Below are 119,516 nucleotides of genomic sequence, written 5' to 3' on the forward strand. Positions count from 1 at the left end.
ACTTTAAGTCTTTAATTTGTTATGTGGGAGTTCAAAGCAGTTTGAATTGTTAGATTGTAATACATTTCCTTTCTCATTATCCAGGGAGTGGAGAAACTTTTCCATAAACAAAATTCTGATGCATGTCACAGAGGATGGAATGGTAGTACTAGAGATCCACTGTCTATATCAGACAAGAATCTTACTTTGTTCAGACACATCACCTTTGAATGACTGAGATCTTGATCTTCAGACACCTGACATTATGCAAATATTTTAATTTCTTTGGAGCTATAGATTAAAACAAACACAGTTCACAAGTACGCAAGAGGTTTCACTTTACCCTTATTAGTGCTGATCTTGGATTAGCATACCAATAGCATATGAATTAATTCATATTTTCAATTACATTCATTCAACTGATTGTATAAGTCACAATTGAAATTATTGATGATTGTTAAAAATGTGTTTCCAATTTTAAATGTTAGAAGATAATATTAACTAAAATAAATAACTAAATAAAATTATCAGCATGATAAAAAAATGGCAACAAGAACATTCTTTGTGTGAAATATGTAATGAAATGCGTGACAGCAAGCCACGACTGTATTTTCATATTGTTTAAATTACTCTTAAGTGATCATTAATTGTGATGGTGTAAATGCATATGCTAACAATTAGTGTGATGGCCATGCCAACCCTGATAACCTGGTTACAATGCAGAAAGAATCATCAGGAATAAACAAATATTCTCCAAAAACATTGAACACTATACAATATTTTCAGTATTATATACAGTACTTTAATGTACGATTACACCTGAATAGATTGAATAGATCTCTTGCGCTCGTAAAAGCTTCTGTCGACAAAATAGCAGCAGATAAATACAGATACAATTTTAAAAACAAAACTCATAACTTAATATCACTCAAATGAAACAGAAACCTGTGCTAACAGACGCTTACATCCACACATGTAAACACAAAACTGACTTCACTTCCAGGTCAAGAAGCTGTCAATCAAAAAACTCAGTAGCCAATGAGAACACACTGCTGCTAGCCCAGATATGTGCCAGAATGGCGAACGAAAACTCAGGGAGCGTAAACGAAAACTTCAGAAGCAAATGAAAAGTCTGAGCGCATTGTAAGTTCAGATCAGCGAAAGAAAGATGTGAAAACAGTTAGCAAAAAATGCAGTGTATTAAAAACGAACAGATATTTTATTCAGTTTCAATTTATATTTGCATTAGCTTCTTGAAAAGTTACGTTCATTATTATTGGCACAAAGGTATAGGATATAATAATATTTGATGCTTACATTACACTAATTTTGAAAAACAAATTATTATCATTATTATTTTACAATTAAGGTGTCCTTGTTACAGTGTAATTATATATTTGAGTTACATTAGGGTTAGGGTTACACTTAGGGTTTAGTTAACCATATGGTGTTGTTCGATCATTTTAAACCGAAAAAAAAAAGTGGAAATTTTAAAAGTTGGTAGGCCTACTTCATCAGAATGGTACGAAACTCGATTACTTTTATGGCAGTCGCTATGTAACCACACACACGCACACACACACACACACACACACACACACACACACACACACACACACACACACACAAATAATAATATCGTGGACTTGATTCGAAAAAGCTAAATGCATGGTCGTAAAAAAAAAGTCCTTGTAGGCCTATTGTTTGCGGTAAGTCAAGTCAAGTCAACTTTATTTATATAGCGCTTTTCACAATACAGATTGTATCAAAGCAGCTTCACAGTATTCAATTAAAATAATACATCAATGTTTGTTTCTACGTCCACATTTGGTAATGCTCATCAATAGTATTGTTGATTGATTAATTAAATTAAGTATCCCCAACTGAGCAAGCCAAAGGCAACAGTGGCAAGGAACCGAAAAAACTCCATCAGGTGACCTAATGGAGAAAAAAAAAAAACCTTGGGAGAACCTAGGCTCAGTCGGGGGCCAGTTCTCCTCTGGCGTCTATGAACTAGGTCGGATTTAACTGTAAGATTAAAAGTATTATATGAATGCCTGGCTGAAGAGATGCGTCTTTAATCTAGTTTTAAACTGGGAGAGCGAGTCTGAGCAACGAACAGTATCTGGAAGACTATTCCAGAGTTTTGGAGCTAAATGTGAAAATGATCTCCCTCCTTTGGTGGACCTAGATATCCTAGGTATGACCAAAAGCCTCGAATTTAGTGATCTTAAAGAGCGCGATGGATTATAGGGCGATAGAAGGTCCGTTAAATAGACTGGAGCTAAGCCGTTTAGGGCTTTATAAGTCAGTAGCAATACTGTAATTGTCGCAACATTATAATAATGTATAATTTGTTTTCAACCAATGTCATAATTTAGAATTTTAAATCGCATTTAGTATTATTTAGTGATTTATTTGGTAAAAGTAAAGTGCTTTTATTTTGAAGTTTTCCGCGCAAGGTTTTATGGGACGCACGTGTGTGAGAGAGTCGGCAAGCTAACAGCAAGTGAAGCACGGACAATTTAATGCTTTGATAAGAGTGTTAAGGTTGTTATAGTGGATGTCAGCGATCTAAGGAAACCTTTATTCCCTTGTGTACAGCATGCAGCCAACGAGGTATGCTGTTTTGTGTCTGTATTTTACTTTGGTAAACGTTATTTTACATGCTGCGCATGTCATTGTATGTTCATATTAAGCTAATGCAGTCTTTATTTTCTCGTTATACTGTGTTTAGTTTTCACGGTGGAAATGGAGAATAAGCTTCAAATAAACCTGTTGCAAGAAAACCACTTGTGTCTGCCAGTGCTTCGAGGGAATTACAGTGAAAACTCGGACTGTTCATCAACGCGAGTGGACATTAATCGACGGCGCGCAAGTTCAAAGGATCAGCATCAGTCGGTAGCGCGCAGAACTGTCATCAAAGGACTGAAGCCGAAAACATGCACGCACGCAGACAGAAGTAAGAGGACGCACAGATCTGAATGATTAACGTTTTCAAGACAAAGCCATAAAGAACTGGAACACTAATAAGTCAAGAGTGATCTAAGAAGAGGGCTTCTGTTAAGGTTTGCCAAAAGGATTTTTGCGTCAATATAGCATTTGTAGTGTGTGTAGTAAATGTTTTGACTTATGTGACCATGAAATATACATTGAAGCTTGCCATTTTGTAGACACACAGTGCCAGAGTTAAAAGGAAATTATATTCAAGTTTAAATAGTGTGTTTGGAAATAAGTGAAGGTTATTGGCCATTTAATATTTAAGTGTCTAAGTCTATAAACTCTGCAGCACATTTTTGAAAGGTAATATCCAAAGTTGAGTTTAGCTGGGGTTTTTTTTGTGCACATTTTCCATTTTCTAATCTCATTTGAACCTTCTCATTGAAAACTGGAATTTGAAAACCTTTAAGTCATTTAAGCTTACAAGTAACAATATGTAAGTGACATTTACATTTGAGTAAGCGTTAAAGGCAAACATAACAGTTTAATTACAGCCTTTATTTAGAAAAGTGGGTCAATTTAAAGGATTAGACAATGTCAGAGTCAAGTGAGCCTACAACCCAGGTTAGGGAAAGCATAGAAGAAGATCAAGTTGGTGTTGCTGATGTCCAGCAAGAGAAAGCGCAGCAGCCAAGACGAAGTCAAAGAGTCAGAACTCTAACTGAGAAAGGTAGAGAATTGCAAGATGAAAAAATTAAAGCGCTTCTACAAAGGTTCAATTACATTTACGACAAATGGAGAACCCAAGTTAAATCTTCAAAGAAGCCATTATCACAGTCAACAGAGCCCTTACCTGATGATCTGCTTAATGACATCATTGATTGCATCACAAGTCTTTCTGCAGATGTTCAGCGTGTTTATGATGAACTACGTGTGTTAAATAGTTAAATTAGGATTGTGTTCTGGGGTGGTTCTAATGTCTCTAGCCTTCCTCTTGGTGCGTCGATCAGAACACAGGAATGGATCAGGACAGTCTGATTCGATCAAAGTGGTTTATTGAACAATGAGGATTCATTTGTCTGTGTGAGGCATGTATGTGTGGTTCTACAATAAAACATAAATAAAGAAATAATCAGCATAACATGACTTGACTGTTATATCAAAATAAATCACACTATACATCACATTGCATTACTTTATACAATGTTATAATATACATAACTTTCCGTTGACCAATATAACGTAATTTGGCGCTGTTATTGTTTAAGTAAACATAATCGGCACGTTGAAACCGAAAGTGCCCATAAACTGACAATGAATATCACACAGCGCACTATACACAACTCCCCAAAAGAACTAACAAATAATTAAGTATAGTATTATAATGACATGAATAAACAGGTACAGAACAGGCTGACGATATCATCAACTGTGTTATTATATTGTAAACACAGCTCGTGAATGCGCTGATTTAGTTCTCACACTGTTCACTCTGACTACCTCTATAACAGCGGACAAATACCAAATTGCCTCAAAATGAAATACTATATGATTAATAATGATTGTCTGCTGACCAAAACGGATACTCACAATCAGTCATAGACGCACACTTTAGCACACAAAATAAAGGTTATTTCTCCCGGTCCCGTGCGAGTCTCTCTTTAGCTTCATTTTACCTCAGGACGATGATTGACAGGTCCGCTAAGCTCCGCCTTTCCAACATTGCCGCCCCCAAATTTATTTGGAAATTTGCTCCGTTGAAAATTAATTCAGGTTTTCTGTTGGTTGCTTTGACTTCCAGGATCCTCATCCCCTTCAGGGATTTCAGGAAGCACTATCAGACGAGCTATAGGCCGAGTATACGTTCTGCCTTTTATCTGTATCTCCACCGTTCTGACACGGCCATCGGCTCCTGGGAAGACTTTCAGAATTCTTCCTATTTGCCATAGGGACCGAGGTAGCTGGGGGTCAACTAACATGGCTACAGTGCCAGGCTCGATGTCAGGTGATGGTCTTTGCCACTTTCCTCTCGTCTGCATTGCCGGTAGATAGTGCCTTATAAATGCAGTCCAGAATCTGTCAGCTAATACCTGGGAGTGTCTCCATCTCCGCTTCGTGAGAAGTTCAGACTCCGGATACACCACTTGGGGTAAGGAACCATCTGGCCGCCCCATCAGCAGGCAATTTGGAGTAACTGCGTCCAGATCCGCCAGATCTGCCGAAACATACCCTAAAGGCTTAGAATTTAGGATGGCTTCGATCTCGATCAAAACTGTCTGAAGCACTTCTTCGGACACCATTTCTGAACCTAGGGTTGCACGAAGGGCAGCCTTTACAGACCGGATCTCCCTCTCCCATACACCTCCAAAGTGCGGAGAGGCCGGAGGATTGAAGTGGAAACTGATCCTTTGTTTGGCTAACAGCTGTTGTAAGTCTGGACGGAGTTGGCTGAAAGATTCCCGGAGTTCTGTCTCTCCACCTCGGAAGTTGGTGCCCTGGTCAGAATACAGTTCTGCAGGCTGGCCACGTCGACCAATGAACCTTCTCAGTGCCATTAGGAAGGCATCACTGTTCATTGAGGCCAACACTTCTATGTGCACAGCACGGGTGGTGAGACACTTGAATAAGAGACCCCACCTCTTCTCTGTCCGGCGTCCCAATTTCACCACAAATGGCCCAAAACAGTCCATTCCGGCTGAATAAAATGCCGGCTTAAACAATCTGAGTCTTGGCGGAGGGAGATCAGCCATCTGCTGCGTTGCTGGCTTTGACCTCCACTTGCAACAGTCGAGACATACCCTTTGGTGCTTCCTAATTGCCTCCCTGCCTCTCAGAATCCACACCCTCCTGCGGAGCTCAGCAAACACTCGCTCAGGTCCTGGGTGGTGGAGTCGAGTGTCATAATCCTTAATCAGTAGCTGAGTGTTAGGATGATGAGAGTCGAGTACGACAGGGTGCACGGTAGCTGGGTCAAGGGCTTCCACTCTCCTCAGTCGTCCTCCGACTCTGATAAGTTGGTTTTCGGAGTCAAATTCCGGAGAAAGACATAGTAATCGACTATTGGATCGAACTGGCTTGTTGGATTTTAGCAGCTGGAAATCCTCAGGGAAACTATCTATCTGTATCTTTCTCAGGGCAGCAGTCTCTGCCTCTCTGTAGATATTTGCTGGAGGAGATTTATCCTGGGCAGCCGCCCCATGCAGCTCCTGTGCAACTGCGTCCACCAAATCTTCCCAGTGGTTATATTTCCTCTCATTTAAAGTTAACGGCACAGTGTTAGTGATCCCACAGAAGATTCCTCCTTTAAGTTCAGCTGCATCTTCAGAGTTTGGAAAGTGTGAGGTAGGGTGAGAGGGCCACTCCTCCTGAGTTTGCAGTAAGAACTTCGGACCTTGAAGCCATCTGTTGGGGCCGATAAAGTCTTGCAGTCTCTTGCCCCGAGTCAGGTCATCAGCAGGGTTTCCTTCGGAATTTATGTATCGCCACTCTGTCCGGTCGGTCAACTCCTGAATCTCCGCCACCCGGGTGCCCACGAAGACTTTGTACCGGCAGGACTCAGAAAGAAGCCAGTGGAGGACAATAGTGGAGTCAGTCCAATAGGTGACCTTGTCCCACTTCAGAGTGAGCTCAGTTGTGAGCAACTTTGCCAACTGGGCACCTACCAAGGCGGCGCAGAGCTCAAGCCTCGGTATTGACTGCCGCTTTCGTGGGGCCACTTTAGACCGGGCTAGAAGAAAAGCAAGGTGGGGCTCCCCTTGGCAACCTTCCGAACGCAGATAAGCAACAGCCCCATATGCCTTCTCAGAGGCATCACTGAAGACGTGAATCTCCCGGCGTACATCTGATGTATCCATATAAGAGGGGTTATAACACCTAGGGACTGTTACCTGCGATAAGAATTTAAGCTCCTCTTCCCAGTCTGTCCATGCTTGCCTGAGCTCACCTGGGAGCTGTGGATCATCCCAGTCCCGGTGATTTAGCCAAAGCTGCTGCACAATCACCTTGGCTCTGGTAGTATAGGGAAGGATGACGCCAAGGGGGTCGTACTGACTCGCCAGCACCCGGTATATGCTCCGCATTGTCAAGGCATTGTATGTGACAGGTCGGTGTTTAAACCCAAGCTGGTCCAGCTCGCAGTGCCAACTCAGACCCAAGGTTGACTCTCGTGGGTCGGCTCTGTCTTGAGAAAGCCACAACTCCAGCTTAGGGGACCTGGCTTCTGGAGGTAGATGACTGACAACTTCCGCTGCATTACTGGCCCACTGCCGGATGTCAAAACCACCAGAGGATAAGAGTGCACGTAACTTATCCACTAACAGTCGTGCTTCTTGAACAGAACTCAAACTTTGTAGACAATTGTCCACATAGAAGCATCTGTCTACAGAGAATCTTACATCCTCGTCAGGCGTACTGTGCAGTGCCACGTGTCGCTGCAGAGCGAAGGATGCACAGCAAGGGCTACACGTAGTCCCGAAAGGAAGTACTTGCCACTCATAGGTATCTGGAGGGTCATCCTTACGCAGGTCACGCCACAAAAAACGTAGGAGCGGTCTGTCCTCAGGCAGTAGCAGGACCTGATGAAACATCCCACGTATATCCCCACTTATGGCCACACTATGCTCCCTGAACCGCAGGAAAACACCCAGAAGAGAAGGGCTCAAGACTGGACCCGGTAGTAAGGAGGTATTAAGGTTTAGCCCCTCATACTCGAAAGAACAGTTGAACACTAGGCGGTTCTTACCATTGTGAGTGACCATATGGTGTGGGATATACCACTTCTCTCCTGTGGCTTCCTCTACCTCATTCTGCAGTTTGATGGCAGCACCAGTCAACTCCAGCTTCTTTATCTCAGACTTATACACCTCCGCCTTCTCTGGTGACCGAACGAGCCGACGCTCCATGCCTCTGAGACTAGGCATCACTGCTTCCTTAGGAGCACAGAAGAAGGGGAAGTCCTTCCTGCGCAATAAAGGTGTCGCATAGCGGAGGATGCCGTTAACTTCAACCCGAGTCGTCTTAGTCTCCAAGAGACTGATAGCCTCTTGGTCCTCTTTGGATCGGGTGGCCTGCTTCTCACAGCGGTAAGGTAAGACATCAATCTGCCACAGCCTTTCAACATCCTTCTTCAACTCTAATTCAGCAGGGGTGAGGGATAAGAAGAAGCACTGTTGTGGTGACAGCTGATCCTTCAAGAATCTTGCAGGTCCCTGCAAGGTCCATCCGAGCCTTGTTTGAACAGCTGCAGGTCCATCAGAGGGGCCCAGACGAACAGGTGATATGGGAGTAATGAGGTGCGTATTATCAGCTCCAATCAGTAATAGTGGGCGTACTCCATCGAAAGACTGCAGTGGAAGGTTCTTCAGATGCTGATACTTCTCCAGGACACTCAGAGGGTAAGAATGGTCCGCTAGACCAAGGCACTCGGCAGTGAAGGCAGCTGAGATTCGAAATACTTTCTGTGGCTGAGTCACCGGAGAAATCTGGAAGGAGACTACGGCACCATTGACAGTTTGAACATCCTGGCGGATAGTACGCAGTGCTAAGCTCTCCATGGGACCATGGATTCCGAGTTTGGTGGCTGCAGGGGATAGAAGAATCGTCCTCTCCGAACCATCATCCAGGACGGCATAAGTATCCAGAGTATTGTCGTTGTGACGGAGTAGAACTCTAACAACCTTGAGGAGAACTTTCCTACATCCTGTAGGTTTATCCAGATACATGGTCTCAGCCGTTGAATTAACCAGACAAGATCCTTCAGTCACTGATTTGGAATTCACTTCATGAAGGATTTGTAGATGTCTGCCTTTGCAGATACTACATGGCTTTTTGAGAGTACATTTAGCCGCTGGGTGTGCACGCCCACAGCGCCAACAACGGTGATTTGTCTGGATCCAATCTTTGATCTGCTGTTTGTTGAAGGACTTGAAGGTATCACACTGACTGAGGTAATGGTCATTTTTGTCACAATACGGACAGAAGGCTTTGGGCTGTGCTTTGGTGATCCCTGAACTGGTTATTGGAACCAGAGCTGGTCCGATAGGTAATTTGGCAGGGCTATCATCAGATCCATGAAGTACAGTAACTGAACGTCCGGCAGGGTTTGTCGCTCTCCCCCGGTCCATCTTCTGCTCTACCCTCCGTCGGCGGTCCGAAGTTTGACTCTCACTGCCCTGACACCACGCTTCATACTGTAACCATTCAGAGAAGTCTAAGAGGTTATACACTGCACCAGGACGACGAAACATGTGTCTTCTGAACTCCGACCTCATTTCAGGAGGTAATTTGCTAAGCAGCCTCTCCACATGCGAACCACACCTCAATTCCGCCTGACCTTCATGGCCCAAAGTCTCCAGCATACCAACAAGGGATCTGATTTGCAAGGCGAACTTGTCAAAGGCTCCTGTATCACCTCGCCGTATATCAGGAGCGTCCATCACTTTAGCTATCCTTCTGAGGGCTAGCTTGTAAGGTTGTCCGAACCTCTCAGTCAGAGCTGCCATGGTATCACTATACGGGAACGGTGAGTTCAAATAGGAGTCTGCTACCAGGCGGGCTTCATCTAATCTCAAATGATCCATCAAGATCTGATAGCGGAAGAGCTCAGTAGCATCAGGAGGTAAAAGGTTTTCCAGAGCAAGCTTTAGTCTGGTGAACTCACTAGGATCTCCCGTAATGAAGTCTGGAATGGTTGGTGTAGGCCCACGGTAGGTCTTCTCTCTCTCATCTGGATGCAAGGTGGAAGCTCTGGGCATAGGTGTCTGACACCTAGGTCTCCTTGGCTTGTAACTTTCATTAGGTTGAGGCAGGTAGGCAGCCCTAACAGGCTCAAACCTCTGCTCTGGATACCAACTTGGATCATGGTGGTAGGTACTGTACTCATTAAGTGGTGGAGGTAATCTGCGAGGAGTCGGTGAGACCGATTCATCTGGATAGCTGACAGGAGTGAAGTCATAATAATTAGAGGGCCTAACTGACTGTGTGACTTCTTTTTTGGCAGGCAATCCAGTTTGTATATGATCTCTCATTACTTGAAGCTCACTAAGCATCTTACCCAGGAAATCTACCATCACATGTTCCCTTAATGGCTCCTCAGCATTCTTCTCTTGGTGATTAGACAGAACCGAACGATCTCTATAGTCCACTGTCTGCTTTAAGGTCGGAACTGAGCTGTAATTCCCTCTAAAGGCAGATGAATCTGAGTTTACTGGTGCAGCAACTGTGCTGGCCAACCGCATTGGCTGCCGGTTAGTAAATGAGTAGGGAAGTGGTGTTGAAAGAGACTCAGAGCGCAAGATGGGTTGCGAAGGCCTACGTGCTGTGTTAAAGACAGTTTGTGGAGATGACTGAACCTCAGTCTCTTCCCAAGGCCGATGATATGGTGAAAACTGAGGTTGATTAAAGGGCATGGGAGCTCTCACCTGTTGTCTTCCATAAGAATGCTCTCTGTTATAAGCAGCCGGTGACCACTCGTCCACCACGTTCCAGGAATACTGACTCACGGGACTAGAGGCTCTGTCAGAGAGGGAAGGAGAAATTCTGGCAGCATCTGATGTATCACCTCTCTGTAGCTCCTCTGCAGCATAAGGCATCATTGGCTGACTGATCGGTCTACGTCGTGCAGCTGTGAGATCATAGTCCTCGAGATAGGCGGGAGGGCGAACATGGCGTTGAGGTCTGCCACCATCTGCATTTGCCCCTTCTGGTTGCATATTAGAGCTGATAGATCCACTTTATCCAAGAGCAATGGCCAATCTCCGGCTCGAAGGACCAATTTTGTTAAATAGTTAAATTAGGATTGTGTTCTGGGGTGGTTCTAATGTCTCTAGCCTTCCTCTTGGTGCGTCGATCAGAACACAGGAATGGATCAGGACAGTCTGATTCGATCAAAGTGGTTTATTGAACAATGAGGATTCATTTGTCTGTGTGAGGCATGTATGTGTGGTTCTACAATAAAACATAAATAAAGAAATAATCAGCATAACATGACTTGACTGTTATATCAAAATAAATCACACTATACATCACATTGCATTACTTTATACAATGTTATAATATACATAACTTTCCGTTGACCAATATAACGTAATTTGGCGCTGTTATTGTTTAAGTAAACATAATCGGCACGTTGAAACCGAAAGTGCCCATAAACTGACAATGAATATCACACAGCGCACTATACACAACTCCCCAAAAGAACTAACAAATAATTAAGTATAGTATTATAATGACATGAATAAACAGGTACAGAACAGGCTGACGATATCATCAACTGTGTTATTATATTGTAAACACAGCTCGTGAATGCGCTGATTTAGTTCTCACACTGTTCACTCTGACTACCTCTATAACAGCGGACAAATACCAAATTGCCTCAAAATGAAATACTATATGATTAATAATGATTGTCTGCTGACCAAAACGGATACTCACAATCAGTCATAGACGCACACTTTAGCACACAAAATAAAGGTTATTTCTCCCGGTCCCGTGCGAGTCTCTCTTTAGCTTCATTTTACCTCAGGACGATGATTGACAGGTCCGCTAAGCTCCGCCTTTCCAACAACGTGACCTCTCAATTCCAGAGCAAGACACGCGTCGAAAAGTGGATCTGTGTGTAGAGATTTCCAAGTTCATTGTATCCAGAGCCTCAAGTCGACTGGATGGAAAAATTCCAGAAGGAGAAAAGCAAGATTGGCCTGAAGCAGGCTCTCTCTTCGACTCAAGTACATACAAATCGGGTTCTGTCACTTCCTTCTCGAAAGGCAACTCGGTGCATTCAAGTAGATCTTCTGTTAAACGACAAGAAGCTGCCGCTGAAGCTGCTGCAAGCCAAGCTGTTCTGAAAGTGTTACAAGAACAAGAGAGAGAACAATTGGAAATACAGCGCCTAGAAGCAGAAGCTAAAAGGAAGATAGCTGATCAAGAAGCAGCAGCAGTAAGGCGTCGTTTAGAACGAGAAGCAGAGGAAGTGAAACAAAGACTACAGAGAGAGGAAGAAGAATCTAAAATTAAGGCTCAAATGGAAGAAGAGTTTGGAGCTCTACAGAAGACTCTTGAAGAAAAACGGAGGAAAATACAGCATCTAGAGGCAGTAAAGGGTCTTAATGCAGCACGAGCGAAAATGCAGGTATATGATCAAGTGAAAGTCATAAAAGAAGAACGGAAAGACATACTAAAGCATGAGATGGTAGCAGATAACAAAGTCCCGGCTCCTTCAAGTCCTCAGTCTCTACATATGACCTCCATCCCACAAGCTATGACCACCTCAAATGAAAGTACATCAGAGCTCATTAAGGTGCTTACAGGCGCTTTAAGTGCCAACAGAATTCCAGTTCCTGAACCTTCCGTTTTCAGTGGGGATCCATTGCAATACAACGATTGGAAACTCTCCTTTGAAACACTGATCGACCAGAAGAACCTTCAAGACAAAGAAAAGATATACTACCTTCGAAGATACGTGAGTGGAAAAGCTAAGAAAGCCCTCGATGGTTATTTTCTTCTTGGAACTGAGTCTGCCTATGTTGCTGCATGGGAGATTTTGGAAGAGAGATACGGAAACCCATTCACAATTGCAAAAGCATACAGGGACAAGCTCCAAGCATGGCCCAAGATGGGATCTAAGGACAGCCTTGAGCTCAGGGAGTTCAGTGATTTTCTCCGTAGTTGTGAGGCTGCCATGGTTCACATCAAGGCATTGGAAATCTTGAATGACTGTAATGAGAACAGGAAAATTCTCTCCAAGTTACCTGATTGGCTAACGTCAAGATGGAACCGGAAGGTTATCGAAATAGAAGAAGAGATAAACCAATTTCCCTCCTTTAGCCAATTTGTCAAATTTCTGGCAAGGGAGGCCAAAATTGCCTGCAATTCTGTCACATCATTGCAGTCACTAAAACAAGGTGAAGCTGAAAACCCAAAAGTCCAAAAACATCAAAGCTTCAGAGCAAAGACACTGACCACAAGTTCCAGCGAACAGACTTTTACTACATGCACTTTCTGTAAGAAAACTGGGCATACTTTGCACAAATGCAGGAAGTTCATGCAGAAAGCAGTTTCAGACAGAATCAAATTCATTCGAGTTGAAAGTCTATGCTTTGGGTGTCTCAGGTCTGGTCACCAGTCAAAGAGCTGCAACAGTAGAAGTGTCTGCGACATTTGCAACAAGCGGCATCCTACCTGTCTGCATGAGGAGCGAGACAAGAAAGAACAAAGACCGCCACAAGCCAAGCAAAATCCAAGTCAAGAAAGATACAGAGAAATACCTCAATCATACCAACATGAAGAAACCACAGCCGCTACTTCCAATAGAGTAATACTTGGTGAAGCTAATGCACAAACAGCTGCAGTAATTCCTGTCTGGCTTTCATCCTTAACTCAACCAGAACAAGAAGTCCTTGTATATGCCCTGTTGGATTCTCAAAGCGACACAACCTTCGTTCTAAGTGAAGTAGCTGAAGCCTTGGAAGCAAACAAAGAACAAGTGAAGCTCAAGCTCTCTACTATGACCTCAAGAACCACAGTAGTAAGCTCTCAAAGAGTAAATAACCTACAAGTCAGAGGCTTTTACTCCGGTAAGAACATCTCCTTGCCACCAGTCTACACGCGTGAGTTTATTCCAGCCAACAGATCGCACATACCTACAAACGAAACTGCGAAAGCATGGTCCCATCTAGAGCACCTCCAAGAAGAGATCGCACCTCTGCAGGACTGCGAAGTAGGTCTGCTTATTGGGTATAACTGCTCACAAGCTCTACTTCCAAAGGAAGTTGTGTTTGGCGAAGATCATCAACCTTATGCACAGCGTACGGACCTTGGATGGAGCATTGTTGGCCATAGGAATCCCACTGTAGACTACGGTGATGCCATCAGAATCAGTCATCGCATAGTAGTGAGACAAGTGACACCAGGTTTGGAGCCTTCTCTCAATCTCAAAACTGAAGTACACTATGTGAGCCGAACTAAAGTAAAAGAGATCACTCCCTCAGACATCATAAAGGTCCTTGAGTCAGACTTCTCTGAAAGAGCTGGAGAAGATGATCTGGTGTCTCAAGAAGATCTCAAGTTTCTGGCAAAGTTGAGAGAAAACATCACACAGAAACACAATGGTCACTACGAAATGCCATTACCGTTCAAAGAGGAAAGACCCAAACTACCTAACAACAAGACATGCGCAACACATCGACTGCACTGTCTTGAAAGGAGACTAAAGAAAGATCAACAGTATTACAAAGACTACGTAAACTTCATGGACGATATCATTTCACGTGGTGAAGCGGAAAAGGTCCCAGAAGAAGAAATTGACAACAGTCCGGCCTGGTACATTCCACATCATGGAGTTTATCATCCACGAAAACCAGGAAAAATACGTGTAGTATTTGACTGTTCTGCCAAGTTTAAAGAAACATCTCTCAATGACTACCTGCTTACCGGTCCTGACTTGACAAATACATTGGTGGGTGTTCTATGTCGCTTCAGAAAAGGTTCCATTGCAGTCATGTGTGACATTGAAAGGATGTTCCACCAGTTTCACGTGAAAAGGGAAGATCAAGATTATTTAAGATTCCTTTGGTGGGAGAATGGCAACTTGGAAACCATACCATCAATTTACAGAATGAAGGTCCACTTGTTTGGAGCAGCCTCGTCTCCTGGCTGTGCCAACTTCAGCCTGAAACATCTGGCAGGACAAGGACGAGGTCAGTTCAGTGAAGACTCCATACGCTTCATTCAAAGAAATTTCTACGTTGATGATGGTCTTGCAAGTGTCCAAACTGAGAAGGAAGCCATTCAGCTTGTCAAAGAATCAAGAGAACTTTGCTCCACTGGCAAGCTAAGACTCCACAAGTTTGTTTCCAACAGTGAGAAAGTGATGGCAACCATCCCAGAAGAAGAACGTGCCACAATCAAAGATCTAGACATGGCCTTGAGTTCACCGCACATGGAGAGAGCTCTAGGAGTAGAGTGGTGCATCACATCAGACTCATTCAAATTCAGAGTTCAAGTAAAACCTAATCCGCTAACAAGAAGAGGTGTGCTCTCTACTGTAGCCTCTGTGTATGATCCCCTGGGGTTCATGGCACCCTTTGTCCTTTTGGGGAAACAAATACTCCAGCAAATGTGCAGAGAGAAAATTGGCTGGGATGAGGAATGTAAAAACAATGGGTCGTACATTAATATTAATATTAATATTAGCTCAAATGATCTATAGGGAATTTTAATAATTAATCACGAATATGATTAATATTTTGTATGTTACAGTTACATTAATTTATCGCAGCTGAACTAGATTGATATATGAACGATTACCATAACGGGTTATGGTTCGTCATTAATACATCAATTGTTCTTATTTCAGCTCGAAGTTATGGGATAACTTTAATGGAATTAATTTAGTTATCAAACAATCTGTTTGTCCAGCGAACAGATTGTACGTAAGATTAAATTAACTCTCAAGGAAAATTATCCTTCTTACAAACACGAGAAAGAGTATCTTTTCCAGGCCTTGAAAAGACACTCTCGGTGTCTGCAGACTAAAATTAGGTTACTTAAATCGTAGCCTACCAAGATAAAGCATATAGCTAAGATCGAACATTTCAGGGACTAAGTAACATGGGCAATTAAAACAGAGTCAGTCAAGAACATATGGAATTTAATAATTAGACTAATACTACATCGAAACTACGAGTATACACAGAGTAAATACATATTTACAACAGAAACATACGGATGAAAACATTACAAGACCAAACGGATAACAGATGAGATAGGGAGAGGATGAAAGGGAGAAAGTGAAACTAAAGTTCAGGATGAGAGAGATCACCGAGATGCTCTCTCTCATCGCAAAAACACAGGTAACCTTTTGAGAGACAGCAAGGAATCAAATCACATTAAAAGTTCAATAAACTTATCTTGCAAAATGGTCTCTTTGTTGCTGAAGAACGCAGAGTTCATGCGTGTGTCCTAAGACCATCGTGCGTGTGTTTCTTTAAGAAAGCCGGGCTCGCGCTCTTGTGTCTTCTGGTGAGCGCGGTAGCGGGGTTTTCGAAAGAGTCTTTCTCTCTGAGTTGAAGTTGTCTGCTGCTTTTGCTTCATGGAGTCCGAAGGACGAAAATAAAGAAAAGACTTAAAGAAAATTGGAAACGCTCCCAAAGGGAGCCATAAGGTCTTCTCGCTGACGAGGCGGGTTCGTGAAAGTGCAGGAACAAAAACAAGACGAAAGGAAATACAGAACAGAACTGAACGGAACGCGGAGTGTAACCGCTTTTCTAGGGCACAGGAATTTCACTCCTCCCTGGGGCTTGAGCCAATTGGAATGCGAAATTCCAGGCGGGAGAAAAGTTCTTTGTCTCACTATGAGTTTGATTTGCATGTTTTATGGCAGTCTTAGGATCATGCCATTTCTACGTTAAACAATTATAACTGCAGTAAAATGCATTTTATCATAATTTGGTATCCATATCTTTCCTACGGGTATATGGAGGTTTAATTCAAGACCAAATTTGGTATGTTTAAAAGCTACGGCCTAGAAGTACCTTCTTACTCTGTAAGATAAGTATTAAAAGTTCGATTAACAAACTGGGAATAAGACTAACCTAAAATGTGATGTGCATTTACAAGTGGGAATGAAAATTAGACTTTTTTTTTAAAAAGATCCACATGGCATATCTATGATTGCAACGGTGCACATCTGAAACATTATTCCTTTAAGGTTTACAAGAATACAACAACCCATCACAGAGAAGAACAATCGTGGAAAAGAGAAATTACATTCAGGTTTACATATTTCTTCAATGGTTATACATATAGAAAATGTAGGATTTAAGTAGGGTTAAAGATTAACACTGCTCCACTCCTAAAATCTTTGTTGCTGGACATTCCTTTAGGCAATAAAACAGCAAAGTGGGGGGAAGGCAATTGCCAGAGAATATTGTTGAACATTCTCTAACTAAAACACTTCAAGATTAAAGAATACATTTCAAAACCACACCTCTATTATAAAGCCAAATTAAATCACACATGCCTAATGTAATTGTACATAAATTAAAGTATATTCTATCCTAATTTAAACACAAAGGGATGTTTGTGTGTGTGTGTGTGTAGAAAGTTTCAAGTTTCGTTATCTCTCTGTGGTCCAGAGAGGGGAAGGGGGGGTTTGGAATGTAGAACTTTGCAAAGTGAAGAGAATGTATTGACTTTTATTATTCTCCAAGGTGCAATTTAGATCGTAAAAGTCAAGTTGTTCCAGTCTTTATGGAGCCTGGCGTATGATTTGTAATTTCGAAGTCAGGAGGTTACAAGCTCTGATAAGCTTAGCAAAGAACGTTTTGGGCAGGAATGTGCTTAGAAAACACAGAGAGTCCGAATTTGTTAATTCAGACCAACGACGAATGATTCGATAGCCAATGTTGTTACATTCCCCCTTTTCGTCCGGTGAAGTCCGTGTGGACATCGTCGGACGACAATCATCACAATGGTCACATGGCAGGTGAATCATGACAGTCGTGTAGCAGGTGGATCATGACGGTAGGAAGGCAGGTGGTGCTTGGAGCTGAGGATTCAGCTCGATGAGGTTCGGCGTGGCCTCTGACTTGACACCCCCCTTCTGGGGATTCCGTCTGAAACCTGCAAAGGTGCACAGCCCAATGTCGGCGGCGTTCCAGCCTCGGACCGCAGATGAAGTGTTCAGAACGGGCCGTCGAGCCAGTGCTCGGAGGGCTTTGTTGGCAGGAGCAATGTCCATGAGTTGGGACCCCCTTTTCTCACTACGGAGTTCCAGTCCTGGATTCAAGGTGACGTTGAAGTTTTTGGAGGATGGTAGTTTCAGTGCTGTCTGGTACTCTTTGCTGGGAAGCTGGTACCATGTCAGGCCATCAAGGTGTAGGATGACACCTTTCAGTACTTGAAGTCCCATTTTCTGGTTGAGCATGTTGACACGGCTGGTTGTGTCATGCTGGTCGTGAGTGACAGTGGCGGTGTGCACAGGTGCGTTAGCACGCCACCTTTCACCTGCTATCTCTGCTTGTGTGTGGGTGACTTTGCTGACCAGGGGGTGCAACCCGCAGATTTCTTCAGCGTTGTCTCTGAGTAAGGGTTTGCTAAGGCAGAGATAACAAATGTCTTTGGTCATAGTACACAGGTGTAGGTTTGGAGCTGAGTACCGTTGTGTGTCGCCATCGTGGTAGGCCACCACGTCTGGAGGGCTTATCTTGAGGTGGGTGTTGTTTTCCCAAAACCTGACCTTGCAAATGTCTGTAAGTCTGTAGACTTGGCTTGACTCGATGATAGGCGGATTTAGGGGAAGGCCCACTTCTCTCTGCTCGGGATCGACGCAGAGTGAGATGGTGCTACCCAGAGAGTAGGCCAGGTGTTTTTGTAGAAAGTCAGCTGGCGTGTTGATGGCGGAAACCAGCACAGTTAGCATCAGGCTTAGTATCAGGTATGGTGGGATTACACCTGTGGCTATGCTGTCATTGGAGGAGCTAACCTCCCACAGCATGTCTGTCGTTGGCACTGTAACCAGCTGAGTCTGGACAAAGTCACTCTGTAAGACAGTAAACTGCGGCTTCATGGAGTTTGCGGTCTGGGTCGCTGCATTTACACTGGACACACCAATGTTAAACAGAGTTCTGGCAGCAGCTCCGGTTCTGAGCAATGCTCCCAGGAACTGGCTGGAGTGGTGGTTGGTGCTTAGGAGTCCCGATTGTGCAACAGTCACTTTCTCAAGTTGGTTGAACATGTGTTCGACCTTGGCCTCGGCGTGAGAGAGGGAGTCCTCTGTCCGTCGGACACTTGTCCAGATGTATTGGGCTACGGAGCTGGGGTGGTGTGCTCTGTAGACCGGGCGGGGCTGGATGAGTCGAACATGCACTTGCTGGGGGTAGGTCCTGCCGTCAGTGATCTGGGGTCTCGGTCGTTCTCTCGGTGGCAGCTGTCCTCTGGTTGGCAAACAGTACAGCATGGCGAACCACAGCAGCAACCTGGCACAGACAACAGGGAGAGAGAGAGAGAAAGGGGAGGAAGAAGCCAGCAAGGGTTGTCTTTGATTGGACAGGGCAGTCTTTTTACTTTGTGGGCGGCGACTGGGTTTAGTTCGCCTTGGCCCATGTTTTGCCACATCTTGCTGTCGGCTTGTCGCTTGCTTCAGTGTCTCGTCAGTGTCTCTGGTGTTGCGTTGTGCAGCACATGATGCGTTAAAGATGAACATTAGCAGTTTATCCCCCTTTGTGCGCCGTGGCAGTACAAGCCTTGGCATTGTGATGTCAATCGGTGCACAACTCATAATGTTGTTCTGTACGCGCAGCATGTGCGTTGTGTTATGCAGTGGTCTGAGGCACTGGTTGTCAGTGAGGTCAGACGGCATGCGAGGGTGGTTGGAGGGTTTTGAGAGGTGGGCATTTAAAGTCTTGATGTGGATGTCAGAAGCCCGCATGTCAGTTATGGTTGTCTTTGCAAACAGCGGAGCCAGCGTAAGCGGCTCTGAGGTAGGCAGTTGAGCTTGTAAAGTTCTTATGCTGTGTTTAATCTTCACTTTCTTTAGGGTGGGTGGGTGGGTTGAAAGTGGCCACAGCTTGTTGTTTAGTGCGCCAGGCTTGGCAATGGCTTGAATGAGGTCATGTCGCTGAAGGTCAGTCATGACATTGAGGCAGCAAGTGTCAAAGTCTTTGGTGGGCTGTAAGGTGCAGGGTAGCGGATTCGAACCTTCAGTTGGTGCTGAGTCTGTGTCTTTTTGGCTGGCTGTGGGAGTTCCCATGAACTCTGTGACCGTTGTGACCTGACCGTCTGGCTGTGACTGGAGGGGGCAAAGTTCTCGTACTTGAGCCCAGATCTTGAGCTGTTTCAAGTCCAGTAATGGTTCAAAACGATCTAGAAGGTCTCTGCCGATGAGGAACGGAAAAGTGTCCATTTTTGAGATGAACACGGGATGGACTAGACTCAAAGGACCAATCGTCAGGTGAATGTGGGCTACCTGTTCGAGCCGGATGTCATGTTGACTGTATGACTGTACGTTCAGTTCACAAGTTTGAGGTGTAAGAGTTTGATCTCGTCTCTTAGCTTCAAATTGGAGTCTCTTGAAAAGTTGATTTGAGATCACCGTAATGTCTGATCCTGTGTCGATCAGGGCTTCCATGCTCACTTCCTCTTCCAACGTGATGTTCAGGTAGAGTTTTTGGGCCACCCCCTTTTTGATTAGGTTGCCCAGGAATGTTGGCATGGCAGGTGTGACGGTCGTTGGGTGGTTAGGACCGGTCTCGTGTAGCTTGCTGTGGAGGCAGTTAGACAGAACAGCGTTTTCTGGTACCTTGGTATTTTGGTACCTGGTGTGAGGAGGTGTGCTGTTTCGTTCATGGTGTGCAGCTGTCAGCTGTGAAGCTTGTGTGATGCTGTCACGTTGTGATGTGACAGTTAGCTCTGTGGTCTGTGGATGATGAGCAGTGTTCGAGGTGCTTGGCTCAGTCAGATGGCGGACAGACGGTTTGGTTTCAGTTCTTATGCTTAGGCATAAGATGTCTGGCTTGTCCTTGTCTTTCTTGCAACGTTTCTGGTGAAGAAGCTCTTTCAGCACCTTTAGGATCTCTGCTGTCTCAGACGTGGATGCACTGTGGTTATCTGATGTGAGCTCAGGCTTGAGCTTACCAGTGTCGTGTCGAGAGTGGTTCCACTCTCTGTCGGGGCTTGTTGTCCTGGGCGGTGGAGATCGGCTCTTCTTGGGTCGCCGGCCGGTTTCCCGGAATCTTTTAGAGCGCTCGCTCTGGTGCTTTGGACGAGCACCACTGCGATTGTGTTGCCCTCTGCTGGTTTGGAACGGTCGTGACTCTCTGTAAAAATGTCTGTGACTGTGGTGTTGTGGGACACCCTCTAAAGTCAGTTTTGAACAGTGTTCAGAGACAGAATAGATTGTGGGGTTTTTCACAGTCTTTTCAGAAATAGTCTTTTGCTTGTTGTAGGCTTTATGGGCTAGTTCTCGCAGCTGTTGTGTAGACATGCTACGTGGGCACACGGCCACGCCCAAATGGTAACTTAAAGTGGGATGTAGGTTTCTGAGGAACAGAGTCTTAAAGTTGATGTCCTGTTCCATCCCGGGCTCATTCCGTGCTCCGAAGAAGACTTGTCGGAGTCGGTTGTAGTAGGTCTGGGGGTGTTCACGCCGACCTTGCTTGAGGTCTACAGCAGCGAAGAAACCTTGATCGGAGTCTGGATCAGAGAATTCACGGATCAAAGCTTGCCGTAATTGTTGGACGTCCGTTTTGACAGTCTGAGGTTGACGGTCTAGGAAGCTACGAACATCACTGCTAACCGTTATTCTTAACAGATACAAATTGTCCCAAGCTGTCATGTTGGCGACAGTTTGCAAGTGAAAGTCGATGTCTTTTAAATAAGCATGAACGTCACGACCTTCTGCAGAATCTGGATCGAACATAGGAATGTTTCGAGCTAGCTTGTCAAGTTCTCGGGGGGTCGTGCCGTGGTTAGTGGCATGGGTTGTCTGAAGGGGTCCTCCCCCTTTTGCTGCTGACAGGTGTTCTGGAAAGCTGGCTGGTGATGTCTTGAGCCGTGGGCTTACATCTACCTTTTCAGCTCTGGGTTCTTGGCTGAAAGAATTGGAGTGGCGGGCCGGGAGAAACTCTGTGATGTGTGTTTCTCCGTTCCAGCTACTCTGCAGTCTGTAAGAATGTTTCAGCTCTCTGTGAACAATGTCAAGTTCGTCTTTGAGATCGTGTTTCTGCAGAGTAAGCTCATGGATCTCAGCTCGGGCCGCTTGCAAGTGTTTCTCGCAGGCCCTGGCTTTAGCGTCTCTGTCTTTTATTTCAGTCTCTGCTCTTGCAAGGAGAGCTTCACCTTGCTGGAGTTTTTCGTCGAGTTCTTTTCTGGTTTCTCTCTCCAACTGTTCTCTTTGGTCTGTGTCGAGGCGCAGATCTTGCAGGGCATTTCGAAGTCTTTCTACTTCTTTCTGTAGTTCTGGATCTGTGGCGTCCTCTTTCTCGCGCTGGTTCTGGGTCTCGAGGAGGAGCTGATCTAGACGACTCTGGGTCCGGGCCTGGTCCTTCCAGGCCTCATCCGCTTGAAGCTTTAGCGTTGCGGCTTGCTGCTCCAGGTCGATGTTGCTCCGTTCGCTGAGCCGTGCCTGGGCGACGAGGAGGTGAGCTAGGGTCCCGGTGATCCTGGCGAGTTCTTTGTGGGTGTAACTCTGGCTAGGATCCTGTGCCATCAGCTGGTCCAGCTCAGTGTCCAGCTGCGTTTGGTTCAGATGCTGCAGGTCACTGGCTTCCTTGGGCAGGAAGGTGCTCGTTGTCGCTTCCAGCCATGTCGCTAAGTGCTCCCGACGGACCGCGGGACTGGATGCACGGGACATGTTGGCTTCACTGTAGGCGAGAGAAGCACAGCACACACACAAAGAGACCAATGCAAGTTTGTTCTAAGGTTAAAGAGCTATACTCATACGGGCTATGCCGTTTATGAGAATTTTGGGCTAACTGATGCACAGTTAGACAGTTAGCGGAGCCAATTGACTTGGGTCGAAGGACCCGAACTAGAGATTTTGGCAGGCAGTAGCCTGGCGGGTCACGTGTTGTGACGCCGGCTCTGGTTGTCGCTCTACTTATTCAGTTTTCTTTGGTGGCTCTCACAGGTTACTGTCTTTAGGTGAACTGAAAGAAACAAATCACAACAAAACAAAGGATAGAAAAGATCAAAGTGAAACAAAACACTAGTGATGACTAGGTCTGGAATTAAATGAAACAGAACAGTAACACGGTACGTGTTAGAGAGGGTAACGAGACCTAAGCTATTACCACTGCTAGGGTTTAGGATAGGGCCAACAGGTGAGTGGGGCTATCGGGGCAGGAAGCCTAGGAAGAGGGTGTGGCTTGGAGAGGAAAGGTGGGTCAAAACACTTAAAATATATCCGGGGGAATATCTAATATTCTGGGGCTTATACTAAGAGAATGGGTTTTATCACATTTAGTTTACCTGATGTGAATTGAGGCCACTCAGGTGGAAACCAGTGGCTCGGTCAACCTCTCCGACAGTTCTCCAACACTTGACCGCAGTGCTCCCGGGCAACCTCGTCTCTCGGTACCACGGTGTGCCCACTCAAACCACTTGCGACTTTAAACACAAAGTGGCAACGCCAAGGTGTCAATCATCAGACGGCACGGAAAGATTGAGTTTTCCTCGGAACTCTCCTTTCGGAGTGGTCCTTTCAGCAGACCCCAGTTCGAGTGATTGTCTCAAAATTGCCTTGTGTGTCGCTGACGTTGACTTAACCTTTTGGCGGGCCAAATTGCTGATGTCGGGGTGGCGTGCCACAACCGGAGGTACGAGATTCGGAAGAGTCCGAGACACACGGCCAGTGTCAGGTAGCGTCGGACAGGTGAGCTCGCTTGCCGGAGACCAAGCAGAGATGGCTGTCAGATCACAAAGGGAGTACTACAATAAATACACAGAAGGATGAACAAGGGAAACTTAAAGTGAATTAAGGCTTGCTTGTTTAAAACCAATTGAGTAGTTATGTATGTAGAAAGGAGAGTCAAAGGTTTTACTAAATAATGATAAAACAATAGGAAGTTATGATAATGTTAATTATCAAAATGCCCTAACCCGAAAGAGGGAGGAAAAATAAAATAAAAATAAAAATTGAAAATCAAATTCAAAATGAAATGGCAGGATGAACCCAGGAGAAGAGGCAGGCCGCAGTAGTGGGTTTTCACCACAAGGGGGCGTGCTCCCTCTCTGTGCTCAACCTGGCAAATCGAAAACTTAATTCAAATTAAAAATTCAAAACTGAAAAAAACAAAAAAAAAAAAAAAAAAAAAAAAAATCGGAATGATATCCTATAATAATCCAGATACACTAAAGTATCAGTCCTATTTATAAAAATAATCAGGAGAGAAAGACGATATAAAAGAGTGAAGGGAGGAAAATAGTGATGCCGACTTAGTATCCACAAGGCCACACGATGGTGCTGTTTCCTCCAAGTGAATATCAGTGGCTGAAATAGAAACTCAATTTAAATTTGAAATTCAAAACTAGTTTAAATAAAATTTAAATGAGCATGTAAAGAAAGTCTAAAAAGGGAGCTCATAATCATATCCTATAATAAATTAACGATAACAGTGAAGTAGGCTATCATTAATAACTATAAAAATAATCAAAAGAGAAAAGTAGAAATAAAACGATTCATGACAGGATTTGAAAAGAGAGAAACGCGAGCTGAGTGAACCGACCTCGCGGGTGGCGGCCACTAGGTGCCGTTGTTTCCTCTAAGGGAATGGCTGAGATTTAATCTGAGTTTTAATCCAAATCTTGTTTGAACCAAACTCAGAGTAAATGTATCAGTCCAAAAGCAGGAAAATTGTCTAACACAAAATAATAAACGCACGAGCAAAGCTATAAATGCGAATAGTTATTTAGAGTTTAAACATTAATTCACAGGGAAATGAATTCAGCCGTGAAGAGAGCGTTATCTGATAACTGGCCACGCGATGGCGTTGTTGCGCTCATGCAGGCGGAAATCAGGGGGCAAAAGGGGTAATTTGAGGCTGCTAAACACTTACGCCCTCTGGCGTTTAGTAAATGGAATTACACAACTTCAATGTGATTCAAACGCTAAGAGCTTTCCAGCTCGCGTCACGCGCTGATTTCTGCAACACTCACAAATAGGACAGAGGTCTCGGCGGACCTTTTGGTGCTATTAATACTGCACAGGAAAGTATGGCGGGGTTTCTTCCCCGCAAATACTCAAATGTGGACAACAGGAATTTTCCGTCTGTTGCTAGACTCCCATATTACACATTTATCATTTGTGTATTTAGGTTTTCGATTGATTAGCTAGGTCAATGTTAACCAGGAGTTTACCGTTTTGTTGAATATCACTGGACTAACCACGAATTCAATAACGATAGCATGCATGCATTGCCTATGTTTAATAAGGAGTCTCGCTTAGAAAACATATTTATTAATACCGGTAGTACGCACGTGAGAATTCTTCGTTCACAGCGATTTAAAACAAATATTAGAAATGTATCAACTGCAGAGATATTTCTTCATCTCTTAACAGGACATTTGTAATATTAAATACTGCAGTGTACGTAGCATTTAACAGTGCTAAAATCGTCTAGGCATATTTTAGCAACTTGTTAAAATGTACGTTAGGCCTACTGACTTCGGCTTTTTGCCTTGGACAGTTAGGAGTGAGTTCGCGTTAGCGACTTAACTCACAAATTCATAATTTCATAATGCGCAAAAATTATTAATAACCATATAAACAGACTGAAACTGACTATTGCTCATAAACAAGGTTTGAAATGCGTCGCGTTCTCCACCAAAACTGTAAAAACAATGGGTCGTACATTAATATTAATATTAATATTAGCTCAAATGATCTATAGGGAATTTTAATAATTAATCACGAATATGATTAATATTTTGTATGTTACAGTTACATTAATTTATCGCAGCTGAACTAGATTGATATATGAACGATTACCATAACGGGTTATGGTTCGTCATTAATACATCAATTGTTCTTATTTCAGCTCGAAGTTATGGGATAACTTTAATGGAATTAATTTAGTTATCAAACAATCTGTTTGTCCAGCGAACAGATTGTACGTAAGATTAAATTAACTCTCAAGGAAAATTATCCTTCTTACAAACACGAGAAAGAGTATCTTTTCCAGGCCTTGAAAAGACACTCTCGGTGTCTGCAGACTAAAATTAGGTTACTTAAATCGTAGCCTACCAAGATAAAGCATATAGCTAAGATCGAACATTTCAGGGACTAAGTAACATGGGCAATTAAAACAGAGTCAGTCAAGGACATATGGAATTTAATAATTAGACTAATACTACATCGAAACTACGAGTATACACAGAGTAAATACATATTTACAACAGAAACATACGGATGAAAACATTACAAGACCAAACGGATAACAGATGAGATAGGGAGAGGATGAAAGGGAGAAAGTGAAACTAAAGTTCAGGATGAGAGAGATCACCGAGATGCTCTCTCTCATCGCAAAAACACAGGTAACCTTTTGAGAGACAGCAAGGAATCAAATCACATTAAAAGTTCAATAAACTTATCTTGCAAAATGGTCTCTTTGTTGCTGAAGAACGCAGAGTTCATGCGTGTGTCCTAAGACCATCGTGCGTGTGTTTCTTTAAGAAAGCCGGGCTCGCGCTCTTGTGTCTTCTGGTGAGCGCGGTAGCGGGGTTTTCGAAAGAGTCTTTCTCTCTGAGTTGAAGTTGTCTGCTGCTTTTGCTTCATGGAGTCCGAAGGACGAAAATAAAGAAAAGACTTAAAGAAAATTGGAAACGCTCCCAAAGGGAGCCATAAGGTCTTCTCGCTGACGAGGCGGGTTCGTGAAAGTGCAGGAACAAAAACAAGACGAAAGGAAATACAGAACAGAACTGAACGGAACGCGGAGTGTAACCGCTTTTCTAGGGCACAGGAATTTCACTCCTCCCTGGGGCTTGAGCCAATTGGAATGCGAAATTCCAGGCGGGAGAAAAGTTCTTTGTCTCACTATGAGTTTGATTTGCATGTTTTATGGCAGTCTTAGGATCATGCCATTTCTACGTTAAACAATTATAACTGCAGTAAAATGCATTTTATCATAATTTGGTATCCATATCTTTCCTACGGGTATATGGAGGTTTAATTCAAGACCAAATTTGGTATGTTTAAAAGCTACGGCCTAGAAGTACCTTCTTACTCTGTAAGATAAGTATTAAAAGTTCGATTAACAAACTGGGAATAAGACTAACCTAAAATGTGATGTGCATTTACAAGTGGGAATGAAAATTAGACTTTTTTTTTAAAAAGATCCACATGGCATATCTATGATTGCAACGGTGCACATCTGAAACATTATTCCTTTAAGGTTTACAAGAATACAACAACCCATCACAGAGAAGAACAATCGTGGAAAAGAGAAATTACATTCAGGTTTACATATTTCTTCAATGGTTATACATATAGAAAATGTAGGATTTAAGTAGGGTTAAAGATTAACACTGCTCCACTCCTAAAATCTTTGTTGCTGGACATTCCTTTAGGCAATAAAACAGCAAAGTGGGGGGAAGGCAATTGCCAGAGAATATTGTTGAACATTCTCTAACTAAAACACTTCAAGATTAAAGAATACATTTCAAAACCACACCTCTATTATAAAGCCAAATTAAATCACACATGCCTAATGTAATTGTACATAAATTAAAGTATATTCTATCCTAATTTAAACACAAAGGGATGTTTGTGTGTGTGTGTGTGTGTGTGTGTGTGTGTGTGTGTGTAGAAAGTTTCAAGTTTCGTTATCTCTCTGTGGTCCAGAGAGGGGAAGGGGGGGTTTGGAATGTAGAACTTTGCAAAGTGAAGAGAATGTATTGACTTTTATTATTCTCCAAGGTGCAATTTAGATCGTAAAAGTCAAGTTGTTCCAGTCTTTATGGAGCCTGGCGTATGATTTGTAATTTCGAAGTCAGGAGGTTACAAGCTCTGATAAGCTTAGCAAAGAACGTTTTGGGCAGGAATGTGCTTAGAAAACACAGAGAGTCCGAATTTGTTAATTCAGACCAACGACGAATGATTCGATAGCCAATGTTGTTACAGGAACTTCCGGAAAACCTAAGACCCAAGTGGGAGTCCTGGATCAGAGACCTGCCCAATCTGGCTGAAATGCAAATCAAAAGATGTTTTTTACCTTCAAATTTCGGCAACGTGAAAGGATATGAACTTCACCACTTTGCGGATGCAAGCGTCTCCGGCTACGGTGAATGTACCTACCTGCGAGCCATTAACATGTCCGACGAAGTTCATTGCTGTCTGGTAATGGGCAAGTCAAGAGTGTCACCAACCAAGGTCACAACTATTCCGAGACTTGAGCTCTCTGCGGCAGTTGTTGCGGTTCGTACTAGTGACATGCTCCAAAGGGAATTAGAAATCCAAGATCTGCAAGAGTTCTTTTGGACAGATTCCACAGTCGTTCTTGGCTACATAAACAATGACGCCAGAAGATTTCAAGTTTTCGTAGCCAACCGCATACAGAGAATCAAGTCAAGTACAATGCCTGAGCAATGGGCTTACGTTGCCTCTGAGGACAATCCGGCAGATCATGCCTCTCGGGGTTTAACCGCAGAGCAACTTAAGACCTCAAACTGGTTCACAGGTCCAAAGTTTCTTTGGTGTAAAGATCTACCTAAAAGAGAACCCAAGGTGGGAGAAATCAGACCGGATGATCCCGAGCTTCGCAAGGTGCTTGTGTGTAATACTAAAGCCAAGGAAGATAGATCTTTTTTGGATCGCCTACAGAAGTTCTCTGATTGGTCAAGAGCAGTAAAAGCAGTTGCTAGATTGAAACGACAAGTCAAAGAATACAAAGGTGTGAAGCAAAGAACCAATGAAGCTACGAGCCTAGAAGAAAGGAAAGAAGCAGAACTCGCTATCATCAAGCTAGTTCAAGAAGAAGCATTCTCCGATGAGATAAAGAGCTTGAAAGCAAAACGGGTAGTTCCCAAGACCAAAGACAGTAAGCTGTATAAGTTAAGTCCTTTCTTGGACGAAGAGGGTATTCTAAGAGTGGGAGGACGCCTAAGTCAAGCCGCGTTACATCCTCATGTGAAACATCCGGCAATACTCCCAAAGAACTGCCACATATCAGTCTTACTCATTGAGCACTTTCACAAAAGAGTACAACATCAAGGACGTGGAATGACAATAAACGAACTGCGAGCTAATGGATGGTGGATCCTGGGATGCAGCAGTGCTGTCTCATCACACATCTCCAAATGTGTCAAGTGCAGAAAGTACAGAAGAGGTACTGAAGAACAAAGGATGGGTGACTTACCGCAAGACAGAACGGAGATGACTCCACCCTTCACTTACGCAGGCATAGACTGTTTTGGTCCAATCTATGTAAAGGAAGGAAGAAAAGATCTCAAAAAATATGGTCTCTTACTTACCTGTCTATGTTCAAGGGCCATACACATAGAGATGATTGATGACATGACAACTGACGCATTTATTAATGCTTTAAGGGCATTCATTGCCATAAGAGGAAATGTGCGTCAACTAAGATGTGACCAAGGAACCAACTTTGTTGGTGCAAGGCGAGAGTTTGCAAAACTCATGAAAGAGATGGATCAAGAAAGAGTAAAGGCTCTAGGATGTGAATTTTTTATGAACCCTCCAGCGGCAAGTCACATGGGCGGTGTCTGGGAGAGACAAATAAGAACAGTAAGGAGTGTTCTAACTGCTATACTTGACCAGTCATCGCAAAGGCTTGACAGCACCTCTTTAAGGACATTTCTGTACGAGGTTATGGCTATTGTTAACAGCAGACCACTCACAGCTGAACATTTGAATGATCCATCTGGACCTGAACCTTTGACTCCGAACCACATCCTTACAATGAAGTCAACCATCATTCTGCCTCCACCTGGACAATTTGTTGGAGAAGATCTTTATCTTCAAAAGAGGTGGCGTCGAGTGCAGTATTTGGCTAATGAGTTTTGGACCCGATGGAGGAAAGAATATCTATTAAACTTACAACCAAGACAAAAGTGGCACATGGACAAAAGAAACTTGAAGGTCAATGACATCGTCCTTCTACAAGATGATCTGGTACCACGCAACGAATGGAAGCTAGCAAGGGTCACTGAAGTCTATCCAGGGTCAGATAGTAGGGTGAGAAAAGTAAGGTTGCTAGTTAGTAACACTACATTTGACAAAAAGGGGAAACCCACAACTAAAACAGTGTTTCTTGAAAGGCCCATACATAAAGTTGTTACTCTGCTTGAGGCAGACTAAGGTGTTTAATGTTTTACTGAAACTCCATGCTAAATGGTTAAATACCAAAAGGTTAAAAGTTTTGTTTAAGTTTATTTGCAACAACCATTATGTGTAGAGAAATCCACATTAAGGTTTGTGTGATTTGGTGGGAGTGTAATTGTCGCAACATTATAATAATGTATAATTTGTTTTCAACCAATGTCATAATTTAGAATTTTAAATCGCATTTAGTATTATTTAGTGATTTATTTGGTAAAAGTAAAGTGCTTTTATTTTGAAGTTTTCCGCGCAAGGTTTTATGGGACGCACGTGTGTGAGAGAGTCGGCAAGCTAACAGCAAGTGAAGCACGGACAATTTAATGCTTTGATAAGAGTGTTAAGGTTGTTATAGTGGATGTCAGCGATCTAAGGAAACCTTTATTCCCTTGTGTACAGCATGCAGCCAACGAGGTATGCTGTTTTGTGTCTGTATTTTACTTTGGTAAACGTTATTTTACATGCTGCGCATGTCATTGTATGTTCATATTAAGCTAATGCAGTCTTTATTTTCTCGTTATACTGTGTTTAGTTTTCACGGTGGAAATGGAGAATAAGCTTCAAATAAACCTGTTGCAAGAAAACCACTTGTGTCTGCCAGTGCTTCGAGGGAATTACAAATACCTTGTAATTAATACGGAACTTTATAGGTAACCAATGTAGTGATGATAGAATTGGTGTTATATGATCATATTTTCTTGATCTAGTAAGAACTCTAGCGGCGGCATTTTGGACTAACTGTAGCTTGTTTATTAAGGATGCAGGACAACCAGCTAATAAAGCATTACAGTAATCTAGTCTCGATGAACGCATGAACTAACTTTTCTGCATCAGAAACAGATAGCATGTAAAATGGGCCATTTAAGGTTTGGGGGTCCCAGCCCCTCTGGAATTTAGAGGCAATGACTGCAAAGGATTTCAAACTGTTGTCATGACTGTATTTGACAAGTAACAGGTGATTTAATTGGTTTATGGTTGCTGTGGTGGGCGGGGCAGTTATTCAAATCAAGACTGCACCAGAAAGCTGCATGGTAAGTAGCCTGGCATACCAAATATAACTAAAATATTATAAGGACGATAAATCTATAAAAAAACAAACATGCACATAAAAAAACTATGCATAATATCTGTCTTGATGGCATCAATCAGAAATAATACTGTTAGTTTGGTATATGAACATATTTTTTTAAAACATTATGTTTTTCTTGGCGGCCCAATTTACCTTAACCCACTGAGGTAAAATGGGCCGCATGGTTTCAGCTAAAATGGGCCATCATCTGTGTCACTCACAAACACACACAAACATGTGATTGAGTGCATGTGTGTGAGTGTGTGTGTGAGGGTGTGTCTGTGTAACTAAATAACTATATTTAATTAAATAATAAGTATTATAATAGTCACATGTTTCCATTAATGTCCCATAATTATATATATATATATATATATATATACACACACACACACACACACATATTGATACATCATCATCCTTTGCTAAACTCATCTTTAAATATGTTACAATTTAACAGCTAATGCTCACTGTTTTCGTGGCATCTTTCTACATCTTCTTACCCTGCTTAATGCATCTAAGGTATATATTTACATAGATATATGTAAAGCAACCCCAAAATGTATATTTTTAATTAAATAGTTATATAGTTACACACACACACACACACACACCACTGACATCAGTACTGATCTATGCTGTTCCAAAATTGACTTTTTAATTGCACATTTGAATATGTGGGTTTGCACCCAAAATGTTGTTTTTTTTTAATGGCACATATGAATATGTTTGTTTAATGCATTTTAAATGTTATGTGGCTATGAACACAATTGTGTTTTAAAATTAAAATTGATGATACATTACTATTTCCCTTTGCAGTTTGACTGGCCCATTTTACCTGAAACAGCTGCCCATTTTACCTGAAACTGCTCATGCAAAAAAAGTTGGCACAGCTGATGTTTCAAGAACTGTAGGGCCTAAATAATTATATTTTATTACATAATTTCAACACAAAATGATCAAAAACAGTCATTATTAATCATAAAAACACATGGAAAAGGCATATATGGTATTGTATTATTGTCCCAAACCATTTACCAAAAAGTGGCCCAATTTAGCTGATATCACCCTAGCTTAGCAATGTTTCTAAGGTGGAAAAAGGCTGTTCTTGTAACATGTGAAATATGATTTTCAAAAGACAGGTTGCAGTCTAGTATAACACCCAGGTCTTTTACTGTAGAGGATAAAGTAACAGGACATCCTACTATGTTAAAGTGGTAAAAAATGACCGGCAGGAAATGAACGGGAAATACGTAAAAATACTGAGATTTTTTGTGTGTGTACAATCTAAATCATCCACGATGCAGAAAAAAAATGCACAGCAATGAAGGGGTGACACTAAAATATCAAGAGTGCAAAATAGAAACATTATTACAGATGTTTTTCTTTCTCTCTTTTTACTCCCACCAGATGGCTCTAATCTGCCTTCAAAAAAATGGATATTGAAGGTCTATATTTTAACATGAAATACTGCTTTATTGAAAAGTAATACAATATTAGCTTTTTTTTTCAATGGGAAAAATGTATGATAATTATTGCATAAATATTAATTATTACGATGAAATTCTCTCAAAATACAAAATATTATTGAACAAAAATATATTACATTGATTTTACTTAAAATAAAAAAAGTTACATTTCAAGTGTTCTTTTAACTGCGAACAACACAAATGTGACCCCCAAATGAACAATACCAGAGTGTTATTTTATGCATAATTTCCTGTTATTACTATAGTTAACTACATGTAACATGTGTAACAAGAACACTGTAAAATAAAGTGTTAACAATTTTTATTATTATACTATTATCGACTTGACTGGGAGCCTGCAGGATGTTTATCAGATATCTGTGGTCATGTGTACTTGCCCAAGCGAGAAAAAAACAGTAGCACGACAGGAAACGTCAGATGTGTCCAAAACAACGCTGAACAAATGCTGAAATATGTAATTCTTTCAAATTATTGAAGTTTATTATTCTCCGTGACAGCTGTGCACCTGTGTGTGCATACGCCCTCTTGTCCTGTCGTGTGTCGCTGAATAATGACGCAATATATTTTGACTGTGTTTTGATCGGTTATTTGGCGCTGAGACGCGACTGGATCTCTGTCAGTCGGTCGAGCTCTTCTTCTCAGGGCGGTCTGATGATCCCATAGATGCGCTTTCTCTTTCAGTGAATGGACACGCCACAAAAATGTGTTGCTAATGAATGTGTTTCTGCAATATGAAGAATGGAAGAAGACGATGTGACGATCAGAGAGCAGAATTTCCACAGCCAAGTGCGCGAGTACATCGTGAGTACAGAGAGACTGATGAAGAGTGACCGTGTTTGCCTAGCGTGTTGGTCTTTATCGCATTTAGCCTCCATTGCGTCTATTTCTCGAAATGAAAATACGAATGGGTGTACTCTAATTGAAACTTTTGATAGTTTCTCTGTTGAAAATATACTGAATGTGAGTGAGGTTCATTAGGCTAGTTTGCTAGCCTGTTAGCTTTTAGTTAGCTACATTATTGAGCTCATTGATCCCTTTCGGTGGCATTTTATGTATTAAAAAAAGCCAAAAGCTGTGGTTAAGTTATTCGTTGTAGTCTGTTATTGTGTGCATGATGCTCAGTGAATGCTATGTTTTTGTGACATGCATATTCCTGAATTTCTAGAATTAGAGTAGACGCACAGTTGAGTAAGTTAATCCTAACGGTTCTGCACTGACAGCTTGTTTACTGTTGTTGGTGTACATATAAGCTTTGCAGTATTTATTTTGGGTGTCAGGATGTAATGTGTAACTCCTTCCACCGTAAGCAAACCTGTTCTCAAGACCTGCAAGTGATTAAATATCACGAATTAATTTGTCAATGCTAACTGGCATGTATGGCTGAACAAAATTTTGCAGCCTTTACTTGTAAGAACAGCCAGAAAACTCAAGTGTGATCCCAGCTGCCTTACAACAAATGCAAAACTGTTGAAAAATGCAAAATAGAATGATTTAGTAATCAACGTTGTTCTTGATCCACACTTTAAAACAAGGAAGCAAGTTAGGCTATTCTTTAGAAAGTGAAGCAATGAAATATGCGCAAGATTAGAAATTAAGTGTGATTCACTGTTGTTGCAATTTTGACTCTTATTTTCATATTTGTCAGTACATTTCATATACTGAGCTTTAAATTTTACCACTAACTTTAGAGTGAAAATGTAGAAGCACGTGCAGTGTATTTAATAGTCTGAATTCATTTAGGCTTAAAGGTGTGTAGAAGTGAGATAGCTGATTATCAGCTGCATACAATAAGTTAGTCTAACAAATATCTGTTTTTCTGGCTCTTTTTTGATGCTGTGATAATAATGTCCTAGAAGTTTCTAAACTGTCCTGTTTCTAATCTTGACTGACATTCAAGCTTGACGTTGCTAATAATTTTGATATATTTTGGCCTTTACCACACAAAGAATCTTTATTTTCTAAAGCCAACCTTTATTTATTTAGGATTTAAAATCTAAAACAATATTGACATGTTTTTTTTTCTAGCTTTTGTGTGTACAGTTTACAGTTTTATATATTTTTATGTTTTTAATATGCATTCATTCAGTCAGTGTGATGAGTGTACTTTTTATTATTCAAGGATTTTGAGAGTGGTGATTGTGCTAAGATCTCAGGTTCAGAGTTTTTTTTAAAAGCAGAATTTAAGAATAAAATCCCCCTTTCACACAAGAACGACAACTATAAAGATATTAGCGTCCACACCAGCGGACAATATCGTTCTATTTGTTCTTTAAGCGCGTGCTTGTCTGACACTTTAAATGCTCGAGCTCTTTACAGCTGGATGGATTCTTGATTTTATCGTTCATCAGCTGGATAAACTCGTTCTGAAAGCGATTCCAACAATATCGTTTCTCTGTCCTGTTATCATTATAGCTGTGGCGTGAACATGCTTGTAATAGTCTTGGGAGGATCAGTTAAACATATCAGTAATGCTTTCCACCATATGGCATGCCATTTTATATCTAGCAAAAGCGTTTGAAATGAGTTGTCAAATTTTTTTTAATCAAATATAATTACAAATATAAATGTACATTTTGTTTTGTTTTGTGGCGCAGACAGATTGTAGCATGTTGCTTTGCTGTTGCATGGATGTTCTTGGTGGATAATAATTTGTGGACTTTCCTTAGTAAGCATCACTAACTATGATAATTGTTTTAGATTGGCCTCTTTGGCTTGTACCTCAATTGACTGCCAATCGGTGTTTGACATTATGGTTTTAAGGTTCAAGATTGCCTCACTATGCAAAGGGTTGTCAAGCATATTATTTATGCTTTAATAGCAGTTATTTGTTAATCTAAAGCAACTTAATGTATGTTATTTCTGAGGAAAATGTAGGTGGGGGAGTGAATGAACAGTGCTCTCTTTCACCTTCAATACCAACTGAGGTGCCCTTGAGCAAGGCACCTAACCCTCAGTCGCTCCCTGGGCACCGCACTGTGTGTGTGTGTGTGTGTGTGTGTGTGTGTTCACAGTTAGCAGACAGTGTGTGTGTGGACACCACTCACTCTGCACCTAATGTGTGTGTGTATAGTTGATAGTATGTAATGCAGATCTCTGTAAGGGATCTGTAGTTCTGTGAGGCTACAAGCAAGGTGTAATACGAGTAAAAATTCACGCTTGAGCAGCATGTTTACATATGCAGATCCATCAGTCCCTCCTAAAATACACCCAGTGTCCTGGACACTCTGCTGATTCTTGCCATATCACATAGCTACAGCTCTAAAGATTACAGATATAGCATATTTTTTGATGAATAAAACAGAGGTAATACTTTATCATTTAATTGGGCTCTTACTGCTTGGAAATATTTTTTTGATACAGGGTCAGGCAAGACTTATTCCCCTGGTTTCACAGACAGGGCTTAAGACTAGTCCTAGACTAAAATGTAAGTCTGAGCTGTTTCCACTGAAATAAACTTGCACTGACTGATCTTAAAAATATATCAGTGCCTTTTTAGTTTTAAGATGCACATCGGTAATGTTTTTTTCTAAGCATGTTTATAAAAATTACTTAAATGTCCTAATTGATCTATGGTCTAATCCTGGCTTAGTCTAAGCCCTGTCTGTGAAACCGGGCCATACAGTATTGAATTATGTTGTGAATTAGAGCTGCACAATTCTGGATAGCCTAAATTGAGGATCTTTTTTTTTTTTTAAATAGAGATCATAATTTTCCCACGATTTTGTATTGACTACTAAACAAAATAACAGTTACCAAATTTTCTGACAACTTTGCTGCCGTCTATTTAAAGTATATAAAGTCTATTTAAGTATTTAGCCTAATCTTAATTTTTTTTTAAATCGGTTTGAATGAATGATTCAATGACTCAATCATAAAGACTTTGCTTGTTTCATTACTGGATGAATCAGTGTTTTTGAATGAATCTCTTGAATGAATGATTCAGTCACAAATAAAAAAATAAATACAAAATTAAACAATCTTTTACTTGTCACCACCTTCTGGTGTAATGATGTAATTGATACAATCTTCATTTGAAGCATCAAGTTACTTTCAAAAGGTGATTTGCTTTATTTTGCTTACTGCTGTAAACACTACTAAAACTTGTTCCAAACTAAAACTTTATTCCACTACTGATAATTTGAATTATTGTAACAGAAATAACGAGACTGTGTGGTTGAAAAGACTGTTTGTGAAGCTGTTTCATATCTATACATGACAACTGCTCTCTCTGGCTCAGTGGCAGCCCCGACACAGACTTGGGTGTTCGCTGTGATTGTACTTGTCAAAGATTTAGACATAGCTGAATCATTTAGGAATAAGATCGCGTGGGAGTTTGAATCGATATTGCGATCTTTTAATGATTAATTGTGCAGCTCTATTGGGAATCCATTCAGGACACACAGCACACAATCTGTCTTGGGCTACATTTTCTAGACCACTGAATTTCAGTTAGGTACTACTACCTTTTAGTTAAACAGGCCTTGAATGTAAAGTTTACAGTGCAAAAACCCTTGCAGAACTTCAGTGTTTGGAAACTCATTCATCTCCTTCATCTTTTTCTAGGTCTGCTTCCTCCTGTTTGCAGTACTATACATTGTGTCGTACTGCGTCATCTCCCGCTACAAGAGGAAAAGTGGTAAGTATATGACTAGACTAATCCAGTTGTTGTTACTGATCAAACTGTTGCACCATACACATGCAATTGTACTTATAGTATCTACTATGAATAAATACAGCTTTTTACTTTTGAGATATTATATTATGTTATAGTCAGATCCAGTCAGTTCCAGTCATATATTTGACTCTCACAGGTTGATGATGAGTGAGTAGGGTTGGGTACCGTTCACATTTTAACCGTTACTGGTACCTGAAATTCGGTGCCGGTACCCAACGGCACCTTTTTCTGGTCATTTAGGCATGTTTACCTCAATAACTGTAAAGAAACTAAGTCATTTGTAGAAGTGTTATTGACATTATGCCAGAGCTGCCTGTCATTTTAGTAATAATAAAAATATATATTTTCTATGTTTTGCTTTCCACAAATTCTGTGTTGTTCATTTTCTAGTAATCAAATGAAGACATAAAACATTAATTTAATTGATCTTTTATATGAACTTAACTTTTTTGTCAAACAACATGCGGCACAACTGAGCTTTATGCTGTTAAAATTACAACACAGATGAAAAAGTGTGATTATTCCTTAAAACATTTTTTTTATAATAATTTATTATTATTAGTGTTATTATTTAATAATAATAGTATTATTATTAAATTGAGATATCTAAATTCTACTGTACAACGATAATATATTATCAAGTTAAACCAAACTTTTATTTTGACGGGTTGTGGTGAAGACCTGTGGTGAAGTCACATGTGCTTTAGTGTGTGTGTGTGTGTGTGTGTGTGTGTGTGTGTGTGTGTGTGTGTGTGTGTGTGTGTGTGTGAGGTAAATGAAACCGCGTTCACACAGAGACACGCAGAACATGCAGGATTCGTATTTAAATAGTCTTACTCTCACACCCAGATTTGTTCTCAGGTAACGTTACTGAAATTTGGCACCGATTGATTTAATGTGAATCGGTACTGTAGTAACGACGTAATTCGGTCGGTGCCATTAAAAGTACCCAACCCTACCTGTGAGTTCTTGAGATTTAGATCAAATTCCTAGATGACAAAATAACAGTTTGATTGCTTGCTTGCACACTTTTAAGGGGTTTACTTTACACCTTCTGTAACTCCATAATGCAACGCCTTACAGTTATGTTTTAATGTATGCACATTCCCAAGTATCATCCAACTCCATAAGCTGCCACGTCCTCCAACCTTTCAATCCTGACACAGACAGTTATGAGTTCTTGAGAAGGTCACGTCCTCCCGTAGCATATGTAACGTCAGCTAACCCTTGGTGGAAAGCGTCAATCACAGCAAAAACTAGGCTGTTCTTAAGCCTTGTGTCTTAATAAATGAACAGATGAGCTTAGATGCTGTTGTGAAGCATGACTGTAAAGCCAAATGACCCCAGGCCTCATGTAGAGGCTTTTCAAGGACTCTGAATATAGAGTGGTGCAGGTATGATGTTAGAACCTGGAAAATGAATTATTTCGAGGGAACAGCGACGAATTAACTTCCGGCTTCTGACATCACACCTGGACCACTCTTATTTAGTGATGCTGTTCTATGCTTTTTGTCCATCTCTCTCACCCTTTTCTTTCTTTCTTCTTTTGTTGCCATTTTTCAATCTGTTCCTCTCCCCCTTGCTTTGATTCTTGACAGCCTCCATCTGGCCGATTAATTGTAAAGGTTTATTCACGTTTGTGATTTATGATTAACCAGTTTTCATGTAGCTTTCAGTTAAATGAAGAGAGATCATGCTTTAGACATCTTAAACCATCTGTCACGTCTCTGTGCCCTCTGTAGCTGGAGCTATTTGTGTCGCAAGTTCACAGTAAAGAACTTTACACTAGATCATAAAACAGCTGGCTGACATTGATTTTTCATTGATAAAGATTGTCAGAGCATCATAGCTCTAAAGAACTAGAGGAACATAACCTTTTTCAAAAATAAAAACTTTGCATCTGTGGTTATGCCTCTCAGATGACCAGGAAGATGAAGATGCCATTGTCAACAGAATATCGTGAGTATTATAATAATAATAATAATAATAACAAGTGCCAATTTTTTATGATACACTAAAAGGATCCAGTTATATTAATATTAATGAAGTTTAATATCAATGAAGTTCCACTGTACCTTGAGTTGTAAACACTTGCTTTCATCATGTAACACCATATTATTATGCCATGATCTTAAATGTGAAGTTAAAACTGATGTAAATGGTTCATTTAATTAATATAATAATGCAAAAAATGTGCATGATTTTTACTTATGTTTTTTCTTTCTTTCTTTCTTTCTTTCTCTCTCAGTATGTACCTGTGTACATTCACATTGGCAGTGTCTGGAGGGGCTGTCCTCCTCTTACCATTTTCTATAATCAGTTACGAGATCCTGCTGTCCCTTCCAAAAAACTACTATATACAATGGCTCAATGGATCACTCATTCATGGTCAGTATCAGGACTTTTTCACTGTATTTTTACATGTCACTTTACAAGTATGCCTACATAAGTTTATTTCCTTTTCGTCTGTCATGTATTAGGTGATTTTTCACAGACTGTTGTGGAAATTAAATGCTACTTGTGTGCTGTTCTCCTTAAAACGGAGGCCATTTTATTTGCCCTTGCATTTCGTTCAAAAAAAAGGTTAAAATGACTTGTGCACTGGAAAATATTTAGAGTATATCATTTTGTTGAGTCCATATTTCTCCCATTAATAGTCATTTTATTACAGTTGAAGTATTTTTCTCCTTAGTTTCAGTCGTGGCCACAAGGTGGTGTCATATGTCTGTTATTTGTGTGGATGGTTTCTCTGTGCAGTTTTTGGGTTGTTTCACATGATGAGAACATTGGGGCTTTAGGAACTTTTGAAACTTTTTTTTTTTTTTTTTCATTTTCTTCATTTATTTTGAAAGGGGAAATCTGTGGGATGGATTTAAACATGGCAAAAAGTGTTAAACCACACTATCTAAAAGCACAATCAAATTAGAAATAATATTTACTGAACAAGGGATGCAGGGGATGTTTTCCAAATGCTGTTATTATATAAAATGATATTGATCAGGTTAGTTTGCTGAACTTAAGGTTGAATGAACAGATTTCTCTTTGTTCAGGCCTGTGGAACCTGGTGTCCCTCTTCTCAAATCTCTGTCTCTTTGTGCTGATGCCTTTTGCCTATTTCTTCCTGGAGTCTGAGGGCTTTGCTGGTTCGAAAAAGGTATGTGGTAATGTGTGTTTGTGTGTGTTCTCCAAGCTTGAGGCTTTGTGTTTATATACAATGGCCAAGGACATAAGATTCGAAAGATATTTTTACACATTTGTACAAACCAATACTCCCAGCACACCCAAGTTTGTGCACTTACTCACCCTCGCTTACCCAAACACACACACACGGTTTTATGTGTGACCATTTTAATTTCAGCCACTCCCCCACCCTAAAAAGATAAAAGTTCAAAAGCAGAGCGGTCCTATGTCTCCAGCTCATTCAACCTTATGTTATTAGTCACTCAAAGAAGGGCTGTCACCGGTGCTCATAGAGACCGTAAACCAGCAAACACACACCGTCACAATAGAGCGTGCAGATAAAAATGAAAGGGTGGGAGGGAATGCATCACGTTGCCCTCTGTCTTACTCTCATCACAGTTTGAAGTCGCTCCTGGTTTATGTCCCTTCTGGCAAAGCTACATAAAGATTAGTTGCTACTGTAGTTTATGAGGGCTGCACTCATTTGTACGGGAGCAAGGCGTACTGCTTCATTTTGTCTCGTTTGCACCATGACTGTTTCTGGCCATTGATCAACCAGAAACACAGGAGAAAGGGAAGCACTGCTTTATGTTGGCCTACACGTCTCGGAATGACCAGTGGAGAGTATGTATGTGCGCACATGTAGCAAAAAGAGAGGAAATGATCAGAAACTGCCGCTTGTATGAAAGCCCCCTGCTGATACAGGGAAGGGTTAAGTCGTCAACTGCAGAAGCCCATAAAATCAAGATTTCATGTTTTCTTTTTAAGTATAAAGTCAAATGGCCTGCTTGTGCCAGTCTCCATGTTAGATGGTTAAACAGGGACGTATATATGGCAAGTTACATTCAGTAACTGGAGGAAATGAAACTGGGTAGTTTGTTAAAAGCTTGTGTGAGCTGTAGCTGGTGCGTTTTATGGACCAGTGTTTGTATTAGTACTTCATCAAATGTAATAACCAAAACCAACAATATCTGTGGAGAAGAAAAGTGTGTGTGACTGGACTGTTTTTCTTTCTATATCCACTTTCTGACTGCCAGTCAAAAGTTTGAAATGATTACGATTTTTTAAAAATGCTTTTTGAAGAAGTCTCTGGTATTCATTATAAACAACATACGTCAAGCCAAAATTAATTTATTTAAAGCGAAATTGAAAAGCAGTGGGCTCACCTCTCTCATTGGGCAAGTATCCAAATGTTTCTATATTTGCCATGTAACGTTTGGTTGCTAAACTGTTATTCATCATGCAGCTAAACAAGGCTTTGCAATCTAGAATCCACGTAAAACAGCATCCTTCACATGCGCAAAAATGTGTTTGGTTGGGCACTGGGCACACTGATTTTACAGCAGACCATTTCAACTATGCAGTGTAACTTTTATGTTTGGTTGACTGCATTTTAGTTTGACGATGAACGGCTGAAATGTCAAGTTAACGCTAGAATATGTTGTGTGTGCGTGCGAGGCGCCTGCGCGATCAGTTGGATTTAATAAAATAAAAAGATATAAAGAAACAAATACAATGCGCTAGAGTGTCACAAAAATGTTCTTTTGTTAATCTGTTAATTAAGTTAAATATATTTCATGTAGTCCTATTTATTTAATTCCTTTTACTTAATTTTACTCTGTTTTTCTCCGTTCGAACAAGTCCTGCTGGTGCGTGATGTGACGATGTGTGAATCCTCATGTTCTGCTGCTATTTGTGCATGTAAAGCTAAACCCCATTTGTGGAATTTTAAATGGGTCACAGACACCCATGTAATCTAATTTAATCTAATCTTAACAGTTAATGCTCGACTAATGAGCTTCAGTTGTCAGTCAAAATAATCTAAATGGTCAAAATGCTCTCGTAACATTTCTCCTCCAGATTTACTATGCTGCACGCAAGTTCACACTAACTCAAAAACCTGCTTACACGAGCTGAGACCTGACGTGAGATATGATGCTAGCCTCCGTTCACGTCCATAAATGCCAAGTTTTGTGTGAAAATGACCGTACGCCCAGTTTTCTGTCGTACGTTCGTTTCGTAAATGATGCCCAGTGTGTTTGTTGCTACGACTTGCGTCCACTGACTAGCCAATAAAAATGCAACATGACATGGCGCTAAAACTTAAAACTACTCTTTTCACCTCTTTTCCCTAGCCATGAACACATCCATATTCTCCTCATTCGCTTCCTCCTCTTTTTTTCAGCGCATATACCACAGCCACCACAATTGCCAAAGTGTGATTAATCTTGCTCAATTTGTTTACCACTAGTGCATGCTGATGACATTTTATTCTTCTATACTAACTTGCGTCGTAGCCTATGATTCAATAGGTGTCATCATCGTACAGTCTATATGCATGTTGTACCCAATTTTATTAGATCTGTGTCATACATTTGTAATTTGTAATGATTTTTTAGGATTGCCGAAATCGCATAGTCTGTATTTTATATTATAAGGGTGCTTTGGATGGAAGGATGCATAGCCTAGGCCTGCAGTTCTGATCATGTACAACAGATGGCAGGATTATGATTTCAGAAAGCATGAACCGGATACCTCAGTCAGTATCACATTTTAAAAAAACCTATGAAGAGGTACTTATGGCCTCCTAACTCTCTACGATGCACCTGGGGATAGGACTAGTAAAATCTATTGGTTATTATCACTATGCAAAAGGACTCTAACTTAACTGACTCCTTAGGAATCACATGAATCTTTAACATAATGATCACGTTGTGTGTGTGTGTGTGTGTGTGTGTGTGTGTGTGTGTGTGTGTGTGTGTGTGTGTGTGTGTGTGTGTGTGTGTGTGTGTGTGTGTGTGTGTGTGTGTGTGTGTGTGTGTGTGTGTGTGTGAGTCAGTGTGTGTCAGTCTCTTCCTTTGTAGTCTGTCCACAATAGGACTGATATTTATTTTTGAGATGTGATTCTCGCTCCCAGGCTTTGCTTGCTAAGGCCATGACACTGTGTATTTACTCTGCCTGCGCCCCATTCTATACCCGTTTCTATGACAACATATGAGTTTCTCTATTTTGACCGGAAAAGGCGCAACACTGGATTGGATAATATCCTCCATAGTCAAGCCTTAGAAAGCGTGAATGTTTGTATGTATTTCTTGTGAGGTTTACTTGAATGCAAATGAATGTGTGTTGACTGTTCACTACCATCAGCACTGTTTGTGCAATAGTTTGGCTCTGTTACACTAGATGCCTCGACGTGTATTTTAGTGTGTTTGAACAACACACTGAAAAATGATTGCCTGCTTCCCTTTTCTATTCATTTCTGATTTGTATCACTCTTAAACATTTTCTTGGCTTTTAACATCTTTCTGTTTGTGTTCTTGACAAACCCCAGATTAGTTCAGAAGCCGTTCTCAAAGGTCTTATTTGTTAGACACCTCATCCTAACAAGAAAAAGATGGTGACACTGTAGGAAGAGGGATAAAAAGAAAATAAAACACACCCACAAACTTCAAAAGTACTGAAGTGCCTTCCTCAAGTCATATATCCTGTTTTCTCGTCATTTTGACGGGCTTCTAATGTATTAGTCAGAATGGCACATCAATGGCCTGTGTGTGTGTTGATATACAGTGATTCATGTCCCCTGCGTGTTCTGCGCTCTGTTTTGTGTCTCTGACACTGCTCTTGGTGTAGCAGGCTTAAAGAGAAGGTAATGACTACTGTTCATGCTAAGCCTTTATTGATGAGAGTTAGTAGTTCACGGAGGGGAAATCGTAGTAGACAGGGAAAACACTGCATGTTTGTGAACGTGCCTGTTGTTCTGTCTGTTTTGCCAGGTCAGATCTGTTTAAAGAATTTTTTCTAACTTCGTAGAGGTTCTTCTCTTTTTTTTTCTTCTTTGTGATCTCTCTCTGTCTTTCTTTTTGAGCTTGACATGCACTAAGCTTTGAGACCATGTGAAGTTAAGCATTTTTTTGTTGTCCATTTATGCTTGTTACACAGACAGTCATTTTGGGAATGAAAGAGAGAGAGCAGTTTGTGACCCTGACGCTGACTGAGGGTGTGTAAGGTCAGGGAGAGCCCTCTTAGGTGACTCAGACCAACAAAACATGCATTAATGCAAACATTCGCTTTTCCATCTATTTATATCTCTCCCCTTGTCTCTCTCTCTCTCTCTCTCTCTCACACACACACACACACACACACACACACACACACACACACACACACACACACACACACACACACACACACACACACACACACACACACACACACACACACACACACACACACACACACACTTCTTGGAAGTCAACCTGGTATTAGCAGCGGTCCGAATAGAGTATACTGCAGTGTGTGTGTATGTGAAAGATTGAGATTGTGTGTGTGTGTGTAAGGACTAGATGCTGAATATTTTAGAGTTACTATATTAAGCAGTGCTCACATTTAGATGGGCAAGAGTAGAAGAGCTCAACCCTTCTCTGGCTTCTCTGCCACGTGTCTCTCTCCTTTTTAGATACCAGAATGGTAACGCTTCACTTTTAAAACTCTTTTCTTGCCTATATTTGTTTTCTTGTTCTAAATACAAGTAACTTTAGAAAAATAGCCATGTGACATCACCAAATGCATATATTCTTCTCTTTTATTTTAATTTTTTTTTTTTGTTGCAGATTTTCAGTTATTTATTGACACTGATTTTTTTTTGTAACACATTCATTCACAGTTCAAATATAAAAGATTCACAATCCATTGAGGGGAGACTGATATGAGGCAGATGTTGTTCATCAGGAAGTCACTTGGAGGTGCTCTAGATTCTCTTAATATCAAGAAAAGCTGTTAACTACTGCACATACATAAAGTGCCTTAAGGACAGAGACTGAGACAGGCTTGTATTAAGGATGCAGGGAATGTAGACACTTGAAAAAGTATAGAAGGGCCAGTTGAGTTTAAGGTGAAGGGAAATAATCCTAATGGGTTCAGTCAGATGTGTAATTGCTGGATTAAATTTCTGCTTATTAATGTTGCTTGTAGGGCTGCACGATAATGGCTAAACTGATAAACATGATTATTTTGCTCAAATTATAATCGCGATTATTAATCACAATTCTCATTTGGAATATATATATATATATATATATATATATATATATATATATATATATATATATATATATATATATATATATAAAAAATATATATATATATATATATATATATATATATATATATATATATATATATATATATATATATATATATATATATATAATATCAGCCTAAAGGGGTAATAGCACTTGGACTTCATTTAAACAATTATGATTGCTTCATCCCACAGGAAATCAATATAAAAATAATGTAGGTTTCAATACATTATGAAAACTGGTAAACATGAAAATGTTAAATTCCTAATATTTATTTCAATAATTCCAAATGATGTACATTTTTACTTTGTATTGTAGCACAGAGTTTGCACGGACCACATTTATTCACCAACCATTATCGCAAGCAATATGGTCAAGAATCATGTTTGAATTTATTACAGATCGTCACAGAGACTGTTCGCTCGCAGATTTAGTAGCAGCAAATTGCACGCTGCCACATGAAGGAACACAAACTCTGGCTGTATGACACTTTCATTGGAATAGAATTTCACAGTGAACATCGCTTAACTCCAGCATGCATGTTTGTCAGTGTTGTCAGATCATCATTGCTTTTTTGCTGCGCAGAGATATGCACAGATTTGTTGCCAGATTGAGAAGATAAAAGTAAAACACTGGGCAGAAAATCCATTCTTAAAAGTTTGCTTGACAATAAGGTCGCATTATTTAATGCATTATATTAACTAACAATAAACAATTGTATTACAGTGTATTACAGTATTTATTAGTAAAAAAAAATCTACTGTTCATTGTTCGTTCATGATAGCACAGGTTCATATTAACAGATGCAACTTTTGATTTTAATAATTTAGTAGTAAATGTTGAAATTAACAAACTAAGATGAATAAATGCTTCAGAAGTATTTAATATTGTTAGTTAATGTTAACAAATGGAACCTTATTGTAAAGTGTTACCAATTTGTTTAAAAAATCTTTCTGACCCCAAAATGTTGCACTGTAGTTTATGTGCGTGTTTTCTGCATAGTGAAAGATCGGACTTGTCACAATCGTGCTATAACATCAATATCTAGGTTCTGTGGAAACAGCAAATCAGGAGTGGAGTTAAATGCCACACATCAGGAACTTACTGACCCAGAAAAAACTCCTCTAATAGTTTCCAGATGAGCCTCTGGAGTTAATCTCAGACAGTAGTAGCCACCTTTTTCATTTTAGCCGCAAACTCCGACCGGACATGTTAATAACAGTTCATATAAGTGTGCGTGTCAGTGAATGAGAGGGAGGAAGGTCATTCGTTTCTTTGTGTGTGTTGTGACCTATTGTTGTGTGTGTGTTTGTGTTGGGAAGGGGGCTTGACATTGAGGCAGTGTTATAGGGAAGTCCCGGGGCTTCCACAGCCAAATTTCCAATTAGAGCCTCATTTACACCTGCTGATCTATGTGTGTGTGTGTGTCTGTTTCTGAATCACTCTTGGCTACAACCATAAGTAAACTTGAAATCATTAAAGAGGGTGTTTGTTGCTTTCAGGGCATAAAGGCTCGAGTGCTGGAGACATTTGTCATGCTCTTTCTGCTGGGTCTCCTCATCCTGGGCATTGTATGGGTGGCGTCCGCTCTCATCGACAATGATGCGGCCAGTATGGAATCGCTCTACGGTATCTCTTTTAACCCTCCTCCTGCTGCTGTGGATGCATGCATGTGATGTAATCAGATATGTATTGATCTGTGGTTTACTGTGCCTGTCTCATTCTCTCATTCTAGATTTATGGGAGTTTTATCTGCCGTACCTCTACTCCTGCATCTCTCTGATGGGTGGCCTATTGCTGCTTAGTAAGTTCACAGGAAACCATCGCTTCCACATTTAGCCCTTATTGGCCACCGTAACTTCCAGTGCAGAGCAGTGTATAGACATTAGCCGCTTTCCGACCGGAGGAACCTTTTCACAGTTCCCAGAACTATTGGCTAAAGTACCCGGATGCCGGCGTGTTCGCACCGCATGAACTAGGAACGATTTTAGTTCTAGGAACTCCATTTGGAGGAACTAATTTAGGTCCTACTTCAGAGTAGGGTCTAAACCAGCACTATAGGAACTACCCGTGACGTTAGTGTACGCTGATTGACCGAACGCACGCGGAACACCAGCACCCGCCATTTTTAAAACAGCTAGAATGTAAACACACAGATTATAGCCTATATATTTACTCCATAAACTAACTATGCAAACATGGAAAACAGTGATAGATGGGTCTCTAAACCTTTATGCTGAAGAGAAAATCCAACGCAACTTTGAGGGGACCAAGCCAAACATGATTATGTTTATCTGCCCAGCTAGCAACACTGGACATCAACCACACAGCATAGGCTAATAACCTTTTTTTTCATATACTGTCTACTTTCTATAACAGTTCTATCTAATAAGATAGTAAACAGTACTGTTAGACAGATTGCTAACTAATAAACACAGAGAATGCGAGCATTGTTTGCTCTGGCGTTCTCAGCGCCGCCAAAATAAAGGTCCGTCGCGCCGTCAAAATAAAAGTCACCGTGCTTGCGTCACTCCCTTACCCCTCCTACCAGTTCCTATGGCCACTTGGCCAGTGCGAACGCAAACAGCAAAACCGAGTTTGGGGGAGAGTAGTTCTTAGAACTGTTTAGAAGTGGACAGTTCCTAGAACTAAGTTCCTGTAACTACTTGGTCGGAAAGCGGCTATTGTAAGGAAAATTAAGCACTGTCTGAACAGTGACAAGTCAGTGTTTGTAGATTGAATGTTGCACTTTTCTTCTAAAGTTTTAAATTTGAACGTTTTAAGTTTAACCTAATATAACATAATTAGCTGTGACTGACAGTTATGACAAATATGACAGAAAGACTTTGTGCAATTTGCTATGGGAGAATACTGTATAATACACAGGCAGTTAACGTGATTGTGCATTAGGGCAGGGTAATATTTTGAATATTTATGATATGTTCATGATTTTTCTGGCGATAAAAAATTTAAGCAACACTGTGAACGAGGCGATTGATTTTAAGCCATTCATGTGGCATTTAAAATATTTTAGTAAGTATGTGGGTAAATGTTTTATTCCTATGTATTGTTATATTGATGTATACAATTAAATTTCTTCATTTAGTGAAAAACATAACTAGAATTTTACTTTTTTTAATACTTTGAGCATGTTGAATCTTCTTGGCTGAAGTGTCTGTTTGGTTAAAATGGTTCCTCTCATTGAAATGATTTAAAATTATGTTTTTTGTTTTTTCAGAGCTAACATGTCAAAATGGCATAAAAGGCTGAAAATGATCAAGAAAATATATTTTTAGTTATATCGCCCACCCCTGCTGTGACTCAAAATGCCCTTTTCACTTGTTTCACCCACTGTAACAGTAGTTACATAAACTTGAACTCTTTAGTTCAAAGGTTGCATTCATACTCTTGCCTTAGAAAAGCATAAATGAACATGTGTGTGTGTGGTTTTAAGCAGCTTCTTGTCTCATCTCATCAGTGTGTACTCCAGTGGGAATGTCACGCATGTTCACAGTGATGGGCCAGTTACTAGTCAAACCCACAGTAAGTACAGTTACTCTCTCTGTGTGTGTTTGTGTGTGTGTTAAAGATCCACTCTATCATTGTCCCTCACACACTCCCTCTCTTTCTCCGTGTAGATTTTAGAGGATCTGGATGAACAGATTTATTGTATACAGCTGCAGGAAGAGGCCCTGGAGCGTAGACTCAATGGTGAGTGTGTTTGTTTTTTGTATGATTGGGCAAATGCATTATATAATCTTGCACCTATTACAGGGGTAGATTCTCTGGAGTAACCTGGGGAGAAATGCATTGCTAAAAACACAATGGTCATGTTTCATGGCTCAGCCTGGTCAACCAGCTACTGTCCGGTTGAGATTGAGCCACTATGCCACATCACCATGCCACCCAGATGACAGATCTGACATATTATTCCTTAAACATTTTGCACTTAAATTTTTGTTCAAAAGAAAGGATTAAATAAAATAAAATATATAGCTATCTCCCTTCATTGACCTGCTTCTGTTCTAATAGAATGATGTCCCTGACTGTTTAACCCACTCTCTCACTTTTTTTAACACCCTCCCATTCATCCTCTCTTATCTGAGAAATCATACCCATGCACTCTGCTTCAGAGGGCACGACCATTAGCCCACTCGAAGCAATTTTTCCATTTTGTGTGTACATGATGTTTATTACAACTAAACTTTTTCTGTATATTTTAAACCTGTGTGTATATATATATATATATATATATATATATATATATATATATATATATATATATATATACTGTATATGTAAAAAAGAAAAGTAATTAGACTCATGTAAGTTTCACTAAACCAGTTTTTAAGAATTAAAGCACAATTAAGAAATTTCCAGCCAAAGCATGTAGTTTATTTTTCTATTTAATAAATCTATTTATCTAGTTGCACTGTGATGTAGCACTGTATGTACTGCTATTTATAAACAGGACTTGGTGGAGCAGCCACATTCATCAAACCAGGGACTCCAGTGATCTTGTTTAAACCAATCAAGTAACTGGTGAAACATCATAAAAGTAGAATTGAAAGTTTTCTCACACATTTGTCTTCTTTTAGCTGGCTTTTAGTCCCCTACACCAGGGTTCAGGAACCTTTTTTGACCTAAGAGCCATTTTTCATTTTTGTCTCTTGGCACAGCAAAGCCCCAGTTTCAATCAAATGATATGTTTCAATCCAGTCACTATTTTTTATATAGCCTACTTTTACATTTTCGCTGTGGTTCTAAACATTTTTAAACTACTACAAACAAGCTACGTAGCTGCTTGAATCTGAGTGCACTTTGGCTGGTACAACTTGAAATGTGTTATTCTAAACTTTCTTTTCTTTAGCTTCAGGATATACAATAAAGGAATTGTAATTGGCTGTTTTTTCTGCAGAAATCTCTATTGATGCATCTAATTTTTTATCGATCATTTATTGGTAAAGGGTGCCAGACCTGGTGAGCCACATGATTTTTGTCAAAGAGCCAGGTGTGCCTCGCGAACCATAGGTTCCCGACTGCTGCCCTACACAAACATCCACACAATGCAGGAAGTGTTTAGGCTTAAAGCCAAACTAGACTTTAGCTTCAACTCAAGCACGCAACAGAGTGTACAGATGCCAGTCAACATGGAACATGTGCTTTTTCTATTGAATTCACGGAGGTAAGCTAGATCATCTTAACTGATAGTACCCAGTTGGCCAAATCCCATGGATGAATTTCAATAGCCTCTCATTTGGTTGTTTGGTTCTGTAGTGTTAGCACCAAAGGCAGATTTGCTTTGAACACCTGATAAAATAATTGTAATCGGTCTTAACGATATTCGCTTTTTTTGTGATTGTTGTTTGATGTGAACCGCAGTGGCAGTCACTGTGATCGGGTGACAAAAGGCCACTAGGGATGCGGAATGCAATTCTGGCAAAGCATAAGAACTCTGCGTTATAGGAAGATCTCGCTCAGGCGTTAAAGAGAGAACGAATTTACCTTATCAGGAATTTAAGGAATTTTCTTTCTTTTCTTCTTTTGCACCGTAAATAAAAACCTGAGGTGAGGTTGAGGGGAAGAGAGTTCAAGAGGAAACTGTCTACTTTGCTTTACTCTCTTATCTGTGTTCTATCTAATAACAATTACCCAACTGACTGTAACTTCATTTAGATACTACATGCCTGCACACGCTCTCTTGCAGGCCTTTGATATGGGCTAATTGATAAGCGTGTTAATGATTCAATTGATCCAGTAATCTGCATCTGATGTCAACTCTACTGTCCTTAAATTGAGGCCATTAATACAGATCACTCCATTTGGTGTCTGTGTTGTATTTTGAAGTATTGTTTTGAATGCATTCATGTAGTTGTGTGTGTATATTGCTATGTGTGAATGTCATTCTATGGATGCATTAGTGCACTTGTGTTTATGCAATGTGAGGCAATCTTGTGGCTGTGTGTTTAGGTGCATTTGTCTGAGTGTATGCTTTAATATTAGCCTTTCATATAATTGCAGGCATTTGTTTGTCCTCTGTCTTGGCTCTTGCTATGCTTTTCTCTGTTGCCCAGATGCGCAGTGGCAGGGTGACCTTGCATAAACTCTCCTCGGTACCGGATGGCTCTCTGCTTTTGCATAATTACCACTGACGTAATGCAGAAAACCGGCTGAAGTTTCTTTAGAAAACAATGACATCATCTCCTTTCCTTCTGCCAGCGTCCCTCTACTGAGTTGCTGCTGACCAGCACCTTTATCACCTTAATTGAAGGGCTATAAGCAAGAATTTAGTCATGTGTTTCCTAATCTTCTTTTTGGAAATGATTGATTAATGCTGATTTGAACAAACTATTGGAATTATTATTCCATAAAACACGTTTGACAAAAAAGACTCTGTTGTTCTTTCTCTCACTTTTTGTTCACCTCATGTTAGCCCTTTAGGGCAACTGTGAGCCATGTTTGGCAGAACAATCCAGTCCTGATCAGCTAATAGTGACACTTCCCATTTCATTGTTCTCACAGTTTTGGTTGGAGGGTACAGATTTTCCCTAAAATTCACTGGTATAGACAAGTACACGATCAGGAACCCACCTGTTGTGTTTTTTTTTCTTTCTTTTAATAGATTTCTTTATGAACCTGAACCTCTACCAGACAGGGCGTGGTACAATCATCATAATAATAATCACGTTTTGATCAAAGTGATTGACTTCTCAGCCCCATGTCGTTGAAAAGATGAAAGATTGTGTTTTTATTGCATGCCAGTAACGGTGTAACACTGAACTAATTGCTGCTGATCTGCCAGTGTGTGTCCCCCGAGGCTGTGCAAACCAATCCTTTGCTTTGAGGAGCAAACGAACCACTGAAACAGGAAAAAAAAGAAAGAAAAAAACACCAGAATGAAATGGATAAATGAGAGCTAAATGAGACAGAAGTCTGTGGTTTTCCTGGAGAACCCCTCTGGTTTTGCCCTCTCACTCTCACCTCCTGACACACACACAGTCAGTGTTTTGAAGAAACCTCAGTCCCCTCTTCCGTCAGAACCAGTTGCAGCATGCACGCGTCTGGCCTAGACCCAAAGTATACCTCAGTTCTGATGCGAATACTGCATTTGCGTCCAGCTGGATGCTTAGGCGGTTTGACACATGCGCATTAGAATCTTTGACCAGTGTCTGTGCTGTTTCTCTCCAGAAGTTATGACCTCTAAAAATGTCTATAAAAAAGTGACCTAAAAGTATCAAACGTGTTCCTTTCCATGGAATATAATGATTTAATGTAATTACTCACTTTTTTTAAAGCAATAATTAACTTTTCAAAGCATTGTTTTCCAGCACTGTTAACCACATTTGAGATTGCTGTTGTGTGGTGCTCATGAGATTTTCTTAAATGTTGCAGTTGTTGAAAGTGGCAGAAATAGAAAATTTAATAGAAATGTTTAGGGCTGGGCAAAAAATATCGATTTCTCGATTTTAATCGATTCTCATTTTTACGAAACGATATCGATTCTTAAATCCCAAGAATCGATTAGTCATCCTGTTTTCAGTTGATGAATGAATGGTACATTGTTGCGCGCATCCAATCCAATAAATCGCAATAATCTTTGTGCTTTGTTATTATTGATATGAAACAAAGTCTCAGATTTCAAATTACGTCCATTTTCTTACGAAATTCAAAAACATAATTACCGTTTTGGCGCTGTGGCGTGAGATTGCTCTGGCGCAGCTCAGCTCAAGAGAAGCAGCAGCACGGAGGGCACATGATCTTCTCTTCCGCCTTAATAATACCAGTTACAGCGCGAAATAAACATGAATGAGCATCTGAAAGTGTGTTAAAAGATAGAGTACAACTTATCGAAGTCCGTATCATGTCACATGGAATCGCTCAATCACTGTTTCAACCGTGGAAAGACGTTAGTAAACAATGTCATGTAACGTCACATTTACCTCAGAAAAAACATATATCCAGTGACCATAACCTCGTTAGTCAGCTAGAAAAATTTACTCTAGAGAGGAGCATTTTGTTAAATATATGCACCATATTACATATTCATTATAATGTTTAATGTTCTTCAATATTTAATGCATGTTTGAATAAATCTGGAACGTTTTTTATGACAGCCACCATTTAAATTTGTATATAATTTCATATAACTTTATTATTATAAAAATAAATAAAAGTGTATTTTAAGTGGTTGTATACAAATCAGTTAATTTGTACCTTCAATATTATAGTAGGCTAATGAAGCCTATAGGCTACAACTGACTCCCATAGTTTACAGCATTAGTTAAGAGATTTGTTTTCCTTGAGAAAATTTGCAATGTATTGTACCTGATATCCAAAATAATCGATATTGAATCGAATCGAATCGAAATCGAATCGAATTGCAAGCTTGTGAATCGAAATCGAATCGAATTGTGAAATTTGTGTCAATACCCAGCCCTAGAAATGTTCTAATATACAATAATGCTGAACTGTGGTGACAAACCTCCTGCAGGTATTTCGCTCAGTCTCACTTCTTGGGCGTCCATATATTGAATTGTAGATCTCTATTGAATCTCCACTCCATGAAAGCTGTTCTTTCTTGACAGACTTTCTGACAAATGGTGTGATATATTAATTATGTACTTGAGCAAGGGAAAAGATAACGTTCAAACCACTGATTTATGTTCACATCACTAATGTTTCCTTTGATCTTTTTTTACAGAAGCTATTAATAAGCCAAGGTAAACAGAATGAAAGTATCTCTCTGTCTTCTGTCACTCAGGTACGATGTCAAACTCTTATTTCCATGGAAACTCTCAGCACCATCTCTACAAAGAGCTGGACAACATTCGCAATCAGAGGAACAAACTCGGTGAGAGATGTTTTTAACAACGTTATATTAAACTAAATTGAACCATGATTATGAACTGTCAGTTTAAAATATGTGTTGGCTGCAATATCCACTCATAATAATGTTGAATTGCAAAGTGTGTGCATATTTGAATGTGAACAGTCATTTGGAGTGGGGCCAGATGAGGTATGGCTGTATCATTTTCGACGTCAGCTTGTGTTTTGGGGTATTATAAATGATTCCAGAGAGACAAGCAGTTGGAAGGAGAGGAGGCCACAAAGGCACTTAGGATATTGGAGTGTGATGCAAACTTTATTGTGGCTGTCTCTCCAAGTGCGGTCATTAATTTAGAGGCAGCATGGTGCATATGCAGGGAACCCAGCCAAACTCAGAGCCAGAGCAGAAGCAGAGCGGGAGATGTTGAGAAGGAGAGAGTAGAGGACAGAGCGGCACAGGAGTGACAGACACTGAGATAGAGAGAAGATGTTCTAATCTAGACTCACTTCATGAGTGGAGCAGGAGAAGCCTTAATGTTTGAGGTTTTCCTGTTCAACTGTTCTGAACTATACCGAAACCTCTGAACTATAGACATGCTTATATGTAGCCATAATTCAGTAAACCCAGAAATAACTGGTAGCTCTTATCTCTACACACTAATGACTTATCATAGAAGCTACAGTTAGTTATTATATTATGAATGCAGCACAATCGCGAACATAAATTGACAACTTTAAAGGCGATTTATTTTATTTTATTTTAATTTTTTCAAATAGTTGTATCTCAGCCAAATATTGTCCTATCCTAACAATTCATACATCAATGGAAAGCTTATTTATTCAGCTTTCATGTGATGTATAAGTCTCAATTTCAACAACCCATGTGACTGGTTTTGTGGTCCAGGGTCACATATCATGGCCACACGTTCATACAGATAGTATTCAAGACGCTACTGTAAGTTGCTGTGTGAACAGGACATTTCGAGACTCGCACCTGTAAGTTGGCAATTCCAAAAACTGACATTGTAAATGTAGCCTTTTATGTGTGACAATAAATTTAATTAGTTAATGCCCTTGGTATCATGAACTAACCATGAACAATACTTTTACAGCATTTATTAATCTATTAGATTAATGTTCATTTATACATAGACTACTGCATTTTAACATTTTTATGTATTTTATGTATACATTTAGTTTAATGTAACATTAATAAATTAGTGTTATGAATGTATTTTGAACAAATATGAATTAACTAAGAAAGGTAGTATATATTTATAGATTAACATTAACCTAGGTTAATAAATGTTGTAGCAAATTGCTAGTTTGTGATACTAATGCAATAACTAACGTTAAGAAATTGAAACTTATTGTGTAGTGTTACACTTATGATTAGTGTCCTTATTGCTTTGTTAATTGAAAAATAATGTTTTAAAAATTCTCCTGCATTAAACACAGATTGTTTATTTTACTCGGAATTATAAGGTTAAATTAAAATGTTAAACATACAGTATGTACAATCAGTCAGATATATGTGCACTAAAATCGTTTCTCTCATCCCTCCATCCTAGAAAGGAGAAAGAAGGCCTCAGCCTGGGAAAAGAACCTCCTGTACCCCATAGTGATGCTGATCCTTCTTGCTGGAACGGTATGTGTTTTAGACTTTGCAGGGTTGAACCACAAAGTATATGACTTGCAGTTTATTTTATGAGTTGGTTTTATGTTTCTTTCTGCTGTTTATAATGCTTATGCTTGTTTTAATCTGTGCTGCTTGCAGGCGATTTCTGTTCTCCTGGTTGCTCTGAACATTGTGTACTTGCTCGTTGATGAGACGGCTATGCCAAAGGGTTCAACGGTAAGAAAAATGCATGTCAACAACCCAATACTCATCTTTTCTGGATTTTTCCTTCACTTGTTGCCGCCTCCTCTCACTACTGCTGTGTCCTGCTAAAATCATGATTTGCGTTGACACAAACTGATTTCCTGATATGCTCAGGTGTGTGCTGTAGAAGAAAAGGCTGGTCTAGATGTGTATCATGTCGCTGCTGTTTGATGCTCTTTATCAGAGTTGTGCTCCTGTTCGCTCTGCTTGATGTCAATTCAAAGGCACTCACGCACTGTACCTCTGTGAAACTCTTCACACAGACCTCATTTGTTTTAACTGGGTGTTTTGAGTACTTGAACAAAGTCCTTTCAGCCAAACTGCTGCAATGAAACCATCATTTAACCTTTGAGCAGTTATGCACTGTGAGAAGACCGTGTCAGTTTTCTCTTTTGACAAGGTAATTACAAGCTACGACTGGTTAAATTTGGGTCCAAGTCAGTTTACCACTCATTTGAGCTTGGACAGGTAAATTTAATAGTCCATGGGAACCGTTACGTCATTTCCTGTTGTTGTTTTTTTTTTGGTTTTTTTTAATGAACATTTTGTTCTCACTCTTTCCTTCCCTCCATACAATGATGCTCTTATCTCACCTTACTTCACCACTCCCACCTGCTGTCCTTGCTTTGCACATTTTCCTTTTTCTTCCCACAACAAAGGAAAGGCAGATCCCTTTTCTGGCCACGGTTTGACAGTGTTGAGCTTCTCTATTAGAGTGCCCGCTTCACATTCTAATTATTTTATTAGTGTCGATATTTGCCTTGGCATGATGCTTGACTGAAAATCCCCCAAATTACACTTGTCACAGTGTTCAGAGACGAAGGGCCCTCTTGACAGGCTGGTTTAATGGTTTATGCGTTTGATGAGCTGGACTGGTGCCATGCTTATGATCTCGTGTAACCACGACAACCCAGCAGTGGTGTCTCTACGTCTGTTTGATGGTTTTTACGTCGGGTTGGGATGTGGTGGGGCGTGGGCCTGCATTCCGCAACAATCTTAAGAGAGATTGATGCGAGTTAAGGTAACTAGGTTAACGCCGAGACCGTCAGATAAGGCAGGGTGTCGTAAATGTGGCTATGAGGTAAGGAGATCTAATGCAATGGCACTGCTTGCATTAAGCTATCTGATGCACTGTTGCTAATGACTGCCATAAAAGTCTTATTGCTGTCACTCCCCATGGATTCAGAATTATTGTCGATGCTAAAAACAGCCTCATTAATGTCCGTTTCTCATCCGAACTCATATCTCACATGTCACACGGAGCAGAAGGAGTGATGGAATGAAACAAGATGAGCGGGAAAGCAAGGGATATCATCATTTTCTTTTTGACCTCTGAACTTTTGGTAAGAGTCGACTGATGGCATTTAGCCCCTAACCTGTCAGTAAACAGCTTTCTAAAAAAGAGAGAATGTAAAAAAAAATCTAATCATGATTAGTTTTTTTTTGTTTTTTCTGTTATTATCCAACATCAGAGGTAGCTGAGGCACATCAAAACATGTAGTGTAGTTAGAACACACCTGAAGGAAGGCAAACACACAGATATCCTTAAACTCACTCAATCACAGGTGTTAAGCAGCGCCAACAAACACCTTACACAGCTCTGAGCATAAAAGGAGATTTCAGATGCCTGTCCAGTTCAATAGTATCCTTCTGTTTATGGTTAGCAGTTAAATGACAATTAAGGATGGATGTGGAGTGAAACTGTGTGTGTATACATGTGTCATATACATATGTACACACACACAGTTTCACTCCACATCCATCCTGCATAACATTACATTAACTTACATTAACCTAGATTAATAAATGCTGTTAAAAATGTTCTAAAAATATCTAATATTAACAAAATTAAACTAATTGTAAAGTGTTACAATAAGTTTAATTATACATTCATTCATACATACATGCATGCATATTAGATTAGTACTACATATTAGAGCTGCACAAGTCTGGATAAATTGGGAACTACGATTTTGTTTTGTTTAAAATAGAGATCATGATTCTGAATGGACAACTAAACAAAACATTTACTAGTGGTTCTGACAAAATGTTTATTGCTGCAGTCTATTTAAAAAATTGGTTTGAATGAATGATTCAATAGCTCAATCATAAAGACTTCACTTGTTTCATTACTGGATGAGTCCGTGTTTTTGAATGAATCTCTTGAATGAATGATTCAATAAATTCATTTTTAACAGTCACGTGTCGCCAGCTACTGGTGTAACGATGTATTTGATACAATTTGAAGCGCCAATTTACTTTCAAAAGGTGATTTACTTTATTTTGATCACTACCGTAGACATCAGTGTTTATATCCCAACTATAGACTTTTATCCCAGTACTTCTGTGATTTTACTTATTGAACCAGGAAGGTCCCATTGAGATACAATTAGCTCTTCTACCAGGGAGGCCTAGTGTGGTTGAAAAGACTGTTTGTGAAGCTGTTTCATACCTATACATGACAACTGCTCTCTCTGGCTCAGTGGCAGCCCCGACACGGATTTGAATGTTCGCTGCAGATCGTACTTGTCAAAGATTTAATAGACATGGCTGAATCATTGTCATTTAGGAATAAGATTGTGTGGGTATTTGAATCGAGATTGCGATCTTTTAATGATTAATTGTGTTGCTCTACTACATGCTATATAAATATACACTCACACAATATTATAATTATAATTCTTAGCTCTCATAGTTCCTCTGAAACACTCTCAGTGGTGTTTATGCTATTATTGAGCAAGTGAGAATGGGTTATGGTTTTATGTTTGATCACATTACCTATTTTGGTCTCATTTCGCATTAACTACAAGCTAACTTTCTTGGATGATTCAGTAATATAAAGTGAGCGTTCGATCATATTTTACAAGTCAGTGTTTAGTTAAGCTTCTCTGGTTTTTTAATCACATGTAAACTTTCTTCAGTCCTGACATCAGTATCAACAAAGCAAGACTGACATTATAAAATCTGGTTCAGATTTGATCTAATCCAGTTAAAAAGATCATCATAGATATTTGTATATGCTCTGTTGATTTTGAATTGGTCTTCTGTCAAGTGCACATCATTAGAATGAGACTGGTGATTGATTTTTATTTTATTTTATTTATTTATTTTACTTGTCAAGCCCAGACTAAGATTGTTTTACATTGATAAATTATGCCAAATAAATGTTGGCTTTTATTGTAATAATTCTAATCCAAACCTTTAGATCACATCAATGACTTCAAAAGATATTAAAGGCCTGAGATTGAAAAACTTTGTTTGCCAACGCATTTGTTTTGGTTTCTTTTTTCCACATTTTTCTCCTAATTTTTGGCAGCCATTCATTCAATGCAGCCTCTTACAGTAAGAGCACCACTGCTTTTTCATTCTTTTTTTTTTTTTTTTGTTTGAACACCTGCTCGCATATTATGCGTGTGTGAGCAGCGGTGAATTTAAAAAGATTTCTTTCATCTGCTTCCATTCATTTCTTCGCCAATTTCACTCTGTCTGTCCTCATTGGTGAGAGGGGAAACTTCGCTAATCTGAGCTTTATACGTTTTATTTCTTCATAATAGCGTTCACTCAGAACAGCTCCAAATATTTGTGCCGCTTTTTTCTGCCCACACCGCCTGAAGCACTGAGGTGTCAACACTGTAGTCTTATTTAGATTAACAGCTTCAGTTGTAACAGGAGCCTTCGCGTTGGGCATGTCGCTAAAACACGTCCACTACATGCAGTTTCTCCATGTAAGAGCATTGCCTCAGTCCAGAACCTAAACCGGCACTTATGAGAGTCATACTAAAAAATTATCATGTTCTGAAACCAAATTTTATATGGGGAAATTAAGTTTATGAAAATAACCTCTGGCAGTAACTTTCACTCTTTCTTTTGGCAGGAGAGAGATATTGGCAGTGCCTCTTTATCCACGTTTGGAGTTGCCCAGGCAGTTATTGAAATTATTCTCATGTTGTATCCTTTGCTGTGTGCGATTTCTCAAATTATGCATGAGCTGTAGTCTAGTGTTTGATCACAGATTGTGTGTGTTTAGTGAGGGGACTCAAGTTGTTTGTTTATGATTGTTGTGAGTGTGTTCTAGAGTGAAATGCTAGTAAAGGGTTTGACGAGAAACCTCTGTGTTAGTCTTAACTCTTGAACAGTTATCTGATGGTCTCGTCTGTGGTTGGCTTCTATAGCCTTCGCATCTTTCAGGAGCTCACTCCCAGAAAGGACGACACTACCATGACAACGGTAGGATCTGCAACACTGCTTCAGTTTTATGGCCTGTTGACACTTAGTCAGATGGGAAAATATTCACACAGTTCATTGTTCATGTTATTCTCTAAAAAATTTTTTAAATACCTGAATATATTGTTTAGCATCTGAATACAAATATAACCTCCCAATTATTGCATTATAATATTTTGTACTTAAATGTATAATTACACTGTAACAAGGACACCTTAAAAGAAATTTTAAGGTGCAATTTATAATATTATTATCGTGAAAAATTGGTCATGTTGCATTTAGTTATATTTTCTTTTTACCAAAGCCATTGACTATGGAATCTTTTGTCATTTTATATTTAATTTGGAATGATGGAAATGTTTCTTAGACTTGTTTTTCCTTTTCTTGTAGATCATCGGTTGCTGTGTATCTATTCTAGTGCTGAGCTCGGCCTTGCCTGTCATGTCCCGAACACTCGGTAAGGTCCTCCTTGCATGCATGCATACACTATCCTTCATAAGCATCTGTGTATTTCTTGGGGTTGCCATTAACATGCCATGCAATGTTTGTTTGTTTGTTTTTGGATACTACAATTGTTCTACATTATCCAGCTGCACTGACGAACTTGCAACTTACACATACCTGCAAACTCATTTCCACTGTTCAGATTTAACAAGTAACATTCCAGCAGGATTTGCCATAGAGATTTTACACAAGAATGGAGCGAGAAAATGGACAGACAAGCAGCCGTCACAATAGCTGCAATAAACAACATGGCAAGCTACAGAGACAGCTGTTCAAATAGCCTTGTGTGTGTGTGTTAGTGAGTGAGTACAGTGATTCATTAGGAGCTTCAGAAAAATATCATCATTTCTGCTGTGCTGCATTGAATAGATGAAAGGAGAGGTTGCATAGAGTAGTTTTTTGTTTGTTTTTGACCAGAGAATTTCATCAACTTTGTTCATATAAGCTGCTTTTCCACCGCCGAGCCAAACGGTTCTAAGAACGGTTCCAGTTATGTTCCACTTGAGCCTAGAACAGCACTGCATGATCACGAACCTTTCTGAGCCCGGAATTCTCTGCACCTTTGGCTAACCATGCCGAACCGTGCTGCTAGAATACGTGTAGTGACGTCACCACTCAGGGTTGGTCACTTATCTCTGTTGCCTGGCTACCAGTTTCTCCGTAGCTGGCTAAGCGCGCTATTTGAGCGACGTAAACACAAATTCAGAATTCAATTTCAAAAATATCTGATCATCCTCCATAACGCAGTATATTTACATCTCTCATATCATCAGTAAATAGCCAAGGCAAAGACTGACGCATTTGTATTACATTCCAAAGAGTGGCCGTTATCACCACAGTGGAAAATGAAACCACATCCATGCCGGCTGACCCTGATCAGCACAGAATGGAACGGTTAAGCAAAGAGAACGATTTGGCCCAACAGTGGAAAAGCAGCTATAGAGTCGCAAACAGACAAATTAAAACTCATTTACTATCAAATAGACTCAAAAACATCCTGCATGTGGATGAAAGATGGAAGTCCTTCAGAAATACTCAAAGGTGTGTGCGCGTGTGTGTGTGTGTGTGTGTGTATACGTGTGTGTGTGTGTGTGTGTGTGTGTGTGTGTGTGTGTGTGTGTGTGTATACATAAGCAGACTTCAGGAGCCTGTTGAAAATGTGGGAAAGGCAAACTGACTTGTGACACTGATTTTTACACAGACATTTTACAACTCTCACCTCAACACTTTTTAACGCCTAGATATTTAACTCTTGATTTTTTTTAATCTTGTGAAGGAGTAAGTTACTTGGATTTCTTTATTTTATGTAATTACTAGGGGTTTCCATAAAAAAGGAGGCCTTTGCTAAATAAATCATTTACACATGAGCAGGAAAGTGCAGTTCACCTAAAGTTTTATGCAATTGTTTTAATTCAACATGATCGTCAATGACTATAGGTTATAGACTAATGATGCACCGAAAGGAAAATTCTTGGCTGAAATGGAAATAGAAAATTCAGGATGCACTTTTGGCCAAAAACTGAAACCAAAAATAAATTAATAATCAATTAATTAATCAAACTTATTTAATAATAATAAGCAATCAAATAGCTAAAACTGAGTTTTTTTAATTTTAAATTACACATAAGGTAGTTTTTATTTCAACTTTTTAATAAAAGACTAGTTTCTACTCCAGTTTGTTGGTGAAATATAAACATTTTAAATGACAATAAGTGTAATAACTTGTTTTCATGACAGACTTATTCAAACATACATTAAATAATAAAGACTAACAGGTTGAGTAAAATATAATGAATATGTAATACAGTGCATATATTTAGCAAAATGCTCTTCTCTAGTTATTTTTTCTATCTAACTAATGAGTTTATGGACTTTGAATAGCTTTAAGGAAAATGTAACATTAAGTGTCATTGTATAGCCTACAAGCTGTTCTATTGACATCTTTCCCCAGTTGAAACTGAGCGATTACATGAGACGGGATTCATTTTTGTATGTTGTAATGTATCTTTCAGCATACCTTCTGGTGTTCACCCATGTTTATTTCGTGCTGTAACTAGTAGTAAAGAGGAGATGAGATGATCGCTTCACGTGTGCTTGATCTGTGCTGCAGCTACAGTGATCTGTCACAGCGTATTAAAGAGTGCCAAAACAACATTTATTGCTTGAATTTGTAATAAAATCAACAGAATTTTTAAGTTGAGGCTTTGCTTCATATTAAAAGTAACAAATCACAGAGCTTTTTGCAATTATTGAATGGCAGGAGGGCTACTAATGTTTAGTGAAGTTTGTTCACACATCAACAGAAAACAGCACAGTCGAAAATTTTTAGATTTAAGAAACCATACCATTACCAATTAAAACCGAGAAATGAATATCATCAACCCAGAGCTACTGTCCTGACATGTTTAACTGGTATAGCTTATCCACGTTGTGTGCACGCAACAGACGCTGAACAGTCAAAACGTGCCATTGGTGAAGCGATAATTAAATGTCTGTTTTGGACACTGATTTCGGCCCTCCAAAACCATTTCGGCCTGAAACCGGAAACAGCTTTTTCGGCCAAAAAATTTTGTTAGCCGAAATTTCAGTGCATCCCTATTATAAACCTTGTGGTATGTGATGGACTACAGGTATTATTAGATTGTATGCTATTAATTGAATTCAGGATAATGGTGTGAATGTGACTGCAGCCAAAAATCAGGCATGCACAAGAGAAACCTTTTGAGAATAAGTTCACTTCTACAGCAAATCAGCATATCCATTTCCAAGTCCTTATTCAAATAATTGGATAAATCCTGTTTATAATTTATCATTTTAAATGTGATTCTCTTTACAGCTGCCTTTAAACATGCAGTTTTAAAGTGCAGAAATTGGTCATTGCCCTCATTAACTGGTAATTAAGTCCAGAAAAGCCCTTTTAATAAAATCTAATTTATTTGTTGTTTATATTACCTCCTGCAGTCTTTTCCTTCCTTTTAGGAATGGACAAAAAACCTAAAAGGGATTTATCAAGCTGGAAATCCTAGGGAAGGGAAAAAGTGAACAGACAAAAGTGGTCAGACAAAAAGAAAAAGATGAATTAATTATAATTTATGAATCCTTTTCATTTTCTACAATTTGTTAGCAGGTTGTAGGTTTGTAAGTCTACACCGTTGAGCTTTTGCAGTACTTGGTGGATGCTGGGCATACAAAAAGGTATTTTTTAAGCTGGTTGGTCAGTCTGAAAACTACGTTTAAAGCACTTCCAACTTAGAATACATATGCTTTCCCAGGGATGAAAACTTGACCCTGTTTTACCATTTTCAACTTATGCTTTTTCGGATGATGCTTTATATTTTGAAAGTGAAACATTGAAGTTGTTTTAAGTTATCCTCAGGAGTCAGCCTGTTGTGCGCAATGTTTTATTTAGAGATAGTCCAGAAAAAGGTTGAGTTATAATGGTATTTAAAGAAGCACCCAAAAGCTGGAGAGAGAGGAGGAAAAAAGAATCATGCCCAATAGGAAAAGCCATGATGCAGTCAAGTGGAGGAAAAACAAGGAAGGCAGATTCATCCTTTCTGACACATGAAACTAGTTGAACTCTAAATTTGATGCATTTAAAGGCAAGTAATTTATAGTCAGTGTAAATTTATTTTGGTTAAACAATTATCTGAATTCAGACTAGCTTTTTGGGAGAAATGGAATGAATTTGGTTGAAAATTAGAAAATGAAACATGCAAGTATTTTCTATATATTATTTCTATGAAAAACTAAATCCTGTGCAGGAAAACCTTGTCTTTTCATGAGCTTAAATAATTTTGTAAAACAAATCTCTTTAAAATATTTTGTCATATTTATGAGGAAAACACTTTTCTTTTTTTGCATCCATGCAGTCTAAAGTGATGACCTGAGTTAATTCATTTCAGACTGCATGCTGCATTTACTATTATTAAGTTAAGCAAACACTTGTTTGGGAACTTGGCAACATAACACTCAAATTTATTTTGCACAAATACATGTCATTTGAATGTGCACATGCACCCTGTGGCTCTCTCTCTCTCTCTCTCTCTCTCTCTCTCTCTCTCTCTCTCTCTCTCTCTCTCTCTCTCTCTCTCTCTCTCTCTCTATATCTATATATCTATATATCTATATATCTATATATCTATATATCTATATATATATATATATATATATAGTACCAGTCAAAAGTTTGGAAACATTACTATTTTTAATGTTTTTGAAAGAAGTCTCTTATGCTCATCAAGCCTGCAGTTAAAAAAAAACAAAAAAAAAAACAGTAATATTATGAAATATTATTACAATTTAAAATAATGGTTCTCTTTTTTAATATACTTTAAAATGTAATTTATTTTTGTGATGCAAAGCTGAATTTTCATCAGCAAGTACTCCAGTCTTTGGTGTCTTATGATCCTTCAGAAATCATTCTAATATGCTGATTTATGATCAATGTTGGAAACAGTTGTGCTGCTTAATATTTTTTTTTTAACCTGAGATACTTTTTTCAGGATTATTTGATGAATAAAAAGTTAAAAAGAGCTGTATTTATTTAGAATAGAAATCTTTTGTAACAATATACACTACCGTTCAAAAGTTTGGGAACTAACTTTTTTTTTTTAAAGAAATTAGTACTTTAATTCAACAAGGATGCGTTAAATTGATAAAAGGTGATGGTAACGATTTATATTGTTAGAAATGTTTTTATTTTGAATAAATGCTGTTTTTATGAATAAATGCTGTTAACGTTTTACTCATCAATGAATCCTGAAAAAAGTAGTCCAAAAAATATATATTAAACAGCACAACTGTTTCCATCATTGATAATAACTGAGTATCAAATCATCATATTAGAATGATTTCTGAAGGATCATAAGACACCAAAGACTGGAGTACTTGCTGATGAAAATTCAGCTTTGCATCACAAAAATAAATTACATTTTAAAATATATTAAAAAAGAGAACCATTATTTTAAATAATGGGGTAGTTATCAGTCAAATTAATTTTTACTTTGTTTATATAGTTTTTCTTTTTTACCCAACAAACATAAGGATACTGATAAACACAAGGCACATGCATTTTTACTTCTTGCGTACTCAATCTATGGCAAATTTTTGTGAAGGAAGACAAGCATGTGAAGTTTATCTGGTTTCAAACTGAAGCCAAACACTGTCTGAAGGTTTCCTGAAGAACTGAAAAGCTCTTAAACCTATTGTTGCACCAGCGCCAATAAAGTCATGCAGATAGCAGATTTGAATAAAAAATCAAGTGCAAATGCAAATACAAAAATGAGATGAGTAAAGAAAACGGGGTTCTTAATTTTAATAATCACCCTTTATTAAATATATGAACACAGAAACCCCCTGTTAACAGTTAATGTCACGTTTCCCATTCCATGATGACTAGTAAAATAATAGCCGCGTCGCGTCTATGACAACTCGAGGTATTGCACACCGGACACGCACTTTCTCAGTTTATGGCCAGCAATATCATTATGTTTAAGGACATTATGGAATTGAGATAATGTCTGTACTATGTTATGATTATACTGTACAATTAAATACAATAGTTGCTGAGTCTGTGATCTGAACACTTTTCTGCGCTCTGTGTCGCGGCAGGATTTTGAACACGGTCCTGAGCCGTTGCTGGGCGCCGCGGACAGACGCCGAATAGAACCGCGCTGTGCCTCTCGTCCGGTGTGTGTACACTCATACAGAATGTGTTCGAATTTTAAAGACGTGGCGCTGCGCTTCTCGTCCGGTGTGCGACCACCTCTAAGGTGCTGTTTTCTTTGAAGCCGAAGAACTCTGTTGTTAATACCGGCGAGCTCAGCTTACTTTTTTCGGGTGTGGACAGAGTGTTTCACTCTAGCTGCGCGGGCGCGGACGAGCGCTGCGTCTAGAAAACGGCAATATCGCCAATACCGGTATATTGTATTGCTCTAAATTAACACGATGTCGATATTTAATGCTTTGAATATCACGATTATCGTCAATACCGGTATATTGCGACACCCCTATTTCCAAACTTTTGACTGGTACTGTATATATATGGATCATTTAGTCATATAAAACAGCAGAGTTTAACTTGTCCGTTTTGTTTCAGAAAGAATGTTATTCTCAATCAGTTTTGTGTGATGAACAATAAACAAACTTCATTCTAACTGTAATATGTCAGCAGATGTTAAGTGGCAGACTTATCTTAGGTGTTGTTATCTGATTGAGATGGAGTTGTAGTCATTTAAGTGTCTTTCAGAATTGCCTCCTTTTTATCACGTCTTCATCTTGAGCCCTCACCTGTTCTTTCAGTCCTTTCTTTCCAACCATACATTTTCCCCTTTCTTCAATCCTTTTATTCATGCTTGAGACATTGACGGTGAGTTTTAAGCCCGGGACACACCAAACCGACGCCAAAGAACTACGCTGATTAAAGCCGACTGTGTTGTCGCCTGCGTCGGGGGGAAAAGCTGCACTTGAACACACCGAGAGAACTACTGCTGACTGTCAGCTAGAATGCGCGTTCTGCGCCTGCGTGTAAATGAGACAATTGTCTATTTCTGAAGATATATTCATCTATATTCTTCATTCAAAACGGGAAACCGACGCTGCAAGCTGCAGATACACAAACCATAAACAAAGCAGTGCGTGCTTACCGTTATCAATCCTGCGAAACACTTTCTTTATTCCATTCCGCTCATGTTGATAAATTGATAAATTGAATTGAAAAATTCGCCAAGGAACACTCAGGTAAGATGATGTAACATTAGAACAGCCTTCTATCTGGACCGTTTTGACTTCTTTGCTATTTTTTGCTATTATTCTCGTGCACTGACTCGTTCACTAAGCTGAACAGCCAATCAGAGTTCCCTCCTTCACGGCCTGACGCCGATTCGACATGTCGAATGTCGAATCGGTCGAAAAAAAGCTGACGAGGACCAATTTCTGGCGACGGTGCGGAACACACTGAGGAAACTTAGTCGGCCGACGCACAAAAACTGCCCGACAGCCGTCCATCGGCTTGGTGTGTCCCGGGCTTAAAATGCCAAATCCTTTTAAGAATCTCCAACCCAAATAAACAGTCGTGGCACATATATTTCATCATGAGTTTACATTCTCATTTCACTGATGGGTTTTTTGTGCATGTGGTTCTTTTGTTTGATATTCCGTTAATTCAGAGAAAATAAAAAAACTACTTTGTTGACCCTTTTGTTGATTATAAGAAAGAGGTGGTATAGTAGAGTAAAAAACTAAAGAATCTGAGAACCATTTTTCTGTGTCTCACTTTCTGCAGGAATAACAAGGTTTGATCTCCTGGGTGATTTCGGACGATTTAATTGGCTTGGAAATTTTTACATTGTACTTTCATACAATCTTCTGTTTGCTGTGGTAACCACATTGTGTCTGGTCCGAAAATTCACGTCTGCCGTGCGAGAGGAACTTCTCAAAGCCCTTGGTAATGTATTCTGCCTGACTTCTTTCTATTATGACTTCTTACATCTTAGTTTAACCTCCAAATTTCTTTCTGCTCTACATTTCCCTCATTCCTGCACTGTAAAAAAACATATTTATCACAACTTTTTTACCTTTGTCAAATCAACTTAGATAATTAATGTGGTTCAGATAACAATGTTTTGAGCTTCTGTTGATTAAATTAATCTTCTTTGTATTAACTCAATTTTTTTATTTCAATGAACTCAATTTTAAGGCAGCTAGGTTCCCTTTTTTTTTTTTTTTAGTTAAACCAACAAGTATTTTTAACATAATGTGTGTTCTCTACATTTTCCCCCCATTCCTGTTTTCTACATCTCTTTTGTTGGACTCATGTCTCTGTCTGTTTGTATTCAGAGCAATCCACTGATTGATGATGCATAGGCTACTGTAGTTTTGGGGTCTGAAATGCTAGTTTGTCTATTAGAGAGAGAGTGAGAGAAGAGGAGATCAAATCTGAATCTTTCAAATTCTTTTTTTTTTTCTTCTTCTTTGGTTTCAGGTCTGGATAAATTGAATCTGTCAAACAGTACGACGGATACAGAGTCAGGGAAACATGCTGTCAACGGGCATCAGAAAACTTTGTGATAGAAAAATCAAGACATTCTCACACAAACACGCGTATGTGTATACAGTTGGCTTTTTCATTTTAAGAATATAGCGGTATACAGTCAGAAAGCATTAAAAACTTAAAAAAAAAATTTAATAATAGAAAAGGGATCATTAGGAAAAGATATTAATGTGAGATGCTTCTAGTGTCAAGTGTTTACCTGACGTGTGGAATGTGTCCATCACCTCATGTGAGCAGTCAATCTACTATACAGTTGTACATGCCACTGAAACTCACTGCAGAATCCTTCCAGCTGAAACCAATCTGAGATTCACAATGATTTAATTTTGGTCAATGTTTGTTGATCAGCTTGTAAATGCTTTTATTTCAGGTGAGAAAATGTTATTTCCATGCTGACCTGCACATCTAAAAGGCCTCTTGACTGCACCCTTCAATGGGGTATTATTATTATCATCAATACTTTCTCTTTGATTAGTGGAAATATTAAGTTGTTTGCCAAGCTGATTGAATTTCACATGCAATGAACCGTGCATTAGTCTCATTTAGGGCATATCATTTTCCTCCTGAATTATTGTAGATTTTGTGCCCAGATTTTTTTGAACAGTATTTTGTTAAGTTAAATAGAACTTGTTACATGTAACCGGTTTAGGCCACAAGAGCAGTTCACGTAAAAACAGCACGCACATGAAATATAAACTTTGTTGCTATCGACTGGAGAGACGCCATTATTACATGTAATCTTAGAGCTAATATTAAACTATATTACCTTAAGAATTGCAGAGCTTTGAAGTTTGGCGCTGGGAAAGAAATTGCTGCAGTGAGTGTTACTTAACATTTATATAGTTTCAAATATTTGAATACCAAATTGACTGGTTCTAATTAAAATGGCACTCATTACAAAATCAGTTCATGATAATATACAAGCAAAATGTGATCGCCCAATATTCTGACAAATATTCTGAAAGTTTGATTGTCAGAATTGGTCCATATCTGTCAAATGTCTTGCTTGACGTATAAAGTATTGTTATTCTGTGTCTGCCATTGAATATGTTTACATTCAATTATGCATACATGATCAATTATTATTTATTAGATGATCAATTATAAATGAGGAAGCATTATGATTTGTTTCCTCATGCTGTACTGTGACAATTCAGGTTTGTTGGATGTGACAGAATTAAGTAATGGGAATTGACAAGGAAACTCCCCAAACGTGTGCCTTACTCAAAATGTTGGCATATTCTGGGTAGTATTGGAATGTTACTATCAGTGGAGGATCCTAGCTGCCAAATTTCTATTTGCACTGCAATTGCTCTTGATTCCATCGGTAGGCAAAGTTCAGAAGTGGACATTATGGGTTTGAGTCACTACCAACAACCAGCTTAATATCTTGTTGTGTTTACTTGAATTGGTTGCGGCAGATTGTGTTTAGGAATGTTTCGACCTGCCACTCACTCTCGGTAATATCACATCAATGATTTAACACATTAAATGGATTGTAGTGTACAATAGTCTAGAATTAGGGAGGCAACAAAAATTAAATGACTGTAGAGAGATTCTTCTCTGTTGTTATAGTAAAAATGCACCAAATATTTTGGGGGAAGGTGAGGCACAATCTTGGGATTAAGATTCCTGTTCTCAAATCTGCTGCTACTTCCTCCACAACCTTTGATACTATGCTATTCTACATGTATTACACAAAGTGATTTTTTTTTTTTTTCCCTTGTTGGGAGAGCATATAACCAGTACATACATCCTTTGAACTTGGTTATCGCTGCAGAGCTTGTTTGCCTTATTTCAGCATCACTAGCAAAACAGCCTTCAAACATCTAGTCTGTACCTCTGAGGCTGCTTTGCTTTTTGCAAATGGAAGATTATTATATCCATGAACATTAAACGTTTTTTCCACTCTCTCTCCTGCTGGATTTTCGGCCAGCTTAGCCTGTTTGGCCTTGTGAATTACTGGCATATGCAGATTAGAGGTGACACTCTTACATTATGTAGGATCATGTATATAAAGGCTGTGGAAACAGGACTGCAGAGCCACACGAGTCGGTTACATGCCTAATAAAGCTTATTGTGCGGTGAAATGAATGTGAAGTCCGAGCTGAGACAGTAGAAAGCAGCAGGACTTATTGAAGGGCAATGAAATGCTTTGCAGCAATGAAATACAGTGTCATAGAAACTTTTTTTTTATTATATTATTATTTTGCTTTAACTTTAACTTTGTTGAAATGTTACTGGTCACACATTTATTGTACAATATGCTCTGTATAGTTTCCAAACATTCCCATTCTGAGGACAAAACCAACAGGCTAAAAAGAATATGTAGACCATAAAAAGAACATTTGATGTAAAGCTGCATAGACATCATGTTTACTCTTCATTGTCTCTTTAACTATGACAAGCCTCATACTAATGTAAATTATGTATGTACATGTATATACAGTATATTTCTCTTTTTATTTTTGTAGAATGTAGATATGAAACAGGCTCTTGAGCCTCATTCATACTATGCTTTTTGTGGAAAAGGCCAGACAATTAGTCTCTCAGCATTTGTTTATTGTTAAAAAAAAAAAAAAAATCACCTCTGATGCCTTAAACAGGCTTTCTAGGCTTTTTTCCGTTTTCGTCTCCTGTTGTCCGGTAGTGAGGAGACGAGCTGTGAGATGTGTAAATGAGTGAAAGAGTGAGACAGACTGTTAGGGATGCACGACGATATATCAGCCACCATGTTGGTATCGGCCGATATATGATCCTTTTTAATGTTATTGTTGTCGACCTGATACGAAATTTTGGCCGATTAAAGCCGATAATGTATTATTTCCTTCATCTGAGACACTTCAGATGCGCACTGTTTGCCATGATGGGTTTGAATCGCTTGAAATATGATTGGAAACACTTTGAAAAGGACACCGTTAAGAGGAACATGTGCAGCGCAAGTCTGTCATATAGGCTACATAAAATTATAATGAGAAGTGAACAAAACTGTGAAAGAATGTTGGAAATTCTTTGTACGCCCGTGTTTTAGTGTATTGTTACAGGAAAAGCGCATCCACAGAAGAGTTACACCTTCATCGTGACTTTAAGTTTGCTTGTGCATCCGCAGCCTTTTGGTTTGTGCAATTATAAGTTGTAATATGTTTATTTTGTGTATATATCTGATTTATCTCATGTAGGATGCATTTGGTTAAGAATTAAGGGGTTAGTAAAGCGTGCCGGTGATCATCTTCAGCTTCAGCACGTGCAGCTTAAACAGCAATGCATGACAATAATAACTATGACTGGGACTGTCATATTACATAACATTATAATGAGAAGAACACTATTGTAAATAAACGTTGTGAATTCATTGGGTTTAGTTGCCATGTTTCAGCGCGTTGTTGCGGGTAGAGCGTGTCCTCAACAAGGAGTTACATATTCATACTAGCACATAACTTAGTTCATGTTCACTTGTGCATTTGCATCATTTTGTGCAGATATAATTTGTAATATTATGTTTATGTAGCATAAATATCTGATTAATCTCATGTAGGCTTAAAGCGCTTTAGTTTCCCATTCAGCTTTTCAGCTTCAGCGCACTCGGCTCAAATAGCAAGGCTGTTATTTGAAACAATAATATTCATTTTAGATGTTTCCTTTTCAAAAACAGTGATGCATTATTAATAATAACTAGCACTTTTGTTTCTCTCGTATTATTTTCATCAAAAATATGGTTTAATTAAAATAATTTCATTATTGTCCGCGCGTTGGCTATTCCATTTTATTTATACATGGCATATGTATTTTTATTCTTTATACACAAGTAATGTTGTCCAATGACTAGTTTGCATTATTTAGGAAGTATTTTATTTTATTTATTTATTTTTTATTTTATTTTTTTTGGATAAAGAAATTTGGCCATAGGAGTGTAAATTCATTTTAAAACTTGCACTGGTTCAAACTAGGCTACTGAACTGTATATGTTTGATTTATGTTGAAGTGCTTGGGACATGGCTTTTAATTGTGAGACTTTTGTTTTTGTAATCAGGCTCTCAAGAATTATATAAAAATGTGGATTTAGGTTTAGATTTATTGGTCAATATATCGGATATCGGCTATCGGCTTTCAAATTTCGGCCAAATTTTCATATCGGTGCATCCCTAGTTAAGTGTGTGTAACTTTTTATTGACTAATTCACTGTGATTCCCTCTTGTCAATAACATGGCATACCAAAACGACTGGGTGCGTCTTTTTAACTCAAACTGGCCAAAGGCAAAAGAACCTGTCAGGGCTCTGATATGGAATATTAATGTTTGGGGAGGAAACATTTTAAGAAATATATTGTATTTTGTGGAAAGTTGAAGGATTCAAATGAGGGACACTGAATACAAAGCCTGTGGAATGGTCATTTAAAATTGACACCTCAAAAATGGGTTCTGTGGTTCAATATGTTGCATTGTTTTTGTATTTTTATTGTCATGGATTTAACAAAGTTTCACGTAAAATACCTTTTCCTCCTGTTGATTTGCACAAATAATATTTTGTAAGAAAATATCTGGGGAATAAGTGCATGTTGTCAATAATTGTGTCATTGAAGTAAGCTTTTAAGCTTAATTTTTGTGTGTGTGTGTGTGTGTGTGTTTGTTTGTATCACTTTTGTCTGCACAAAGTTTGTAATGCCAGAACATGTTGTGTCATTAACTATCAATACTGTCTGGACAAGATGCTAAATTCTACTCTTTTGTTAATTCTATTTTAGTTTAATTGGCTTTTTGAGGGATGTTGCTGTGCCAGGCTTCACACCTGGTCCTACTTTATGCAGCACAAGGACTGGTGTGTTAGTTGGTGTGTTTCTCAAAATAGAGGCATTTGCAGTGATGTACTAGAATTAACTGTGAAAGAAAACGAAGCCTATTCATTCCATACTCTGTTTTTCTGCTTCAGTTGTTCATCTCTCTTTCCAATCCTCAATCCCATCGTCTGTACGACATTGTTGAGCTACTAAACTACACACTACGTCAAGGATGCTGTGGTATTTTTGGTTCATCAATCTGTCAAACTCTGAGAGACAGCGTTTCACTAGACAGTGGCCTGTCTACACACCAAAACAACTTGTTTGTTCATCATAGGTTAAATGTCTGTGGTGTGCAATGTCTGGTCTCATTTGAATTCTCATTTTCAGCTCTACGGAAAGATTAATTCTGTTTCTGTTTCTGCCTGTTGATTCTTTTACATGTGTGAATGTATTTTCAGAATGTTCTTTTTCCTGTATATGTCTGTGAAGCAAAATGTTCAGATTATCTTTAGGTTACTTTGTATTTAATTTCAGTTTTACAATAAAGTTTGTGGTTTTGACACAATTTTTATTTTATTTACATTTTTTTTGGACTGTATCATAATGTAGGACCTCAAATTCACATTTTAACTGATGTGGGAGAAGTTTAATTAGTCTCTTTAAGTAAATACACTGGAACATCAGGACTACGTAATAAATATAGTGAGCTTCAATTCAAAACGAGCATTTTAGCGTAGTGTGACCGGCAGAGAGGACATTTGGGTTTCACCTCCTGGCAGAAAAGCTCATAGGCCTGCAGACAGGGTTTGTGGAAGAGATGGGAACAGGACAATAATAGGACATTTCTGTCTTCCTTCGATGAGCCGTTGTGTGAGCTCAAGCGGTTCAGGCAAATGGGGCAGTCCTGAACGCCTCGCTGGACAGCCTAGTGGAACCAAGAAAAATAATCATTTGTAGTGTCAATTTTTAGGAGATTGTGTAATTCAAAAAAGTAATTTCAGTATCAGGAAAGAGCTTCCCAGTGGAAAACATTATCGGTGAGTAATCAGACTAAGTATGTGAGAACAAACAGTAATGCTGCCTGCTAATGATTTATGTGAGAATTACAGTGATAATGCTTAAAATGCATATATACCCATCCAGTTGCTTTCAAGAAGGTGCTAAAATGTCAACGACATCATATATATCATCCAGTATCCATTTGCAAATTTAACCAATTGTCTAATAGGATCGAAAATTAATTGTCCACTACCCATAAAATGTGTTATCAGGGACAATTCTTGACGTTTAAGAGACTATAACCATTCAAAATGCATGATGATTTATGCTGGTAAGAAGAAACCACTGTGACACTGACACCAGCAATTAGTAGGTGCAACTGAATCAGTTGCTATTCAGATTCAAAGATGATCAAAATTGCTGCTATGCATCTATTGATCAAATGCTCTTTGACCTATATCCATTTACATATTTTTTTAATTACTAACTGAAAATTCAAACTGACTATCACTTAGAATGAATGAATCTGACAGTACCATGCTTAGTGCCAAATTGTTCTAGATGTCCCCTGGTTAACTGTGGGACAAATATCTATACACTACTGTTCAGTTTGGAATAATAAAGTTTTTTTTAAATATTTCTGAAAAAAGTATCTTATGTTCACCAAAGCTGATAACAAATGATAATAAATGAATTTATTCCCGTGGTGACAGCTGTATTTTTCATTATCGTTACTCCAAGTCACCAGTGTCATATGATCCTTCAGAAATCATTCTGATATGCTGATTTGCTGCTGTATTATCAATTTCTAATGGTACTCAATTATTAATAATGGATCTTAATATTTTCAATGTTGAACGCAGTTTTTGCTGCTTAACATTTTGAATGGAAAAATTTGAATGGAATTGTATCACGGTTTCCAAATTATTAAGCAGCACAACTATTTTCAACATTGAAATGTTTCTTGAGCAGCAAATTGACTGATTTCTGAAGGAGCATGTGACACTGAAGACTGGAGTGATGATGCTGAGAATTCAGCTTTATCACAAAAAAATATATATATACAATTTAAAATCTATACAAATAGAAAAAATGTATATAAAATTGAAATAATATCTCACAGTATTACTGTTTTTACTGTATTATTGAAATGCAGCCTTGGTGAGCTGAAAGAGACTTCTTTCAACTGCATTTAAAAAAAATCTTAATTATTCCAATCGTTTGACCGGTAGTGTAATGTTATTTGGTATTTAATTATCAAACTATATTCTTCTATTATTCCCTTGAGTTAACAAGCGAATCATTTGCTTTCTAGGCCTCTGAAATGCTGATGTTCCATGTCACAGTCATGAACAGACACACGCCTCGTTCCGTGAGAGTGTTTTCCTATTACATTATCAGGGGAAAATGATTAGCAGATTTATGACCTCGTATCACAGTTGAGATTCAGTTGAGTCTAACAGAAGGTAGGTGTGCAGCCATAATCATTAACTGACTGTCAGCTTCCTTTATTCAGCGAAGGCCAATTGCTTTGCACAAGAACGTTTCATAATTGTTCGTTCTGTTTGCCTGGGTGGGAATGGGTTGGTTCTGACTTGAACTCTGCTAACTCTAGGTTTGAGTCTCAAGTTATCTCCCGACCTCTCATCCAGAAGATAAAAAATGAGCATTTTCTTTTTTAGTGGATCACCGCCATTGGCTGCCTCAACACAATAACAATGAGACCCACTGAAATGCCAAATCTTTTCTTCAGCTCGCATGTAATGAAAGGCTAGGCGTGCATTATCCACACAGCTTGTGTTTTTTAGTAAACACAGTGGATTATTTCTGCTCATTCATTAGCAAGGTAAACAATCATCTCATGGAGGGTTTGATACTGTTGAATTGGAACATCTGTGCTGCCAGTGCGGCTCGAGCGTTTTGGGACAGGTGGCGGCATGTCGGGCTAAGGGCAGGACCGAGGAGCGACTGCAGAGAGGGATTAGAGGCATTGACGAGCTGCTCTTTTATAAAGGTACTCTGGTATTTCAGTCTCCGTCTGCATGTGTAGGTGAAGGAGCAGCGGCATTATTCCTAACCTTCTCTTGAGCTTCCAGCCAGTCTTTATCCTCCATTTCAGAAACACTCGTGTACTTGTTGTCGAAGCAGCGCAGGATGTCGTGGCTCATGGCCACCGATCGATCGATATCGTTCAGGAATGCTTCCACGTCTGTGCTGCATGACTGCACCAAGCTGTCGTTCATCTCCTGAAACTGATTAAGGAAACAAATGACACGAAAATGGGTTTTGGTCAGACTTGACAAGGCAAACTGATGTTCCATCATAACATAAATCAATTCTGAATCTTACACTGACAATGAAAGGATGTTAACAGCCAGATCAATAGCAATATGAATGGATGTATGAAGGAAACTTTTGGACAATCCCAGAAACTGACCTGCAAGATTAAGCATGCACAGGTACACACACACACACACACACACACATCCTGTGGCGGCTATTGCACCGAATGACATCAGTGGTTTCTTTATAGCTGTATTTGATCAGTAATTAAACAGACGTTAAGCGTTCCACAGAGTTCAAACGTAGACCTTCCTAAAGAAGGACAAACAACACTTGGCAATGTGAACTCTGCCTCTTCACATTCAGGGAAAAGAGAGGGCAGGTACAATCAATCTTAATGTCACCAATTTAACTTTCTAATATGTTGACTTAGTGAGGTACCTGAAGAAAAAAAGAGCGACTTGTTGATTGAAAACCTATCTAAAAGCAAAGTGATAAGCATACTACATTCTTTCTCTCTTTTGTTCCATATTGTTTAGCTGGTTAACTGCTTCCTGGTGTGCCAAAGGTCTAGAGAAACACAGACAAGCACTAGAAATATACTACTAACTCATTCACAAGTAACATGCCAAAAATAATATGTCCACATAATATTTTGCCAATGTTATATCATGGCACTAGCAACACCAAGATTATGGGTCTGATTCCTAGGGAATACAAAAAACTACTGAGATAGCATTTGGATATTAGTTGTTCAGCAATCACAACTGAACGCTACTGAGTCCCTAGTAGCAGACAAATGTAAAAAAAAAAGAGAAAATATTCAAATAGATTTGGCATCCCACAAAGGTATACAATACTGTCACGGGTTACAGAATCGGAACACTCTGTTCTTCAAAGCAGTTTCAGAATATGGCTTGTATTGCTTGGACTCTGTAATCCTGCTGTCAGCTCCAGAGCCGTAACCAAGACTTGACAGTTGCTGCCTCACTAGATGGCAACCTTTGCTTTCCCTGGGCTGTGGGATAATGAGGGGGCTGCAAGAACAGACGTCTGTGTCAGTGAGGTCCCTGACCAACAGCCTCTAACCACTTTCACCTGCTATCAGTATCCTGCACTCTGAAGGGTCAAAGGGTTCATGAAACCGCCACGGAAAATAACAGGAAAAGACTTCTTTTTTAAACTGTTCACAAATCTTGTAGAAAATGAATTATTTTCATTTGGATTTTCATTTTGCAGAATAATCAATAACAAATGACAAAATTACAGACGAACAAGAAAAGTGTAAATATATGAATACAATAATCTAATTAATCAACTTAAAAAAACGCTATTGAATAGAAGAGTGTCAAAGTGTCTCAATTAGTGTTACCTTTTTTTCAAAGAATCTTCGTCTTAATTTTTGGTCTTTCGGAGGTACGTGCTTCCTTATGTTGCTGTACCATTTGCGAACATGGTAGCCACGCCAGAAAGCCTGTATTCTGAGATTTTTGAAACACAAGTTCATTTAAGAGACCTGGGAGCTATTTAGATGAATGTAGATTGTCAAACCTCATGAACTTCTACATCTTTACCTGAGAGCACACTTTTCTCGATAGAGCCGAGCACCATCATAGATCACCCTTGTCTCATACTGCTCCTTCCTGCACATCGGGCAGCTCTTCCTGCCTGAGAACTTCTCAAAAGACTTCAGACACACCTGAAATTGGTGGCACAAATGGGCTAATCACCAAATCACCATCGCTCAGAGTGATTCCCATAAGGTGTTATTAAAGCTCCATGACAATTCAATTCATGATGTTGGAAGGATCTGTGATGACTTACTTTGTGAAATACATGGGAACAGGATAGTAGCACCTATACAAACATCACAAGAAAAATCATTAAACATGCTGTCCTGACTATTTTAAGGAGCGACTCAATAAAATCATCTAGTATAATGTTTTCCCAAATGTAGCATGTGTTGTACATTGTTCACTGGTATATCTATACCTATTAAACTCTGCCATAAAACAGTGCTTTGATGTACTGTGAGAGTGTAGAAGGCTGAAAAGAGTTCTCAATAAATACTGCATGATAATGAACTGAACAAGGTGGCAAGGTTAATCTGGAATGGTAAGCCAGCAGAAACGCCAGCTAGGAGCATATATAAAGTGCAGTGAATATATGCAATGACTGTGGGTAGGAACTGGGAACATTAACAAAGCCCTAGAAGTTTCATTGCATAGAAGAGCAATAGAAAGTGGGCATACACTTCTTATACAAGATGTAATAACAGAAGAAAACATAGGATTTCATTAGTAAAAAGTAAAGGATTGCTTTGTAAATAATTACAAACAATGCAATTATATTGCAATCTAATGACTTGTTTGCAGTATAAATATTGTTTTTTAAGGATTTGATTACATTTATATATTTATATTATGTATTATATTATACATTTACAAATTACAGATATAAGGTATCGAAAATACAAGTTTCAACTTATTTAATAATATATATTTTAGAATGGCTATTATTGTTCAATAATTAATATTCTCTATTATAATGTTGACATGCTTGGTATTGAGAAACTGTCTGATCAACTATTTCAGTGCAGGTTACGTCGTTATGCCAGTAGGTGGCAGCCAGGGACTTTAAGAGTGAGTTAAACCATTCATTAAAAAAACACTGATTCATTCTGGAACAAAGCAAGGTTGTAAACCAGGATATTATTTTAACTTTGAACAACACCTTATAAGGTGCAACTGACAAGCAAAGTGGCTCCGGGGTGAAGCTGAATCTGACGCTTCACTTCATAGAGATATTGTCCAGCGCTGTCCCAGTCATGGGAAATCCCCTTAACGATTGAAAGGATACTATGACAAAGATATCGCTTTCCTTGTTCAACCTAAAAAAAATTTCACATGAATTTATGATTGACCTGAAGAATGAAAGCTCTATCATATACTTGGAAATATATGAGCAATATCACGCTCATAGCCATGCGAAATGTCTCTTTATCTATACAACTGATATAGATAAGAGACATTTAGCATAAGCAGTGCTAATTTTGCGTGAAAAGATTGTTTTTTTTAAATCAATTTCAGGTTTCAAACATTTTTTCAAGGCTTAAATTTCAAAAGGTCAAATTCAAGTACTTCAAGCACCTTGTACGAACCCTGACAAATGTAATACTTCAGAACTTTATATTTCATATCATATTAATATTTCTCAAATCAACTATTTTCAATATTCTTGTTAGTGCTGATCTACTTAAGTCTCTTCTCACCTTATTGTATTTGTATCTTATTAGTTTTCATCCCTACAACAGAAATGAGGTTGTGCTAATAATAATTGTTTTGAGGAATACATAATTCCTCAAATTAATATATTTTATATTAAAATGAATATAATAAATACTATAAAATAATATTCTAATATTTAATATGAACTATATATTAATATAGTAAATATTATTTCTTCCTAATTAAAATGTTCTACCATGTTTTTTTGGTTACATCTTAGTGAAATGTGAAATTTTTTATGAAACTCTGAGATCTAATTAACAAACACATAGACACATGCTCAAACTAATATTTACATGTGACTAAGGCAACTTTGTTTTCTTTGAACATCTGGTCTTTTTTCCCAGCATTCTTAAGGTGACTGGCATCTTAAAGGGGAATCAGGATGCTGTAAATGGCTGGTTGACCTCTCACACTGACCTAACTGACTGCTACTTCATTCACAAAACAGCTATGTTACAAGACATTATGTTAAATTTGTAGTTACAGGACCCTAAAAAGTGTGATTGTGCACATGTGTATATGTAGGAAAAAGCAGGGGCATCTACTGACTGACAGAACATACTGCAGCAACACATCATACCTTGACTGAGATAAGAAAGAAGACGACAAACAGTTGAGGAGATACAGGGAAAGTTAAAGGGATAGTTCACCCAAAAATGAAAATGATCCCATAATTTACTTACTCACAAGCCACTCTAGGTGTATATGATATTCTTCTTTCAGCCAAACACAATCGGAGTTAAATTAAAAAATATTCAGGCTCTACCAAGCTTTATAATGGGAGTGAACGGTACTTTGTTTTTTGAAGCCCAAAAAAGCTCATCCATCCATCATAAAAGTAATCGATACAGGTCCAGGGGTTAAAGGGATAGTTCACTTTGAAATTAAATTTTGGTATGTTTTAGCTTACCTCAAGGGCATCCAAGATGTAGGTGTCTTTTTTTCCGCAGTAGTTTCAATTTTGATATTTTTAGGTCAAACCGTTCTTGTCTGTCAGTCATTTCATGCAGGTATGTGGTCACTGTCTCAAAGAGCATGCACAGAGTTGAAATTAAAACAATTCCCCATCGTCCAAATGAAACAATTCCCCATGGTAAGTACACATTGATGGCCTAAGACACGAAACGAGCGGTTTGTGTGAGAAAACGAACAGTATTTATATAGTTTTTACCTCTTATACACAGCCACATCCAAGTGATCTGAAGGCGCGGGCGCATCCTGGTGTGTGACGTGTACGCAGACTGGTGCATAGATATATACACTAGATGTCGCCTTAAAGACATTCGTTCCAATGAACTGCCGTAGACAAGGCGACATCTAGTGTATATATCTATGCACCAGTCTGCGTACACGTCACACACAAGAACGGTTTGACCTAAAAATATCAAAATTGAAACTACTGCGGAAAAAAAGACACCTACATCTTGGATGCCCTTGAGGTAAGCTAAAACATACCAAAATTTGATTTCAAAGTGAACTATCCCTTTAATAAAGGCCTTCTGAATTCGCGAAGCAGTTTGTTTTTGTACGAAAAAATCCATATTTATAACTTTAGAAACTATAATGATTGGCTTCAGGTAACGGCTGTACACGAGTCTAGTTCCAGCGGAAGAGTGAACTCTGACCTGACACATGACATATTGACGATGACGATCGCGGAAGCACAAAGAATAGAGCAAAACAAAATACCAATCACGAATTAGAAGTCTAAAACAAGATTTTTTAAAGAGAAATGTCAGAGGAGCTTGAGTTTGTTGCCCAGCCCTATTTGTTTGAACCGCGAGACGCATCTACTCTCACCTAAGCTTACACTACGCCTAAATCCTACGTCATACGCCGGAACTCGACTCTCTCGTGAACGTGGACGGACATTATGAGGCTAGTGATTACAGTTTATAAAGTTATAATTATAGATATTTTTCTTACAAAAACACATCGCTTCGCTTCAGAAGGCCTTTATTAACCCCCTGGAGCCGTATGGATTACTTTTATGATGGATGGATGGAGCCGCTTTTTTGGGCTTTAAAACAAAGTACCATTCACTCCCATTATAAAGCTAGGAAGAGCCAGGATATTTTTAATATAACTTCGACTGTGTTTGGCTGAAAGAAGAAAGTCATATACAACTAGAATGGCTTGAGGGTGAGTAAATTATAGGATCATTTTAATTTTTTGGGTGTGTAACCCTGGTAAAATAAGTTTTACAAATACTATTTATGTGTATGCTGCTTGAATAGAATGATATGATTATTCATACATGTGAAATTCTACATAAAAATACATCTATCTATAAATTACAGAAACGTCTGTCTGTCTGTCTGTCTGTGTGTGTGTGTGTGTGTGTGTGTGTGTCTGTTCCTCGCATATCTCTCGAACCGTTAGTCTGATTGATTTCAAACTCGACAGGTGTCTCGCCACGGGCACGAGTAAGTGCAGTGCCAAGTTTGACGTTGTTTGGATGAGAAATGCAAAAGATATCGTTAAATATATCATTTTTAAAAGGTTGTGGTTTAAAAATAAACATTCTGACATTAGAGAGTTGTATCGGTCAAAGAAGCCCCAAGAAGGTTGTGGTTTAAAAATAAACATTCTAAAATAAACACTCTGTCAGCTACACTGTTTACTTCTGAATATTATAGTTTGGTACCAGAACGTGATAAATCCATCTATCTATAAATTACAGAAACGTCCGTCTGTCTGTCTGTGTGTTATTCGCATATCTCTCGAATGTGAGATAACCACTAAATGTGTGAAAACCGCTATTTTCTGTTTCAAACTTTCACATAGCATCTTCTTTAGGTTATAATAACATCAAAAATTCAAATCCAGACTTTGATTTTCAAAGATTTATTATAAAAACGGATAATTTTCCCCCAAAAATGCAATAAATTCATGACTTTTTTTTTCCAAAATGCAATTAATCCATTCAATCAATATAAAGTTATTTTGATCATATTGCCATCGCAAGAAATATCTCCTTAACTTTTTTGACGGCAATCAGCTCACAAAAACTGATTTTGCACGGGCACTTTGCACTGCTCCCTGAATCGAGGCACTTATTCATTTGTGGATGTAAACTGAATCTGTAAGTCAGCTATGCTGTTTACTTCTGAATATTATATTTCATTCTGGTGCGCTAAAAGTTATCGCTACTGTGTAATAGTAGCCTATGCTATTCACCAACTAAACATATCCTATTCAATGCGTTCACAGTCTCTTTTACGGGCATCATTTGTAGTAGCCTATTCACAAACTGTTTGCTCAAGCATAGCGTTTTCTCGGAGTTCACTGTGTGCTTTCTACCATGCAGAAATAAAAATGTCACTGAACTTTTGCTGTGTAATTGTAACAATGAGCACACACCAAACCAACAATTACTAAAAACACACACAAAAACTGATTTTGCACGGGCATTTTTTGCACTAGTCTATCTATAAATTACAGAAACGTCTGTCTGTCTGTCTGTCTGTCTGTCTGTCTGTCTGTGTGTGTGTGTGTGTGTGTCTGTTCCTCGCATATCTCTCGAACCGTTAGTCCGATTGATTTCAAACTCGACAGGTGTCTCGCCACGGGCACGAGTAAGTGCAGTGCCAAGTTTGACGTTGTTTGGATGAGAAATGCAAAAGATATCGTTAAATATATCATTTTTAAAAGGTTGTGGTTTCTGACATTAGAGGGTTGTTTCGGTCAAAGAAGCCCCAAGAAGGTTGTGGTTTAAAAATAAACATTCTGAAATAAACACTCAGTCAGCTACACTGTTTACTTCTGAATACTAGTGCAAAAAATGCCCGTGCAAAATCAGTTTTTGTGTGTGTTTTTAGTAATTGTTGGTTTGGTGTGTTTGAGTGCTCATTGTTACAATTACACAGCAAAAGTTCAGTGACATTTTTATTTGTGCATGGTAAAAAGCACACAGTGAACTCCGAGAAAACGCTATGCTTGAGCAAACAGTTTGTGAATAGGCAACTACAAATGATGCCCGTGAAAGAGACTGTGAACGCATTGAATAGGATATGTTTAGTTGGTGAATAGCATAGGCTACTATTACACAGTAGCGATAGCGTTAAGCGCACCAGAATGAAATATAATATTCAGAAGTAAACAGCATAGCTGACTTACAGATTCAGTTAACATCCACAAATGAATAAGCACCTCGATTCAGGGAGCAGTGCAAAATGCCCGTGCAAAATCAGTTTTTGTGAGCTGATCGCCGTCAAAAAAGTTCAGGAGATATTTCTTGCGATGGCAATATGATCAAAAATAACTTTATATTGATGAAAAGGAAAAAAAAAAGTCATGAATTTATTGCATTTTTGGGAAAAAATAATCCGTTTTTATAATAAATCTTAAAAAATTCAAATCCAGATTTTGATTTTCAATGTTGTTATAACCTAAAGATGCTATGTGAAAGTTTGAAACAGAAAATAGTGCTTTTCACACATTTAGTGGTTATCTCACATTCGAGAGATATGTGAATAACACACAGACAGACAGACGGACGTTTCTGTAATTTATAGATAGATGGATTTATCACGTTCGGGAACCAAACTATAATATTCAGAAGTAAACAGTGTAGCTGACTGAGTGTTTATGTCAGAATGTTTATTTTTAAACCACAACCTTCTTGGGGCTTCTTTGACCGATACAACTCTCTAATGTCAGAATGTTTATTTTTAAACCACAACCTTTTAAAAATGATATATTTAACGATATCTTTAGCATTTCTCATCCAAACAACGTCAAACTTGGCACTGCACTTACTCGTGACCGTAGCGAGACACCTGTCAAGTTTGAAATCCATCGGACTAACGGTGAGATATGTGGTTAACAGACACACAGACAGACAGACAGACACACACACACAGACAGACAGACGTTTCTGTAATTTATAGATAGATTATAGTTTGGTTCCAGAACGTGATAAATCCATCTATCTTACAGAAACGTCTGTCTGTCTGTGTGTTATTCGCATATCTCTCGAATGTGAGATAACCACTAAATGTGTGAAAACCGCTATTTTCTGTTTCAAACTTTCACATAGCATCTTCTTTAGGTTATAATAACATAAAAAATTAAAATCCAGACTTTGATTTTCAAAGATTTATTATAAAAACGGATAATTTTTTCCCAAAATGCAATTAATCCATTGAATCAATATAAAGTTATTTTTGATCATATTGCCATCGCAAGAAATATCTCCTGAACTTTTTTAACGGCGATCAGCTCACAAAAACTGATTTTGCACGGGCACTTTGCACTGCTCCCTGAATCGAGGCACTTATTCATTTGTGGATGTTAACTGAATCTGTAAGTCAGCTATGCTGTTTACTTCTGAATATTATATTTCATTCTGGTGCGCTAAACGTTATCGCTACTGCTTAATAGTAGCCTATGCTATTCATCAACTAAACATATCCTATTCAATGCGTTCACAGTCTCTTTCACGGGCATCATTTGTAGTAGCCTATTCACAAACTGTTTGCTCAAGCATAGCTTTTTCTCGGAGTTCACTGTGTGCTTTCTACCATGCAGAAATAAAAATGTCACTGAACTTTTACTGTGTAATTGTAACAATGAGCACTCAAACACACCAAACCAACAATTACTAAAAACACACACAAAAACTGATTTTGCACGGGCATTTTTTGCACTAGTCTATCTATAAATAACAGAAACGTCTGTCTGTCTGTCTGTCTGTATGTATGTCTGTCTGTCTGTCTGTGTGTCTGTGTGTGTCTGTTAACCACATATCTCTCGAACCGTTAGTCCGATGGATTTCAAATTCGACAGGTGTCTTGCCACGGGCACGAGTAAGTGCAGTGCCAAGTTTGACGTTGTTTGGATGGGAAATGCTAAAGATATCGTTAAATATATCATTTTTAAAAGGTTGTGGTTTAAAAATAAACATTCTGACATTAGAGGGTTGTATCGGTCAAAGAAGCCCCAAGAAGGTTGTGGTTTAAAAATAAACATTCTGACATAAACACTCAGTCAGCTACACTGTTTACTTCTGAATATTATAGTTTGGTTCCAGAACGTGATAAAGCCATTTTGATTAATTTGAGTAAAAATGTGTTTTCTTTACCAAGAAAGTGGCAAGATGAAAACCACTATTTTCTGTTTAAAACTTTCACATAGCATCCTTAGGTTATAATATCATAAAAAAATTCAAATCCAGATTTTGATTTTCAAAGATCTATTATAAAAACGGATTATTTTTCCCCAAAATGCAATAAATTCAAGACACTTTTTTTTCAAAATGCTATCATATTGAAACCAGCCATCGCTAAGAAATATCTCCTGAACTTTTTTGACGGCAATCAGCTCACAAAAACTGATTTTGCACGGGCACTTTGCACTGCTCCCTGAATCGACGCGCTTATTCATTTGTGGATGTTAACTGAATCTGTAAGTCAGCTATGCTGTTTCTGAATATTATATTTCATTCTGGTGCGCTTAAAGTTATCGCTACTGTGTAATAGTAGCCTATGCTATTCACCAACTAAACATATCCTATTCAATGTGTTCACAGTCTCTTTCACGGGCATCATTTGTAGTAGCCTATTCACAAACTGTTTCCTCAAGCATAGCGTTTTCTCGGAGTTCACTGTGTGCTTTCTACCATGCAGAAATGAAAATGTCACTGAACTTTTGCTGTGTAATTGTAACAATGAGCACTCAAACACACCAAACCAACAATTACTAAAAACACACTCAAAAACTGATTTTGCACGGGCATTTTGCACTAGCACTTAGAGGGTTGTGGTATACATAAACACTCAGTCAGCTACACTGTTTACTTCTGAATATTATAGTTTATTCACAGCCATCATTTGTAGTAACCTAGCCTGCTCCCTGAATTCGATGCGTTCACAGTCTCTTTCACGGGCACCAAACCAACAATTACTAAAAACACACACAAAAACTGATTTTGCACGGGCATTTTGCACTAGTCTATCTATAAATTACAGAAAAGTCTGTCTGTCTGTCAGTCTGTGTCTGTCTGTTATTCGCATATCTCTCGAACCGTTAGTCTGATGGATTTCAAACTTGACAGGTGTCTCGCTACGGGCACGAGTAAGTGCAGTGCCAAGTTTGATGTGTAGTAGCCTATTCACAAACTGTTTGCTCAAGTGTAGCGTTTTTTCGGGGTTCACTGTGTAGCTTGCTCCCTCAATCGTCGCGCTTATTCATTTGTGGATGTTAACTGAATCTGTAAGTCAGCTACGCTGTTTACTTCTGAATATTATATCTATCTATAAATTACAGGAACGTCTTTCTGTCTGTCTGCGTGTGTGTGTGTGTGTGTGTGAATGTTATTCGCATATCTCTTGAACCGTTAGTCCGATGGATTTCAAACTTGACAGGTGTCTTGCTACGGGCACGAGTAAATGCAGTGCCAAGTTTGGCACTGTTTGGATTAGAAATGCAAAAGATATTGTTAAATATATCGGTAAAAGAATCACACATTGGCTTTTGCCGCTCTAGCCGCTGGCCACTCCCCCTCTCACACTGACACTGAGTGAACACAGCGCAGGACCAGAGACCACTCCCCCTCTCACACTGACACTGAGTGAGCACAGCGCTTGACCAGAGGCCACTCCCCCTCTCAAACTGACACTGAGTGAGCACAGCACTGGACCAGAGGCCACTCCCCCTCTCCACACTGCACACTGAGTGAGCACAGCTCAGGACCGAAGGCCACTCCCCCTCTCACACTGACACTGAGTGAGCACAGCACTGGACCAGAGGCCACTCCTCCTCTCAAACTGACACTGAGTGAGCACAGCGCAGGACCAGAGGCCACTCCCCCTCTCAAACTGACACTGAGTGAGCACAGCGCAGAACCAGAGGCCACTCCCCCTCTCCACACTGCACACTGAGTGAGCACAGCACAGGACCAGAGGCCACTCCCCCTCTCACACTGACACTGAGTGAGCACAGCACTGGACCAGAGGCCACTCCCCCTCTCCACACTGCACACTGAGTGAGCACAGCACAGGACCAGAGGCCACTCCCCATCTCTCACACACACACTGAGTGAGCACAGCACTGGACCAGAGGCCACTCCTCCTCTCACACTGACTCTGAGTGAGCACAGCACTGGACCAGAGGCCACTCCCCCTCTCAAACTGACACTGAGTGAGCACAGCACTGGACCAGAGGCCACTCCCCCTCTCCACACTGCACACTGAGTGAGCACAGCGCAGGACCAGAGGCCACTCCCCCTCTCACACTGACACTGAGTGAGCACAGCGCAGGACCAGAGGCCACTCCCCCTCTCAAACTGACACTGAGTGAGCACAGCACTGGACCAGAGGCCACTCCCCCTCTCCACACTGCACACTGAGTGAGCACAGCGCAGGACCAGAGGCCACTCCCCCTCTCCACACTGCACACTGAGTGAGCACAGCACAGGACCAGAGGCCACTCCCCCTCTCACACTGACACTGAGTGAGCACAGCACTGGACCAGAGGCCACTCCCCCTCTCACACTGACTCTGAGTGAGCACAGCACTGGACCAGAGGCCACTCCTCCTCTCCACACTGCACACTGAGTGAACACAGCGCAGGACCAGAGGCCACTCCCCCATCATACTGACACTGAGTGAGCACAGCACAGGACCAGAGGCCACTCCCCCTCTCACACTGACTCTGAGTGAGCACAGCACTGGACCAGAGGCCACTCCCCCTCTCACACTGACATTGAGTGAGCACAGCGCAGGACCAGAGGCCACTCCCCCTCTCAAACTGACACTGAGTGAACACAGCACTGGACCAGAGGCCACTCCCCCTCTCCACACTGCACACTGAGTGAGCACAGCGCAGGACCAGAGGCCACTCCCCCTCTCCACACTGCACACTGAGTGAGCACAGCACAGGACCAGAGGCCACTCCCCCTCTCACACTGACACTGAGTGAGCACAGCACTGGACCAGAGGCCACTCCCCCTCTCACACTGACTCTGAGTGAGCACAGCACTGGACCAGAGGCCACTCCTCCTCTCCACACTGCACACTGAGTGAACACAGCGCAGGACCAGAGGCCACTCCCCCTATCATACTGACACTGAGTGAGCACAGCACAGGACCAGAGGCCACTCCCCCTCTCACACTGACTCTGAGTGAGCACAGCACTGGACCAGAGGCCACTCCCCCTCTCACACTGACATTGAGTGAGCACAGCGCAGGACCAGAGGCCACTCCCCCTCTCAAACTGACACTGAGTGAACACAGCGCAGGACCAGAGACCACTCCCCCTCTCGCACTGACACTGAGTGAACACAGCGCAGGACCAGAGACCACTCCCCCTCTCCACACTGACACTGAGTGAACACAGCGCAGGACCAGAGGCCACTCCCCCTCTCCACACTGCACACTGAGTGAGCACAGCACAGGACCAGAGACCACTCCCCCTCTCACACTGACACTGAGTGAACACAGCGCAGGACCAGAGACCACTCCCCCTCTCCACACTGCACACTGAGTGAACACAGCGCAGGACCAGAGACCACTCCCCCTCTCACACTGACACTGAGTGAACACAGCGCAGGACCAGAGGCCACTCCCTCTCTCCACACTGACACTGAGTGAGCACAGCACAGGACCAGAGGCCACTCCCCCTCTCACACTGACACTGAGTGAACACAGTGCAGGACCAGAGGCCACTCCCCCTCTCCACACTGCACACTGAGTGAACACAGCGCAGGACCAGAGGCCACTCCCCCTCTCACACTGACACTGAGTGAACACAGCGCAGGACCAGAGGCCACTCCCCCTCTCCACACTGACACTGAGTGAGCACAGCACAGGACCAGAGGCCACTCCCCCTCTCACACTGACACTGAGTGAACACAGCGCAGGACCAGAGGCCACTCCCCCTCTCCACACTGCACACTGAGTGAGCACAGCGCAGGACCAGAGGCCACTCCCTCTCTCACACTGACACTGAGTGAGCGCAGGACCAGAGGCCACTCCCCCTCTCATACTGACACTGAGTGAACACAGCACAGGACCAGAGGCTACTCCCCCTCTCCACACTGCACACTGAGTGAACACAGAGCAGGACCAGAAGCCACTCCCCCTCTCACACTGACACTGAGTGAGCACAGCACAGGACCAGAGACCACTCCCCCTCTCCACACTGCACACTGAGTGAGCACAGCGCAGGATGAGAGGCCACTCCCCCTCTCAAACTGACACTGAGTGAGCACAGCGCAGGACCAGAGGCCACTCCCCCTCTCAAACTGACACTGAGTGAACACAGCACAGGACCAGAGGCCACTCCCCCTCTCAAACTGACACTGAGTGAACACAGTGCAGGACCAGAGGCCACTCCCCCTCTCAAACTGACACTGAGTGAACACAGCGCAGGACCAGAGGCCACTCCCCCTCTCAAACTGACACTGAGTGAACACAACACAGGACCAGAGGCCACTCCCCCTCTCAAACTGACACTGAGTGAACACAGTGCAGGACCAGAGGCCACTCCCCCTCTCAAACTGACACTGAGTGAACACAGCGCAGGACCAGAGACCACTCCCCCTCTCAAACTGACACTGAGTGAGCACAGCGCAGGACCAGAGGCCACTCCCCCTCTCCACACTGCACACTGAGTGAGCACAGCGCAGGACCAGAGGCCACTCCCCCTCTCAAACTGACACTGAGTGAGCACAGAGCAGGACCAGAGACCACTCCCCCTCTCCACACTGCACACTGAGTGAACACAGCGCAGGACCAGAGGCCACTCCCCCTCTCACACTGACACTGAGTGAGCACAGCGCAGGACCAGAGGCCACTCCCCCTCTCAAACTGACACTGAGTGAACACAGCGCAGGACCAGAGGCCACTCCCCCTCTCCACACTGACACTGAGTGAGCACAGCACAGGACCAGAGGCCACTCCCCCTCTCCACACTGCACACTGAGTGAGCACAGCGCAGGACCAGAGGCCACTCCCCCTCTCACACTGACACTGAGTGAACACAGCGCAGGACCAGAGGCCACTCCCCCTCTCAAACTGACACTGAGTGAGCACAGCGCAGGACCAGAGGCCACTCCCCCTCTCAAACTGACACTGAGTGAGCACAGCGCAGGATGAGAGGCCACTCCCCCTCTCAAACTGACACTGAGTGACAGTGTTAATTTTGACAGCAAATTTTGATTTAGTTTTAGTCATAGTCTTTTGACTAAAATGCCATTTAGTTTTAGTCATATTTTAGTCATCTGAATTGTTTTAGTTTTAGTCTAGTTTTAGTCGACGAAATACAATAAGATTTTAGTCGACTAAATCTACAGTAGATTTTAGTCGACTAAAATATAATGGGTTTCAATTTAAATGCATTTATTTAGAATTTCTCTAAAATTTCCAAACCCATATACTCCAGGAGAAAACATATCCTGCTAATGTGAATGATTTTAAAGTTTGAACGTGCAATACAGATACAGATTTAACTACTGTAAATTAAAAAATATCTTAAAATTAAATAAAACCACTTTTCCTAAAGTAGAAGACGGTCTTTTTTTCAATGAATGATATACTATGCATTCTTTATAACTACTTGCATACATCATTCTCTATTCTTTCAAGCAGACATATTTATTTGTATGAATTAAATATAATTAATCCTTATTAAAGCTATTAACGAGCAGTGAATGCTTTTCTCTTTTTCTTTTGTTGCTTGATCAATATTAAGGACACAGACAGGTTTATTACCCACTGTCACTTTAAGACATCGGATCATGTCCAATGACATCCAGATTCCGGATCTGATGCACATACGATACACTCACAACTGTTTAAGACATGACCAACATAATTTACGTGAATACTCTCCAAAACGGACATTTAGACATAATATTTGTGTGTATTTGTCCATTCAGACACGAAAGAGAGCTCAATTCTGTACTCGCGCGCTGTATAGGATCTATGTGAATGGCTGCATGCTTCGGGTCGGGTGTGTGCGCACAGAAAACCGTACCGAATATAGCTCTTTTTTTGCATCGTCACTCTTATTCAGATCTTCATGTCTGCTCTACTCATTCTCCCAGACGTTTACATGTTTAAACGTTTTATGAGACATGCAGCGCATGCCAACTCGTGTGCCGCTGGGTAGATCACGTCACAGTACAATTGTGCGCATCTACCACAAATGCAGGACATCAGACTGGATCGCTTCATAAATCGTCACTATCTAACATTTTCGTCTAGTTTTTATTCGTTGACGAAAATGTCAATAGATTTTCGTCATAGTTTTTGTCATTCAAAACTAGTTTTTATTTAGTTATCGTCTCGTTTTCGTCTGTGAAAAAATGTCGTTGACGAAAATAATGACGAAAATTATTCGCCCACGAAATTAACACTGCTGAGTGAGCACAGCGCAGGACCAGAGGCCACTCCCCCTCTCAAACTGACACTGAGTGAACACAGCGCAGGACCAGAGGCCACTCCCCCTCTCCACACTGCACACTGAGTGAGCACAGCGCAGGACCAGAGGCCACTCCCACTCTCAAACTGACACTGAGTGAACACAGCGCAGGACCAGAGGCCACTCCCCCTCTCCACACTGCACACTGAGTGAGCACAGCGCAGGACCAGAGGCCACTCCCCCTCTCACACTGACACTGAGTGAACACAGCGCAGGACCAGAGGCCACTCCCCCTCTCCACACTGCACACTGAGTGAGCACAGCACTGGACCAGAGGCCACTCTCCCTCTCACACTGCACACTGAGTGAACACAGCGCAGGACCAGAGGCCACTCCCCCTCTCACACTGACACTGAGTGAGCACAATGCAGGACCAGAGGCCACTCCCCCTCTCACACTGACACTGAGTGAACACAGCACAGGACCAGAGACCACTCCCCCTCTCACACTGACACTGAGTGAACACAGTGCAGGACCAGAAACCACTCCCCCTCTCCACACTTCACACTGAGTGAGCACAGCGCAGGACCAGAGGCCACTCCCCCTCTCAAACTGACACTGAGTGAGCACAGCGCAGGACCAGAGGCCACTCCCCCTCTCACACTGCACACTGAGTGAACACAGCGCAGGAACAGAGGCCACTCCCCCTCTCACACTGACACTGAGTGAGCACAATGCAGGACCAGAGGCCACTCCCTCTCTCACACTGACACTGAGTGAACGCAGCACAGGACCAGAGACCACTCCCCCTCTCACACTGCACACTGAGTGAGCACAGCACTGGACCAGAGGCCACTCTCCCTCTCACACTGACACTGAGTGAACACAGCGCAGGAACAGAGGCCACTCCCCCTCTCAAACTGACACTGAGTGAGCACAATGCAGGACCAGAGGCCACTCCCCCTCTCACACTGACACTGAGTGAACACAGCACAGGACCAGAGACCACTCCCCCTCTCACACTGACACTGAGTGAACACAGCGCAGGACCAGAGACCACTCCCCCTCTCACACTGCACACTGAGTGAGCACAGCGCAGGAAGGACCAGAGGCCACTCCCCCTCTCCACACTGCACACTGAGTGAACACAGCGCAGGACCAGAGACCACTCCCCCTCTCAAACTGACACTGAGTGAGCACAGCACAGGACCAGAGGCCACTCCCCCTCTCACACTGACTCTGAGTGAGCACAGCACTGGACCAGAGGCCACTCCCCCTCTCCACACTGCACAATGAGTGAGCACAGCACAGGACCAGAGGCCACTCCCCCTCTCACACTGACTCTGAGTGAGCACAGCACTGGACCAGAGGCCACTCCCCCTCTCAAACTGACACTGAGTGAACACAGCGCAGGACCAGAGACCACTCCCCCTCTCAAACTGACACTGAGTGAACACAGCGCAGGACCAGAGACCACTCCCCCTCTCACACTGACACTGAGTGAACACAGCGCAGGACCAGAGACCACTCCCCCTCTCAAACTGACACTGAGTGAGCACAATGCAGGACCAGAGGCCACTCCCCCTCTCAAACTGACACTGAGTGAACACAGCGCAGGACCAGAGACCACTCCCCCTCTCACACTGACACTGAGTGAGCACAGCACAGGACCAGAGGCCACTCCCCCTCTCACACTGACTCTGAGTGAGCACAGCACTGGACCAGAGGCCACTCCCCCTCTCCACACTGACACTGAGTGAGCACAGCACAGGACCAGAGGCCACTCCCCCTCTCACACTGACTCTGAGTGAGCACAGCACTGGACCAGAGGCCACTCCCCCTCTCCACACTGCACACTGAGTGAGCACAGCACAGGACCAGAGACCACTCCCCCTCTCACACTGCACACTGAGTGAACACAGCGCAGGACCAGAGGCCACTCCCCCTCTCACACTGACACTGAGTGAACACAGCGCAGGACCAGAGACCACTCCCCCTCTCAAACTGACACTGAGTGAACACAGCGCAGGACCAGAGACCACTCCCTCTCTCACACTGACACTGAGTGAACACAGCACAGGACCAGAGGCCACTCCCCCTCTCAAACTGACACTGAGTGAACACAGCGCAGGACCAGAGACCACTCCCCCTCTCACACTGACACTGAGTGAACACAGCGCAGGACCAGAGGCCACTCCCCCTCTCACACTGACACTGAGTGAACACAGCGCAGGACCAGAGACCACTCCCCCTCTCAAACTGACACTGAGTGAACACAGAACAGGACCAGAGGCCACTCCCCCTCTCAAAGTGACACTGAGTGAACACTGCGCAGTACCAGAGACCACTCCCCCTCTCACACTGACACTGAGTGAGCACAGCACCGGACCAGAGGCTACTCCCCCTCTCACACTGACACTGAGTGAGCACAGCACAGGACCAGAGGCCACTCCCCCTCTCACACTGACACTGAGTGAACACAGCGCAGGACCAGAGGCCACTCCCCCTCTCAAACTGACACTGAGTGAACACAGCGCAGGACCAGAGACCACTCCCCCTCTCCACACTGCACACTGAGTGAGCACAGCGCAGGACCAGAGGCCACTCCCCCTCTCACACTGACTCTGAGTGAACACAGCGCAGGATCAGAGGCCACTCCCCCTCTCCACACTGCACACTGAGTGAACACAGCGCAGGACCAGAGGCCACTCCCCCTCTCAAACTGACAATGAGTGAACACAGCGCAGGACCAGAGGCCACTCCCCCTCTCACACTGCACACTGAGTGAACACAGCGCAGGACCAGAGGCCACTCCCCCTCTCAAACTGACACTGAGTGAGCACAGCGCAGGACCAGAGGCCACTCCCCCTCTCACACTGACTCTGAGTGAGCACAGCGCAGGACCAGAGGTCACTCCCCCTCTCACACTGCACACTGAGTGAACACAGCGCAGGACCAGAGACCACTCCCCCTCTCAAACTGACACTGAGTGAACACAGCGCCGGACCAGAGGCCACTCCCCCTCTCACACTGACTCTGAGTGAGCACAGCGCAGGACCAGAGGCCACTCCCCCTCTCCACACTGCACACTGAGTGAGCACAGCGCAGGACCAGAGGTCACTCCCCCTCTCACACTGCACACTGAGTGAACACAGCGCAGGACCAGAGACCACTCCCCCTCTCAAACTGACACTGAGTGAACACAGCGCCGGACCAGAGACCACTCCCCCTCTCACACTGACACTGAGTGAACACAGCGCAGGACCAGAGGCCACTCCCCCTCTCACACTGACTCTGAGTGAGCACAGCGCAGGACCAGAGGCCACTCCCCCTCTCAAACTGACACAGGGGGTGCTTCTTAATATCCCTCCTCGTCTCCTCTCTCCTCCGTCCTCCATCCTATGACCCGGAAACCGATCGAGCACAGCCATCTTGAAGGACATCTCAATTCTCTAATTGCACCGCGAGGAGTCGAGGATCGAGGAGTGAGGAGGCTTCCTGAGGAGTCGTGAGCGAGGATACACAGGTGTATCCTATACGGAAGAGTTTTATCGACTAAAACGTGACGCACGTATAAATTCTCCTCCCCCTTCACATCGGTCACAATAATTTTGATTTATACTTTACTTTTGCAGTTTATATAAACCACACATCTCACATATTTCAACAGGGTATCTTTCTTTATTATTATTTATTATGCATTTCTTAAATAAACAAATTTCAACAACATAAGGGCAGATCCTCTGAGCGCTGCTGATGACGCGATGAAGTGACGCTCGAGTGATCAAGTATTCCAATGTATAAAAAAAGCTTTCATTCGATCCCTCCGTCCTCGCGTCTTTTCCTTGCAGCCTTCCCTCGCATCCTACAGGGGGTGGAGCTGAGACGCGAGGAAAGGAAGCGAGGAGAGGAAACGAGGATACACAAATAAGAATTGAGAAGCACCCTGAGTGAACACAGCGCAGGACCAGAGACCACTCCCCCTCTCAAACTGACACTGAGTGAGCACAGCGCAGGACCAGAGGCCACTCCCCCTCTCACACTGACACTGAGTGAACACAGCGCAGGACCAGAGGCCACTCCCCCTCTCAAACTGACACTGAGTGAGCACAGCGCAGGACCAGAGGCCACTCCCCCTCTCACACTGACACTGAGTGAACACAGCGCAGGACCAGAGACCACTCCCCCTCTCACACTGACACTGAGTGAGCACAGCACTGGACCAGAGGCCACTCTCCCTCTCCACACTGCACACTGAGTGAACACAGCACAGGACCAGAGACCACTCCCCCTCTCACACTGACACTGAGTGAACACAGAACAGGACCAGAGGCCACTCCCCCTCTCAAAGTGACACTGAGTGAACACAGCACAGGACCAGAGACCACTCCCCCTCTCACACTGACACTGAGTGAGCACAGCACTGGACCAGAGGCCACTCCCCCTCTCAAACTGACACTGAGTGAGCACAGCGCAGGACCAGAGGCCACTCCCCCTCTCAAACTGACACTGAGTGAGCACAGCGCAGGACCAGAGACCACTCCCCCTCTCACACTGACACTGAGTGAGCACAGCACAGGACCAGAGGCCACTCCCCCTCTCAAACTGACACTGAGTGAGCACAGCGCAGGACCAGAGGCCACTCCCCCTCTCAAACTGACACTGAGTGAGCACAGCGCAGGACCAGAGACCACTCCCCCTCTCACACTGACTCTGAGTGAGCACAGCACAGGACCAGAGGCCACTCCCCCTCTCAAACTGACACTGAGTGAGCACAGCGCAGGACCAGAGGCCACTCCCCCTCTCAAACTGACACTGAGTGAGCACAGCGCAGGACCAGAGACCACTCCCCCTCTCACACTGACACTGAGTGAGCACAGCACAGGACCAGAGGCCACTCCCCCTCTCAAACTGACACTGAGTGAGCACAGCGCAGGACCAGAGGCCACTCCCCCTCTCAAACTGACACTGAGTGAGCACAGCGCAGGACCAGAGACCACTCCCCCTCTCACACTGACTCTGAGTGAGCACAGCACAGGACCAGAGGCCACTCCCCCTCTCAAACTGACACTGAGTGAGCACAGCGCAGGACCAGAGGCCACTCCCCCTCTCAAACTGACACTGAGTGAGCACAGCGCAGGACCAGAGACCACTCCCCCTCTCACACTGACACTGAGTGAGCACAGCACAGGACCAGAGGCCACTCCCCCTCTCAAACTGACACTGAGTGAGCACAGCGCAGGACCAGAGGCCACTCCCCCTCTCACACTGACACTGAGTGAACACAGCGCAGGACCAGAGACAGAGAGGGTCGAAGAAAGCAGCGGAGCTTAAGTAAGGTTTTCTCTGAGTTCACTGTGTAGCCTGCTCCCTGAATCGACGTGCTTATTCATTTGTGGATGTTAACTGAATCTGTAAGTCAGCTACACTGTATTTCTGAATATTATATTTTATTCTGGTGTGCTTAACGTTATCGCTACTGTGTACTAGTAGCCTATGCTATTCACCAACTAAACATATCCTATTCAATGCGTTCACAGTCTCTTTCACGGCCATCATTTGTAGTAGCCTATTCACAAACTGTTAGCTCAAGCGTAGCGTTTTCTCTGAGTTCACTGTGTAGCCTGCTCCCTCAAACGTGTAGTTCAATTTTCCATATTTATTGTATGTCATTATGTCAGTATCAGTATTTGCTTTCTACCATGCACAAATAAAAATGTCTCTTAACTTTTGCTGTGTAATTGTATAACAATGAGCACTCAAACACACTGAACCAACAATTACTAAAAACACACAAAAACTGATTTTGCATGGGCACTTTGCACTAGTAAGTCATAATTTCAGTCTTCCACATATTCTTTAGCGTATAGAAACACATGAATTTGAATAATCAGCATTGGACACCACAAGACTAAACTGCATCTTATTTGTATTTGGAAGTAGCCTACATTTTGTGAATCAGAGGTTGTTCTCTCTCTGTAATCTTTAACGTCTTCGATACAGATTCCCGAGTGCATGAGTTCAGCCAAAATTTAAATGGATATATAACAACACATATAGATAGCAATGATGATATCAATTCATTAAATGCTAAAATTCTTTGGTTGTATTGTGCTAACATATTAAGATTTGATCAAATTTAGTTTGGACTCCCCCACTAATCATGTAGGCTAAATATATTTGGCTTCAAAATGTATACCAAAAGGCAACGACTTTGGGGCACTTTTAATTTTGTACTAACCGTGGAACTTAAAGGTCCCGTATTATGCCCCTTTTCACCAGATGTAAAATAAGTCTCTGATGTCCCCAGAGTGTGTATGTGAAGTTTCAGCTCAAAATACCCAACAGATCATTTTTTACAGCATGTTTAAATTGACATTTTTTGGGGCTCAGAAAAACGAGCTGTTTTAGTGTGTGCCCTTTAAATGCAAATGAGCTGCTGCTGGACGACCCAGGGGGCGGAGCTTCATGAGCTCGCACTCAGTCTCTCAGGACAATTTCATCTCACGGAATGATGATAATATCAGAAACTCTCAGTAACGGTGTTCATTTCGAGTCGGACAATAATGCCTACAGAGTCAGAGTGCTGTATAGAGATGAAACAGGTATAGTTTAGTAGTTTAATTACGGTTATTATAACGTATTTGTCATCTGCTTGTATGTATCCATTATTTATTAATAGCCTACAAGTCTGCTGTTTCGGACCAGGTCCGAATGATGATCAAACATGTACTGATGAGTTTAATAAAGTTTATTGTACATCACACAAAAGATGAAGCGTCAGTTTTACTTCAGAAAATCACCGTAAGAGCTGAGTAAACACAGTAGGCTAAGTTATAGAGCTGGTAAGTCCCGCCCCCTCCGCTAACCCCCCTGGACCTCTAGGTTGAAAAATCGTCAATGCAAGTGAATGGGAGAAAATTATTATTTTCTGGTCCCGTTTGAATTTTGCCATGAATGTGAACATATGTTGTCTGTGAATTTTTTATATAACTTTTCGTGTAAAGAATGCTACAATTTAGTGGGTAGAAGTTTGATACGGTTAGACTTTGTGTGAGAGCACTTTGTGGACTACAACTCTCGACGCGTTTGAAACGTCAACACCACTAGCACACGGACACTAGCTCACGGATCCCGCTAAACATGGCTGTGTCTTTGGTGCACTTCACCGCCTTATTTCAGGGAGAGGACAAAATCGTTGAGGTTGGCGAAAACCACGGGTAAGTCAGGGGTGACGTCACATAGGCGACATGTAGTCTTTCTCGTTATGTCTTTTCCACAACTGCTAGCCGAAGAATCATACCATATACTGTCAAACTCGTAACATGAAAAGTTATATAAAAAATTCACAGACAACATATGTTCACATTCATGGCACAATTCAAACGGGACCAGAAAATAATTATTTTCTCCCATTCACTTGCATTGGCGATTTTTCAACCTAGAGGTCCAGCGGGATTAGCGGATGGGCGGGACTTACCAGCTCTATAGAGAAAGTGACATAACGAGAAAGACTACATGTCGCCTATGTGACGTCACCCCATAAAGTTGACTTACCCGTGGTTTTCACCAACCTCAATGATTTTGTCCTCTCCCTGAAAGAAGGCGGTGAAGTGCACCAAAGACACAGCCATGTTTAGCGGGATCCGTGAGCTAGTGTCCGTGTGCTAGTGGTGTTGACGTTTCAAACGCGTCGAAAGCAGCGAAGAGTTGTAGTCCACAAAGTGCTCTCACACAAAGTCTAACCGTATCAAACTTCTACCCGCTAAATTGTAGCATTCTTTACATGAAAAGTTATATAAAAAATTCACAGACAACATATGTTCACATTCATGGCACAATTCAAACGGGACCAGAAAATAATTATTTTCTCCCATTCACTTGCATTGACGATTTTTCAACCTAGAGGTCCAGGGGGGTTAGCGGAGGGGGCGGGACTTACCAGCTCTATAAGAAGTGCGCAAGTAGCCAGTAGAGTTGAGGGAGCATTGCTGTGGGCGGAGGTTAGTCAAAAAACGGTTCTAGTGACATCACTAAAGAAGGAAGTAGAGGGGTGTAGTCCAAACGAGCCGTTCACTGTAGTCGACTTCTGTTAAATAAAATATCTCGCTTGGCATTGAACTTTGAGCTTTATAATTTTACAGATATTATTTATGCTCTAACAGCAACATTACACACTAACTAAAGTTTGAAACATGGGATCACGAAGAACGGGACCTTTAACAATCAAATGTAAATATATTTATATTTTGCCTTCTGGAAGTTGCATTCAAATTCCACTTGGCTCAAATCTAAGGTGGCATGTGAATGTGCATGATGCCTCTGAGGGGCAGTTACCTGTGGTTGCAGACGAAACTCCTCCCTGCATATTACACAGGGTAGGGTTGAGTCTCCCTCCTGGATGGACCTGGCTTTGACCTCTGCCCACTCCTCTGCTGTTAGTCTTCTTGAGGGAGCTGCCACCAGACCCATCCTCTGGGCTGCATCATCATCAACAACTGCATATTAGTCACTGTGAGCTTTCAGCAAAATTTCAGAATGAAGCACCATGATCACAGCCTACCAAGAGTCAGAGGTGGAGGGGCATGATCCAGCACATACTCTCTCTCTTGTCCTGGTGTCCCCTCAGGATATCTGACTCTCTGCCTTGTGTTGTGGTCTTTGTGCCTCCTACTAAAATGTGCAGCTCCACAGCCAGCAGGACATGAAGTGTCTGATACGGGGAGGTTATGGGGAATGTTTTGAATAGGAAAGCTTCGTGTGATATGGTCCTGTAGTGCTACAGCTGCTAGAGTCAGTCTCCTGCTCTCTGCTTTACAGCCGAATCCCTAAGGAACATTGAGCTGTCAAACTCAGTTAAGAAGGCAGATAATAAATATCAGTCCATTTCTCACATTTAAGAGCCCTAGTAAATCCACAGTACTATAATGAAATATTTGTGAATTATACAGTAGACTTCCATCAAAATAGAAACATGCTTCTTTATAGATCAGTAGTCTAAACTGGTTTACCTACGCTTTACAATTATTATACAATTATATTACATTGGATATAATGTGGATTATTGTGAATAATCAAGGGCTCTTAAATATGTGAGAAATGGTCTGATACGTATTATCTGTCTTTTGCCTTTGACGAGTGATCAATGAATGGCAATGCTAATGATAGACCAATCTGTGTTTTTTTTTTTTATGTTTTTTGTACTTGGCCATTAGGGTCTATAGGAAAACCAAGAAACATTACCAACTTGAGAACTTCTAATCCAGTGCTTTCATTCCAGGGCAAACAAACCTTTAAACTTAAACTGTGTGTTCAAGAGCTGCGCTGAAGTCTGTGATATTTAACGTTAAGTTATATGGAGAGTCTGGGAATTTGAGACTGTGTCTTACTGCAAGATCCTATTTTATGAGAAGATTGCATGTTGTTAAATTGAACGTTGCGTCATAAACGAGTGATTTATGAGTACCATAACAATGGTAGATTATATTAATATGATGGTGATGATAATGATTACATGATTTGATGAACAGGACAAAATTCGTAAAGCTGAAAATATTTTTAGTCACCAGCCTCATAAAAAGGTCACGATTGTAGCATTTTGAGCCACTATTATGCAGTTTACTTTACAGCGTCCATCAGTACACCTGCGTCTGCGTCTCACAGAGATATGAACACAGAGATTAGCCTACAAAGAGTTTACCAGAACTTGCGAATGTCGTTGATATGGCGTACAATTGATTAACCATGGCAACTGATACAACTGACGGAATCAGAACAGTAACCAAAACATCTAGCAAAAGCTTGTCGACTAGCGGGAAAAATAAGACAAACGTTCTCTTAAATTATGAGGCGCAAAATAAGCAGCGACGCATTTTGATAACCTTACAAGTCACCCTTTCATACTAGCTTAAGAACGCAGAGAGGATCCTCAAAAAGAGTGAAGAAAAGAAAAGCACCTCACCCGCGGCATTGCTGTCCACAGAAACACTGTTTACTTGGTCGCTATGCGACGAAGTTCCATTCAACACAGTGTGTGTGACGTTCCCACGAACTCATCTCGTTTTCCTGATTACGAACGATGAATTGAATAGTGGAAATGCTTTTAAAATGTACAAATACGTTTTTAAAAACATTTACTATCTGAGGTCTGAATGTTCATTTTTCATTTGCACTCATTAATAGCCTAATTATTTGGCTAAAGAAATTTAGAAACAACCATGTCAAGTGTATGGTGTTTGTTAAAAGCATTATATAGAGAATGTATAATGAAAGTGCAGAACATTTATTCTTTTGTTAGCCCACCATCAACCTAAGCACACGCTCATGTCCAGAAAAAATCATAATAAAAATAAAAAAATAAAAAAAACCTGTAATTTCAACATTCACACTCCTCATCTTTATACTGGGAAAAACTTAAACCAGAGCATGGCCAGCATGATTTTTTCTCAGATTCATCCATGATTTATTTGTTTATTTATTAGAGTCAGAACATTTCTTGACAGGTGACTGCGTGATTGAGATGACCAATTAAATCAGATGCAGGCCAGGGTTGCACTGGTTTGGAGGGGAAAACATACATGGCCAATGTATACAGGTATAATGTATATGCCTACCTTGAATGAAGGTTGCTTTGGATAACTTTTTAACGTTTAACGTTTTTCTGTCCTTATTTTCTATTCCAAGAAGATTTTTTTTTTAGGTCGACACATTACTTTACTATGATTTTCCATGAAGCAAATTTTTTTGAGATATCCGCAAGCTCACAACTTGGAACACAACTTATTTAGATTTATGGCTTTGATTTTTTTTTTTTTTTTTTTTTTTTTTTTTTTTTTTGCAGTTTTAGAGTAAAACGTGTTTTTGAAAATACATAGGCTATTTCATATAAAAATTGAAAATAGTATTTTTGTGCATTTTTCATTACAATAAACATAATATTATGTAACTTAAGTTCACTTTTTTTTCACTTCAGCAATAATTTGCCAAGTGTCGTCTTTGAAAAAGAGATCAAACTTAAGACTGCTATAAAGCATTTCAGATTTACTTAACAAAATTAAATTTGCTCAAAAAGTGAATAAATGGATTATAACTACAGCGTAAATGTAATTTAGAACCATCAAATTAAAAAATACAAAATATTAAATAAAAAACATTATCTAAAATATAATATTCATTTTATTTTATTGAATATTCATTATCATTTTTGACCCCCAAGAGAAGAGCACCAGAGGGTTAACTTTAAATGAAGAAGGTCAATTAGTGGTTAAAACACATGTACTGTCTACAGTGAGCTGGAGGATCTCATCGAGCTGTCGTCAGATGCTGAATTCCTCAAAGCTTCTTTGTTCATACCTGAATCATGAGCTCAGGTGTCTCAAAGAGGTCATTCTGAGATGTAAAAAAATAACTTAAAGAGGGAAAGACACACACATACAAGAATCTTCACCTGTGATCATAATGCAATGGTGTAAAAGGACATTTTATAATTTAGAGAGTCCAATAAATTGTGTATATACACAAGGTGTGAACAGCTGGCTATGTTCAACACCCATCACATCAATAAAAGTGGAAGTCTTTAAAAAGAACATTTGCCTTTTCTCTTAGTGCGACAGAGGGAAACCATCATGCTTTTTTCCACAGACTCATGCATTCTTGAGATTAGTGCAAGAAAAGTGCAGCCTATGGCCTTTAATGCCACAGACAAAGGTATGGAGCAATTTATTTGTGAGGAATTTATCCCCTGAGTGTTCAATCAAAAAACTGTCTTCCCCAATCCCCATCATTTGTGTTTATAAGTAAATAATCACAGTTTTCCCAAAAAAAGTACAGTCAAGTCTCTCCATAAAAGCTGCTTTCTTCCAACTGTCATCGCAATGGATCTTAGCATGAGCTTTCATTTTCAACATGAACTCTTTTTGTTTTCTTCCTCTCTATAAATGCCAGTTTAAAGAGCTTTCTATTTAACTTTCTTCTGTGTGAACCATTTTACCTGTTATGTGGTATTTTAAAAGAAAAGCTGTTCAATGTGCCGATGACCTAAGAACCAAGGGCTGTGGGCTCTGTGATGTTTTAAATAGGAAACCTTTGCTGAACTTCTGTGCAAACTTTGCAAGGCACAGACAGTTTGAAAAAGAAGTAATCCATCAATTTATCTCTGCATAAAGAGAAGGGGCAGGCATAATCTGAATATGAATGTGTTCACGTCAAAGTGAGAAAAGATAATTAAGGAGAGAGCTTGTTTTTAAAGCTTGAGATGAAAAGTGCGATATGTATTACTGAATAATTTGAAACAACAATGGAGAAACTCCCCAAGGATTGTTGATCTTTTGTTGGTTCTGTTTAAAGGACAGAATGTGCAGCTTCCAATCAAGTCAGGTTATGTTGGACTATTGGCTTTCAGAATTCTAAGACACACAGCACAAAAGCTCTCGTTTGGATGACTTAGTTGGAATGAATGAATGAAATATATGAATCATGAATGAATGAATCACGAATGAATGACATTTTACTTGATCCATAGCTGAGAGTTCAAATTATTTCCTGTGCTTCCTTCTTTTAGAACTTTAATATAATGGCACTATAATACAACATGCATCATCAACCAACTGAGATGGGAGCTAATCAAAAGGTTGAGACATTAATATTATTGTGTTATTGTTGTGTCATTGCTGCTGACTAAATAAATATGTGAAAAAAGAAAACAGCCTTTGTAAAGACGGAAGGTGAAATAGTTAGAACATGTCCGTTGAAAATGAAATACAAATCACTGTGTGCTTTTGCGTCTTTTTTATTTCATTTGCTAAGTGCTACATTACCTCATGCTTTGGACCTCACAAAGGATTTCCCATAAATCTCCTGGCAGCTGAGAGTAATCGATCAGGCGGTTTGATTAACCTGTCTGAAGGGTCCTCCCACAGTACAGGTCTTTGCTGTTTCTGCGGATGGCTTGTTGGAAATGTTTATTGTCAGTTAGCCTGGCTGAGCTCAAACTGCAGAGGATAAATTCTGGGACCGACCTGCGCTGGAGGAACATCTCTGCGTTCATGTTGAGCGCAAACCAACAAACTACAGTGACATAAATTTGGTGATGGCGTGTGGTGGATCAATAGCGCTGCGAGTGATGCTTTTACTATTTGTCTCTTTGGTCACATGTTACTCCCTGCCCATCAGCATACCTCATCCACTTACGACATATAATAATCAGTCTTGATGCTTTGCACTCGCTCTCGTAGTCTGTAAGGACTTGCTCTGTGTGCCAAGTGGATTTCACTTGAATGTCGCAGTGGTGCCCAGCAATCTGCAACACACTTGCGAAGCCATCTCGTCCCCATAATGGCCAATAATTGAGCAGAATCCATCACAGGGGCTGAAAATAGACTGCCATAATGGCCATAAATTGTAGCCCAGGAGAGATTAACACACAGAGCTGTGCCGACCCTGCTGTGCCTGAGAGTCTCCTGTACCTCCAGAGACAAGCCTGCCTCATTTTCCTCTCTGTCACCTGCTGATTTCACACATAGGGTCAGCGATTAAAATTATAGCTCCTAAAGCATGAGACCTTGTGCTCTTGGTGGGTGGATGTGAGGGAAGAGCTGTGCTATAGCCCACCCCCCTCCCCACACACACACACACAGTATACTCTGAAGTTTGCAGTGATATCTCACCTGTGCAGCATGTGGGGTTTAATTCTGTTGAAAACACACCACAATGGAAAAAGGAAACTTATTAAGAGCTGACAGTCATCTGGATAGCCTCAGGCTGTTCGGTTGCTTACTTTGACCTCCTAACTGTTAAAAGCATAAATTATAAATCTTTAAAGAAAATGAGTGTTTTCACTGAGTGGATTTATTATCGTTATCATTAATGTTGAACCCCCCCCCCCCCCCCCCAACATATATACACAAACATCCAGAGAGAGGGTAATTAACTCATCTCATTTAAAGTGGGAGTTTAAAGCCCAAAGACTTCCTCACAAGTCCCACATTAATCATGTGATTGAGTGAATGAATGACTGAATGATGGAGGCTGACGTTTGCCTTGGGTTGGTGGAATGTGTTTGTGGTGAAATGTCGTAAATGCAAAAGGTCTCTGAGCAAGGAATATAAATATGTCCCAAACCGCTCACTAGAATTATCACATAATTGGGGGCTTTCCACATCTACCGTAGGGCAACACCCTTCCAACTCCCTGCGCTATGCCCCGAGTTTGAGTTTGGCTAGTTTTTATTTGTGGCTTCCGAACATTATCTCTTAACCCCTTAGCTGTCACCCCCCTTTTTGAGAATGGACATTAAAATGCACTATTCAAGCTTAAATGGTTGTAATTCAAGAATGCTTTGGAGTATAGACCTAAGTTTGGTCTTGTTTTAAAGGTAAAAAATAGCAGATTATTGCTGAAGTGAAAGCACTTCAAAAAATTAAAGTATGAAAAAGTTATGGAAGTTTAAATTTACATTAAATCAAATATAATTTATTTAATATTTTTATTTTATATAAAATATATATTTTACAAAATATGTTTTACAAAAAAATTACTATAAAATCAAAGCCAAATATCTAACCAAGTTGTGTTCCAAATTTGAAGTTGATATCACAAAAAATGAAGTTCCCATGAGATTTTGTTTAGGCGTATTACCAAAAATAGCCACCGGGTGTCATTGAATTCCATTGAATTTTACTGTATGCATTCTACCATAACAAATTAATAAATTTCTGTCCAAATATCACTTCTGTCACAAAATATGGAACCTTGAGACTCAGACCTTTCTGACAATATGTGTTTTGTCAAGATTAGAAAATATTTTGATCATAAATTATGAAACATAAGGATGCCCAAAAGGGGAGGAGCCTGATCAAATAATTTAGAGTACCGTTTCTATGGTAACAATGTCCAATTTCAAAACAGTTTTCACAGGATGAATTCTGAGATCATAAGCTTTCAAATGATACCTAATTTATGATAACTAATAAAATATGTAATATAATAAAAAAAAGCGATAAAAAAATATAATACAATATTTTAGAGGATAATATATATATTATACTTTATAGAAGATAATATTATTTTATATTTTTTTATTGAAAAATACTAGATTATATATTTTCTAATGAAATTTTAGCATAAAAACCAACATATCAATTATTAAAAGTGTGTGCGTCAACTTTTTGTGACGAAGGTCAGAACTCCTGTTATTACGTAGATTTTTTGAGGTGCACTCTTGTCATAAATTCATCTATTTCTGTTCCTACATAATTTATAACAAAAAAACAGTCCTAAATATCTATTTAGGAGTCTTAGAACTTTCCAACGATATATAGTTTGTCATAATTAGATTAGGATTAAATAGTAATATAGGGAAGTAAAGTTAGGCGTCCCGTATACGGGACGGTGACAGTTAAGGGGTTAAATGCAGACTTAAACAGTCTTCCTGATACAGTCAGTTTGAGTGCAGGCAACAATTTTGCAAAGTTCTGTTCATCTAACACATCATTGACTTGAGGTTTGATAAAGTTCTCCACATGGTGAACCAATAATGTAATGTAAAGTATGTTTGGGTTATTCCATATGTAAATCACCATTCGTTTCTAATTAATAAGTGCCCCGAGAATCTTAATCTTCTAACCAACATTATCTCAAAAACATAATGACCATCATAATTTCAGCTTGTTTCAAATGCTATAGTGACTTTTGACAGTTCTTTCCATTTGTTTGTTTTGTTCAATGTGTTCTCTCACTCCATATCCAAATGATTGAATAGATAAGCACAGTTCTTGAGGAAGAAAAAAGCCTAAATGACACATGTTGCCTCACTGTTCAGCAGGCAAGTCATTCAGCACGCCTTTGATACTTCAAAGCATGTTGAGGTTGTGCCAAAGGAGAGGACTACTTTAGTCTTGTGTTGTAATTTCAGACAGTGATGAAAGATAAACTATCAGTGCATATTTACTTGTTTTTCACCCTACCAAAGATACAGTGCATAGAACACTTTTCCTTTTATTACTCATATTGACATACACTTATACTGTACATCTGTTTTCTGTACCCTCAGTCAATATGATTATATGATCTCCAAAGTATGTTTTTTTATGTACTTCATATTATATTTTCTCATATTTCCACTGCAGACATTATTCTGATTATGAATGCACTGTCTAAATGTTGATTTTTCTAGCCTTTTTTATGCTTAAAACATTTTCCTGAACAGGTCCTGTGGAAATCATATTCTCTTTGAGAAATACTGTGCTTCTAAATGTGGTGACATGTGACAGACACTCGATAATAGCATTTCGATATGGGGCGTTGAAACATCCTTCATCCATCCCACAACATCTGAAGCATCTGTTTGACATAGGCTGTGACAGGAAAAAGCTGAAAGTTTGATATGCTCTGTTGCAGATCGTTAATGCTGAGAAAACAAAACGTCTTGTCTTGAATTGCAGTGATGTACATTCACACTAAAGAGATGGGAAGCTTTACACCAGAGAAAAAACTAACATGTCAGCCGAAACATAATGTCATATTAAGAGTAAAAATGTTGTAATCTGTATGGCATACTCATCATCTGCTGTAATATAGACCAAACCAGTGAAATATAAAAAATTACCACATGCATTACAATGATCAGCTTGATGACATGTATATCATTTTATTATTAAAGTGGCATGCTGTGACATTTGTTCAGCATTGTGAATAAAAAAGATGGATATGTTTTGACTTCTATAGACAATTCTGCTCAAGATGTGGGTTATCTTATTGTTATAATCAGTTCAATTGAACAGGTCTCAGGCAGATCTTCTGTTAGGCAGAACAGATCCTCAGCCACACATTTCAGCTCAGTCTGGAATTCATTGGTTTAACAATGAATAATAATAAAAAAAAAGGCTATTATTTATTGATTCATGTCTTGAATGATCAGGCATAGGTCTGCTTTTTAAGTCACACTCAAATGTCACAAAACGGTCAAGGTGTTATGAACCTAGACATTTCAATGAGATTTCCTCCGTGGCATGTTAACATGCCACTTTTTTGTAATGACTGGTTGATAGCCTCAGGAGGTGACAGCCCGTTGGCTGCCAGCCTGACCCTGCCATCCGTGCCGAAGTAAACAGGTTTGATAACTTTACGTCGCTCATCACTTTACAACCACTCAGCTGTGTCTCTTCGACAGCATGAACATGGAAGAAAAAATAAAATCAAAAATGTTCCATATGTCTTAAATAGCGGTCCATTGCTCTGTGATGGCTCATCTTTTTCTTAATCATGGAATGCTTCCAGATGTTTTATTGTTTCAGAGCATCAGTCATTTTGTAGGCCAGTAATATGTAATATGGATGATCTTTACAAATGAACTGAATCAACACTGAACTGACTTTATGACACAATTTTCTTTTTAAGAGCTGCTTTACATAACTTATCTCTGTTTGCATGATTGAATCATTATTTTCCTGTTGATCACTTTGAAACAATCTGTATTGTATAAAGCGCTATAAAAATAAAGGTGATTTGTCTTGACTTGACCAAAAAGTCTTGATATCTGCTTAACAAGACCATGACCATTCAGGAAAAAGGCCTATTAGCCTTTTTAGAAGATGGCTTCCATTTAGGCAATCTCTTTTCTGCATTCTTCTAATATATGTACCTGACTTTCTGCTCTCCATATGTAAAAAAAGGTGCATTACGAACATTATTGGCAGGGAGATGAAAAATGCATTGGGCCTTGACAGCTTTGATTGGCTGATAGTTTTGTCTCACATTACAGTGTTGAACCATCGGGCCCATCCACGTGTCAGGGAAGGGAAATGGAAGATCAAGGGCAGAGGAGAGTGGCGTGTTTACATTTTTCTCTGATGTTCCTCTCTCCACATCTCTCATCCAGCTCTGTGAATCAATAAAGGATGGATGAAGTGGAGGAGGAGATCCAGTTCGTGTAACCCTTCAACAAGGTGAACAAGCTTTGTGAGCTTTATCACGTCAGCTTGTGGATTTTTCTCCTGTTGGGGAATCACAATGAATCACTTATCTCAATTTGGAAATAAAGAAAATACTTTCAAGATACTTCCGTTCTTGTGATGTTTTGTGCATTATCATATGATTTGATATTGTTTTACGCTTACAGTAACACACTGGAATCACAACAAAAGAATTTAAAATTAAAATAATATGCAATACATATTGTAGGTTATATGTCTGTATGCGAATATCAAATGCTATTCTCATCTACCACAGTAATCTGAGATAAGCATCAAGATTTAAATGAGATTCTGTACTAATTCAGGTACTATTTGGTGTGAACGCTTTTATTTATTTATTTATTTGATAAATATACATATATAAGTTTTAGGTATATGGGTTTAGTTTTCTCATTGGTATAGTTTTCAAGTCTGTATAACAACATTTTTATCAACTACTTATTTATGTTTTCAGTATCCAAATGTGCATGGATTATTGATCAGTTCAAGTATGCCTTCATATTTCATTTCATTCATAAGCAAAGTTTTTTTGTGTGTGTGTCTGTCTGCTGTGGTCAGCATTATTTTGCCAAGTAAGACATGTTCATGGATAAACATATTTTAACAATAAAATAATAACAAAATTTCTATCCGAAAATGTAGTCCTAATCCTAGCCCTGCCCCTAATAGGCTACTAACATACCCACAATGTATCCCTAAAATCTAATGATGGGTGAATATAATGTACCCTAGTTTGTAAGCCTAAACTTGACATAAACTGAACTTGTCCCTCAAATCTGATTGGTTGATTGGAATGTTGTTCCAGGATCAACAAAGACACTGATCCATTCCAGGAACATGTTGTTGTAGCCTACTTGGTAAAATCACGTTCATCCGGGTGAAAGACTGGTGACTGGATCGAAAGCTTCGACGACGCACAGCTCACATCTCTGTCTCGGTTACTGAAAAAGTAACGAAACCACACATGAAACACAGATACGTGACTCTATTGTAGGCTATGACGCGAACGACAACATTACGGTTCTGTAAAAAAATGTGGTTATAAGTCCAAATGTACGGGTCGGGTGTGTGTTTGATTCATATTTGATTATAGAATTCTATTGTCACTCTTATAAATAACCGAACTGTGTGTGAACTTAACCATATTAAGGACTCTCAAACGTAAGTTATCTTGCCTGTGTAAACGTGGGCAGAGTTTCCTTCTGAGCTGTTTACAGACTCATTAGCATTGGGAATTGGACTAGCCTGATGATACCTGTTTAGCTGTATGTTTTTGATTCACTAAAATGAATCAAGAGATTCATTCGGGAGTCAGACTGCATGCTGTTGGCAACTATAGCCTACTAAATGATTGTTAAATATTCATATGTTGTCAAATACTTAATTTGTTTTATGTTTTGCATTAATTAATATGTTTAGTAAATTCACATGATGTTAAAAATCGAAATGTTAACACTGTTAAAATGGGTGCATCTGATTGGTCGCGTGTGTGCTCGTTATCAGGGAACTCTCGCGAATCGCGATTTGCTTGAATCACTTCTCAGTAAAGCTATGATTATTTGTGAAGCATCGCATTTTGAGTGTTTATCGATAAACATACTCCCTTTCAGGTATATATAACACATAGCCTATTTGCACACAAATGTATACATGCTGTCTAAATACATTCAGATGAATATTGTGTGTTTTATTAACTTGTAAATGCGATAGGGGTTGATTACAGCATAAAGTAATCAACATAAAGTAATTTGGCGAGCAAACCGTACTGCACATGTGAGATGATTAAATATACATGTTAGGCCTATATATTTTGTGAGTTGTGCTGTTCGGTTAAAATGTAAATGTGAAATTATATTATGTGTGTTTTAAAGCTGCAGTCCGTAGTATTTCCTCTTTGTCGCCATCTCTGTCTCTCGGAAAGTCTTCAAAGTCCTAAATATCGTAGAATTCCAAGCGAGTGCATGAGCGAGCGAAGTCGTATTTACAAATCTCGGAATTCTAGATGATACGCTATATGAGTTGCTGAGTTGTGCTGGAAAGAGCATGTTTATGTGAAACATGGCAGAAACACTTATCTTTATTATAGACAATATAATACATTTAAAATCTATAAGCAAGAGATAAATGAGCAAAGCAAATCTCTGGCGAATGAGGTTTATTGTTCATCATAGACTTCTTTTGTTTTGTTTAGGGGTTTTCGACTTGAATGCATTAGGGTTATGGTGTTTGTGTATGCGTGAGAACCATTCATGGAACCCTACAAGATATTTTTTGAAAAGGAAACCCTCAGACATTGTCATTTGGGGCTCAGTGCAAAATGTCCTCCATGGCAAAACTCCTCTCATGCTGATTTTTACATCAAAAGGAGTGGATGAGGTAAGGATGAAACCTAAAAGCTAGACTCAGACACATCAAGCTTTGCGTGCCCTTTAATGCTTAATTATACCTGTTAGGGTGATGAGAGACTTATCCCACAAGCCTCATGATTAATAAACAAGCCATCAAGGACCCAACAAGTTCCTGCTCATCACCTTGACACATACATTCAGTAAGAGGGTACATATCAAAGCCCATGCTGTACATCTCGCATAGACACACACAAAACCGTTAAATTGGCCCACACCGGGCCAGCTTTGTCTACTCTCTGACCTGTTTCTTTCTTTCTCACTCTTTATCCTTTTGTCTCTCTTTTGCACACCTGTTTGAGTGACAGACGATGAGAACGTGGTGACGCTCGTAGCCCAGATGGGGTGAGTGACAGCCTCAGTCATGCTTTCATCAATCAGCATTTCAATTCTGCTTTGTAGCAGACCAGCCAGGGTAAGGGTTGCGTTTGGCCGTTTAGTAAATAGACACCTCTCTGGGAAAAAAAAAGATGGCTCAGGATGGAGTTACTTACTGCTAGAGCTGAAAAACATACAAGAGTGACCTCAGGCCGAGGTCATGTAAAGATTCCTCCTTTGATAGTCTTACATGTGCAAAAGAATCCAGTACAGGACTTCACGTATACATGTCCTGTATACGAAGATCAAACACTGTTCTTCTCTGCCACAGTAATCTGTGATAAGCAGCAAGTTTATACACGTTTAAATGAGATTCTGGAACTAAACTTGAACCTGCTCAGGTGTTAAGGAAAACTTTTTAAAGAAATTTTGAGATATGAGTTTAGTTTTTGGGGGGGGGGGTTTAAGTGTTCATGTTTGTATAATAACATTATTCACTTGTAAAGACCTACTTTAAGCATCAAGATTTAAATGAGATTCTGTACTAATTCAGCTACTACTGGTAGCTGGTCAGGTGTTAGAAGTTTTAGAGAAATGGGATTAGTTTTCTTTTTGGTTCTTAGTTTTCCTTTCTGAATAAAAACATTAACATAAAAACCACTGCAGGTGAATGATTTTTTTCTGGCTAACAATAGACAAACACTGTGGCTGCAGTAAACATTAATAAGCAGTAAACATCCATAATTGTCTGTTTTACAAATAATTATTAGTATCATCATCATCCTAATTCCTGAATATTTTTAGCTGTGAGTGTCTATGATTATTAGTATTTAATTATGCACAGATATTAATATTTTTTTTGTGTAAGTTTAATGTGTTAATGAGAAAATGTTTTTGTAGCATCCAATACCAATTTACTCTGCAGAGCTATGAACTGTGAAATAGCTATTTTGGGAAAGCATAGAAATGTCTTACTCTTACCCCTGAGGGATTAAGAAAACTTTTCTCATTTACTTTTTACTACTTTGAGAAATAATTGGATAGAACTTCCTACATAGGCTGACTTACTAGCACTGGTATTTCATTGGTCGCCTCTGTCTAGACAGCCTCACACCACTTCTTCAGCTATATAATCAGTCTGGAGGTCTTGGAAGCTGAAATTGGTTCTGTCCATCAGCTTGCGTGTTGCAGAAATTGACCTGCCTCTTGCCTCCGCGTTTCATCTCAGACTATAGCCTGCAACAAGAAAGGGCGAAATGTTTTTCCGCTTGGCACAATACCATACTATTAGTCTTTTGCACTCGATATGAAAGTGAAAAAGGTCTTGTGGACCCCGCACTACTTGTAAATAGAACATAGGAAGCCTTTTACTTTTGCTATGAAATGGTTTTAGTTTACTAATAACTTGTTGAAAGAAGAAGGAAACACCATTTTTCCTCAAGCTGAAACTGAATAAATACTTCAGTCACAAGTTTCGTATTTGATGGGATCTCATCTCTTATAATAAAATGGATAGTTGCAGTTCAAGCATCTGATCTGAGTAGTTAATACAGCTTTCTATGCATGCTAAAATCACAGTATAGAAACAGCTGTGATGTAAAACACCTGTTCACTACATCACTGTGCAGCATGAACATCCATAGCGGATCGTGTTTTTGTTTCACAGCAACGTTATCTTGTAGCAGAAAGGTATACATTTAATGAATTTGCTTAATAAAATAATGTGTTAATTAATAACTTTGTATTCAAAATCTCGATATTAAAATTGTTAATTTGTGACCCTGGATCACAAAACCAGTCTTATGTTGCACGGGTATATTTGTGGCAATAGCCAACAAAACATTGTATGGGTCAAAATTGTAGATTTTTCTTTTATGCCAAAAATCATTAGGCTATTAAGTAAATATCATGTCCCATGAAGATATTTTGTAAATTTCCCACCTTAAATATATAAAACATTTATTTTTGTGAATGGATGCAGCACTATCGCCAATAGAAATGGACAACTTTAAAGGCGATTTTCTCAATATTTCGATTTTTCTGTACCCTCAGATTCCAGATTTTCAAATAGTTGTATCTTGGCCAAATATTGTCCTATCCTAACAAACCATACATCAATGGAAAGATTATGTATTCAGCTTTCAGATTATGTATAAATCTCAATTAAAAAAAAAAAATACACATAAGACTGGTTTTGTGGTCCAGGGTCACATTTTAAGTAATAAGTCAATTGATGCTATTCGCAGTATAGCACAGTCTCTCATACCTTTTTGCTTAAATACAGCATGTAGTTTAAATATTTACATCATTGTCATGTAATGTTGCATTCCTCAGTTCTATTAAAAACTACTGCTCTGTTATTTGTGTGAAAGAAAGCTCACTAAACTTTTGTCTGTTTGACCTTTCTTGACACCCCTCTCTCTCTCAGCTCTCAGAAAGACAGCTGTTCCTGTCTTGGAGTGTTTGGACACTGCTAATGAGGGGATGCTTTGTGGTGTCCCTCTGTCCAGAATGGTCTCTTTAGTTGTCTCTCTGTCTAGCGGTAGGTCTAGACCTTTCTTTGACCAGCTTCTCATCAGAAGCAGAATCCCCATTAAGGATGGACCGTTGTCAGTTGAATGAGAATAGAGCATAGTATGTGTGTGTTTGAGTGTGTGGATCAGGGAAACAGCAAAGTCTTTTCCACTGTGCTCTTGCTCAGGATATAAAGCACATCGTTGTAATTGCAGCTTTGAGCGTCTGTGGCCACTCTAAGCCCATCTCTGTAGATGCATGTGCTGTGCAGATTATGTCAGCTTGCTTTCCACAGGACTCTCACTCTATTCAGTGAGAACCCGAGGAGCTGTCAATGCAACATGACTATTGCGTCTTGCCCTACTCAGGGAGGAGGGAAACTCAGCAAACACTATAGCAATTACAATGTATATAGCATTGTGAAACTTCACTCAAATGGTTATGGGGAGAGGGAAGTTTTAATGTAAAAAATGCATAAAAGGTAAAGAGGCATTCATGCAGGGCATGCTATTATATATCACATTAAGAAATCTCTTGGCTAATCCACATCTTGTTGACTATTTTAAAATATATTTTTACAGTTATTTATTCATTATTAATATGACTTGTTATTTTACAAATAATATTTTTTTTACTTTTCTGGTATTCTTGATCTGTCCTACAAATCTTTGAATTGAATTGAATTAAATGGTATGGTGAGATGACTAGGCTAAATACTTGAATTCCAAAAAGATGTCTGTTTATTTTAATTACTACTTGCACTTGAAAAACATTTTTCCCAGCCTCGAGGGGTGAACACTTGACTCAAAAGTTTCACTAGTCATATTATATTTCTTTGTAACATTATATTGCTTCTGCACAACCTTAGATTTATATACAGATCATATGCAAGCACCTGCAGATGGTTGCATAAGTGCTAATCGCTCTGCTCAACAAATCTAGTGCTGACTTTAAGTGAATTGATATCTATAGGTAGATTGTACAGGTCAATGCAAGTACGAGCTGTTGTCTTAACCTTTTTAACTGTTTTGACTATCAGCCAAACACAGACTCCGCTGACATTTGAGGAGGCCACATTCAATTCTGGACACAACGGCCAATGCGTGCACCGAAATTGAATGAGATCGTTTTAAATTAATTTGCCTGTCCTCATGCATTAGGGAGTCTACATAATGAGGCATTAGTCCAAATTGTTTTGCCATAGCATTTGTCACTGAAGATCAAAGCAATATTGCATGAGTGGTGTACAAACGTCTGAGACAAACTCACTGCAGCGCTTCCTTGCAACCTCCAGCATATCATTGTAAGAGAGATGCTGATAGATACTGACAAAATTAAAGGAAGGAGGAGTGTGGCTTGTTGGTAGCTGGAAAAGTGTGGTCGGAAAAGAAATGATCATACCTTATCATTGATTTTACTAATGATGAGTGCCCCCAGTGCAACAATAGTAATTTTGCCATAAAACTGTCAGCAGTTCATCAATCTCTGGAGGCCTTTCCTCCCTCAGAGCAAGATTTATTAAATGCTTACAGTCATGAGCCTGGACTTGCCTCGTCTGTCTGTAGCATACAACAGAGCTAGCCTTTGAGATGTTAAAGTCCTCTCACTAACAGCGTTACGTGAAAGTCGCTTTCTCTCTTTACTCTTCTTCTCTCTGTGTATGTTTACATGGGACAGAAGCCTTCTTGGTTTTCTGTGAAGAACAAATCCTTCACAAGAGGATATCCTTTTGTTCAGCCTCACTATCATGCTTTACAATTTAAACCCTTCTGATTGTTTTTCTCTTCTTCTCTTTTTTTGTGCTTGTGTGTTTTGTCTGTGTTCTTCAGGCAGTTGTGTGCAGCCAAGACATGCACTTTAAATGCCTGAGGACTGAGGCCTGTCTGCCAACAATAGGAATTTCCCTGGTTTACACAGGATAGATTAAGCTCATACCTTTCCCAAGAGCACATTATGGTTCTATTTAAACCGATTTGTGCATGCAACTTTACGCTTCACATGCTAGTTCATGCTATTGATTACTTAGTTTGATATGTTCAAGCTCTTGTTATGTTTGAGGATAAAGTGCAGCCTCTACTGTCTGAACATTAAAACATGAACATAATTATGTTCAGCTGACAGGTTTGGAATTGCTGAGACCCAAATAAACATGGCTGAAAACTTGGCATCAGGTCTCAACAGACATGTAATATAATGTTATGCTTCTAAACAACAATGACTTTGTGAGAATATCAGCTGTAATCATGACTTATCAGTAAACTTGCTTTCAAAAATCCCTGTTAGGCTACATATTGACACAAGTGAATATCCACACATATGCCATTTCTGATGTGGCTTATGTTTTGAACACCTGGGTATCTGTACACAAAGTGATCGGCACAAACTCAAAGATGAGTTAATTAAATTAAAGATTTAATTAACAGCTTGGAGATGAACTTGTAAGATCCATCCGCTTCAGGCAGTGTGAGCGATCAGTGTCTGCAGATAGTTTAGAGATAAATGGACGCATCATGTTTAGATGTTAATCGAGGGGAAGCTGAGGGTTCCACCCACATGACACCTCAATCATCCTAACCCTTTATTACACGGAGTAAACATCATAAAAAGCCACTTTAAAGATGATGAGAGAAATCCGAATTTTGCTTAATATTTATAATGATGTGATTAAATTATTGTTTTTGCTGTCAGAGCTTGCTCCTGCTGCTCTTCCATTGCTCCTTTGAAGTCAGTTTTAAGTTGTGTTTCATGTGGTCATGGAGTCTGCTCGTATTGCTTTCCAAACGGCACACAGTCTTACTTAAATACACACTGAGCACTGTAATTTTTTACAAGTGAAGGTGCAATTTGCTGTAAATGCAGTATCAGTGTTTCAAAACCCATAGAGGGCCATTGCATTTAAGAGGCAAACTCTTAATATTTAGGAGAGGGGAAAATGAATGAAAAGTTAAAATGCACCTAAACAAGAGTTGCATCATATAATTAAAAATCGTAATCATATAGCTTTTGAAAGTGAATTGCTACACCTGCTGAGGCTGCTTTATACGCTGTCATTTTCAGACTTACAGACACTTGCTTCTAGATCAATGCATAGTCTTTCTAGATATTCCTTAGAACTAGCTAAATGTATGTGTTAAATGAAGGGATCACTTGAGAAATAGCTACTCAAAAATGAAAATTCTGTTATCTTTTACTCACCGACTCACCGTCATGTTGTTCTAAACCTGTATGACTTATTTTGTGGAACATAAGGTCGAGGTCGTTGTCATTTTTGGGTGAAGTATCTCAGGTTAACTTCTTGTGTATTCCTATAAATGTCAGATGCTTTCTTTAAATCACTGATTAAGTCTCAAGTTGCAAAATATCCCTGCTTTGAAAATTATATTCTCCAAGGTACATTTGATATAATATACACTATGAAATGCTTTTTTTTTTTTTGCATTATGCAGCTTTAGTTCATAAGCACACTCAACCACATTCTATCTGAATGCGTTTTATCTTCGTGCATCTTGTCTTGATGTCCATTGTAAAAAGTGTCAGAAAAACTGGTACCATTTAATCAAATGATATGTGCTGTTCAAACTGTGTTTAACGCAGTTTGGCCATAAATTTGCTTCAGAGCTGCTCCATGATGTGAATATATGGCTATCGAGGTGACACAGATGATACATAAATCACATTTCAAAGCTGGTTCTTTTCCAGCAGTTCACAGGAGGCGAACAATGTGTGTCTTTCAGTATGAGGCCACAGCTGGTCTGGTGCTGCATATTAAGTATTATAAACAAGCGTTGCACCTATTTTATTTAGGAGATTATCATCTTCTAGGCTTATTAGAAGGACATTTCCCATAATATTCTGAAGATGAGTT

The 119,516-nt window shown here is 40.1% G+C and overlaps 2 protein-coding genes across 8 annotated transcripts; one reads left to right on the plus strand and one right to left on the minus strand.

The window, feature by feature from the left end:
- The first annotated feature begins 32,676 nt into the window (after positions 1–32,676).
- On the plus strand, positions 32,677–74,070 carry lmbr1 (limb development membrane protein 1). Of its 7 annotated transcripts, none has more exons than XR_013820675.1 (19): positions 32,896–33,106; positions 36,869–36,941; positions 38,900–38,939; positions 39,229–39,368; positions 40,031–40,134; positions 46,744–46,870; positions 46,977–47,045; positions 48,720–48,784; positions 48,880–48,952; positions 54,003–54,092; positions 55,639–55,715; positions 55,845–55,922; positions 59,824–59,897; positions 60,086–60,176; positions 60,564–60,630; positions 67,963–68,124; positions 68,662–68,780; positions 73,472–73,557; positions 73,657–74,070. XR_013820675.1 is itself a non-coding variant. In XM_079867413.1 (18 exons), the coding sequence occupies exons 1-17, from the start codon at positions 33,044–33,046 to the stop codon at positions 68,745–68,747; spliced, it is 1,479 nt and encodes a 492-aa protein (XP_079723539.1). In that variant the 5' UTR covers positions 32,677–33,043; the 3' UTR covers positions 68,748–68,780; positions 73,657–74,070. The 7 variants fall into 7 exon arrangements, 4 of the variants coding, with proteins under 4 accessions (XP_079723539.1, XP_079723538.1, XP_079723540.1 ...); XR_013820676.1 differs by having other exon boundaries at positions 73,472–73,545; XM_079867413.1 differs by lacking the exon at positions 73,472–73,557 and having other exon boundaries at positions 32,677–33,106.
- A 49-nt stretch (positions 74,071–74,119) lies between these two features.
- rnf32 (ring finger protein 32) lies at positions 74,120–102,486 on the minus strand. Its single transcript, XM_079865225.1, has 8 exons — positions 102,407–102,486; positions 101,009–101,273; positions 100,783–100,925; positions 78,614–78,646; positions 78,364–78,488; positions 78,162–78,270; positions 76,585–76,758; positions 74,120–74,432 (listed from the first exon to the last, which is right to left on the minus strand). The coding sequence occupies exons 1-8, from the start codon at positions 102,413–102,415 to the stop codon at positions 74,217–74,219; spliced, it is 1,074 nt and encodes a 357-aa protein (XP_079721351.1). The 5' UTR covers positions 102,416–102,486; the 3' UTR covers positions 74,120–74,216.
- Positions 102,487–119,516: the final 17,030 nt, after the last annotated feature.

Source organism: Squalius cephalus, assembly GCF_949319135.1.
Source record: "Squalius cephalus genome assembly, chromosome: 3".
Classification (NCBI taxonomy): Eukaryota; Metazoa; Chordata; class Actinopteri; order Cypriniformes; family Leuciscidae; genus Squalius; species Squalius cephalus.

Excerpts from the sequence above, each read along its gene's own strand:
- rnf32 (XM_079865225.1), bottom strand. Across the intron at positions 78,647-100,782 it reads AGTTTCGTCTGCAACCACAG|GTGCTACTATCCTGTTCCCA; the intron begins GTAACTGCCCCT and ends ATGTTTGTATAG. Across the intron at positions 74,433-76,584 it reads GGCTGGAAGCTCAAGAGAAG|GCTGTCCAGCGAGGCGTTCA; the intron begins GTTAGGAATAAT and ends TGGTTCCACTAG.
- lmbr1 (XM_079867413.1), top strand. The coding sequence starts at position 33,044 with ATGGAAGAAGACGATGTGACGATCAGAGAGCAGAATTTCCACAGCCAA. Across the intron at positions 36,942-38,899 it reads CCGCTACAAGAGGAAAAGTG|ATGACCAGGAAGATGAAGAT; the intron begins GTAAGTATATGA and ends TATGCCTCTCAG. Across the intron at positions 55,923-59,823 it reads CTATGCCAAAGGGTTCAACG|GAGAGAGATATTGGCAGTGC; the intron begins GTAAGAAAAATG and ends TTCTTTTGGCAG.